The following is a 144,179-nucleotide window of genomic DNA, read 5'->3' on the forward strand; positions in this document are numbered from 1 at the left end:
TTTAGTAAATCTAAGAGGTTTCAGATTAGAAGAAATAAGTAAATCTGGTGGTAAGTGTATTTTAGTAAATCTTGTTATAAGAGCTGGATTCTTACAATGCAAGAGGAACTCAATCAATTTGATAGGAATAAAGTTTAGAAACTTGTTCTTAAGTCTAGAAATCACTTTATAATTTGAACTAAATGGGTGTTTAGAAATAAGAATATATGAGCACTCACAGGTTTAGTCTGGTGGTAAGTGTATTTTAGTAAATCTGAGAGGTATCAGATTAGAAGAAATAAGTAAATCTGGTGGTAAGTGTATTTTAGTAAATCTTGTGATAAGAGCTGGATTCTTACAATGCAAGAGGAACTCAATCAATTTGATAGGAATAAAGTTTAGAAACTTGTTCTTAAGTCTAGAAATCACTTTATAATTGGAACTAAATGGGTGTTTAGAAATAAGAATATATGAGCACTCACAGGTTTAGTCTGGTGGTAAATGTATTTTAGTAAATCTGAGAGGTTTCAGATTAGAAGAAATAAGTAAATCTGGTGGTAAGTGTATTTTACTAAATCTTGTGATAAGAGCTGGATTCTTACAATGCAAGAGGAACTCAATCAATTTGATAGGAATAAAGTTTAGAAACTTGTTCTTAAGTCTAGAAATCACTTTATAATTGGAACTAAATGGGTGTTTATAAATAAGAATATATGAGCACTCACAGGTTTAGTCTGGTGATAAGTATATTTTAGTAAATTTGAGAGGTTTCAGATTAGAAAAAATAAGTAAATCTGGTGGTAAGTGTATTTTAGTAAATCTTATGATAAGAGCTGGATTCTTACAATGCAAGAGGAACTCAATCAATTTGATAGGAATAAAGTTTAGAAACTTGTTCTTAAGTCTAGAAATCACTTTATAATTGGAACTAAATGGGTGTTTAGAAATAAGAATATATGAGCACTCACAGGTTTAGTCTGGTGGTAAGTGTATTTTAGTAAATCTGAGAGGTTTCAGATTAGAAGAAATAAGTAAATCTGGTGGTAAGTGTATTTTAGTAAATCTTGTGATAAGAGCTGGATTCTTACAATGCAAGAGGAACTCAATCAATTTGATAGGAATAAAGTTTAGAAACTTGTTCTTAAGTCTAGAAATCACTTTATAATTGGAACTAAATGGGTGTTTAGAAATAAGAATATATGAGCACTCACAGGTTTAGTCTGGTGGTAAGTGTATTTTAGTAAATCTTAGAGGTATCAGATTAGAAGAAATAAGTAAATCTGGTGGTAAGTGTATTTTAGTAAATCTTGTGATAAGAGCTGGATTCTTACAATGCAAGAGGAACTCAATCAATTTGATGGGAATAAAGTTTAGAAACTTGTTCTTAAGTCTAGAAATCACTTTATAATTGGAACTAAATGGGTGTTTAGAAATAAGAATATATGAGCACTCACAGGTTTAGTCTGGTGGTAAGTGTATTTTAGTAAATCTGAAAGGTTTCAGATTAGAAGAAATAAGTAAATCTGGTGGTAAGTGTATTTTAGTAAATCTTATGATAGGAGCTGGATTCTTACAATGGAAGAGGAACTCAATCAATTTGATAGGAATAAAGTTTAGAAACTTGTTCTTAAGTCTAGAAATCACTTTATAATTGGAACTAAATGGGTGTTTAGAAATAAGAATATATGAGCACTCACATGTTTAGTCTGGTGATAAGTGTATTTTAGTAAATTTTAGAGGTTTCAGATTAGAAGAAATAAGTAAATCTGGTGGTAAGTGTATTTTAGTAAATCTTATGATAAGAGCTGGATTCTTACAATGCAAGAGAAACTCAATCAATTTGATAGGAATAAAGTTTAGAAACTTGTTCTTAAGTCTACAAATCACTTTATAATTGGAACAAAATGGGTGTTTAGAAATAAGAATATATGAGCACTCACAGGTTTAGTCTAGTGGTAAGTGTATTTTAGTAAATCTAAGAGGTTTCAGATTAGAAGAAATAAGTAAATCTGGTGGTAAGTGTATTTTAGTAAATCTTGTTATAAGAGCTGGATTCTTACAATGCAAGAGGAACTCAATCAATTTGATAGGAATAAAGTTTAGAAACTTGTTCTTAAGTCTAGAAATCACTTTATAATTTGAACTAAATGGGTGTTTAGAAATAAGAATATATGAGCACTCACAGGTTTAGTCTGGTGGTAAGTGTATTTTAGTAAATCTGAGAGGTATCAGATTAGAAGAAATAAGTAAATCTGGTGGTAAGTGTATTTTAGTAAATCTTGTGATAAGAGCTGGATTCTTACAATGCAAGAGGAACTCAATCAATTTGATAGGAATAAAGTTTAGAAACTTGTTCTTAAGTCTAGAAATCACTTTATAATTGGAACTAAATGGGTGTTTAGAAATAAGAATATATGAGCACTCACAGGTTTAGTCTGGTGGTAAATGTATTTTAGTAAATCTGAGAGGTTTCAGATTAGAAGAAATAAGTAAATCTGGTGGTAAGTGTATTTTACTAAATCTTGTGATAAGAGCTGGATTCTTACAATGCAAGAGGAACTCAATCAATTTGATAGGAATAAAGTTTAGAAACTTGTTCTTAAGTCTAGAAATCACTTTATAATTGGAACTAAATGGGTGTTTATAAATAAGAATATATGAGCACTCACAGGTTTAGTCTGGTGATAAGTATATTTTAGTAAATTTGAGAGGTTTCAGATTAGAAAAAATAAGTAAATCTGGTGGTAAGTGTATTTTAGTAAATCTTATGATAAGAGCTGGATTCTTACAATGCAAGAGGAACTCAATCAATTTGATAGGAATAAAGTTTAGAAACTTGTTCTTAAGTCTAGAAATCACTTTATAATTGGAACTAAATGGGTGTTTAGAAATAAGAATATATGAGCACTCACAGGTTTAGTCTGGTGGTAAGTGTATTTTAGTAAATCTGAGAGGTTTCAGATTAGAAGAAATAAGTAAATCTGGTGGTAAGTGTATTTTAGTAAATCTTGTGATAAGAGCTGGATTCTTACAATGCAAGAGGAACTCAATCAATTTGATAGGAATAAAGTTTAGAAACTTGTTCTTAAGTCTAGAAATCACTTTATAATTGGAACTAAATGGGTGTTTAGAAATAAGAATATATGAGCACTCACAGGTTTAGTCTGGTGGTAAGTGTATTTTAGTAAATCTGAAAGGTTTCAGATTAGAAGAAATAAGTAAATCTGGTGGTAAGTGTATTTTAGTAAATCTTATGATAAGAGCTGGATTCTTACAATGCAAGAGGAACTCAATCAATTTGATAGGAATAAAGTTTAGAAACTTGTTCTTAAGTCTAGAAATCACTTTATAATTGGAACTAAATGGGTGTTTAGAAATAAGAATATATGAGCACTCACAGGTTTAGTCTGGTGATAAGTGTATTTTAGTAAATTTGAGAGGTTTCAGATTAGAAGAAATAAGTAAATCTGGTGGTAAGTGTATTTTATTAAATCTTATGATAAGAGCTGGATTCTTACAATGCAAGAGAAACTCAATCAATTTGATAGGAATAAAGTTTAGAAACTTGTTTTAAGTCTAGAAATCACTTTATAATTGGAACTAAATGGGTGTTTAGAAATAAGAATATATGAGCACTCACAGGTTTAGTCTGGTGGTAAGTGTATTTTAGTAAATCTGAGAGGTTTCAGATTAGAAGAAATAAGTAAATCTCGTGGTAAGTGTGTTTTAGTAAATCTTATGATAAGAGCTGGATTCTTACAATGCAAGAGGAACTCAATCAATTTGATAGGAATAAAGTTTAGAAACTTGTTCTTAAGTCTAGAAATCACTTTATAATTGGAACTAAATGGGTGTTTAGAAATAAGAATATATGAGCACTCACAGGTTTAGTCTGGTGGTAAGTGTATTTTAGTAAATCTGAGAGGTTTTAAATTAGAAGAAATAAGTAAATCTGGTGGTAAGTGTATTTTAGTAAATCTTGTGATAAGAGCTGGATTCTTACAATGCAAGAGAAACTCAATCAATTTGATAGGAATAAAGTTTAGAAACTTGTTCTTAAGTCTAGAAATCACTTTATAATTGGAACTAAATGTGTGTTTAGAAATAAGAATATATGAGCACTCACAGGTTTAGTCTGGTGGTAAGTGTATTTTAGTAAATCTGAGAGGTTTTAAATTAGAAGAAATAAGTAAATCTGGTGGTAAGTGTATTTTAGTAAATCTTGTGATAAGAGCTGGATTCTTACAATGCAAGAGAAACTCAATCAATTTGATAGGAATAAAGTTTAGAAACTTGTTCTTAAGTCTAGAAATCACTTTATAATTGGAACTAAATGTGTGTTTAGAAATAAGAATATATGAGCACTCACAGGTTTAGTCTGGTGGTAAGTGTATTTTAGTAAATCTGAGAGGTTTCAGATTAGAAGAAATAAGTAAATTTCATTTTTTTGAAAAAAGATCGGTATACCCTTTGTTTTAAGTTAATGCAAAAACTACTATTTAGTCTTTATGATATAGTGAAATTTACTAATTAATCTATTGATTTTAAAAATAAATAAAATATCTCTGAAAATTTAAAAATCTACTAATTTTTGTCTATGTTAATTTTATCGTTAAGTTTTTATTATTTAGACTTTATAGTTTTGAAAAATTTATTAGTTGGTCTCTTAAATTTTGAAATAATTTATTAGTTAAACCCTCCGTATTAAGGCTATTTTAGACTTTTTTATAATATTTAACAGTTAAAATTAATGGACTGACTAATTAATAGATTTTTTTAAAATATTAAAAATATTTTAATACTGTTTTTTAAAATTAATAAATTAATTAATGAATTTTTTCGTATCATAAAAAATTAAGTAGTAATTTTTTCTTAGTTAATTCATACTTTGAAATAGCCACAAAAGTGTATTTTCATGCCATCAAGGTTTTGGACAATAAAGAAAACTTTTTTCCCAGATTATTTTAATCTAATTTCAAAATCAGTTTTTCTATTTCTACGATATCATGTGATCTAATTCCTAACGTGTCAATCAGTTCTACCTGAAACCTTTTTTTTCCTCTAAATCTGTCGGTTACACTATTAAAGAGCACAATTGGTTGTCGCTCCACTTTCCCATAAGCTTCAGAATGGGCTCATCTTCCTTAACACAATTCATTTTCTCTTCTCTCTTCTCTTTCATTTTAAACTCAAGCCTCTTTATTTTCTTCTCTCCTATTTTAGCTTTTTGTTTTGGATCCTCTAGTTTGCCTCTTTCAACCTAATATCCCTTTCTATTTTTAAATCATGGTGAGAATCAAGTATATCACTAACGAAAAGATGAAAGGGAAGGCAGGAGTCCAGACATCTAGTGGCTTAGATTCAATAGAAGAGGAAGTTCCTCTATCGCGATATTGAAAACGAAGTGTTGGAATCACCATCAATGAACCTACTGCTAAGAAGGCCAATACAATTGAAAATTTTATGGCCTACAAAAGAAATTTCATTCCAAGGTACATTCAATGGGACGTCTTTTCTAGCTTTGATTTTAGGCTTATTGAACTGTTTGATGGACAAGGCTAGAATACTATTATGAAGCTGAATATAGACTATTATCCAATTCTAAATGAATTGTTTGAGGCAAAAGTTTCCATACTATTACCATGGAAAAATTATCCTCTCCTTTTAGATTTAAAAATGAGAAAAATAGAATGGGTTCCTTCAATGACTTAGTTTTTGAAAATTTTGTTATGGTTGAATATTTTTTGTAACTGAGTTGTTGAGTTCTCAAATACCTATTTATAAGAGATTGTTACTTTTCTTTAAAATTTTATAAAAGTGTGTTGACATTCAAAGAGTGTTATTGAGCGAACTTGACTCCCTACAAGAAAGGTACGATTTTCTAACAGATTTTACTAATTAATTTTTATTTGATAGTAATTTTAACGAATTTATTAATAAATTTGAAAATCCGTTAATAAATCTTAATATAAAAAAATTTGTGTAAAAATTTACCAACTGATTTAAAATCTTTTAGTAATCTATTAGTATTACTAACGAATTTTAAATCTGTTGATAATTTATAAATATATAAAATAATTAGTGTTGAAATTTACTAATTCATTAGTATCATTTAATTAATAAGTAAAAAAAGTGTTGAATTTAACACAGATGCTAAATCCGAGTAAAATTCTCATATTTTTTCTTTTTAAATTCACATTATTCCATTACTAACAAAATTATTAACAGATTTTAAATATGTTGGTAATTTTTAAAGAGAAAAAAGTCTTTTTTTTTTTAAATTTAGTAACAGATTCAAATCCATTATTCATTTTATCATTTTTATTTCTTTTATTTTCTTCCCATTTCTCTCAATTTCTTTCTTTTTTATTATTTTCCTTTCATTTCTTATCCTTTTTTATCTCGCTCTCTTCTCTTATTTATTATTTTCTTTATTTTCCTCTATAATTTTCCTTTCACTTTCTCCATTATTTTCTTCCCTTTCTTGTCTTGTTCTTTATTTTCTCTATAATTATCATTCATTTTCTTTCCATCTATATTTTTTTCTATTATTTTCTCTTCATTTATTTTCTTTTCTAATCATTTTCTCTTTTTTTTTCTCTATTTTCCCAATCATCTTTTTACTCTACTCTCATTTTTCCTTCTTTTTCATAATCTTTATTTTTTTATCATTTTTTCTTTTTCTCTTTTTTCTTTCTTTTTTTTATTATTTTCTCTCATTTACTTTTCTCTTATTTCCACTTATAAATATTGAATATAAATTAAAAATTTAGTAACAACAATAATATAATTTTAAATCTTATTGAATTAATAAAAAATAATATTAATAATAAAATTTATTATTTAATCGAAATAATAATTATTTTAAAATTATTTAAATTTACTAATAAATTTCAATCATATTACTAATGGATTTACTATCGCATTTATAATTTGTTAATAAATTATTTATAAAAATTAATTAACGTAAAATAGATGGTTTTTATAAATAACGTAAAATAGATCGTAATCTATTAGTAATCTGTTCATTTACTAATGAATTTTTACAGAATTACTAACGGAAAAATCCATAGAAGTTTTTAATAGTGTACTTCTATTCAAGATCAAATATCTTTATTTGCAAATATTCCTTCTTTTGTCTTAATAACTTTCTATTACAATTGTGTGAGTTATTGATAATGATTTATTTCAACTAAAACCTACGTAAGGTTATTCAAGTAAGAATGTTCACTTAAAAAAGGTTTGGAATACCTGTTGAAATTTAGATAGAAGTGTAAGAAGTGATTAAACTTGTAAAGGTCCACAAGCACCTGAAAAGTCTTTTGTGTATAAAAGACGTATTCTTTTTTCTTACTCTTTAATTTCAACATTCTATTTTTATTCTTCTGATATTTATATATATGTATGCTAATAAGTTGTTGATCATGATATGCCGAAAGTAGTTTGCTATTGCTGCTCTATAAAGTTTTTTTTTTTACTGAGAATTGTTACAAGCTTTTAAAAGAGATTTTAGTAATCTATTTTAAACGCTTATATATATTCATATAGAGTTGATAGCCACAAATTTTCAATAAATTTAAAGCAAGAGTTAAAAATTTGACAAAAGTGATCAATTCACTTCCTCTAAGTCATTAACTTCAGGACAATATAACAATTATATCCATTTAATAATTTTTCTTTATTAATGTTTTAACATTTACTATAAAGTATTTTATATGTTTTTATTTATTCAAAAAAAATTCTGTAAATATTTTTATATTATACTATTCATAAAAGAGTATCATTTTGAAAAAATTTATTAAGAAGTTGATAATCTATATTAATTCACGTTTTAATTTTTTTTTCTACAAAATAGTTATAAATTTAATTTCAATTATATAGGTTTTTTAATATTGAATGTTAGATAATTATCTTTAATTAATATTTTTCTAGTATTTATTAAAAAAAAAATATCACGTACATTTTTTTCCACAAAAAGATTACTTTTTGCTGTGATGTTTGCTTGTTTTTTTGTTACAATATGTTTTTATACAGGTTTATAAAATATTTATCTGTTGAATACGATTGATATAGGATAAATATCCAAATAATCGAATTAAAATGTTTAATAAACTTCTAAAAAAGTTAATAGATAACATATATGAGATTTATTTTAGATTAACTCTAAAAATAGATTGATTTTTCACTATGATAGCTTATTTGATTTTTTTATTTAGATTATAATACCTTTTAAAATTTATTAATTATAATTTTTTATTAAATTTTTTACATCAAAATTATTAAAATTACAAAAGATAATTGTGAATTAAAAATATCATAAATAATAATTAACCTAATTGTAATATTTATGATTATAAAATAAAAATTTTATATATATATATATATATGAACATTTATAATAATTCCCATTTATATTCAATATTTTAAATTTTAAATAATAAAGTTAAAATTTTCAATTTGTCATAGAAAATAAAATTGAATTTATATAAATTCACGGTAAATTATAATATAATCTTAAAGTTTATTAATAAAATATATAATTTTTTAATTTAAATTTTATATTTATTATATGTAATTTTAAATATATTATATTGAATAAATATTTATTACAAATAAATTTCTATTACATAAAACATCACATATAAATAATGTATATTAAAATATTTTAATAAATGTTTATACTCAATATTATAAATTATGTCTACATTTTAAATATTTAAAAAAATTTACTTTTTATAAATAATATTTTAAATAAAATGAAATATTATATATTTTAAATTGAAAAGTTTTATTTTTTTTTCATATTTTAAATTTTTATTAAAATCTACTAGGGGAATAAAGAGTGAATAATAAATAAAAAAAATGACATTATTATAATAAAAATATGCATTTAAGAAAAGTATTTTATTATTCAAATAGAATTTTGGAGATTATATTGGAATTTATTATTAATTTATACAAATTCAATTTAATACTTTTGGCTATAATTACAGTAAATTAAAAAGATTTATCTTTATTGTCTAAAACTTAAAATATTAGATTTTTTTTTATTCGATACCTATATATATATAATTATATTTTTAATTATTTTATGTATTGTATCATAAATTAATATTTTTTATTTATTTCATTAATATAATAAATTAATACCTACCTTTATTGGTTATTTTATATATTATTATTGTAGCAATTTGATAAAATTTCACAAAAATATAAGATATATTAACCATAATCAGTCATCAAATACTCAAATTAATTCAGTATCAAATATAGTTTTTAGATTATAAAATTTTATTTATTTAAAATCTATTATTAAGATGTTAAATAAATCTCATATTTATAATTTCATGAATTTTTACATAATCACCAGAAGTGTGGATGAAATTGTTTAGCATATCAGTGTCTTCAAATATGTTATTGTTTCCAATAAGACCAGAGGATTTTTAAAGATGAAACTATAGACAAAGTGCTTGACCAGCTTTTAAACAATCCTTTCATGAGTTGGTTCCATTGGATTCCATAGGATAGCAGCTCCAAACTGTGTGCCAGAAGGAACAGCAAGCCACTTTCTGATTCAGGATGACTCGACGGATTTGAAGTTGTTAAAATTCCATCTATATAGTTTTATTTTGTATTACGAATTTATAAGTGTACCCTTGTCATTTTAAAAAATAATAAACCTATAATTCAAAAAAAGGCTAATGTCAATTTGTCACTATTTTTAATAAAAGGACCAACGTCCATTATTATTAAGATTTAAACTAAGAATTAGTCAAATTTTCAGTAACTTGCACATAAATTATTCAAACTTTAATGGTTAATATTATAATGGAAGAAAATCTAATAATTTATTAAAGGCAATTCAATAGTAGAAAAATCAAAATTAAAAATAATTATCACATCATCGAATTGCAATAGAAATTAAGCCGATTAAAGAAATAATAAAGAATCAATTTGATTTATCAATTTGTTTTTACTCTGTACCTACTATAAATTTCATAAAATTACTTATTATATAATGTAACAACCCATAAATTTTCTTAAAAAATCATAAATAATCCAATTGTTTTTTAATTTTTTATGAACATAATCATAAAATTGTCTTGCTTACCAAACAAAAATAATCCTAATTGAACCATCCCAAATGAACTTTAAAAAAATTCAAATTAAAACGGTTCGTTTCAATTTTTATTATAACTGATTTTTTATTGCTTAGAACTATGGTTCTATCCGGAAGGAAAAGTAAAATATATATACATATCAATGCAGGGGCTGCGTTGATCATTTTATCAGATTTCATGGACTAAACAAGAACAACTCATTTTATTATTGAAATAAGCTCTCCCTGAAGTCCAAAAATTTTGCTCCAAGATATCAAAACTAAACTTATTTGACCTTAACAGCTACTATCCTAAATACTTGAAATTACTTCTTGAACTATAGTGCCAAATGAAAATGTAAGATGCCCATCAACAGAATTGTTAAAAAGAATAGGATGCACCAGAAATTGAAAATATAGTGGTCAACAAAACCACTGCAACTTCTGCTTTTGGTTCATTTAAACCTTATAATCCTAGCTACAACTTCTTTTACAAACACATACAACCAGAATTGCAAATGCAATGGTCAGGAAAACCAGATTTGACTGCAAAAACATAAAAGCATTGCAACAACATTCTGCAGAAAGGTGTTCAAGCATGTGATGGCGTCAGACATTCGTCAATCCATAAGATTTGGGTTTTCTTCAGCTGCAGCCACTCATTCTTCTATCAATTAGTTGTTTATCAACTGCAAAAGTGAAAATAGTAAAATATAAATAACATTTCACTCCTTATGCTTATGCACAAATCCTATCCAGACTGCAAACAGGGAAAAGAGGAACAAAGATAACAAAACACTTAAGGTGCTTTCTCAAGCCTTGCATAGTCCTGATTGAACATGTCTATTAAGTTGCCACAATGGAGGGCACGCTAAAAAAATATTATCACAACGATTTATATGAGGCAACCAAATCTTGAACCTATGGATTGCAACATGAGCTTCAAAGTCCATAAGCTAACCACATGGCAAGACCTTATGAACTAAACAAAACTACAGTAGAAAACAAAGCATGAAGACTTAAGAATCGTCCATACAACTCTTATGCGCAACCAACCATAACCAAACAACTCGATCATAATTGTCAAACAAGTGCACATCTCCAAGTTCACAAGCCTATGGCCAATTGGTCATGAATTTTGCGGCCTTAAATTTTTCTTTTCTTCAAAAATGAAGAGAAAAAAAGAATCTCTACTAGTTGGTGGTTAGACTTCATAGTTCATACCATATTAATATTGGGTTCTGACCATTAAATGGTGGTACCAATACACGCGGAATAGGTAGAATTGCATAAATCAACTTTCACAAGGTCAACGTTGCAATCCCTCTATTTGGGTAAGATTTTCAACTTCTTTTAAAATGAAAATTTTTTAAAAATTAAAAAAATAAATAAATTATTTCATTCCAAACAAGAGAATTGTTAAAAAAGAAATCAATAAATTGAATTTTTGCGAAATTCAATATTCCAAATGGAGGGAATATGATTTGGTGTTCCAATTCCAAATTGAAGCTTCTAGGTTTATGGATATATTATAGACAAGGGACTAATTAGAATCATCTTCAAATTTGCATGTGGAGTTAGCTTCTTAAGGTCAGTTCACAACAAAATCAAACAAATCAAGGTCGAGTTAGATCAACCCGAAGAAGTCTCTTCAAATTTGCATGTGGAGTTAAAAAAAAAAAATACCACCTCTAAGTTCTAGTGCATGCACCACTTATGTCAAACAAGTTTCAATAGCATACGTGTGTTATGAATTTCAAATTTTTTTCTATTTAATTGCTAATGCTTACAAATTGAAAACGACATGCAAGTATTTCCACGCTAATGACTAATGGACACCTTACATTCCTAAGCATGTCCTTGCACCTACAAACTAGTCCCCAAGTCTTTTGGAGTGCCTAAATGTAGCTTGCACCTAATAAAACTAGAAGCAAGCGAAAAAGGATAAGAGAACTGAATTGGAACTAAAAAACCAAGCGGCAGAAAAATGTTATTAACCAAACAAGTTCATTTTGGTTCCTAGTTGATCTCAAAATTATGAAGGGAACTTACAAAACCACCCTGACCTTAAGCAGAAATTTAGGTGTATGGAAGGTACAACTATTTTTCTAATGGCTGAAGAAAGAGGAGCATATGATTTTAAAGGTTAAAAATTTACCAAGGTGTTTACCTAGGGCAGAGTGCAAGAAATGTACATTCTTTAAACAAAATCAAAGCTTTTTAGCATCTGACGTGAGAAGTCCCATCTGCTCTGTAAGCTGATCCATGTGCTGAGTTTTGTCCCAACCATTCTCCACCGGCTGCACATCATTTCCTTTCGTTTGACCATCCATGGAGGTTGATTCGATATCCTCAGGTACAGGGCTTTGCACAAGTTCATCCCAGAAGCTAGAATTTTCGAGCAATATATCAATATCAGGATCTGGGGAAACATTTCCAATTCCTATTGAAGTCAGATCCATAAATCCATCATTGCCAGTCTCAGGCACCATATAACCTTCGCCAGGAATATCAACAATACTTTCTGGCACTATTTCTGGTATGTGATCAAGTGTTGGCATCACTACATCTGATTGAGGAATAGAAATGGAGGGTGCCTCTTGCGATCCAACCAGTGCACTTATATCTGGATATTGAGCTGTTATATTTCCAGAACTAGGAATGCATGGAGCAGGTTTAATTTCTGGTATGGAAGCTGCAGGGTCATGTCCTGATAGCCCTGAAACTGCTGGTACATAGGTTGAATGCCCTGTAGTTGGTGGGACCTCTTGAAGAGTCACTCCAGATATACGGGTTGACGAGCTCCCACTCTCCATTCCACTGGATGATGGTGAGCCACTGCCCATCAGGAAATCTTCAAGACCACTGTTATAAGATTCCACCCCGGAAGAAGGGTCCGTTTTCATGATTTGTCTCAGCATGGCTTGTGCTGCCTCATTCATCATGGGTTGGTACTTCACAATCTGGCCATCAGGAACACTAGGATTCTCATTCTCAGAAATACCATCTTGTTTGATCCTCCGTTTTTTGTTAGCTTCTGTTATGCGCCTATTGCTTTCATTTTGCTGCTGTACAAACTGAGAGAGGAAGCCAGGGCTCTGCATAGCCTTTGCCAGGAAAGACATCATCTGTTGCTGCCGCTGCTCCATCCCTTGAAGTCGCTGGACCATGGTTTGCAATTGGCCATCAGTAGCCTGTTGCTGCTGCCTCAACCTAACAAGTTCTTGCATAAGCACATTCTTGTCCCTCTTAAGCCTCTCAACCTCTTCCTCAAGCCCAAATTTCCCAACCTCAACACAGGCACCAACAGAAGAGCTTTGTCCGTGAGGTTGTGGTGTCTGTTGATGAGCATGCCCATGAGCTGGTTTTCGACGACTAATACTCTTAAGTAGGTGTTTCTGACCCCTCAAGAATCCCTCATTAGCAAATTCCCAGCGGTCTGGATCAACCTTCCGAAAACCCTGTTTAGCAAATAGAGGGCAAAAAAAGCTGAATAAAGCAAACAAGAAAATCTTCATTACACCTAAATAGATTCCCAAGAGCTTTAAAAAATTGCAATAATCACAATGCCTGATCTATACTAAATCACTCCTCTTTCAAAGATGGGAACTAAAGCATATAAAGAGAAATTCTCTGCTGTTGAAACTAAATTTTTACAATGCATAGCAATTCATCAAAATGACCTAGCAAGTAGACCCTAATGCCACTACTGCTTTTGGGCAACCCTGTCAACAATTAAGAGATTCATTCGAGGAACACTGGGACCAGTTGAAGTACAGAGTTGGGACACTCTTTACTTCAATTAAGATAATGAAAAATCAATTTACCTTTTTAGTTGGAACTTTAGGTGGTCCTTGAAAAAAGAAAGCATATACAGGAAGTAAACAATGTTCCAATGTGTTATACGGTTGCAAATTATCAGAGTTAAATTAAAATTAGGATTAGGCATTTTGGAATCTCACAAAGAACCAGAGCAAGGGAGAATATTTTGCTTCTTCTGTTATCTACTTCCAATCTTAATAAGATTTTCATCTTTAATTTCTGCCTCTTCCAGATTATGTAACATGCTTCAGTGGCTTTTATATTTTTCCTTTTCTCCACACTGAAAAAGGGTGCTTCATTAACAGTTAAAATAGCCTGGTCTCCAACCTCAGAACTATAACATTGAAGTTCACAGCTAAACGGCAGAATCACATCATCAACGAGAAGAAGAATCGACAATTATCCCAAAAGAATAGAAATAAGTCCTCCTTTGTTTCTAGTTAGAAAGTAAATACTTCTATTGCAAAGAATGTACACCAACTTGAGTGTAACACCTCTGAGATTTCTACCTACAATTCAAACTACTATCTTCTCCCAAATTCCCGAAGTCCGAACAACCAAATAAAGATGCTCTTCAATGACCTAATAGTTCATGGTTCAAGCCATTTCTAGATAAGACTAAGCCCATATATTTGATAATTTGATTATTAAATATCAATAACTAAACAAAAATAATCCTACTTCAAATATTGTAGGGAAATAGTACCTCATTCCAAAACAACCTCAGAAATTAAGGGGGAAAATACCAGAGAGATAAGTTAAACTTGAACAATCAAAATGAGTAAAAACTGACACGTTTATTCATCTGAATATACCTGCATACAATTCAACAATTAAAATTCTTTCTTTCGTCCATATCCTGAATGACCAGGAAATGGAGTTTTTCATGGAATCGCACATCTAATCCCCAATCAATTTGTTACCAAATCAGAAGTGTAACACTAGTTCCCAGAAATTGTCAGATGTCAACCCATGCAACAATCAACATAAACATTCAACAATGGCTCCTTCAAGCCACTTCCCTAAATCACCTCATATTACATACCATAAATAACCTCTTTCTGTCCCCAACCTCCTCAGCAACCATAGAAATGAAGCTTTATCACAATCCAAAACTTAATGATATACAATAGACCGCAACCTCTTTCTGTCCCCAACCTCCTCAGCAACCACAGAAATGAAGCTTTATGACAATCCAAAAGTTAATGATGTACAATAGACCGCAACTCTTCCAACACTACCTTAAAAACTCAGCAAAACGAACACTATCCAGAACAAGCATAAATATATCCAAAACACAATTCCACATAATATAAGCACGTTTATGAACAAACCAACTCAACTGAAGAGGAATAAAGAAAAGAAAAGGCAAGGCAAAGGGAAAAAAAAATCCATACGTAGGTATTGAGCTGCCTAACGAAGCTGGAGAAGTTGTTGTGCTTGAAGTACTTAGGAAGGAGGTCGCGCGCGAATTCTGGCGGGTTCCAAACTACGAAGCTATTGTTCGTCGAACTCCACGACACGATCCCGTCCGTCGCGGGGTCGTCCACCATGTCGTAAGTCTTGCTTAGAAAAGGCGGCGGTGCATTTGACTGCGTCGAAATTGGCACCGGTGCAGCAGGCGGTTGTGCTCCACCACTGCCAGAGCCGCTAGTTGACGCATCCCCACTACCTCCACCACCTCCTCCATTGCTGATTACTCCCTCCATCTTGCAATTCTATATATACCAGTAAAATAATAATTTATGGATTGAAAAAAAAATTAGGGTTTTGAAAGGAAAGACATTGGTGAGGACATAAACCCTAGATTGCAGAAGCAGATGCAGATAGTTTAGAGAGAGAAAAAGGTGTGTTACGGAGATCGAAGAGAGAGAAAATTGGCTGTACGGTCACGGGAGATGGAAGGGATTTTAACAGGGGGGACGCGACGGAAAGAAACAGACACCAGCCGGTTGCTTTCCTTTTTGGGAGGTTTTAAAATTAACTACTTATGGGGCTGTTTGATTTAAACATCCGATATACATAGTGATTATAATAAATAATTTACTATAAGTAAAGTATATATTAGAGCCTGTAATTAAATTTATATTAAAATAATATACGTGTATATTACGAGAATTAATAAATAGTAGTAAATTTTAGATACTCTGGTATGAAAATATAAAATACTAATCGATGTTATATAAAAAATTTTTAAAATAAAATATTAATCGAGGTGTACTCAAATGATGTTTCTATTGCATAATGACATATTTGTAGATCATATTTCAACCACAATATTGATATCATATAACACCCTCTTTGTTGGATCTCTAAATCTTGAATATACTACTTGGTTTTATTGTTTAAAATATTTTAAAGTAGTTATTTTATCTATCACTAAATCTCTTGTTTCAATAATTGTTGGCTTTTAGATCGCGTTTGGAGCTTAGAATCAACTACACAATATCTTTGCTTAAGGCTTTCATACTCAAATTCAACAATTAAAAAAGAATTGTGACCTCTATTAAAATAAATACATTTTCTTCACACAACTTGATATTTACTATTCAATTCATCATGTTGTTAAATGGGTCCTTCAACATGGAGAAACCACAACAAGATATGATGGTGTAAAAAAAATTAAAATGTAAAAGTCAATCAATAGATGGAGTCACTGAATGAAAATTTTAAATTATTCATTCAATCGCTCATTAATGGCATTGAAAATAAGTCTCATTCTTGAATATAAATAGGTGTGAGAAGAGTCTCTCTAGTATCAAGCAAGTAATGGCACATCAAAGCAAAGATGTGAAGACCTTCGGAAATTAAGAAGAAAATATCTAGAGGAATGTCGAGTTCAAATTGATGAAAAATTGCCTAAGAGCTACCACTCAAAGACAAAGTGGTTTATGTTATGGATAGTGCGGTACAAGTAGAGAAAGTTGAAAGTAATGAGAAGCACATAGGTATATGCGTGTCTTATGTAGATAGACATGCGAAAAGATCCAACTCTATTACATACATAAGTGTATGTCCAAGGAGGATGTAATAAGGCCGTTGCCAAGAAAAGTGAGGGAGAATGTCACTTGCCAATGGTAAAGCCCTCCATATAGTTGAGAAAGGGAGAATTGTTAAGTGGGTCCCTCCAACATGGAGGACCCACAATAATTAAAATGTGATGATGTAAAAAAAAACTAATGTAAAAGTTAATAAATAGATGAAGCCATTCTTGCCTATAAATAGGCGTGAGAAGCAATTCTCTAGCATTAGGAAGTAATAGCACCCCAAAGTAAAGATGTAAAGACCATCGAAAATCAAGGGGAAATTTTTCCTTTAGTCCGAGTGTGGGGGAGCTAAGCTAGAGGGATTTTCGGGTAATTTTCCTTGGGGTTTTAGGGAAGTATTTGACAGTTATTTACTTCAGTGAGATTACTTAAATACTAGGTATATGAGAGTAGGATTTACTCTCGATATATTTTTTTAGAAGATTTATGTAATACCCCTTGTAGGTGGATTTAAAGTATCCCACATCGGAAAGAGGTTGAAAGGGTGGGGGCCTTATAAGGTCAAGCCCTGGACACCCCAGTGGACGAGTTTTGGGAAGACAAGGTAGTAAATCCCTTGACCCAGAAATAAAACCGTGAGGGGAAGGACACTGGGCGTGAACCCAAAGCGGACAATATTCACTAGTGTGGGCCCAGAGGATGTTACAAAGTGGTATCAGAGCCTGGGCCTCATGAGTACGGTGTGCTGAGCGAGGACGCTCAGGCCTTATAGGGGGAAGAATGTAATACCCCTTGTAGGTGGATTTAAAGTATCCCACATCGGAAAGAGGTTGAAAGGGTGGGGGCCTTATAAGGTCAAGCCCTGGACACCCCAGTGGACGTGTTTTGGGAAGACAGGGTAGTAAATCCCTTGACCCAGAAATAAAACCGTGAGGGGAAGGACGCTGGGCGTGAACCCAAAGCGGACAATATTCATTGGTGTGGGCCCAGAGGATGTTACAATTTAGACAGTTATTTCTTCAATAGGGGTGGCTTAAACATAGGGTATGTGAGAGCGGGATTTACTCTTAAGATATTCTCTTTAGGAGATGTAGAGGATTATTTGCTTTAGTAAAAGTGACTTAAATATTGGGTGAAGATAGTATGGGTCCTTGTATTTATATGAGAATAATATTCGATCGGAATTACTCAAGTAATTATTATAATATTTACATGTAATATTATTCTCACACAGTAGAAAAGACATTTTATTGCTACCCATGGATATAGGATGGTATTTAGTCAAACCACATTAAAAATTGTATCTCTTTTATTTTTTTATTATAATATTTATTTCTAGATTAATTGATAATTTTCTTAATAGTGGTATTAAAAATTGGTTTAGAAGGGACAAGGTCAAAGCCTAAGTAGAATGTAATAGTGTTGTATACATGATTTATATATGGATGTTACTATTGAGAAAAATAGAAAAATTTAAAAGATGTCAATTTTTCATCACACTTCACGTGGACGTGTGTAGAGGAATCTCGGGTCCAAATTGAAGCCAAGTTGCTAAGAGAGCAACCACCGAGGGAGAAGGTGGTTTGTGCTATGGATGGTGGGGAATAAGTGGAGAAAGCTAATGACAATGAGGAGCATGTAGATGGATATGCAAGAAGGACCCGACATCAAGCATATAGGTAAGACATGTGGGAAGATCCAACTCTAATACGCACGTAAGTGTATCTATAAGGAGGACGGGACGAGGCTATTGCCAGGAAAAGTGAGGGAGATTGTAACTTGCCAATGGTGAATCCCTCTATATATTTGGGAGGGAGAGAATTATTAAGTGGGTCTGTAATACCCGGCTAAACTCTATTATCAGAATTTCAATTTTCTGATGGATTCTCCGTTGGAATCCGGAATTCTTGAAATTAAAACTTTTAAAGGGTAAAATAGAGTTTTTATAAAAATAAATCTGAAGCTTTTGGAAACGTGTTGAAAAAATTGATTTTTAAGTCACCAAGGTCCAGCCATCGAACCTTCAAGTTCGGCTGCTGAAGGTGACTTTTCCAGTCACTTATAAAAGGAGCTTTGCCTGAAAAAGAGATTTTTTTTCTCCATTTCGAGCAGAGGCGAGTCTCCTGCCCCTCTTCTTCTCAAATCCTCCTTTAAAATAGTTTTCTCATAAATTTTATCTGTTGTTTTGAAGAGTCAAGTTGAATTTCAAGTTTTAGCTTTTGGGATCTTCAGAGCTGGTCTCTTCTTCTCCTCCAAATTTCTCCTTTCGTTGCTGAGTTGGTGTTTCCAGCCAGAGGTAAGTTTAATCCTTGCCTCTCTTCTTCTGTTGGAGTTCATAAAAGAAGCAATAGTTATTTTCTATGGCTTGATGTTGCATGCAAGACTTTTTATATGTTTTTTAGTTTAAATTTCTATTTTTTGGTTAATAGAAGATTCTTCTTGCATCGTTGATGTTTTGATGTTTTGTGGAATGCATGCTTAAGATTAGGTTAGTCTTAAGTATTCTTGGTGTGTTGAGTTGTAAAGAGTTGCTTTTGAGCTTCTGTATGTGAGGTTAGAAGGGTGGCTGTGATTTAAGGCAGAATCGGGTTCTGCTTGCTCGAGAACCCAGATTCGGCCGCCAAAGCAAGGTTTGGACGCCTAACCTGCCTTCGAAGGTTTGACCTTCAAATTTGTAAGGGGACTTTAGGTTGCCGAACTTGCCACTGAAAGTCCCTTGTTCTGCCTTTTTCAACTTATTTTCTACATGTCTTTTATATGTTTATAGGAGTTTTCTTGGGATAGTTTAAAGTATTTTAAAAGTTATATTTGATCCCTCGTTTAAGTTAATCTGTGTAGGATCAGACTTGGGAGATCGTAGAGGCTTACCGTGAGATAACTACTTCAGAATTAAACGTATGTCACTCAGCGGTGAGTAGAACTAAACTAAATTATTATTTTAAAGAACTAAAATATTTTAAGTATGCTCATGCATCACAAATGCTATGTATATTTATGAGTAGGGTGTCTTGCATTAGAATTCACGAATATGAAGCATTGCATAATTTATTATTATTGTAAATGGATATTGGATGACCCACTAGCCTTCGAGTATGTTATGATATGCTATGACAGATATGGAAGTCCAGGTCGAGACCCATTCTACGCCCCTAGAATTATGTAAGAGAAAGTCCAGGTTGAGGCCCATTCTACACCCTAGCACTATGGATATGTTATGCTATATTTAAGAGGAAGTTCTAAGAAGCACCCATTGTGGGCTGGGCACTATAGAAAATTGTAGAGGGTTATTGGTGATAAGTCCGTCTTAATGTGAATTGTTTATACTATGACACATTCATATGATCATATGTTTTTATTAAACTGTTTTTGTTTATATTTCTGCTCACTAGACTCTTGTAGCTTATCTCTTTCCCCTAACTCTAGGTTTGCAGGATCAGAGGTAACTTGGGAGGTCGACAGAGTTGTTGGTATAGTCCTGTTGTAATAGTATAGTTGTAGACATGTATTAAATTATAGATTAGAATTGTGTTTTGCTCAAATTTTCTTTTATAATCCCTGGTTTATGATCCTTTTATGTAAAAACTTTTAAGTATAAGTTTTTAAGTATAAGTTATGTTTGAACCAAGCTTGAGGCATGTAATGTTGACCATACTAGAGCATTTGATAACACATCCTTGGGAGGACTTACCTATGGATTTTGTTCTTGGTCTTCCACGTACTCAATGTGGATCTGATTTTATTTTTGTTATTGTTGACAGGTTCTCCAAAATGGCTCATTTCATTCCTTGCAAGAAAACTAATGATGCTTCTCATGTAGCAAAACTATTTTTCCAAGAGATTGTTCGCTTACATGGTGTTCCTAAGACCATTACTTCTGACAGAGATGTGAAGTTTTTAGCTCACTTCTGGGTGACTTTATGGAAACGTTTTGGAATTGAACTTCGATATAACAGTGCTGCACATCCCCAAACTGATGGACAAACTGAAGTGCTGAATCGCACGCTTGGCAATCTTCTGCGCTGCATCTGCAGTAACAAGAAAACTGTTTGGGATTTTGCTCTTACCCAAGCAAAATTTGCTTACAACAGTGTTGTCCATAGCTCCACAAAGATGTCACCGTTTGCTATTGTGTACAAGAAAGTCCTAGCGCATATAGTTGATCTTATTGCCCTTCCCATAGGTTCTCACAACAGTGTTGCAGTAAGCAACTTGGCAAAACATCACGTGGATGTTTTCAAACAGGTATAACAATGCCTTACAGAAGCCAATGATAAATATAAAGTTACAGTTGATAAATATAGGAGTTTCAAGTCTTTCAATATTGGTAACCAAGTTATGGTGTATTTACGCAAGGAGCGTGGTGGAGGATAGAAAAAGCTTGACGCCAAGAAGATTAGTCAATTCCGAATCATTCAGAAGATCAATAACAATGCTTATGTTCTTCACCTCCCACATGAGATGAAAATTTTCAAGACGTTTAATGTGGCAGATCTATTTTAGTACTACCCTGCTGATGACAACTCGAGGTCGAGTTCTTTACGAGTGGAAGGGAATGACATGGAGCAACTAGCCTTGGACTATACGACAGACTTGGACCGGGCCTAACTTTTGCTACCGACGTTCAATAAAGACCCACGATAGCTTTTCGAAAAGAAAATTTCAAGACGCATGATTTTCAAAAATGTGACGAGAGCCATAGGTCTCGTCACAAAGTTCGATATAGAAATTCCATGGTTTAGAGGGTCAATTTTGCATTTTAATTATTTTTTTAGATATTTTAGGTATTTTTATAATTTTGCACATTAGGGTTTTGTTTTCTATTATAAATAGACTCTCTTGGCTATTAGAAACTCACTTTTCAATTTTTGAGGAATTTCAATATGACTTTTAGTCTTTTAGCCTATCTTTTCTCTTATTTCTTCTTAACCAAACAATATTGGTTAAAACTCTTGACGGAATCTAATTAGTCCTTTATTAAAGACATTTTATTAATGAGGATGCTTGCCTATTATTAGATTCTATCACTCTTGCATAGGATGCAGATTATTGTGATATGGTTGCTTAGAGATACACACCTTCTAGTATGTTTTCCATTAAATCTACCAATGAGTTGGCTAATAGGGTTACTTTTACGCCTAGGGATGGCCTTTGGAAAACACTGTGGAAGATTAAAGTGCCACAACGGTGTCGTATGTTTTACTGGCTGGTTGTCCATGGTAAGATAATGACTAATGTGGAAAGGTTTAGACGTAATTTTACTCATAATCTGGCCTGTAGTATTTGTGGGTTTTGTGAGGAATTTGTTAGCCATGTATTACGAGATTTCCCTGTTGCTTGTCTTGTTTAGGAGCAAATTTGGGACCCTAGTATGTACATTTTCTTTTTCGCTCTTCTTGTGTTTGATTGGCTGCGCTTTGGTGCTAGTTTTGGCTCTTGTTTGTTAGTTAGTTGCCACCCCTAGAGATATTATGTATTATTGTGAGGTGGATTTGGTGTTGGCCAAATGCCATGGTTTTTCAATATGTTTCTGAGGGTATTTGCCTTGCTGAAAAATTGCATTCTCAAGTATATTATCTTCATCGTAATAAGGATGATTGGCTAAATGGGTCCAATATGGCTTGTAAGTATGGACAAATTATTATCTCTGTTTTTTGGCAACCTCCAGCTGGCGATTGGGTCAAGCTTAACTATGATGGTGTGAGAAAAGGGAATCCTAGGTGTAGCGGTGCTAGTGGTGTGATTTGTAATCATCTCGAGGGCTGGCTTGTTCGTTTTTATGTTCGTTTGGGAGCGTGTAGTGCAATAGTAGCTGAATTACAAGGACTAATCCATAGGTTGACATGTGCATGGGAGCATGGTTGTCGACAGGTAGAGGTGAATGTAGACTCTCGCCTACTTTCACCTAATATTCGATCTGCTGAATCATGGGTGACTTCAAATCATTGATTGTGGGTTTAATTTTGCAATGTCAAGTCTTATTGAAGAGGGCCTAGATGATTCAATTGGTTCATTATTGTCGGGAAGCCAATAGCGTGGCTGATTATCTTGCTAATTTTGTTATTTCCGTGTTTGCTGGTTGACATTTGCTTGACTCTCAACTTAAAGAGATTATGACTTCTTATATTAAGATAAAAAATGTATAGAATGACTTAGAATGATCCCTTTATTTAATTAATTTTCTTGTTTTTTTTGAAATTTTCCTCTCTCTACCATAATAAAAAAATAAATTTTCTTTCCAATAATTTTAAATTATTATCAAATTATTACTTTTATAATATTAAGATAATAATTTTATAATCGCTGCTGTGATACTATTATATAAATCTTAAAATGTAATATTAAAATAAATATAAAATAATTTTTATGTAATAATTAAAAAATAATATAAATCTAATTTATACTTTTGTTTGAAATAAAATATTTAGAAAAAATGTTAATTATATAATTGTATTTTTTAAAAGAAAAAAAAAATTCTTCCATTTTGAGAATGAATAAAAAAGTCAATTAATTAAATTTTTGTAAATTTCCATGTAATATATATATATATATTTTTTGTCTAAGACAGGAAATTAATTCAAGAAGCCCGTTATCTAACTGTCCCGGAGCGGACCTGAGAACCTGTTTGCCAATTGCCACGTTGCGTTTAGCGGGGAAGGTAGACGACGGTGGCGTCAAATGCTGGTGTTGACTAAAAGTCTCAACAACCACACCGAGCTAACGTAAACTCTCTTATTTCTCTGCACCAACTCAGCTTACCTACCTCTCTCTCTCTCCCTCTCTCCCTCTTCCTCCTCTTCCTCCTCTTCCTCTTCCTCTTCCTCCTCCCTGTGACCATCTTCAATTCAATGTCTTCGTCTATGGAACCACTCCATAATGATAATGTCATCACCTGCAAAGGTAGTTTTTTGGTTTCTGATTCTTTGTTTTTCTTCATCATTTTATTACATTACATCACAGATTTCTTTTTTCAAAAGCTGCGGTGGCATGGGGACCTGGGGAGCCGCTGGTGCTGGAGGAAGTACAATTGAGTCCACCACAACCTAACGAGATTAGGATCAAAGTCGTCTGTACCTCTCTTTGCCGTAGCGACTTCACCGCTTGGGAATCTCAGGTTTCCCCCTTCCACTCCTCCATTTTGCTTGTTTTGTAAGTGCATGTTCAAAATTACGTTCCAGAGCAGCAGAAGCAGCTTTTTAGAAAACTATCCTTTAGAGAAATTAAAATGGTTTGTGACTTTTGTAGGTATTATAAAATTTCTATAATGTGTTAAATTTAATTCACAGGGGAAGCCACTTATGTAAATTTGTTTATAAGCAGTTAATTTAAAATTTGATAAATTGCTTATAAGTGGATGATAGTTGATACTTACAGTAGCATATGAGCAGATTTATTTTTAAAATTACTAAAAGTTACTAAATAAGATCTATGCTAGAATTTTTATAATTAAACAAGAGTGATATGGAAAAATACTTGGTCAAACTTCTTAGCTTATATATAAATAGACGAATCAGCTTAGTTTTGAGCTTATCATCCAAGCACCACCTAAATTCCATTCATACTGTATTTGTGTGGCAAGTCCCATCCTACTGCTTGAGATGTGATTGCTATTCTAGAGTTAATAAAGTGAATTCTAATTTGTTATTTTTTGTTGCTTTTGATTGGATAGACCATTTGATTAATAATTCTAGAGGCCAATGATCATGGAATTTGTCATACAATATAGGCATATATTATATGCCCTTCGTGGTAAGCAAATGGTTTCTGGTTTCTAGACTAGTCTGAAACATTATGGCATTTGAGATTTGCAAGATAATGGAAACTCTGGTGATTTATGCTGTTTGAAGGGGTTTTCGTGAGGTAGTTAATTGAGTTTTTCAATCTTTATGCATCGGTTTTGTTATTGTTGAATCCCACATCGGTTGTGGAAAGGGTTAATGTGCCCTTATATGGGCCATAGGCACTCCTCCCCTGGCTAGCTTTTGGGGTCAGTTAGGCCTGACCCAAATTTAACAAGGCATCAGAGCCTCCCATCCATTGGGCCTCCTATAAATATGTCACGCACCAGTAAAATTCTGGGTTTTAATGGGTGTGAGAGGGGCGTATTGAATCCCTCATTGGTTGTGGAAAGGAGTAATGTGCCTCTTATATGGACCATAGACACTCCTCCCCTTGAGCTAGCTTTTGGGATGAGTTAGGTCTGACCCAAATTTAACCTGCTGGGTAGCATTCAGATTGATAGTTCCCAAAATCAGGGATTCCTGAACTAGCTAATGCTGCATAACTGAAGAAATTACAGCCTGCCTTCCTCTCTTGAGATTTGCCCATTTATGAAGAAAGGTTCACTTCCTCTGCTCTCGTTCCCATGTGACTTCTGCTGCATTTTTCTCTAACAGCTCAACTAGTACCAGCTGTTGAATTCTGGAACCTTCCTCTCCATTTCCATTTGCTGATAACTCATCTCTTCCCTTCTTCTTGAAATATTTTCTGCAATAGACCTTTCGTTGTTTTGGGCCATGAACTTCACTTCCTGGGCCTTCACTGAGTACCTGCACCTATGATTATTATCCTTTCTCCAATTTCAGTGTCTTCGCAAGGTAATGTGATCCATCCCTTCAAGGAACACTCATCAACCATAGAGCCCTCAAAATTATAAGAGGCAGATAGTCCCAACTTGTCACATTTTGTACAAGGAAATATAGAACTGTTAAGGAAGGAATTTAGTAATTCCAGATGTCAATCATTGGAGGCAAATAGTGATTATTTTGGTATAGTAGATTCTTTCATAAAATGGTTTTGCAGCTGGATGTTAGTTACCTAACAGCTGTATAAAGTGAGGTCTAATACCTGTAGGGAGACATTCTGAAACTGAATGGAGAGATACTCTTCTCATTTATCTCTGCCTCTATCTCTTTCTCTTCTTTTCTATAATCTTCTACTTCTATTCTATGTCTTCTTCTCTCTTGGATCTATTTCTGCTTCTTCTTTTTTTACTTCTTTGTTTCGCAGATCTGATACATTATGAAGACCTAACAAAAAATGTTTACGCTGTCCTCAGAAAAAGCATACATCATTTAGAGTAATTTTAAAATGGTTTTCCTTTTGTCATGCATTTCTGATCAGAGAATTAAGAATCAATAGAATCACTTAAGTTTTTTAAGTCCCGTAATCCCATTGCAAATACAAATCTCAATAGGTAAATTAATTTTTTAATTAGGGTTGATGACCAAAAAAATTCAAAACTCTAGTCCAGTTTGCAATCGTTGACCAGTATTTATTGGTGTTTGTGAAAGCTCTCGAGGTAAATTTCCCATGATAAATCATATGGGTACGGTTTAGCTGCAAAATTGTGTTTTTCATTTGCAATTCTTTTTGTTGGCACTTTTACCTTTTGTGCTTAGAGGTTCAAAACATGAGTTTGAATACACAAGACGGGTTGAAAAGTTAATGACTATTTTCAAATGTTGCTCTTTTTGTTTTGCTCCTCTTTCTTGGTTACAAACAGGGGCAAATGCCTCAAAGCTAAACAGCACAACTATGAGAATAAGCTACCCACTAATATCATCAATGGACCAAGACAAAATACCACTTGATGGTTCATAAAAAAAGTAGTGATAGCGGTTGTCGAAGCCGTAAAAAATAAACCTATTAAACAATCAACAATTAACTTGTAGATAGTGGCAATAGGGTCGAACCACAGGGATTTGACACTACGGATTTTCCTAATAATGACTTGGACAAGTGAATAACAAATAATTAAAAAGGGGGGGTTTTGATTTGATGAATTAATACTAAATAGCAAGAGAAAACAATAATTTAAAAGGATAAGAATTTCAATGGGAAAAGGATTCTAGTTGAAGTATAGATGAATTCTAGTTTGTTTAGAATTGATTATTGACTTTTTGATACTCTTATTTATTTCAATAAGTTAGTTTGGGACGTGGAAGACGCTTCTCACAATCCAAATTCCTCCTAGTTTTAGTTTAATTAGGAAACGTTCGTTAATCAAACTCTAGTTAACAAGTTGCCAAGAAACGTCCTTGGGACTTTTAGCATCGAATAACTGTTAACTGTATTAGGACTTAGAGAAACCCAACTCTAACCTTGCCAACCGCGTGGTCAAGTTCAGATTATGCAACTGATTACACTTGTGTTTAAACAATCTAAGCAATTACGGACCTAAATTATTCAAACAATATATTACTCAAGCAATTAAAAACAACATGCCTTAATTGATTCTAAAAGCAAAGCAATAATTATAGAAAGATTAGGTTGCATAAATATTGAAGGTAAATAAGAGTTTAATAATGGAGTTTTAAATCTCCCAATTCATTACAAATCTGAAATTCCAACTTCAACTAGAAAAGAGAATTGTTTAGCCACTCATGGTGGACAAAATCACAAAAGAAAGGAAGAAAGAAAAGAAGAAAAGCTGCTGTGTTTCTGCAAAATTTCCGAAGGTGGAGAGAGATGTTGCTGGTTTAGATGCTGTCCCCTTTTATAGCTGGAGAATCCTTATCCAATTAGGGTTTGGAAATCCCAATCTTGACTTGGTCTTCTTTGTAGTCTTTGATTCCTCTTTTGTTTTTTTTTGTATTTAATTGTGAATGGAATTCTTTAAGTGAAAGACTTTTTCGTGACTCTTGGGACTGATCTGGCAGTATTTAAAATGGATTTGGACTTCTCAACTTTTGAATTTCAGTTTTCTGCACTTTTCCCACTTCTGCTGTCTCTCTACGTCAATGTGATTTGGGCAGATCACTTGCCCAAATCATTTCTGCGAATTTACTTCCAGGTTTCTGCCTCAGCTTCCTTTGCTTGATTTGGCCAAATCACTCTGACCCAATCACTTTTCTGGCTTCTCCTGCACTTTTTCTCCAACTTTCCATTTTCTTCCTTTCCTGCAAAAACATAACAAAAACCATAAATTAAGCTGGAAAATGTTTATTTAAGTAATAATAAAGATAATAGAAATGTTGCTAAATTATGTTTGATCAAGTAGCAATTTTACACCATTATTTTCACAAAATCTGTCAAAATAAAATTGCATCATAGTAGATGTGCCCTTGATTGATAACTCCAATCCCTTTTAGCAACTATTGCACTTCCGAAGCCAGAAAGTTGCCGCATTCCTGAAAGCAGAGAAGTTCCTGTTCATGACTCCTAGCTTGCCATTACCATGTCCAGTATACTCACACCATTAATCTCTACCATACATATTGATGGGCTATGACATATGAAACTATTGTTAAATCAGTTTCAGAATAGTAAAAATTTCTATGATAGAATAGAGTTGCTAACTAATTTTGGTGGGTAAGTGTGCATCTTCCAGATTAACAGTCAGGATCAGATGATATGGTATGGTAAGAGTGAGAAATTCTGCTGAAGAGTATAGAGAAACACTTTATTGAATGGAGTAATTTTATGTACAACTTGATGACTCTAACTGTGCTATTTCTAGCAATAAAAACAACATAAAATCTCAACAACTAGATAAAATGATGATCATACTTAAAGTTAATCTAAAAAATCAAAGGATATTTTGAATTAAGTTCCAACATTCCCGCCCTTAGTTCATTGCTCGTTTTTTCTTTATTCTTATTGTTATTTTAATTGAAGCACTTCCGATCAAATTTTGATGGACTGGAACACTTTTCTCTAGCTAACAATTTTATGTTTAGAACACTTCTTTTAAACTACTTCTGACCAATTGTTGATGCACTTTTCACCAACCTTACATTGTTAATTACATTAGAACGAATTTTTCCAAATTACCAAGCTTCTAGTGTTGATTTTTTTTTATTGGAGCACTTCTCTACAAACGAATTCTTGTTGATGCACTTTCTCATAAAAAGTTTCTTTGGAACACTTCTCTCCCTATGACTCTTCTCGTTGATGCACTTCTCATTATTTAAAACACTGCTCTCTAATAATCCATAAAAATAACCCATAAAGGCGCAATTCTCACTTGGAGCTGCTCTCTTTTTTTTCATTTCTCATAAGCTCTCTTGAACATACTTTTTTTTTTCTCACGGATCCCATAAGATTGATACCACTGTTGAGAAGAAAAAACATGCCGGAGAACATAGGGAAAATATTATGGATAATGGATAGACCAAATCCATAATAAGCATATTATATTTATCTACTAGTTTTTCACCTCTATTATCTTATTTTACCTTATTTTATTTGTTTATTATTAGATTTTATTATCTTCTCAAATAGATTATTATCTAATAATTACATGTATTAGACTAATATTTTTCGTAGAAGCCTTTATTATGTTATTTTATCTTATCTTATTTGTTTGTTATTAGATTTTTATTATCTTCTCAAATACATTATTATCTAATAATTACCTGTATTAGACTAATATTTTTATTAGAAGCCTTATAATTTTATGAACTTCCACTGTATTAGAAGTTATTTGTGTTAACAGCCCCCTCTAATGAGCTCCTCTCCTATCAGTCATCTCGTGATGCAATCCGTGACCCATCACCGTAACAGAACACTTTCTTGAATGGGAGATAATTTTATGTAAAACTTGATAACTCTATTGTGTTATTTATTGCAGTAAAAACAACATAAAATTTCAACAACTAGATAAGATATGATCTTACTTTAAAAATTGAAATAAGATAATCTAAAAAATATAATTCTAAAATCTAGAAGGATATCCTGAAGACCAAATCAATCCGTTTGAATAAAGTTCTAACAAAAACTAATATCCATCCCACATCCTGTTAATTAAACCTGAAATTGCACACTCGCATCATATTTTAAATTGATTTCTGTGTAGTTGTTCAGTCGTAATTGAGGATTTTTTTTTTTTTTTGTTTGGTTGTTCTTTTACTCTTTTATATTCCGATTCTCCCTTCCTGTGTTTATACAGTCAGTGGGGTGAATGCCTTAGATAACATGAATCTATATGCAGGCTATTTTCCCTCGGATATTTGGCCACGAAGGATCAGGGTAACTTCTAAACTTTCCTTTCTAATGTAATAAATAATTCTCATCATGCCTCTGCACAATTTTCGAGTGCTTAACTTTGTAATATGTGACCTTTGGCTTAAATTGGAGCCTTGTCATCAAGGCTCACCCTCATATTTTTCTAGTTTTTGCTTTGTGGTTTTTTCATATAATTCTAACTTTAGACAATGCTATCAGAAAAATAATTTACTTCTTGTCAAATAGCAGCAGAGAACCTTACAGTTGCTGTCCTCCACTGCAAAATCTGTGCTTCACAGTCCTAAATTCTTGATTTTTTTTTTCAAGTTCATAATTTGATGACAACCATAACTTCCAAAATTTCTAATTGGCCAATTATTTCTACGTTTTATTCTCTCAAATTACCCTAAAAATATACACCATCTCTAAATTTCTACATTTTCTTTGTCAAAATTTAAGGTTGAGAATAAAATAATATGGGAGAACCAGGGAAATAACTAAAAAGAAGCTCGGGTAGTAACATTTACGATTAATTGGCACCTACCATAAAAGAGAGATTGCATGCTAATCATCTTTATTCCAAATGTTATCAATTAAGGCACTTGTACATGTAGTAATATGCATATAATAAGGATAACCATGTGATATGTATTGAGGAAGATAACTGGAGTTGTTTTTATTATCAAGTTTGTAGGATTGTCGAGAGCATCGGAGGGGGAGTGACTGAATTTGAAGAGGGGGATCATGTGCTCACAGTATTCACAGGAGAATGCAGGACTTGCAGACAGTGTACACACACTAGAAAAAACAACATGTGCCAAGTACTGGGTTTGGAGAGGAGAGGTGTAATGCATAGTGATCAGAGAACCCGCTTCTCAATTAAAGGGAAGCCCATATACCATTACTGTGCAGTTTCAAGTTTCAGTGAATACACAGTGGTGCACACTGGGTGTGCTGTCAAAGTTAGCCCAGCTGCACCTTTGGAGAAAATATGCCTTCTCAGTTGTGGAGTAGCTGCAGGTATGATATTCAGAGTTTGAATCTTATAATTATAAGTTAATGATCTCTAATCTTGTGTACATTTCATAAACATGTATGATTTTGTGTGTCTAACTGTCTATAGATTTATACAAGTCAATCATAAACATGTATGATTTTGTGTGTCTAATTGTTTAATTTTTCTGCAATTCATGTGAAGTGTTGCATGGATGCAACTAGGCACATGCCTATTGAGCCTTGCCAGCAGATCAACAGCTGAGGCATTGAGGGCTGTGCCTTTTGCACCTTTAACAACTGCAAGATCAAGTTACAACTTACTTGAAAAGCATCCTTGATAATCCACTGTAGTTTTGCAAGTATAGTTTCAAGGACTTCAAACTAGTAAAGGGAGAAGGTCATTTTCTAGTAAACTGGGAACCGAAGTAAGGATCTAAGCACATAAGACACCAAAGTATATGTGAGAGAACAGAGAAACTTCTAGAGATACAAAGCAAATGAACTAAAGATACTTGTAAATCTTTCCTAGCTGTAAAAGGTTTATAAGTTGCAAAAAAAAAAAAAAAAAAAAAAAAAATCATAGATATACTTTAGCTGCTGGTGCAGATGTCTATGCCTTAATGGTATCAGAATGCAGTTTGACAAATTGCACATTGTTGGAATTCTTGGAACATATTGATCAAATTCATATCTGCATTCCCATTACAAGTGGAACATACAGCAGATAGTAAGATACATAAACATGAATTTCCACAAGATTAAGATAAGATAGTTTGAGCTCAAAAACTTAGGCTCCATCCATAATATTTAAGGAAGTGAGATTTGGAGCAAAAGAGTCTTGATATACAATCAAACTGTTCTCGCTTGTGTAAAAAAATACAGTGCCAGGATTTGTTTATTAGCAAGGGGAGGATATTATCTTGGAACTTTTGAAAATTATATCTTCATAATTGTTTTTCTTTGTAAGTTTCTCTGTAAGCAAGAGGGGAGATGATAAACTGCTCTTGCTTGACAATTTGACTGAGAACGTGGTACTTTTTCAGATTAATAACAACTGAGGTTCAATTTTAGGTTTGGGTGCAGCGTGGAATGTTGCTGATGTATCTGAAGGATCAACTGTAGTCATTTTTGGTCTTGGAACTGTAGGCCTCTCTGTAAGTATTGCATGTTGTATCAATTTTACTGACAATGTTACCTGCATTATCATAATATTAACTCATTTAACATTTTGATATTAGGTTGCACAAGGTGCTAAACTCAGAGGGGCGGCTCAAATAATTGGTGTTGACAGTAATCCTGAAAAGCATGAGAAAGGTGTGACTCACATTCGCACTTCAAGTCAAATTTTTGGGTTGCATTAATAAGATAAAGTAATGCTTGTGGATCCTAATGGCATTTCTGTTCTGGGTGCAGCAAAGGCTTTTGGAATAACACAATTTATCAACCCAAATGACTGCAAGGAACCTATTCAACAGGTATCGTTTAACATATAGGCATACTTTTAGAACAAAAGCACATTTAAAGGATAGCATAACTATAGAATTGTGGATATTGGGAGGGGAAGCAAATACTAGTGCAGCGTGAGGACTGATTTGGGTGATAAGGAGTACCAATACTTGTTAACAAGGAAAGTAAACTGAAAAATAGTGAAGAACTTGTGTTTCATATATTAGAAGCAGAGCTAGATAGCTCTATTTATAACAGTATGGTACACTAGAATGGACGAGGAAAGCATGATCTTCTAAAACTAACTATAAACTACTTGATAACTTAATCTTTTGGTGCCATAGTAGTTGAGCTGTATCACATATGCACACTAACATCTCCTCCTCAAGTTGGACCTTAAGGAAGTTGAACAAGATTCAACTTGGACATAACTGAGTGATGAGCAGCGAGAAAGAGAGTTTTTGTGAACACATCTGCCAATTGTTGACCAGATGACAAATATAAAACCACACTGCAAGTGCTCCTGTACTAAGTGACAATCAACATTCAAGTGCTTAGTACCCTCATGAAAAGCAGGGTTGTTAGCTATATGGCTATCTGAATGGGGAGCTGCACATGAACATTTAAATATGAGAGAATATAACTAATCCACACAAGTTCACAAACTGTGATAGGCATGCTACGATATTTAGCCTCAACACTGGGCTTAGAAATAGTATTTTGTTTGTTGATTTTCTAACTAACAAGAGCATCGCCAAGAAATATACAATATCGTGTAAGAGATTTGTGAGAAAAAACACGGGAACCCCAATCAGCATCACAATAAGCACGATGCTAGCTGGAACTCTGACTGGGCAGGAAAGAAAAGGCCCTGCAATGGACAAGATCGGAGGTATTTGAGGAGATGCAAAGCAGCTTCTTGGTGAGGCTTTCTGGGACTGGACATGAATTGGCTCGGGCACTGTACCGAATAGCTAATATCAGGTCTTGTTATGTTAACATAGAGAAGTCTGCCAATTAATCTCCGAAACTTATCTAGCTCAGGAAAAATATCTCCTTCGTCGATGGATAGCTTCAAACCTTTAGGAAGGGGAGCAGAAGCAAGTTCACAATCAGACATTCCAACATCCTTCAACATATCTAGGATAAACTTCTTTTGACTAATAAAGGTACTGAAGAATTTTGGGAAAATTTAGATTATTATTGTATTTCACTCTTAATCTTTACAATTGGTCTACGTGACTATTTATACACAAAAAATTATATCTAAACAGGAATCAAATAATCAAATAATAATTACAGAAATAATTGAGGATCCTAATCAAATCAAATCATATCCTATCCTTAGAATCAGCTAGGATCAGTAAATAAATCAACACTCCCCCTCAAGTTGGTGCAAAGATGTCGCACATGCCCAACTTGCAAATCAGATTATGGTAGATTTTGTTGTTGAGCCCTTTAGTAAACACATCCGCAAGTTGCCTAGTAGAAGTCACATGAACTAGGCTCAAAACACCATCTGTTAATTTTTCTTTAATGAAGTGCCGATCAATTTCAATGTGCTTCGTCCGGTTATGTTGTATTGAATTTTGTGCTATACTTATAGCAGCTTTATTGTCACAATACAAAGTTATCTTGTCTCTCTCGGGCAACCTCCACTCCTTCAATAACTTCTGCAACCATAAGAGTTCACACACACCTTGGGTCATTGCTCTGTATTCTGCTTTAGTACTTGACCGAGCAACAACACTTTATTTTTTGCTCCTCCAGGTAACAAGGTTCCCTCCCACAATTGTGTAGTAGCTAGAGGTGGATCTCCTGTCATCGAGAGATCCTGCCCAATCTGTATCTGTAAAAGCTTCAACTCGGAGGTGACCATGTTTGGAGTAAAGAAGCCCTTTCCCTGGAGCAGACTTTAGGTATCTCAAGATGCGAAGTACAGCCTGCATATGAGTCTCGCAAGGGTCATGCATGAATTGGCTGACTAAGCTAACAACATAGGCTATATCCGGTCGAGTGTGTGATAGATAAATCAACCTTCCTGGTAATCTTTGGTATCTTCCAATATCCACGGACTCACCAGTTCCTGCTTCCAACTTGTGATTACTTTCAATGGGAAATTCTGCTGGTTTACACCCCATCATACCAGTTTCTTCCAAAAGATCCAGAATGTACTTTCTTTGGGAGACGAAAATTTCTTTTTCTGATCTAGCCACCTCGATACCTAGGAAATATTGCAGTTTTCCTAGATCTTTGATTTCAAATTCCTGAGTCAACAATCTCTTTAGTTGAGCCATTTCCTCTTTGTCATCACCTGTCACCACTATATCATCAACATACACAATAAGAAGGGTGATTAGATCACCCTTGTGATGTTTGATAAACAAAGTGTGATTAGCATTACTTTGTTGGTAACCAAAAGACATCATGGCTCTACTAAACATGTCAAACCAAGCTCTAAGAGATTGTTTTAGCCCATACAAAACCTTTTTTAACCTGCACACCTTTCCTTGTATCTTCTCATCAGCGAACCTAGGAGGAATTTCCATGAACACTTCTTCCTCTAAATCTCCATGAAGGAAAACATTCTTCACATCAAACTGTTGCAAGTCCCAGTCCAAGTTGGCTGCTGCAAGATAACAGAACTCTGATTGAGTTCATTTTTGCAACTGGGGTAAATGTCTCTTGGTAATCCACTCCATAGGTTTGGGTGAATCCTTTAGCAACTAATCTAGCCTTAAACCATTCAATTGTGCCATCAGCTTTGTGTTTCACTGTGAATACCCATTTACAACCAACGAGTTTCTTTCCAGGTGGGAGAGTGACAAGCTCCCAGGTCTCATTTTTAGTCAATGCTTTTATCTCTTCAATCATTGCTCCCTTCCATTTAGGATCTGCAAGAGATTTCTTCCAATCCAGTAGAATAGGCACAGAGGAAATAGATAAGGCAAAGACTCTGTAGGAAGGAGACAAAGATTCATAAGAAATAAAGTTAGAAATAGGGTCTTTAGTACAAGATCTGACCCCTTTTCTTTGTGCAATAGGTTTATCTAAGTCATTGATGCATTTAAGAGTTGTGGGTAACTCACCAGAAGAAGATTCTTGATTGGATAACTCACCAGAAGAAGATTCTTGATTGGATAACTCACCAGAAGAAGATTCTTGACTCTGAGTAGACTGCATAATGGCTTCCTCTGCCTTGTCTCTCCTCGAATACCTTCTCAAATCTGGCTTGTCCAAACGACCAATTCTCTCTTCCTGATTGGACATCTCTCCCTATTTACCAGAACTCAAACTCTCAAGTTGAACCATATCATTCAGAATCACAGAATTTGGGATCACTTCTTTTTGCTCATTATTCTCCCCCTGAAGAGGTGGATGCATGGTACTGAAGTAGGGTTCAGTTTCTCGGAAGGTAACATCCATACTGACTAAGTATTTCCTAGAAGGAGGGTGATAACATTTGTATCCTTTCTGTGTCGAAGAATACCCAACAAACACACATTTAAGGACCTTGGGATCCAATTTCCGTGCCGTCCTAGTATGGACAAAGCAAACACACCAAAATATTTTTGGTGGAACAACATATGAATTCTTACCTTGTAGAACCGCCAAAGGACTCATAAAGTCAAGGGTCTTCAGAGGCATTCTATTGATAAGATAAGTAAGATGCAAGGATTGCATCTCCCCAATATGCTTTGGGTAGATTCATGGTGAACATAAGAGATCGAGCTACCTCCAATAGATGCCTATTTTTCCTCTCAGCAGTGCTATTTTGAGCATTAGTATAAGGACAACTAGTCTGGTGTACTATCCCATTACTCTCCAAATAAGCAGAAAATCTACTATCCATGTATTCTCTTCCATTGTTAGTTCTCAAAATTTTCACCTTAGTATCAAATTGAGTACAAACCATCTTATGAAAGGATTGAAAACAAGAAAAGACATCGCTTTTAGCTTTAATCAAATAAACTCAAGTCATTCGAGTGCAATAATCAATAAAGGTAACAAACCATCTATTACCAGATAAGGAGACAGTTTGAGTAGGCCCCCAAACATCAGAATGAATAGTCGCAAAAGGAATTTGACTTTTATTATGACTCAAGTGATAGGATGTCCTAATGTGTTTAGCATACTGACAAGTATCACAAAATAGAGAACCAAACTGAGTTCTAGCAAACAAATTAGGATAAAGTTTTTCTAGGACAAAAAATGATGGATGCCCTAACCGCCTGTGCAACTGTATTATTTCCTGATTGACATCCTTATTTTCTCCAAAACAGGCTTGAGATATCGAAGAACCTGGATCACCCTCCAACATGTATAAGCTATCATGCAGCCTACCATTGCCAATCCTCTTCCCTGTGTGAAGATCCTGAATAACACAATGATCAGGAAAGAATTCAATTTTACAATTAAGGGCATTGGTGATAGCACTAACAGATAAAAGGTTGACAGAAAAGTGGGGAACATGGAGGATAGATGATAATTTAATGTTGGATGTGCAAATAACAGAACTTGTTCCGGATATGGGAGTAAAAGAGCCATCAACAATTTTGACACTATCTTTAGTTAGAGAAGGAAAATAATTGAGAAAGCCTTTAGAAGAGCTTGTCATATGTCTATTCGCACCAGAATCAATAATCAATAGAATATTATTATGAGAGGAAGCATTACCTTCTGCTATGGTAAAGGTTTATAAACTGTGACAGAATAGGAGGTATCCAAGGTTGTACACACAAGAGAGCCTAATTGATTCACCAAAAGACTAAGTAGCAACATAGGAAGGTCAGAATCGTCACCGGAGTGATCGGCGCGGCAAAGCAGCATCAGGCGATGGGTCACGCACCGGGAAAGGGAGGCGCGTGAGCTTCACGCGCAGGTTTTTCCAGCGTCGGAGCTGGGCGATCGGCCGGCGACAGTCCGGCAATTCTCCTGGTGCCGGCGGTGAGAGGAGAAAAGGCTCCTAGATGGGTTAGTACCAAAAAGGTAGATTTAGGGTTTTGAAACCCTAAAGAGGAAAAAATTGAATTTGAGCCCTAAAATCAGGAAAAGGCTCTGATGCCATGAAGAATTTTGGAAAAATTTAGAGTATTGTATTTCACTCTTAATCTTTACAATTGATCTACATGACTATTTATACACAAAGAATTATATTTAAACATGAAGCAAATAATCAAATAATAATTACAGAGATAATTAAGGATCCTAATCAAATCAAATCATATCCCTAGAATCCGTTAGGATCAATAAATAAGTCAACAGGTACCAACATTTAAGATCTGATTTGGCTATCTCAAGACCAAGGAAGTACTTGAGAAAACCAATGTCTTTTATTGTAAACTGGGAATGCAAAGCTGATTTTACTTGTTCAATCTGATGAGAACTTGTACTAGTCACAATGACATCGACATCGACATATAAAGACCTCGTCAAGAGGTAGACTTGGTCTTGCAGTAAGAGAACAAGAAACTGACCATCCAAAGATCGAGTAAACAGACAATGATAATGGACACTTTGTTGAAAGCCAATGGACTGGAGAAACATTGTAAACTCAATGATCCATTGGAAAGAGGCTTGCTTGAGGCCATATAAAGACCTCGTCAAGAGGTAGACTTGTCCAGGCATTGCATTGCTATAACCAGCCGAAGGATTCATGTACACTTCTTCATCCAAATAGCCATGCAAAAATGTATTGTTGATATCAAGTTGAAAGATGGGCCATTGTTTGATTGTGGCCACTGCAATAAACAATCTCACAGTGACAATCTTGGCTACAGGAGAAACCTCTCTTTGAAGTCCAAGTCTTCAATCTGATTGCACCCTTTGGCAACAAGCTGAGCTTTATATCTCTCTACTTCATCATTTAGCCCATGTTTTACCTTGAAGACCCATTAGAGTTTAATGGCCTTCTTGCCTTTAGGTAGTGAACACAACTCCCAAGTACCATTTTGTTCCTAGGCCTACAATTCCTGGTTCATAACAATTATCCAATTATGATTTGTTACAGCTTGTATATAAATAGTACATTCTTGGATTCTAGAAACTGAATTAAGGTAAGAGAAATGGTTAGGAGAGAAAACAAATGATGATATACCTTAATTGACAGCAGCAGAAATAGCAATATGGGAAGTACAGACAAAATCTTTTAACCATGTAGGTTGATTATGCATTCTAGCACTTCTTCTAGGAGGAACATTTTCATTAGATGAAACCAAATTTTGTGAAGGAATAGAATAAAAGTTATCTAAATTTGGAGGAATAGAAGAAACAAGAGAAGTTGTTATAGGAGGAGATGAAGGAAGAACTGAATTGAAAGGAGGAAAAGTATTGTGACCAGAACATGGAGTATGTGTATTATCCCTGCTTACAAACAACTTCTTTTTGTGCAAATCCATCAACTTATATCCCTTTTGCCTAATAGGATAACCTAAGAAAACACACTTAATTCCCCTATCACCAAATTTATCTTTATGTGGTTGTAGATTGGCAGCAAAATAAAGGCATCCAAAAATCTTTAGGTGATCAAAGGTTGAAGGTTTAGAAAAAAGAAGTTCATAAAGTGACTTCCATGAAAGGACTTTTGTTGGTAATCTGTTGATGAGGTATGTGGCTGTCAAGACACAATCAGACCAGTATTCAGCAGGCAAGTGACTGTTACATATTCTAGAAGGAATAAGAATAATTAGATGACAACTTAGCTGTCAGTTTTGGAGGGATTAGGGTTAGCTAAAGTCAAAATTTGTTACAAAGTTGTTACAAGTTTGTTACTGGACCTACGAGCATAAAAAGGGAAGATTGTAAACAACCAAGATATTGAAAATGAAATAACCAATCCTTCCTCATCTCTATTTCTGCTTCCTTTTCTTCCTATTTCTATTCTCATCTAATCTCTTCTACTTCTCATCCTAATTTCTCTTCTAGTTCTTAACAATTTGGTATCAGAGCCTGCTTGCTAAGGCTATAAGTCGGTGTTTTGACTCCAAATCTATGCTACAGCAAGAAATACGATCCAGTTTTCGCGATGACTAAATCCACAGCAGTAAATCAGGAGTCTAGGTTGGTGGAAGTGGAGGAGCAGATTCGAGTGTTGCAGGAGAGCATTAAGAAAGACAAGGAAGAATTGCGGGAAGAAATTCAAGAAGAATGCTGCGAAAACCAGGAATGCTATCCTGGAAGAGCTGCGAAGCATATTTGGGGCTAATATCCCAAGTAAATGGAAAGGAGTGGTAGGCAAAAGTAGTGAAGGCGCGGGAGAGCTTGCTGCAGCAACAGACATTCCAATTGGGTCCTTTGGGGGCTGAGGTTTTCTACCCAGCTCGAGAGGTCCTAGTCATCCTTCTTCTACGCTGAGACTAGGTTTTGTCGCCAATGCTCAAGGTATGACTAGATTCATTCCTAAAATTAAATTGGTGATAAGTGATGGTAAAGAACCTAGAGCTTAGAATAGGAAATGCCTCAAATATTTTGAAAGCTGTAATGTCGCTAGAGAGTAAATGGTGTCTGTAGCTAGCTTGTTTTTTGTGGATAAGGTTGATGCGTGGTTCCATAATTGGATCAAAGAAGAGAGAGGTCATACTTGGGGAGATTTTGAAAGGGATTTTTGTGTGAGATTTGCTGAAGAAGGCTGAAATATGTGAAGAACTCATGTGTTTCGTATATTAGAGGCAAAGCTAGATAGCTCTATTTATAATAGTATGGTACACTAGAATACACGAGGAAAGCATGATCTTCTAAAACTAACTACAAACTACTTGATAACTTAATCTTTTGGCGCCTCAGTAGCTGAGCTGTATCACACGTGCACACCAACAATACTTTCGATAAACTATCGATTAACTTAGTGCCTTTGACAAGCAGGAACATCAGAAGCAACCTTCATTTCATGTAGAATTCTAAGTTCTCTGTCTGACATCCAAAAGTGAATCAACTCTGTAGAAGGATAATATTTGTTGTATTTCATAATAGAGATTACAACCTATTTATACATGAGAGACGATATCTAAACAGGAAGGAAAATCAAGCTTGTGATTATACAATCTCTAAAATTTAGCAACTGACCCATCTATCAATATTTATTTCCTATATTAACATATTTACTTCCTATAACCCATAACACTCCCCCTCAAGTTGGAGCATAAATGTTAATCATGCCCAACTTGTTACATATATAATCAACTCGAGTCCCATTTAGAGCTTTAGTGAAGATATCTCCTAATTATTCTCCAGTTCGGATATGTCCTGTTGATATTATCTTTTGTTGGACCCTTTCACAAACAAAATGACAATCAATCTCGATGTGTTTAGTCCTCTCGTGAAATACTGGATTGGAGGCAATATGGATAGCTGCTTGATTATCACACCACAACTTAGCAGGCACCAAATTTGTGAATCCAACTTCTTCCAATAGTTGACGTACCCATAAGACTTCGCAAACGGCTTGTGCCATGGCTCGATATTCAGATTTAGCACTAGAACAGGAGACCACATTTTGCTTCTTACCTTTCCATGAGACTAAGTTACCTCCCACAAAAACACAATACCCAGAAGTTGACCTCCTATCAACCTTCGAGCCTGCCCAATCAGCATCAGAAAAACATTCAATATTTGAGTGCCCATGGTTGCCATAGAATAGGCCTCGCCTTGGGACCCCTTTAAGATAACAAAAAATCTGTCTCAAAGCATCCCACTGGGCAACAGTAGGAGAGGATATAAACTGACTTACCACACTCACTGAATATGCAATATCAAGACGAGTCACCGTCAAATAATTCAACTTGCCAACTAATCTTCTATACCTTTCAGGATCTGCAAATGGCTCACTGTCTTATGTGGTAAGTTGAAGATTAGGGGTCATTGGGGCACTATAAGGCTTGGCACCCAATTTTCCTGTTTCTGCTTACAAATCAAGAACATATTTTCTTTGAGAGAAGAAGATGCCTTTCTTACACCGCATAACTTTAATTCCCAAGGAATATTTCAATGAACCCAAATCCTTTGTATGAAACTGTATTTTAAGAAATTCTTTTAGGGATGTGATGCCAGCAATGTCACTTCCTGTGATAACGATATCATCCACATATACTACAAGCAGAATTACTCCACTATTAAAATTTCTATAAAACACTGAGTGATCACACTTACTCATCTTCATTCCAAACCGTTGGACCACCTCACTAAACCTGCCAAACCATGCCCGAGGACTCTGTTTCAAGCCATAAAGGGATTTTCAAAGTCTATAAACCTTGCCTGACTCCCTCTAAGCAACAAAACCAGGTGGTTGCTCAATATAAACCTCCTTCTGAAGATCACCATGAAGAAAAGCATTTTTAATATCTAGTTGATGCAAAGGCCAATCATGTGTAGCTGCCAAGGAAATAAACAACCGAACAGATGTGACCTTGGCAACTGGGGAAAATGTATCAGAATAGTCAACTCCATAAGTTTGTGCATAACCTTTGGCCACTAAACGGGCCTTGAGGTGAGCAACAGATCCATCAGGATTTACTTTTACTGCAAACATCCATTTGCACCCAATAGCTCGCTTTCCTGGGGGCAAGGACATCAACTCCCAAGTACCATTAGTGTCAAGGGCCATCATTTCCTCTTCCATTGCAGCACGCCAACCAGGATGGGACAAATCCTCAATAACAGTTTTGGGAACTGAAATAGAATTTGAAGCAGTGGAAAAATAATGAGAAGAGGATAATTGATTATAAGAGACAAGCTGAAATAGGATAAGTGCAAGTACATTTACCTTTGCGAAGAGCAATGGGCAAATCCAAATCAGACAGTGAAGGATCAGTGGGAGCAGGATTTGTCGACGAAGAAGCGGGTAGCGGAGCACAGTCAGAGTCCTCTAAGCGTTTGAAATACACATGAAAGATGGGAGGGCAACTTGGCACATGAGCGAAAGGTATAGGAGTAGTCTGAGGAGACAGAGAGCGAACAGTGTATAACAATAGGTCATGTTCCTCCCCCTGGGTGTTATAAACAAATGATGGCGGAAAAAACGGAGTGGACTCAAAGAATGTTACATCTGCATCCCCAGAGAGATACTCTTTAGCATTATCACTTTGCAATATACAAATGGGAATATTGAGTTGGATTTAGATTTCAGCATAAAACGCACAAAAGATAGAAAATAATTCTGAACGATTTTTCATTAAAAATAACCAAGTAGTACGAGAGAAATCATCAACAAAAGTAACAAAGTACTTAAAGCCGGACTTAGACACAATAGGACAAGGACCCCAAACATCTGAATGTACTAACTCAAAGGGGGACGAAGCCCGTTTATTGACTCGAGACACTGAAGGTAAACTATGATGTTTGGCAAATTGACAAGACTCACAATCTAAAACAGACAAAGAATGAAACTGTGGATATGACTTCTTCAAAGCCGAGAGAGAAGGATGCCCCAAACGACAATGAACATCAAAAGGTGTTAAACGCGTGGAACATGCAAGAGATCTAGGTAGTTGCTGATCCAAGAAGTAGAGACCCTCTGACTCACGCCCTCTACCAATAATCTGCTTCGTCGAAAGATCCTGAAAAATACAATAATCAGGAAAGAATAAGACACAATAATTCAATGCACGAGTGAGTTTACTAACAGAAAGCAAATTAAACGCGAACTTAGGGAGACATAACACAGAGGATACAGAAAGAGTAGGGGTTAAGTTGACATGACCAGAACTCATGATAAAAGATTTAGTACCATCAGCAAGAGTAACATAAGAAGCCGATGCATGAGACTCAAGATTGGACAAAAGGGTAGAATTACCTGACATATGATCGGTAACACCAGAATCAATAACCCATTTGGAGGATGAAGACACAAGACATGAAATAGAGTTACCTGACTCGGCAATTGCAGTGATAGAGGAGGAATTAGAGGATTTCAAAGATGCCTGGTATTGGGTGAATTGTGCATACTCATCTGCAGATATCAAAAATCCCATGATCTGAAGGGGCCTCAACTGCCATATGCGCCATTTGTGTGCGCTGATTCTTATTTTGTAGTTTTTGACATGTCTTCTTAGTATGTCCAGGTTCGCGGCATCATAAATACATTAAGTTCTTTATAAACTCTTTTAAAATCCATAAAATAGGATGTCAAAGTTCTATCATTTTTCTCAGCTCTGTAAAACGCTTTACACATATCATAAATACGGAAAATATTCCCTTTGCCAGAATATAGAAATTCCAAATACTCCATTAATTCTTTAATAAATTCACAGTGATTAATAAGACTAACCACCTCACTATGAATAGAATTTCGAATCTGCAGAAACAAACGAGCATCGTCCCTCATCCAATCTCTACGAGTTTCATCAGTTGGAGGATCCTTGATAAGATGATCATCCATTTCAACACTTCGTAAATAAATACGGATAGTCTTACTCCAATCTAAAAAATTAGATCTATTTAATTTGTGTTCCGTGATTTTAGTCATCACAGAAATCACATTAGTTACGGTAGTTTTAACTTCAGCCATAAGGACAATCAACCCAAAACAATCAAAATAAATAAAGGATCAGAAGAACAGTATCCGTGAACAGTATCCGATGAACAGTACCCGAATATGAACAGTACCAAAAACACCTCCACCCAATACCTAAATGGCAAACCTCAGATCTGACAAGGGGACAGTGTGGCGACTCCGGCGATGGTGAGATCCAAATGTTACTCTTTTTGGGTAACCCAAATGAATAGAGCCCTAGATCTCTAAAAAAAAAATTAAAACTTGACGAGAGAGAAAAAAAAATTAAATCTCTACGAGAATGACTCTGATACCATATAAAAGGATAATATTTGTTGTATTTCACAATAGAGATTACAACCTATTTATACATGAGAGACGGTATTTAAACAGAAAGGAAAATCAAGCCTATGATTATACAATCCTTAAGATTAAGCAACTGACCCTTCTATCAATATTTACTTCCTATATTAACATATTTACTTCCTATAACCCATAACAAACTCAATGAAAACCAAATATGCTTGCAAGAGGCTTCAACCTTGTGTAGAGAAATAAAATAGAAAATTGCTAAATGACCCTGAAAAACTATATAATTTTGCTCATTTAAATTTCCCCAGCAATAGAATTATAGAAGGAAGAATAACTATTGCAATTAGGTTACACTTCTGAATCAAGATCAGGACTTGCATCTATGGCTCTATGCCTACAGGAAAGTACATATGCTGTATCATCTCATTACCTGAACTTTATTTTGTTTTCCATGCTCTTGAATTTTTCAGGTTGTTAAGAGTATTACAAATGGAGGGGCAGATTACTCATTTGAATGTGTTGGTGACACTGGAATGATTACAACAGCATTACAGTCTTGCTGTGATGTAATTGCTCTCTATTCAATACTAATGTATCTTTACTTTTTTTTTTTTTTTCTTTTGAAGTAGCTGGTAGTCATTTGTTTTGACTTAATTTTTCTGTTGTTTCTTGTGTCTGACTTTAGGGTTGGGGATTAACGGTGACTCTTGGTGTACCAAAAGTGAAACCTGAAATATCTGCTCACTATGGACTGTTTCTTAGCGGAAGAACATTGAAAGGATCTCTCTTTGGAGGGTGGAAACCTAAATCACAACTTCCTTCATTAGTGGACATGTATATGAAGCAGGTAATTATAGCATCATAAATTTTTGTGGGACGTGCCTGATTTGTGTCTGGCTGTCTGCTTTCTTGTTGTCTAGAGTATATTGTATTTAAACAGTTACACATATGCATTCCAACAACATGATTTAGCATGTTATGTCCGTAAAAAATAAATCACTACTTCTATTAAGCATTTATGATCTAATCATGATTTATTTTAGCTGTTCAATGTGTTCATATGTGGATATATGTAGATATAGTTAAATATATTTTAAAACTTTTAGTCTGATAATCTTTACTCATTTGAAAAGAAAATTCATGGATTGTGCTGCTTGATACAGTCCAATATGGACTGATTGTTCAGTACCACAACACAGCTCCAAAATAAACGCACAGTTTATCTCTAGGCCATGCCTATATGCTATATTATTTGTGGTTCTATTGGTTGTATAATTTTTTTTTTTTTGGTTCCAACATGATTCAGTAAATGTCTAATTAATTTTTTTATTGTTCATAATTTTATTGGTGGTTTGTTTCATAAGGATTGTTTTTGTAAACAAATCTCAAATGAAGTGATATGCCAAATTAATATAATTTATCAAATTCGTTTGTTTGCATGACATACAAAACAAGCACTTATACAATGATTAAGCAAAAAATATTTTTATTCAAAGATATTTATAAATTCCACGTGTTTTAAAACTTTAAACAAGAATAAATCAAAATAAACACCCACGACTGAGTTTAAAATCAGTTGATTGTCAATGATTGATGAACTCTTCTGTATATTTATATATGGTGAAACCTAATTTAAATACCCACTAGTGTGTGTGTACTTGTATACTATACAATAAATTCAGTTTCCCAGTTATAGTATTAATCTAATTGATTTGAGAATCTTTGCAAATTAAAGCTGTGGCCTCAGCAATTCGATTGCTTTGTTTACGTAGTATATGTACAAAGAAGAGAGAAATGCATAAAAATGGTCTCTTCCTCTCTCTCTTTGGCTTCTTTTAATTCACCTTCTCTGTTTCTAATATATTGGTAGGTACATTCTCTAATTTAATATATCGAACGAATTATTTCTATTGCTCCAATATGATGCAATGAATGTTGAATGAATTTCGTTTCAAAGCTTTAAGGAGATTGTTGTTGTGAGAGTCAATGCCAGAACTGACAGTGTGGATATTAATGTTAAGAGGTGAGGGAAAACGAAATCTAAGTTTGAACATGAGTTTTAGCAAGAGATTTTGATTTTTGTGTAAATTTACAATTTTAGGGATTTTTTTTTTTGTCATAGATTTTTTTTTTAAAAAAATTATTTAAATATTTTTATTATTTGAAAATAAGAAAATTAATTTTTATTATCCTCATCAGAAAATTGAATTAAAATAATTTCAAATGACAGTTGCATCCTAATTTAGCCGCAATTAAATTTTAGAAATACTCGGAAAATGGTTTTAAGTTCCAAAATGCCCTATTGAGCTTTTATCTGAAAATAAGTAAAACATTATCTCATTAGGTTGAGCTGAATTAGAATTTTGAAGCAGGAATGCTAAAGGTAGGCCAACCTTATTGCTGGAAAATTTCATAGAAACTCTTAGTTCATATATATAGGAAGTTCCGAATTTCGACATCTTCCATGCTTATGTGGGTCTGCATTGATAATATAGAGAGTTCTTGTTCTTGGTGCCAAATTGTAAGATTGATGTGCTTTGATTAATTACAAACTAGTCATAAATGTATTAGTTTTTGTTATTGATGGCACTAAAAAATAGAGTATTTACAATCTAAACATGTCAAATTTTTCAATACAGGAAATCAAAGTTGATGACTTCATCACACACAATCTGCCATTTGAAGATATCAACACAGCATTTAATCTCATGAAAGAAGGGAAGTGTTTACGTTGCGTAATCCACATGCCAAAATAGTTCTTAGGTTCTCTCTCTATCTCTCTCAACAAGACATTAAAAAGGAGGTGGGAGGAGAGTCGAGGTTGGTTGCCTTTTATTTGAACTTGTAAAATATTTGAACTTCAAAGTCTTCAAAGTGATCTTATTTATGTTAATGGTTTATAACTCATCTCTTATTTCTCATGGAAAGCCAGCGCCTGAATTTTTTCGAATTCTTGGTTTGAAAAAGGAAGTTTTTCAATTCTTTACATTGTTTTTTTTTTTTTTGAGTTCAAGAGCTTATATTATCAAATACACGAGGTGATTTGAAGTGAAAAAGAGAAAATCATCACTTTTACGTTCAAAAGTTTGCAAAGAGCGAGTTGTTTATATTGGTTGGTGGTTTTTAGGTTGTTTATGACTTTATAGTACAACATTTTTATTTTGCACAAATATATAAGTTTTAGCTAATGCTCTGAATATTTTTAGGCAAATACAAAAAATAATATCGAAGAAGGTTTTAGACAAATGATTTTTGCTAATATAACTTTCAAGTTTGGCAAGAAAAATATCTAAGAAATAAATAATCATAAAACTAACTCTTGAAATTAATTGCTCAAAGTAATGATTTGTTATGTGTTTATGCTTATGATTTAAGTGCATCAGTTGTAATTATATCTTCAAATGCCTATTTATTTTCATTAACTTTACAAATCTTTTTCACTGTTATCTTCATGTTACCGCCATCACAAGTTTTTTTAATTGTTTGTATATGAACGTGGCGGTTGATAACTTTGCCCAAAAGCATGGATATCGTTGTAGAAGACTATATTACTTTAATTCTGCCGCTTAAGCCGTGCAAGATCAAAGTATGAAGGAAATGAAAATTGATCTCGAAATACTTAGTGCGCTCATGTAACACATGATTTGCTGCAATGTCTTACGGCTTGATTTGGAAGAAATCGAAAATTCATAAAGAAGCAGCTTTAACTAGATTATCGCACAAGCTATAAAGTCCTAGACCTGTACACGGATTCAGCAAAGAAGTGGAAAACAATGATTTGTTTCTTTCATTTCCATGAAACTGGAGATTTGTAGTGAGCGGACAACTGGCCCAGTCCGGAACACAACAGTCTATTAAATGTAAATTGCAATTTCGTAGGGCTGCATGATTTGATGGGGTTGATGCATAAATTAAAAGAATATTTGCTCCAAATAAGAAATATCAAGGTGAATGATTATCAAATAAATCAGGCACCATATATAAAGCACAAATAAAATATTGTCATATTTGATGTTTTGAGATCCAATATAAGATAGGTTCATAGTGTATTTTTTGTAAATTTGATCTGGTTCATTCTTTATTTCTTCTTTTTATTCTTTTCCCTTTTATCATTTATGACGTGTAATCTTCGTCCTGTGTCTATACATTATGTCATTGTCACGCAGAACCGTATGTACGGATGTACTGTGTTCTTTCCTATCGCCATGTGGGCACGATCCCATATGTTTAGGAGTCTGTTGCTTTATGGATCCATCAAGTCAATTGGACTAGACCTCATTCACTTGGGCCTAAGTCCTACCCTGTCCAGTCTATCCGAACGAGGCCTGGGCTACGTGCTGGAGAACAAACCTGTGTATTGGGCTTAAAAGGGATTATGATCTGACCTTCCAATGTGGACTCAGTCATAGCCTAGGTATTCAAGCCCCATTAGTTATCAAGTGCCCCATAATTAATGAGCGGATAAATCCTAAAATTCTAATTATTACTGCGCGGCTCTAGGAGTATTTTTGTCAAAACGTCTCCTCTTTGTTTTTATCTATTTCAAACTGACGCTTTTGACCTCTTGCACTGTTTCTGCTATCTTGTCCTCTCTATTCTCTGTAATTTCTACCTATCTAATCTGAGGTATGTCTTACTCTTCTCATGACTTTCGTTAGAATTTTTGATGTTATGGGTCTGATGTCCTTTATCACCCCTTCTTCTCTTTCTCATTTCTTTTCTAGCGACTATGCTGATACCATCATACATAAGATTAGGGCTCCCTTCCTAATGAGCGCTTAATAGACACCCAGCAAGAGCGCAACCTAGTCTTCTTTGTCAAACAACGCGATTTCGGGCTGACCTTCCCTTTTACCCCTTTCTTCATTAAAGTCTTCCGTAACTTTAGGGTGACTCCCCGTATGTTGTCTCCCAATTCCATCCTATTTATGTGCTGCTTTGAGTCTGTTTGTTTATGCTGGGATTTTACCCCTCTGTTGCATTGTTCTGTACCTTTTTCCGTCTCATCACGTCCACCCATGGATTATACTATTTTGATCCCCGGATAGGGTTATCCATCTTTGCTAGATATAAGGACTCAATAAAAGGTTGGGCTGAGACCTCTGTGTTAGTCAAGCTAAAGGAGAGCTCGAGGATCAATTGGGATGTCGAACTCTTTTTGGGGGAAGTCCCTCAGGGCTGCAATGACTTACCCAAATTAACCCTGGTGGACCAAGTCTGCCTTGTTCGACTGACCTCTGAAAAGAAAAAGTATGATGTCGAGAAGTGCATGTTTATGTCCAGCCTTCGAGACTGCCGAAAAGCTGGTATTATTATTTTTTTGTTTTTTTTTCTTGTTATATTTTCCTCTTGTTGCTTTGACTTCTAACCGGATTAGTGTTTTCTTTTCAGTTTATGATGTACCCATGGACACCATCAAGTTTCCAAAGAACTTCATCCTATCTCGGAAAAGCATAAAGGCGACTTTGGCAGATTTAAAGCTACCAAGACGGTGGCTGATGTAACCTGAGAGGTCTTCCAGCCTGTGGACCCTGCAACTACAGCTCATCGTATTGCCAACCTTCTCTAGCCTTGGTACCTTGGCAAGGAGTTCTCGCTCTGCAGCCTCAATGACGTCCATTTTTACTAAGGCGTCGGCTCGAGCCAAGACTCCATCTGCTTCTAAATAGACTCCTAAGAGGTTCATCGCGCTCAACGAGTCTGCCAAGAATATCTCAAAGGAGGGCACTAGGGTTGCGAGAATTACGAAATTTATAATCAGAATTATTTGAATGGCTATTTTCTTGAAATTTATAATCAGAATTATTAGTGGTGTAAAATTGCGAGAATTACGACCACCGAAATTGTTATTTTTTATTAAGGTAACAACTGCTGATAATGATTGGGGTGGCTAGCTTTGCTTTTTCATATTGGAGAAGAAGCTTTTCATATAGTTCTTCATAGGAGGAAATTGATTCCCTAACTTGAATTGTAATACAGTTCTCACAAATTTCTAGTTCAAGACCACTAAAGATTTTGACAATCAATTCATCATTAGAGATAGAAGCACCGGCAATAGCAAGTTCAGCAAAAAGGGACTTGATTTGATGAAAATAATCAACTACGGGTTATGACTCCTTATAAAGACAAGCAAGCTAATCATGAAGGCCAAAAATTCTGGTTTGAGACTTGTGTTGTATAAGATGTGCAAAGAGAATCTTATGCAGGTTTGGAAGGGGGGCTGCAGCAACAATTGGAGCAATTGTTAGATCCACAGAGGCCATAATAGCATTCTGAATGAGTTGATCTTGACGGAACAAGATGTTGTAGTCTTGATTTTCAATTTGTTGATTTTTTTCAATAATAGTGAGGTAAGAAGCTGGAGATTTTTCATCAGACTGCTCGAAAAGATTATATCCAAGCATGAGCATTGAGATTTGAGCTTTCCATATTGCAAAGTTATGGCTGCCAGCAAGTTTTATCGGCAATTGAGAGACTGAGTTGAATTAAACAATTGTGGAGTTGTTACTAGAAGCATCAACATTAATGACATTCATATTGATGACATTTTATAAATAGGAAAAATCACACTCGCAAGAGTTTAAGGGAACTCTAATATCCTATAAATAAAGCGAAGATAATTAGAAATATATTTTCTATTCAACTGAAAATATATATATATATCTTGAAATATAATCCAGATCAAAGTAAATCATAAAAACAGAATTTAAATAACAAAACACCTAAAAATATAGTGAAAGAATTAGAGTTACAATAAAAGATAATTACTAAAATCACATATGATAATACTTGTCGGCTTGAAATTGTCAGGCTCTAACAACCTTAAAGATATATTTATATTTACATTCCAACAATCTGCAACTTTGACAAAATAATGGATAAATAGTAGTATGATGAATTTTTAATTTGCAAATTTTACCTCAAAGATATATTTATGATTGTACAAATACCAGTATGGTGAATAAAATCAACAATTGAAATTGAATAATATTCTAATTTTATTCATGAGTAGGATTGCGTATTGACTTATTAGACTCTTATCAAGTAGTCATGTTTTATGGTAATAACTCATTACTTATTTTGAGTGAGTATTGTGTTACATTAAATAAATTTTAATTTCGCTCTTTTATACTAGATAAATTAATAATAAATTTAAATTGATTCAATTTTTATAATTTTTATTATTTTTACTGTAAACATAAATATTTATTCTTATTTATAAGAATAACTTTATCACATTCATTAAGAAATTATTATTAATATTTTTATAATATTTAAAATCTAAATTCTATATAATTTTTTATCATTAAAAATATAAACGATTGTTTTTTTAAATTAACAAAACAATATAATAAATTTCTTAATACTCTCTCCATTCCATGATTGTTGTAGGATTTACTTTTCACACATATTAAAAAACATAATTTATTTATTAACTTTCCCATTATACCATTTTAAAGTTATTAAATTTTATTAAATATTAGAGATGTTTGAAGATATTTTTAAAAAATAAGATAAAATTAATCCTGTTATTAAATTTTATTAAATATTAGAGATATTGTGAGATATTTTTTATAAATAAAATAAAATTAAATATAGTTATAATAGTTAAATTTACATGTAATAGTATAAAAAAGAAAAGTGGATAATAATTTTAAGACAATCAAAAAAGAAAAGGTAGATAAAAATTATAGGATAAATAGAGTATTAATTATATATGTATTAAATATTAATAATCAATATTAAATTAAAATAATTTTTTAAAGAGTATTTATTAATTAAAAATAAGAAATAAAATTAAAATTAAAACAAAAAAAATAAAAGATAAGAAAAAAAAAAGTCTCTAAGGGATAATTAAGTAATTTTAATGTAAATAGTCTAAGAGAAATTATTTTTTGTAAAATTTTAACGATTTTGGCAAGATTTATTTTTAGTTCAAAATCAATTTTGATGATGATTCAAGAGAATTGAATTCTTACACTTAGTTTTACAAAATACAAAAATTTTTAAAAAAAATTCATTTCGTTTGAATTCTTTCAAAATTAGGCATTCCAAACAAGAGTGCTGTGAAAAGAAGGGTGAAGAGAATTAAAAATCCAATTTCATCCGAGCTATAAAATCTGGAGAAGTTGATGTTGGTGAAGTGAGAGTTCTATAAAGCTAAATTTGTTTTTGACTGATAAGGCAATGGTCATTGCTCAACTCTATGTTAAGTAATTTTCTTTTTTGAATAAACATAAAAACCTAATGCAAGGCCAAGATTGCCAGAGGAGCACAAGACATGCAGGGAGAAAGATCATCAAAATGATCTTCAGTTTTAAAGGAAGAATCTCTGGGCGGCACTTGGGTATAAAAAATTTTTTAAAATTTTCTACTCTAATATCACAATAACTTTGTCACCAAAGGGAATATTATTAAGAAAGATAAGATATTCTTATATTACTTACCTTATATGGATAAGAAAAAATATATATACAATAAAACAAAATAAAATATACAATATGTTACTGTAAATTAGTTTCTAAGATTATTTATTGTCGTAAATTAGTTTTACGATTAACTCAGGGATTTATGATTATTCTCAATAGTAGTAGTTTTTATTTATAGAGTTTATCTTATCTTTTGTATAGTTTACCTTTATTATCTCAGTAGTACGAGTTTGTATATTTTGTTCATAAAAATCAATGATCAATGTTCTCAAGTTTCTCCACTAATTTACTATTGGTGGATAAGAACATAAAGAATGTTCTCAAGTTTCTAAGATTATCTTATCTCAGTAGTACGAGTTTGTATATTTTGTTCATAAAAATCAATGATCAATGTTCTCAAGTTTCTCCACAAACACGGATAAATAATAACTTTAATTTATTTTAGTTCTATTTTTAATAATAAATATTTTGCTAAAAGATATATTTATAAAGGGTAAATGGATAAGAACATAAAAATGTTTAGAAATTATCCATCATTTTTATATATTTTTAGCAATAATCATGTAATAAAATCATAAATTTCTTTTTAGTATCAACTTAAAGTATTACTCATTGGTTAATAAATTTTTGAATTCTATCACTGATACTATTAATTAATTAATATGAAATAGTTCCCTTGTTTTTTAATTGTCTACTTGACCTAAAAAAGTGAAGTCTTTATGCTATTTAAACTAACTATTCTAGTAAAAACAGGACAGTTTTTCAAATTTTTGAAAATTTTAACTAACCATTAAATGAATTTTGAGATATTCATGTGGCAATCTAAGTGGATTATAGTAATTCATGTGGCATATTTAGAAAATTCTCACACTCAATTGTATAAGTTAAAGACTAATTAAAAATTAAAATATCATAATGATATGTACTTACCATGTTTTGAATAATATATATATTTTTTAAATTTTAAATAATGTTTTAATTTTAAATTTGATAAATGTATACAGCTGAATGTGTGTAAAAATTCCCTCACATGAAATATAAAAAGAATATGAGGCCAATTATTAAAAAAAAAAACTTAAAACCTTTTTATCTATTTACATTTTAATCCAAAATTTTAGATTTAGATAAAATAGTAAAAAATACTTCAAAATTTTATTCAATTTTTTAAATTAGGTCTCCTTCCAATAACACAAACAACGCTCTTTGAAGAAATGATATCATTTATGAGAAACATAAGTGTTTATAACCCTAAATATATATATATATATATATATATATATTAATTGCAAATTCAATCAAACCGATTACGAGGGAGTAGCTGAATAGAACTAAAAGAATTTTTCTTTATTTTTGTTAAGTTTATTGACTCTAAAAATTACAAAGATGACAATTATATATGTCTTCAACTAATCAAATTGAAAAAAAAAATCAATTTTTTTAAATATTAATAAATAAATAAAAATCAAAACAAGAAAACCAAATTGGATCAATTTGATTGGATTTTCGGCTTTAGTGGAAACTACACATCTCTAATGTGAAAATAAGCAAAATTTAGAGAAAAATGTTTAGATTTTATCAAAATTAAAACATTTGAATTAAACTGTAAATTTTCAAAAAGTTAAGAATGTTATTTTATAATTAGGCATTCTCCTTTATTGTTATGTGCTACCCATGATATAATAATTAAAATAAGCCATATATATTGGAATTGCATCTTTCTCCAAATCCAATTTAAAAATTGGATAAAATTTTTAAAGTATTTGAAAATTTAATTGTTTTGTGAAAATTAAAAGAATTAGATTAAATTGTAAGAAGGATAATAGACTTGGCTCTTTTAGGCCATTAGTCAACATTTTAGATTCATGTATATTGTTTAATTATTTTAGATTCATTCAACATTTGAAAGATAATACAGTTAATATTTAATATCGTATCTGATAGCATATAAAATATAATAGCCTCAAGTCTTGTCACATGTATCTCACTATCAGACTATGGATATGATCAAGGCAAAACCTTCATGAGAGGCAGGTTAGGGGATTTTGGGAACCTGCCTAGAAGAATTAGGGCAATAAAAAAGATCAAGACACTTCAATGTCCTAATGTATCGTATGAAACTTTAAATACACATGTTTCAATCCCTCTATGACCTAACGTATACAAAAGAAGGAAATTGTCTATGCGGGCTAAGTATTAAATGAGCCAAGCGCTCACTATTAATGAGCCGACTGAAAAATTTATATCAAAATGTGCAATTGTCTAATATGAAGAGGCATTTACAGATATTCCCTATACGGACACAAATATAAGAACTCCTATGAACATAAAAAATATAACTTTCCTCCTATCTTCATCAACCTCATAACTTTCTCTGCAAGTTCTCTACCTTAAACTCTTCAAATGCTTCATGCCTAAGGCTATAACTTCCTCGTTATCTAAGCTCATTTAATGCATTCATATCCACTTGTCTTGTGAATCCATGTTCCTCATTTAATGCATTCATATCCACTTGTCTTGTGAATCCATGTTCTCAGACCACCACGTGTCTTAAACTTATAACTCTGTAGATCTAACAATTATCAATTGGTGCCAGCTATGGAATGAAAGTGATCTTTTCGTCATCGGAATTCCTAATTACCCAGTAACATTCACATGACAACTCCTTACCCAGTGACATTCACATGACAACTCCAGAAATAAAGAGCTCATTCAAGAACTTAGAGCAAAAGTTCCCTGACAGACAATCATGGATAAAAGCCCATCCAAGACATCAAGGCTAAACTACCCTAACAGATCAATGGGGCAAAAGAGCTCATACAAGAACTCAGGGCTAAATTGCCCTGACAAGACAAATAGAGAAAAAGAGCCCATACAAACTCTCAAGGCTAAAGTGCCTTGAAAGACAAACAAGGCTAAAGAGCTCGTCCAAACCCTTAGGGCCAAAGAGCCTTTTAAAGACCGCAAAGCTAAAGTGCCCTGACGAGAGAGCATGATTTAAAAGTCAAGAACAAGTTTATAGGGATAAAAGCCTTGAAAATAAATTAGAACCAAGAAGCCGGTATAAGACCTTAATGGTAAACTAGAACAAGAGCCCATACGTGGATGCGACCTAATATTATTCATATATCATCTCAATAAGGACCTGAAATTATAAGTTAAAATTATGCAAATTATAGACTGAGTCCTTATTGCTGGTCAATAAATTATAACGTTTCATAATTCCTCTCATCTAAATGAACTGTCAGGTCATCTGGGCTAGATATACTTAATATGTCCAAGCGAAACCTTTAGAATGCCAAGGCCTTATGAAAAGGTCAAGGCTAAGCATGTTTGAATGACCTTGTAAAAATAAAACCTGACAAGCCTAACAATTACTTGTATATCTAAGACTGACTAATTGCTAGGGCTAAGAGTTATGCAACGAACAAGCAAAGTATCCTCAATTGCTCAATTGCCACACACAAGCAAAGAAACGAAATAACACCAAACAAAGTAGGAAAGTAAAAAGCAGACAGTCATCATTAACGCAAAATAAAATTACATAAAACCAAAACTTAGTTTATAAGTTCATAACAAAATAATGAGCCCACAAAGACCTGTTCGACAAATATTTCACAAACATCTTTAATCTTAAGCTGCATCTGAGGAAGAGAGTTCATCGGTTAGGTCAGGCTCAGGTCCACTGACGTCAAAAGATGTATAGAAAGCCCCGAAAGGATCTGCAATATTATTGTCAGAAGGAGGAGTAACATGGGCATCTATTGTAATACTCGGCCAAAATCTGGTGTCGGAATTCTAAAATTCCAGCGGAATCTCCATTGGAATTCAGAATCTAAGAACCAAAAATTTTAGAAGGATAAAATGGGTCTTTTATAAAATGAATTTTAAATATTTTGAAAATGTGTTTTAAAAAAAGAAATATTTTCAGAAGTTTCAATGTTTGGCTGCCGTACCTCCCAAATTTGGCCGCCGAACATTAGCCGGCAAATCTATCTATAAAAGGTTTCTTATCCGAAATTAGAGAGTATCTCCTCCTTAATTCTAGCAGAGGTGAGTCAAACCCTTTTCTTGATGTTTTCGAGTTGTTTTTCTTTACTCCTCTCCAAAGAATTCACCATTTCCTTCATTTGGTTTTAAAGATCAAAGTTTTTGGTTTAAGGGTCTGAAGTTTAAAGATTGCAAAATACCCTCCTTCTCCCAAACCTTTTTTTCTATTGCGATTGTTGTTCCACAAGAGGTAAGCCTAGATTTCTCAAAACTTGTTGCTTTTGGTATCAATCTGAGTTTTGATTATAGCTTAGTTTGTTAGTTTAGAATGCATGCAAGGTTATGGTTTATCCCCTTCTATGTCTGAATCTTGAATGTGAAATGTGCTAGATCGTTTGCATGTTGTCATTTTTGGGACTTGCTTGTTATTAGGCAGAATTGGGATCTTCTTACAGAAAAACTCAGGTTCGGCCACCGAACCTACCTGTGAATGCTACCACTTGAGGCAACCTAACCTGCTTTCAAAAGTTAGGACTTTCGGATCTGCAAAGGATTTTTGGATCTATAAAGGACTTTAGGCTTCCAAACCTGCCGCCGAAAATTCCCTATAACCATTCCTTATCTCTTTTCTATGTGTTTTCTTATACGCTTTTAGGAATTTCATGGGATAATTCTAAGAGTTGTAAATGTTATGTTTGGTCTCTCATTTAATTTCGTTTGTGTAGGATCAGACTTTGAAAACTGTAGAGGCCAGTAGGTGTAAAAGTTTCTTTGTCTTCCTCTCCAAATTCTCCCTTTCCTTCCAGCTTCCGTATTCTCTTGGGCCTCTTTAGATGTATTATTCTGCTGAGTTAGGGACTTGGAAAGCATATGTAATAATGGTTTGGTTTCTAAATTTTTCATTCAGAGCAAGCTCAAGCTTTTTCTTTAGTTGGTGAAAGTCATATTCTCTGTCTACCAACAACGTAGCATCCATGGCCACGATAACTGATTTCAATGCCGGACTTGACAAATTCCAATTTGAAATCATAAGATCACCTATCTCAACTAAACTCAGACTCGCACCGGTTTGACAATTTTCCTCTACTCAAGGAAATAACATGTGATTCTTAACTCTGAAATAGACATTTGCTAAAGTCTTGAATGCTACTAGCATTGGAGGTGCTGGGGGAGGGATAAGTGGTGGATGAAGAGGAGAAAAAGAGGGAATGTAATACCCGGCTAGAGTCCGGCATCGGAATTCCTGTAGTCCGGTGGAATCTCGGGTGTCAGAACCCTCTAGAAGGGTAATACATATGTTTTCTAAAGTATTGTAACTTGTTTTAAGGTTTTAAAGTGTTAAAAGAAATGAGTTTTGAAAGAAAAGCAACAAGGGAGAAAAGCCAAGGTTCGGCCGCCGAAGGTCACTTTCGGCCGCCGAACATGCATGGCATTCGGGTTCTCCTTCGGCCGCCGTAGTTGGTCTGGCCAGCCAACTATAAAAGGCCCTAGGTCGGTCAAATGGATAAGATTTGCTGTCCATTTGCACGAGCTGAGGTGAGACTTGATCTTCCTTGAGTGATTTATGTGTTTTCTCAAAGCTTTCATGGTTTTAATGGATTTGCATGTGGTTTTGAAGTTTTTGAGCAACAAAGCTAAGTTTGGAAGCTTGGAGATTTTGAGAGAGGATTTCTCCATAACTCCACGTTGGGATCGTGTATTCTCTTGTTTGGAAGAGGCAAGTGAAGATCCTGAACTTCCTTTCTTGATTTTTGAAGGTTTTATGGAAGTTTTATGGGTAGTATGCATGATAGGGTTTAGTTGAGGTTTTTGATGATCTTTGGTGCATAAGTGTGTATATGTGTTGTTTGTGATGTTTGTTGGGGTTTTAGGACAGGTTTAGACCCCTTTGTGCATGTACATGTGTATTTGCTTGTTGAGGAGTTGTGTGTGCATGTGGAGTGAAGGATTGGAGGAGTTTTGCATGAAACAGAGCAGGTTTCTGCCCAACGAGCAAAAACCAGGTTCGGCCGCCGAAGGGAGGTTCGGCCGCCGAACCCCTTGTGGAGGCAGTTTCGGCTGCCAAAGCTTGCCCCCGAACATTTGGACTTTCGTCTCTGGAGGCAAGGTTCGGCCGCCGAAAGTGCCGCCGAAGGTTGAGTTTCGTCTCTGGATGAGACTTTCGGCCGCCGAAGGTGCCGCCGAACATGCATGAGTTTCGTCTCTGGAGGGGGGTTTCGGCCGCCGAACCTGCCGCCGAAAGTGCCCTGTCCAGCTTTCTTTTGCATGTTTTATGTGATTGTTTTAGGATGTTTTAGAAGGCTTTTGGGGAGTTTCTTAGAGATGTTCGTAAGGTAGTTTGGTCCCTCATTTGCGTCCACCTGTGTAGGAACGAACCAGAGGAACCCCAGAGATCAGCAGTGAGCACTGTTTCAGAACCTGCAGAGTCAGTACAGAGTCAGCCAGAGGTGAGTGGAACTTAACTACATCTTTAAATATGAGAAATTAATGGCTTTTAGCATGCTTCATGCATCATAATTGCACTGTGTATAGGATGTTGCATTAGTATTCACGAATATGGCGCATTGCATTTTTCCATGTACTTGGCACTGTTCCTTGTACATTGTATTGTTGTGAGATGGACATAGGTTGGCTCATTAGCCCTCACATCAAGACCTGAGGAGCCCCGAGAGGGCCGGGCACAGGGTACTTCGGTACTATTGTTTGTATTATCAAGACCTGAGTAGCTCCTTCGCGGGCCGGGCACAGAGTAGAGGGAATTTTGAGTCAGTCCATCTGAGATGGGTGATTACTTGTGGGTGATGCATTCCATGAGATCATGTTTTAGTAACATGTTTTATCTGTTCTACTCACTGGGCTAGTATAGCTCACCCCTCTCCCCTAACCCCAGTTTTGCAGGTTCAGAGTACAGGGGGCAGTCAGCAGGGTACAGAAAGAGAAGAGTCATGTAATAGCTAGTGTGGACATGTAATGATAAAGAGATAGATTATGTTGTACAGTGTATAGACTTGTGCTTGACTTATATGAGTTGTAATCCTTTTTATATACATGATCTTTTTATGCAAATGTATTCCTTTATGTGTTTGAAAAACCAGGCTTAACATAGTATGAGTTTAGCCCACCTAGAGCAAAGATGAGAGCTCTAGTAGGGGTTTACAGTACAGAGTTAGTGCATGTACAGGTTAAGCCTTGGAACAGAGAAAAGTTTTAATTTTGACAGAAAATGCGTGATCATGTATGGATTTCACAGGTACACAGACAGTATAGCAGGCTTACTACGAGTCCCGGCGACCTTAAGTCGATCTGGATCCTAGTGCCGGTAGCAGTTCGGTTTCCGGGCTGTTACAGATTGGTATCAGAGCCCTAGGTTTACATGGTCGGACCTATATAGAGAGAGTCGGGCTCATAGAGGTTATAGTTAGTCAAGCACAATAGGAAAGCATGTCCACTAGGATAGGATGTCAGTCCTGTCTATATGATGATATGAAATGCCATGATTCATGCATGTGCATTCTTTTATATGTGTTGCTGATGTGCTATGTTATGTGCTGTGTTCCAGAGAGTTAAGATGCGAGGAACTCGTCGATCAGCGAGATTGACTGGAGTCCGACCAGAAAGTGAGGGTACAGCTGCTCGTCCTCCTGCATTGCCAAGGGCAAGGACTCACAGATCTAGCAGGGAGGGAACGTCAAGAGACCCTAGAAGGTCTTCTGACGAGAGCAGAAGGGGAATAGATAGAGGAGGAAGATCAGAGGAAGTAAGAGAGGCGATGGAAGTTGAGCAGAGAGGAGATGAAAGTATGGGTGTGGGAAGGTCTGGAGAAGGTATGGGGGAGTCCCAGGGAGGCGCTCAGGCCTCGGGGTTTGGCTATCCACCCTTTCCACAGGGCCCGAGGTATCCGATGGGAGGTACGTTGGAGTACTCCAGGTTTGCCCCATATCCACCCTACATGCCTTATCCATTTTTTTACCCACCATATCACATGTATCCACCCCCACCTTTTCAACCAAGTCCAGCAATTGTTGAAGCGCAGCAGCCTAGTTCATCAAGGGGACATAAGGTGAAGATGACCGAGTACTTGAAGTTGGATGCTCCTAAATACAATACAGGAGATGATCCCTTTGAGTACCTCAGTGCAGTTAGAATGATAACAAGTGAGGTGGGAGCAGATGATAGCAGGGCCATTGAGATGGCAGGGTTCACATTAAAGTGCAAGAAAGCTAAAGAATGGTTCAAGAACTATGTGGACCCCAGAAGAGACAGCATGACATAGGAAGAGTTCGCCAATGAGTTCGCTGGGTGGGCTTTTCCTGACAATTCCAGGGAGAGGAAGGTTGTAGAGTTCGAATAGTTGAGACAGACAGAGGAGATGAGTGTTGATGAATATACAGATAAGTTCCTGGAGTTGTTACCATACGTGGGTCAGGCGTATGATACTGACCAGAAGAAGGCAAGGAGATATGCCACAAGGCTTCATCCCAGGTATTTCTCCTTGATTCTTCCAGCAGAAAAAGAGAGTTTCCACTCCATTGTGGATGCAGCCAGAAAGATGGAGGCGAGTGCCATCATACAGGGAACAATGAAGCAGCAGGTGGCACAGTCTTCGGGTTCTAAGGCCCCCAGTACAGCCATTTCTGGCAGCAAAAAGGGAGAGAAGTTCAAGTCCAAGAGAGGAAAGTTCTGGAGCAGAATCAGATCTGGTCTGGGAATGGGTAGTGGCTCCAGCTCTGGCACAGGCGGTACAGTGTGTAGGAAGTGTGGGAGATTACACGGGGGAGTTTGCCGGTTTGGATCTACAGCCTGCTTTAGATGTGGGCAGGAGGGACATATTGCACGAGAATGTCCTCAGGCGACGTTGGTTGCACCATCCCAGCAGATGTCCTCAGGCAGTGTAGTACAACCAATAGCTTCAGTCGTACCACCGAGCAGTGGCAGAGGTAGAGGAAGAGGGGCAGCCTCTTCATCAGGGATGGGTTCCCGAGGTGCAGGTCCGTCAGCCCCAGCACGGATTTTCACCATGACTCAGCAGGAGGCAGACACTTCGAACACAGTAGTGTCAGGTAATCTCATCATTGGGTGTTCAGAGGTGTATGCTTTGATGGACCCCAGTGCTTCTCACTCTTTCATTGCTTCTAGAGCCGCAGAGAGGTTGGGTCTGATGGTGACCGAGTTAGCGTGTCCTCTCTGGGTCAGTGGACCCAAATGTGATCCATCTTTGGCAGAGTCAGTCTGTCGGTTCAGTCCAGTGTGCATAGAGAGTAGATACCTTCCAGCTGACCTTGTGGTTCTAAAGTCGACAGATTTTGATGTCATTCTAGGGATGGATTGGTTATCTACGTATAATGCTACCTTGAACTGCAGGGACAAGGTAGTTAGTTTCAGAAACCAAGATGGGTCAGAGTGTGTCTTCAGAGGAGATAGAAGGGGGACACCTAGGGGTTTGATATCAGCCCTTCAGGCTCGTAGGTTGTTGAGGAGGGGTTGTCAGGGGTTCCTAGCTCATGTGAGAGAGCTAGACAGTCAGGATAGGGAACCGTCCTCAGTACCAGTGGTTAGAGAGTTCCCAGATGTGTTTCCTGAAGAGCTTCCAGGACTACCACCTGATAGGGAAATAGAGTTCGAGATAGAGTTGATGTCTGGTACCAAACCGATCTCTATTCCTCCCTACAGGATGGCCCCAGCAGAGTTGAGAGAGTTGAAAGAGCAGTTACAGGAGTTGGTAGACAAGGGTTTCATCCGCCCGTGTACCTCACCTTGGGGTGCTCCAGTACTGTTTGTCAGAAAGAAGGATGGATCTCTTAGACTTTGTATCGACTACAGGCAGTTGAACAAGGTCACTACCAAGAACAAGTATCCTCTCCCCAGGATCGATGATCTATTCGACCAGCTGTCAGGAGCAGGTTGCTTCTCGAAGATCGATCTGAGATTCGGATACCACCAGTTGAGAATCAGGGAAGAGGATGTACCAAAGACCGCTTTCAGGACCAGATATGGGCATTATGAGTTCATAGTAATGCCGTTTGGGTTGACTAACGCCCCTGCAACATTCATGGATCTCATGAACCGAGTTTTCAGAGAGTACCTGGATCGCTTTGTGATTGTCTTTATAGATGATATCTTAGTGTACTCCAGGAATGCAGAGGAGCATGCCCAGCATCTGAGCATAGTCTTGCAGACCTTGAGAGAGCATGGCTTGTATGCCAAGTTCTCCAAGTGCGAGTTCTGGCTGAGGAGCATTTCTTTCTTGGGACATGTAGTATCAGATGAAGGTATAACAGTGGATCCCAAGAAGGTAGAGGCAGTAGCCAACTGGCCTATACCCACTACAGTGACCGAGATCAAGAGTTTTCTGGGTTTGGCAGGCTACTATCGGAGGTTCGTTTAGGACTTCGCGAAGATAGCTGCTCCTATGACCAGACTGACCAGAAAGAACCAGAAGTTCGTATGGTCTGAGGAATGTGATGAGAGTTTTGAAGAGTTGAAGAGACGATTGACTTCAGCACCGGTGTTAGCTCTGCCGATCAGTGATGAAGATTTCACAGTGTTCTGTGATGCATCCCGAGTGGGATTAGGTTGTGTGTTGATGCAGAATGACAGAGTGATAGCTTATGCTTCTAGACAGCTAAAGAAGCACGAGCTAAACTATCCGACACACGATCTGGAGATGGCAGCTGTTATTTTTGCACTTAAGATGTGGAGGCATTACCTCTATGGGGTAAAGTGTGAGATCTACACGGATCATAAGAGCCTGCAGCACATCTTGAGTCAGAGAGAGCTGAACTTGAGGCAGAGATGGTGGGTAGAATTGCTCAGTGATTATGATTGCAAGATTCAGTATCATCCGGGTAAGGCTAATGTTGTAGCTGATGCCTTAAGCCGGAAGTCACTTGGCAGTTTATCCCATATTACAGCAGAGAGAAGGCCGGTGGTGAAGGACTTTTATAGGCTCATGGAAGAGGGGCTACAGTTAGAGTTATCTGGTACGGGTGCTTTAGTTGCACAGATGAGAGTTACACCTGTGTTTCTAGAGCAAGTGGCTCTGAAACAGCACGAAGACCCTGAGTTAGTGAAGATTGCCAGGACTGTTCAGTCTGGCAACAATGCAGAGTTCAGATTTGACAGTGAGGGGATTCTTCGTCATGGTAAGAGATTATGTGTACCAGATGACAGCAGTTTAAAGGAAGACATTATGAGGGAAGCTCATAATGCAAGATATAGCGTTCACCCTGGAGCCACCAAGATGTATCAAGATCTGAGAATGGTGTATTGGTGGCCAGCGATGAAGAGAGAAGTGGCACAGTTTGTGTCAGCCTGCGAGATTTGTCAAAGGGTGAAGCTAGAGTACCAGAAGCCGGCTGGACTGCTTAACCCACTGCCGATTCCAGAATGGAAATGGGAGAACATAGCTATGGATTTTGTAGTGGGGTTACCGGCGACATCCAACAGACTAGACTCCATATGGGTGATTGTGGATAGACTGACTAAATCTGCTCACTTCATTCCAGTCAGGAGTAACTATTCTGTGGAAAAGTTGGCGCAGGTATATGTAGAAGAGATAGTAAGGCTGCATGGAGTTCCTGTGTCCATCATTTCAGATAGAGGACCTCAGTTCACCTCTAGGTTTTGGCGGAGTCTGCAAGCTGCTATGGGCACAAGATTGGATTTCAGCACTGCTTTCCATCCACAGACAGACGGTCAGTCAGAGAGGACCATTCAGACCATTGAAGATATGTTGAGAATGTATGTGTTAGACTTTGGCGGTTCTTGGAGGCAGCATCTACCTCTGGTGGAGTTTGCCTACAATAACAGCCATCATGCTAGCATAGGGATGGCCCCTTATGAAGCTATGTATGGGAGGAAGTGCCGAATACCTGTTTGCTGGGAAGAGGTAGGAGAGAAGGCTCTAGTAGGGCCAGAGTTAGTGGAAATTACCAGCAAATTAGTGCCTATTATCAGAGAGAGGATCCGAACAGCTGTAAGCAGACAGAAGAGCTATGCGAATGTTCGCAGGAAGCAGCTAGAGTTCCAGGAGGGGGATATGGTATTGCTAAAGGTGTCTCCGATGAAAGGCGTGGTTCGCTTTGGAAGAAAGGGTAAACTAGCTCCACGGTACATTGGTCCCTTTGAAATCTTGCAGAAGATTGGGAATGTGTCGTATAAGCTGGATTTACCTGCATCGATGGAACGAATTCACCCGGTATTCCATGTTTCTATGTTGAGGAAGTTTGTGTCGGATCCGAGTAAGGTTCTCAGTGAACCTGATGTAGAGATCCTTGGGGATCTCACTTATGAAGAGCAGCCAGTACGGATCTTGGACACACAGATCAGGAAGTTGAGGAACAAGGAGATACCAATGGTGAAAGTCCTGTGGAACCATCACAACCTAGAAGAGTGCACCTGGGAGACACGGGAGTCTATGCTCCAGCAATACCCATATCTGTTTTGAGGTTAGTTTGTCCCCTTTTTGTGTGTTTATGTGTTTCGTTGTTTGAGGAACATTCGGGGACGAATGTTCTTAATGGGGGGGGAGAATGTAATACCCGGTTAGAGTCCGGCATCGGAATTCCTGTAGTCCGGTGGAATCTCGGGTGTCGGAACCCTCTAGAAGGGTAATACATATGTTTTCTAAAGTATTGTAACTTGTTTTAAGGTTTTAAAGTGTTAAAAGAAATGAGTTTTGAAAGAAAAGCAACAAGGGAGAAAAGCCAAGGTTCGGCCGCCGAAGGTCACTTTCGGCCGCCGAACATGCATGGCATTCGGGTTCTCCTTCGGCCGCCGTAGTTGGTCTGGCCAGCCAACTATAAAAGGCCCTAGGTCGGTCAAATGGATAAGATTTGCTGTCCATTTGCACGAGCTGAGGTGAGACTTGATCTTCCTTGAGTGATTTATGTGTTTTCTCAAAGCTTTCATGGTTTTAATGGATTTGCATGTGGTTTTGAAGTTTTTGAGCAACAAAGCTAAGTTTGGAAGCTTGGAGATTTTGAGAGAGGATTTCTCCATAACTCCACGTTGGGATCGTGTATTCTCTTGTTTGGAAGAGGCAAGTGAAGATCCTGAACTTCCTTTCTTGATTTTTGAAGGTTTTATGGAAGTTTTATGGGTAGTATGCATGATAGGGTTTAGTTGAGGTTTTTGATGATCTTTGGTGCATAAGTGTGTATATGTGTTGTTTGTGATGTTTGTTGGGGTTTTAGGACAGGTTTAGACCCCTTTGTGCATGTACATGTGTATATGCTTGTTGAGGAGTTGTGTGTGCATGTGGAGTGAAGGATTGGAGGAGTTTTGCATGAAACAGAGCAGGTTTCTGCCCAACGGGCAAAAACCAGGTTCGGCCGCCGAAGGGAGGTTCGGCCGCCGAACCCCTTGTGGAGGCAGTTTCGGCTGCCAAAGCTTGCCCCCGAACATTTGGACTTTCGTCTCTGGAGGCAAGGTTCGGCCGCCGAAAGTGCCGCCGAAGGTTGAATTTCGTCTCTGGACGAGACTTTCGGCCGCCGAAGGTGCCGCCGAACATGCATGAGTTTCGTCTCTGGAGGGGGGTTTCGGCCGCCGAACCTGCCGCCAAAAGTGCCCTGTCCAGCTTTCTTTTGCATGTTTTATGTGATTGTTTTAGGATGTTTTAGAGGGCTTTTGGGGAGTTTCTTAGAGATGTTCGTAAGGTAGTTTGGTCCCTCATTTGCATCCACCTGTGTAGGAACGGACCAGAGGAACCCCAGAGATCAGCAGTGAGCACTGTTTCAGAACCTGCAGAGTCAGTACAGAGTCAGCCAGAGGTGAGTGGAACTTAACTACATCTTTAAATATGAGAAATTAACGGCTTTTAGCATGCTTCATGCATCATAATTGCACTGTGTATAGGATGTTGCATTAGTATTCACGAATATGGCGCATTGCATTTTTCCGAGTACTTGGCACTGTTCCTTGTACATTGTATTGTTGTGAGATGGACATAGGTTGGCTCATTAGCCCTCACATCAAGACCTGAGGAGCCCCGAGAGGGCCGGGCACAGGGTACTTCGGTACTATTGTTTGTATTATCAAGACCTGAGTAGCTCCTTCGCGGGCCGGGCACAGAGTAGAGGGAATTTTGAGTCAGTCCATCTGAGATGGGTGATTACTTGTGGGTGATGCATTCCATGAGATCATGTTTTAGTAACATGTTTTATCTGTTCTACTCACTGGGCTAGTATAGCTCACCCCTCTCCCCTAACCCCAGTTTTGCAGGTTCAGAGTACAGGGGGCAGTCAGCAGGGTACAGAAAGAGAAGAGTCATGTAATAGCTAGTGTGGACATGTAATGATAAAGAGATAGATTATGTTGTACAGTGTATAGACTTGTGCTTGACTTATATGAGTTGTAATCCTTTTTATATACATGATCTTTTTATGCAAATGTATTCCTTTATGTGTTTGAAAAACCAGGCTTAACATAGTATAAGTTTAGCCCACCTAGAGCAAAGATGAGAGCTCTAGTAGGGGTTTACAGTACAGAGTTAGTGCATGCACAGGTTAAGTCTTGGAACAGAGAAAAGTTTTAATTTTGACAGAAAATGCGTGATCATGTATGGATTTCACAGGTACACAGACAGTATAGCAGGCTTACTACGGGTCCCGGCGACCTTAAGTCGATCTGGATCCTAGTGCCGGTAGCAGTTCGGTTTCCGGGCTGTTACAGGGAGAGAGGATGCTACGGAGTGGAGTGTGAAAGGGAAATATAGAATAAAGAGAGAAAATATTTTTATATCATAATATTTGACAAGTCAATAAATTAACTAGGAAATTAGTAAAAAGAGGTCATGAGAAGTTTTTTATTATCTACTAAAATTCTGAGAGATTTATGTTACAAATTAAAGTTGAAATAAAACTATAAGTTTGTGAAATTTATCCAAAACCAAATATATTAGGTCTCAGCTCTCACATATTCTAGGCTTTATTTTTAATTTTAAAATGTTTTTTAATTTTGATTTATAAAAATTATAATACTGAAATATTATTAATTTGATCTCAAATAAAAAGTTTGAGATTAATTTGACTAAAAAATTAAAAATTAACTTATTTGAGCTCTATGAAATAGCACATGGACATGTTTAGCTTTCTTTCATATTTACTTCATGATTAGAATAAATAATTCAAATGAATTCTTATATGAGCATTGATGATTTATGAAAAAATTTTAAGTTGAAAAATTAATTATTTTATTCCAAAACACGAAAATTAATTAAATTCTCATATTTTATATAGATGGATAATTCTAAAATAGAAAATTGCTATTTAGATGGATAAGTTAGTTGCAAGCTAGTGTTCTAGTATGTAAAAGCAGAAAAAGAAGCCATAAAAATGTTAGTTTTATTGAAAAATAAAAAGGTTCACGGCTGCATGAAGCATACAACAAGATCATTACCATTAAAAAGATATAAAGCATTTAGTGTGAAAGCAAGCTGATACTTACAACAGTAACCCATGCCAAACTCCTAAAAAAATCTCCAATAAGCTTCAACAGAAGAAACCAAAATGACGAGTAAAAACTACCTAGGAATACAAGATAAGTCTCTTTAAAGCACTCATCAAAATAACCTCATAACTTCATGAGAAGGGTGCCTTTTCATAAAGGTCGTCACATTGACTAGGTCCAAGTGATTGTTTATCAAAAACACAAGTCTCTTCAAAATCTTGAGACCTTACATAAAGCTAATGCTTACCCAGTATCATAAGGTCAAGGAAATTAGTGACTTGATAACGTGGGAGCTAGCAATCAAAGCCTCAATGAATAACGGTTGCACTATAATGGTCCTAAGGTAACTAGAAGGGACGTTTCAAATAACACAAATGAGTATACCCCATTGGATATCTCCATCTTCCAAAATCAATAACTAGTTTATCTAAATGGACCAAGACAATTCTAAAACTATAACTATTCTAAAACTATAGTTGCATAATAGTTTAGAGACTTTGGGATAACATAGATGAATTAGGGGCTCAGTCTAGCAAATAGGAAGGCTTACTAATTGAATATGCGTGAGAATGAGAAACCCCTATTAAATTAATTTTATGTTGCAACAAGTACTTCAAAAAAGAAATCATGATTAGAGTCCCTTTTTGTATAATTTTTAAAATAAAATGAGTATAGAGAAAGGATTACAAATTCTGAAAAGGAACATCACAGGCAAATAACAGAAAATGCACAGGTTATGAAAACTGACGTTTATCAATTAGTTGGGTATCAAAATCTCATATGCCAAATCCAGTGAAAATGAGATTTATGCATTATAGATATCTTTGTTTAGCTCTGAACACGAGTTGTCAATAGCAAAGTAATATGCGACTACCAATCGTGCATCTAAACTCACCACATAAATGAGCATATATAACAACAGGATACCTTCACATATGAATATTCACGGGCTGAACTCATTTTTTTGTCAGAACATACAACACCACCCGGCTGCTGCAATAATCTGGATGCCACTGTGTCTGCTCTACACGGCCAATCACAAAAACCTTCATTGCAGCCTCTAGAAAGTATTCAAGTACAGTATCTGCCACAGAAACAAGCATTAATAATTGTTCAGTCACTACAAGCGCAGGAAGACAAAGGAAGTCAGGGACTCCCAGAAGCTCAAATTTATCTAGGCGAAGCCAAAAGGTACTTCCATTGTGGCCCAAGTATCCAAGATGTTTCTGCCCCATCATGAGGCACGATAAATTTTCAAATCATTGAGAGAGAGGGTGGGAGGGAGGGGGGAAATTCTTACCATTCCGAAGTTCTCCAGCCAAAAATATCGTTGTTTGGAATCCACATAGTTGCGTTAATGTGTCCAACAAATCCATCACAGCCTCTTCACTATAGATCACATCTGACCCTAGAACTGGAAAAACAGGGAATATCAGCAAATTAAAATGCATAAAAGTTTTCTTATTTGAATGAAATAGAGTATCCAGTTATTCCATAGACAACTTGATAATTCATGCTTACTTTGTGCAATTGAAAGTCAACTACAGTCTTAATTTGTATTCTACTGTAGCTTAATTGCAGGGATTGCTTTCCTAAATAGCTAGAAAAGGTAGATGTATATAAATTTGTATACCAATTCTTGAAATATACAGAAAAACTCAATTCTCTTCACATGGTACCAAAGTTGAGAGAAAATTCTAAAAGTTCTTTTTTTCTCCTTTCTTCTTCCTCTTTCTCAATCCCACTACTGTCATATTTAGATCACCTATCTAGGTGTTCTACTTCCATCACCGCCACCCAGATGGAAGTCTTGGACGCCGATCACCCTTCTATCAAGTTCGGTGCTTAGACATGACACATAGGCAACACATGTTGTCCATTTGTATCGTGTGTCACTCACCGACACGTGATCAGCACATGTGCTGTTTTCTGGCATTGTCCGCAGCTGCAACTGGTTTTCCTTTGTCGCCTTGACTTTGTGATTACAGCCCTGTGTACTGTTTTGGATTTTGGCACCTCGGTGCTTTTGGAAATTTGGATTATGGATTTTCGAGTTTGTGGTTCAGTACTGCTTTGGCCCCTAAACACATTTCTCACCTGTTTGAGATTTATTTTTGGCTTTGGGTACCCTTGTTTACAATAGATGGCTGCCAACAAAGGTGAGATCAAATTTATGATCCCCAATAGCATTCTGGCAATGACCAGGATTAACGAACACAAGCTCGATAGTTTTGGATTTACTTGCAGAGATAAGAATGATTATCTCATGAGGGATCCATCAAATTATGATACCAGGCAAGTTTGGTTGAGAGGCAATGCCCATTTGTTCTTACGGCTTCAAAACTCGATTCACAATGAGGTAATTAGTCTCATTAATCACTTTGAATTTCTTAAACAATTAATAAAATATTTAGAATTTTTATATTTTGACAAAGGCAATATTTCTCATATCTATGATGTTTGCAAGATATTTTATCGGTCTAAGAAACATGATAGGTCTCTTACATTATATTTTATGGATTTTAAATGCATTTATAGAAAAGCTTAATATGTTGTTACCATTTAGACCTAATGTTGAAGTGCAACAAGCTCTTAAAGAATTAATGAAATATTTAGAATTTTTATATTTTGGCAAAGGCAATATTTCTCATATATGTGACGTTGGCAAGACATTTTATCAGTCTAAGAAACATGATAGGTCTCTTACAGTATATTTTATGGATTTAAATGTACTTATAGAAAAGCTTACTATATTATTACCATTTAATCCTAATGTTAAAGTGCAACAAGCTCACTGTGAGCAAATGGCCATTATGAGTTTTCTTGCTAGTTTACCCTCAGAATATTACACTGCTAAATCTCAAATTCTCTCTCGTTCTGAGATTTCCTCCATGATACATTCACAAGAGGCCTTCGTACTAAGGCTACTCAATTTTTATAAATTGTTAATGGTTCTCTTCTTAGTCACAATGCAAGTAGCCAACAAGGTAACAAGGGAGGAAACAGAGGCGTCATTAGCAACAGAAGTAATCAACGCAATATAGAAAATAGTTTTAATCAAGAGTCAGGAGGATTTGTTTGTTATCACTGCCATAAGCCTTACTACACAAAATGTAATTGTTTGAAACTTCTGAGGAAAAATCAGCAATGTCAAATGGCAAAGATGGAAATGGAGGATATATAGTATCTCCCTTGTCTGAGAAAACTGTCTTGGTATTTGTTGAGGAGTTTCCACAATTTTTCCAACATCAGGCATCTCTAAAGTCTGCCAGTTCCCCTAACACCACCATCGCTAAGTCCAGCAAATCAACTACATGACTTGTGTATTCCTCCTCCAAATGGATCATTGATTTTGGTGTCATATTATATGACAGATAATTCAGTCTTGTCCAACCTCTTCTATTGTTACTTTAACTAATGTTTCTTCCTCTTGTGTCATAGGTTCTAGAACTGCGAATCTAACATTTATTTTTTTGTCATTTGTTTCATATCTACGTAAATTCTCTTTTAATTTGTTTTTTTAATAAATTTACTCGTACCTTAGTTCCTATTTTTCCCTAACTATTGTTTATTTCAGGGTCTCATGACGAAATAAATTTTTGGTCAATAACATGAGTCTGGATGTCTCTTTAATAAGCAGTGTACCATGGTCTCTTACTTGCTCAAGTGTCTTAAACTCGCCTTGAATTTAATTCTACATTAGGCCATCCTTCCTTGTCTACCTTGAAGAAGTTGCTCACCCAAGAAGTTACTCTTACTTGCTCCACTATCACAGCCAAAAGTTGCTCATTTTTCTCTTCTAGCAGCGCCATGCGCTGGTAAACATTATCGAATTCCAGTGTTATCCCCTCTTGGGTGGCATATGTATTAGACAACGCCGCAAGATCATCAACCCTTCTTTCAAGGGCATCAATGCGGGTTGCCGACTTCGTCATGCTTTAACACTGCTCATAGATCGTTCAAGCTCTGATACCAAATGTCACGGGCCCAGGCTTTGGCACTCAATTGGGACTGTGTAGCACTCGACTTGAACGCTATCAAGGCAAGTCAGCCGATGTATCTACACTTTGGTCTACACAACGAAGCACGTCGGTTAACAAAGAGGCTAGAATGCTGTTAAAGCGAGCAAGATAAAACATGTCAAGCAGATATTAACACCCAACAAGTATAATAGCATAAGCAACCAAGGTATCACATGTAGGCACCGATATTTTGATAAAAGGGCTACTCATTTCATTTCAGGGGCAAAATAATCATTACACACAATTCAATACAATGATCCTCACACCACTTGCAGACAGGGGAGAACGCCTACAAGGGTGGAGGCACAGCACAGGGACTCGATAGGCCTACAGTGACCAGCTGGGCCCAGTCTCCACTGGTGGCCAACTAGTCACTCCCCCCTAAAGAGCCTTAAGGACAAGTTGAGCTGTGGCAAGAGGAGACATCAATATGTCTGAGGTGACACCACCCCCTTAATAAATACATGAGAATGAATTACAAGAAATTGACATAACACTTTTGATACTACTATTTTATACTAATTTCTACCCATCTTGTTTCTGAAAAATCCCATGTTGGGAAATTACATTTTAGTCCCTCTAAGATTCTCGAACCCTAACACTCTCCCCCACTTAAACGGTCGACGTCCTCGTCGACTGAGTTTGATGAAACTCTTCAATCTTCTGGGAATGTTGTTGGAGGCTTGACTCTTTCTCCCAACTGGTTTCTTCAATGCTGAGGCCTTTCCATTTGACAAGGTATTCTTTGTAAGGAGGGCTTTTGGTGGTCTTGATAACTCGTTCAGCTAAAATTTCTTCAACGCCTTGATGCACTGGTGCTGCTCATGAAACGACTGGTGTTGAGAGTTTGTTTCTGGTGTCGTCTGTCACATCTGCATGATATGACTTGAGTCTGCTCACATGAAGTACTGGGTGGATCTTCATCCATTGCGGTGGCTCAACTTTATATGCAACAGGTCCCACTTTGGCAATAATTGGAATTGGCCCTTCATATTTGCGCACCAATCTTCGATCTCAGTTGCGGAGGAATCGCAGTTGTTCTTGTAGCAGCTTGACCATCACTAAGTCTCCCACTGCAAACTCTTGAGGTCTTCGATGCCCATCAGCCATCTTCTTCATATGCTTGGATGCCTTCTCTAGTTGAGCTCGTGCAATATCTGCATTTCGCTTCCACTCCTTCGTAAATTGATATGCCTTGGGGTTCCTCCCTGTGTATGGCACATCGAGAGTATGAGGTGCCAGTGGTTGTTGACCTGTAACAATCTCAAATGGACTTTTGTTAGTGGCAGAGCTCCTTAAGGAATTAAAACAAAACTATGCAACATCAAGTAACGAGGCCCAATTCTTTTGGCTGGTGCTAACAAAGTGTCGCAAGTACTCCTCTAGCAACCCATTGAATCTCTTTGTCTGTCCATCGGTCTGAGGATGAAAGCTTGTCGACACATTTAGCTTGGTGCCTAAGATGTTAAATAACTCCGACCAAAAGGTACCTGTGAACCGCCCATCTCTATCACTGATAATGCTTTTAGGAACATCCCAATACTTCACCACATATTTAAAGAAAGCTTTGGCTGTTTCTTCAGCTGAACAATATCTCGACATTGGTATGAAGGTGGCATACTTGGAAAACCGATCTACAACTATTAAGATGTGATCATACTCCTCCACTTTTCGTAAGCCCGCAATGAAATCCAAGGAAACGCTCTCCCAAGGTCTGCTTGGAATTGGTAGAGGTTGCAAAAGACCTGCCGGTTTTTGTCTATCCACTTTGTCCTGTTGGCACACCAAGCAAGTCTTTGTGTACTCTTTCACATCATCTTCCATGTGAGGCCAATAATAGCCCTGTTTTAGCAAAGCTAGCGTGCGCCGCCAACCAGGATGTCCAGCCCATAGCGTATCGTGGCATTCTTTTAATAGTAGTCTTCTGATGTTCCCTCCCTTTGGGACATATACTCGACTTCCTCTTGTCAAAATTAGATCATTGTCTATCCAAAATTGGCGAGTCTTCCCTTCTTGAGCTAGATTCCACAAGCCTAGTGCTTGAGGGTCCCTCTTCAAATTTCCTCAAATCTAATCACCCACTGAGTTTTCCACTCGGCTTTGAGACAACTGAGCAATTCGGCTAAGAGTGAGAACTTCTGACTTTCTGCTTAATGAGTTGATAAGACAAAAAGTCAAGGATGTTGATGCAGCCATTGTAGCAGCCGAAAGCCTAAATGACTACTCCTCTCCAGCGAAAAAAAATTTTAATTCCCCTATTTCCCAGGATAGCCGACCTAACAAGTGGAATAAGTCACAAAGGGAGGAGTGACTAGTTGGCCACCAGTGGGGACTGGCCCAGCTGGTCACCGTAGGCCTATCGAGTCCCTGTGCTGTGCCTCCACCCTTGTAGGCATTCCCCCTTGTCTGCAAGTGGTGTGAGGATCATTGTATTGAATTGCGTAATGATTATTTTACCCCTGAAATGAAATGAGTAGCCCTTTTATCAAAATATCGGTGCCTACATGTGATACCTTGGTTGCTTATGCTATTATGCTTGTTGGGTGTTAATATATGCTTGACATGTTTTATCTTGCACGCTTTAACAGCATTCTAGCCTCTTTGCTAACCGACGTGCTTCGTTGTGCAGACCAACGTGTAGATACATCGGCTGACTTGCCTTGATAGCATTCAAGTCGAGTGCCACACGGTCCCAATTAAGTGCCAAAGCCTGGGCCCGTGACATTTGCTAGCCAGGTGGCAGGAGTGCTTACCGGAATTTGATTTCCAGTTCGAATATAAACCTGGGAGTTCCAATAGAGTTGCAAATGCATTAAGCAGAAAGTCAAAAGTTCTCACTCTTAGCCGAATTGCTCAGTTGTCTCAAAGCCGAGTGGAGAACTCAGTGGGTGATCAGATTCAAGGAAATTTGAAGAGGGACCCTCAAGCACTAGGCTTGTGGAATCTAGCTCAAGAAGGGAAGACTCGCCAATTTTGGATAGACAATGATTTAATTTTAAAGAGGAAAAGTCGAGTATATGTCCCAAAGGGAGGGAACATCAGAAGACTACTATTAAAAGAATGCCACGATACGCTATGGGCTGGACATCCTGGTTGGCGGCGCACGCTAGCTTTGCTAAAACAGGGCAATTATTGGCCTCACATGGAAGATGATGTGAAAGAGTACACAAAGACGTGCTTGGTGTGCCAACAGGACAAAGTGGATAGACAAAAACCGGCAAGTCTTTTGCAACCTCTACCAATTCCAAGCAGACCTTGGGAGAGCATTTCCTTGAATTTCATTGCGGGCCTACGAAAAGTGGGGGAGTATGATCACATCTTAGTAGTTGTAGATCAGTTTTCCAAGTATGCCACCTTCATACCAATGTCGAGATATTGTTCAGCTGAAGAAACAGCCAGAGCTTTCTTTAAACATGTGGTGAAGTATTGGGGTGTTCCTAAAAGCATTATCAGTGATAGAGATGGGCGGTTCACAGGTACCTTTTGGTCGGAGTTATTTAACATCTTAGGCACCAAGCTAAATGTATCGACAAGCCTTCATCCTCAGACCGATGGACAGACAGAGCGATTCAATGGGTTGCTAAAGGAGTACTTGCGACACTTTGTCTGCAGCAACCAAAAGAACTGGGCCTCGTTACTTGATGTTGCACAGTTTTGTTTTAATTCCTTAAAGAGCTCTACCACTAACAAAAGTCCATTTGAGATTGTTACAGGTCAACAACCACTGGCACCTCATACTCTCGATGTGCCATACACAAGGAGGAACCCCAAGGCATATCAATTTACGAAGGAGAGGAAGCCAAATGCAGATATTGCACGAGCTCAACTAGAGAAGGCATCCAAGCATATGAAGAAGATGGTTGATGAGCATCGAAGACCTCAAGAGTTTGCAGTGGGAGACTTAGTGATGGTCAAGCTGCTACCAGAACAACTGCGATTCCTCTGCAACCGAGATCGAAGATTGGTGCGCAAATATGAAGGGCCAATTCCAATTATTGCCAAAGTGGGACCTGTTGCATATAAAGTTGAGCCACCGCAATGGATGAAGATCCACCCAGTACTTCACGTGAGCAGACTTAAGCCATACCATGCAGATGTGACAGACGACACCAGAAACAAACCCTCAAGACCAGCCGTTTCACGAGCAGCACTAGTGCATCAAGGCATTGAAGAAATTTTAGCTGAACAAGTTATCAAGACCACCAAAAGCCCTTCTTACAAAGAATACCTTGTCAAATGGAAAGGCATCAACATCGAAGAAACCAATTGGGAGAAAGAGTCAAGCCTCCAACAAGATTCCCAGAAGATTGAAGAGTTTCATCAAACTCAGTCGACGAGGACGTCGACCGTTTAAGTGGGGGAGATTGTTAGGGTTCTAGAATCTTAGAGGGACTAAAATGTAATTTTCCCAACATGGGATTTTTCAGAAACAAGATGGGTATAAATTAGTATAAAATAGTAGTATCAAAAGTGTTATGTCAATTTCTTGTAATTCATTCTCATGTATTTATTAAGGGGGGTGTCACCACAGACATATTGATGTCTCCTCCTGCCACAGCTCAACTTGTCCTTAAGGCTCTTTGGGGGGAGTGACTAGCTGGCCACCAGTGGGGACTAGGCCCAGCTGGTCACCGTAGGCCTATCGAGTCCCTGTGCTGTGCCTCCACCCTTGTAGGCGTTCCCTCCTGTCTGCAAGTAGTGTGAGGATCATTGTATTGAATTGTGTAATGATTATTTTGCCCCTGAAATGAAATGAGTAGCCCTTTTATCAAAATATTGGTGCCTACATGTGATACCTTCGTTGCTTATGCTATTATGCTTGTTGGGTGTTAATATCTGCTTGACATCTTTTATCTTGCTCGCTTTAACAGCATTCTAGCCTCTTTGCTAACCAACGTGCTTCGTTGTGTAGACCAACGTGTAGATACATCGGCTGACTTGCCTTGATAGAGTTCAAGTCGAGTGCCACACGGTCCCAATTGAGTGCCAAAGCTTGGGCCCGTTACATTTGGTATCAAAGCTCGAACGATCTACGAGCAGTGTGAAAGTATGACGAAGTCGGCAACCCGCATTGATGCCCTTGAGAGAAGGGTTGATGATCTTGCTGCGTTGTCTAATACATATGCCACCCAAGAGGGGATGTCACTGGAATTTGATAATGTTTACCAGCGCATGGCGCTGCTAGAAGAGAAAAATGAACAACTTTTGACTGTGATAGCCAAGTTGTCTAGAAGCGAAGGGGAGCCCACGGTGGTGGAGCCAACCCAAAATTCCCCTGTTGGGAATGACACCCGGTGGGGTGATCTGGAAACAAAAGTAAATGAACTTGGGGCGGTGGCCTCTCAAGTTGAAGATGTGACAGAAAATCTGAAATCTCTTGCTGATGCGCACACTTCCCTAGTGGGAGTTGTTGACGAGATCAAGGACAATGTCAAAGACACCGTGGATGTTATAAGAGAGGGTGTTGAAAATACCGTGAAACCTATAGAAGACGAGATATAGGGGCTTAGGGCACAAGTGAATGTGCTGATGAGGACAGCTGGGAGTTTGAGTGTTGACTTCCACAGTTCAAGGATAAGGTCCCCGAACCCCTAGCCTACACGGGGATTAGGGATGCAAAAGAGGTAGACAACTTCCTCTTCGACATGGAATTGTTTTTCAAGGTCACGAAGCGAGATTCTGATGAGGAGAAGCTGCTAGTTATCCCAATGTATTTGAAAGGGGACGCTAAGCTATGGTAGCGATCGAAAATGGAACAGGCGATGGCAGGACAGGGCCAAATTGAATCTTGGGAGACTTTCAAACAAACGTTAAAGGCTCAGTTCTATCCGGAGAATGTGGCGCTTAACGCGCGATGGAAGTTGAAAGAGTTGCAACAAACGGGCTCCATCTGAGATTATGTTAGGGAATTCACAACCCTAACATTGAATATAAAAGATATGGGCGGACCGGACAAGTTCTTTGCATTTCTGAGTGGTTTAAAACCTTGGGCCCTCAATGACTTGATGAGACAAAAAGTCAAGGATGTTGATGCAGCCATTGCAGCAGCCGAAAGCCTAGATAGCTACTCCTCTCCAGCGAAAATAAAATTTAATTCCCCTATTTCCCATGATAGCCGACCTAACAAGTGGAATAAGTCACAAAGTGGGGGAGTGACTCACCCCAATTTCTCAGCTGGAGGGGTTGAAAGGAAGAATTGGAGCTTTGGGACTAGTTCAAATTGACTAAGTTTCTCAGGAAGGGAAAAGTCCAATGTGGGGAAACAAGCTAGTCGGCCCCAAGGATCAAATGTTGTTTTAGTGCCGAAACCCAATGTAGTGAAGTGTTTCCTTTGTAAAGGACCACATAGGGTGGCGGACTGCCCACATCGAGGAGCTCTAAATGCCCTGCGAACTTTCCAAGGAGAAGGAAAAGAGCCCCAAGTGGGTGAACAAAGCATGGAAGGGGATGATCCATCAGTGGTGGGGGCTCTACGTTTCTTGGGAGCTTTGGAAAAGAAAAAGGAACAGCCAATTGCGGGAAGGGGATTAATGTATGTGGAGATGACCATCAATGGAAAATCAACAAGAGCATTAATAGATACCGGGGCCACTGATAACTTTGTAGCAGATTCTGTAGCCACCAGATTTAAGCTACGTGTGCAAGTAGAAAAGGGAAAGATAAAAGCTGTCAATTCCGAGGCATTGAACACTGTTGGAGTAGCTCATGCGGTGTCTTGTGAAATGGGACCTTGGAAAGGGGAGCTAACCTTCACTGTCACACCTTTAGATGATTTTGATGTGGTGATCGGGATGGATTTTCTCAAAAAGGCACGAGCGGTGCCGGTTCCAGCTGCGAATTGCCTACTTTTGATGGGGGATAAGCCTTATGTTGTACCTACCACTTTTAGTCCCTCTAAGATTCTAGAACCCCTAGAATCTTAGAGGGACTAAAATGTAATTTTCCCAACATGGGATTTTTCCCTTCCCGAGAAACTTGGTCGATTTGAACTAGTCCCAAAGCTCCAATTCTTCCTTTCAACCCCTCCAGCTGAGAAATTGGGGTGAGTCACTCCCCCACTTTGTGATTTATTCCACTTGTTAGGTCGGCTATCATGGGAAATAGGGGAATTAAATTTTATTTTCGCTGGAGAGGAGTAGCTATCTAGGCTTTCGGCTGCTGCAATGGCTGCATCAACATCCTTGACTTTTTGTCTCATCAAGTCATTGAGGGCCCAAGGTTTTAAACCACTCAGAAATGCAAAGAACTTGTCCGGTCCGCCCATATCTTTTATATTCAATGTCAGGGTTGCGAATTCCCTAACATAATCTCAGATGGAGCCCGTTTGTTGCAACTCTTTCAACTTCCATCGCGCGTTAAGCGCCACATTCTCCGGATAGAACTAAGCCTTTAACGTTTGTTTGAAAGTCTCCCAAGATTCAATTTGGCCCTGTCCTGCCATCGCCTGTTCCACTTTCGATCGCCACCATAGCTTAACGTCCCCTTTCAAATACATTGGGGTAACTAGCAGCTTCTCCTCATCAGAATCTCGTTTCGTGACCTTGAAAAACAATTCCATGTCGAACAGGAAGTTGTCTACCTCTTTTGCATCCCTAATCCCCATGTAGGCCAGGGGTTCGAGGACCTTATCCTTCCTTGAACTATGGAAGTCAGCACTCAAACTCCCAGCTGTCCTCATCAGTACATTCACTTGTGCCCTAAGCCCTTGTATCTCGTCTTCTATAGGTTTCACGGTATTTTCAACACCCTCTCTTATAACATCCACGGTGTCTTTGACATTGTCCTTGATCTCGTCAACAACCCCCACTAGGGAAGTGTGCGCATCAGCAAGAGATTTCAGATTTTCTGTCACATCTTCAACTTGAGAGGCCACCGCCCCAAGTTCATTCACTTTTGTTTCCAGATCACCCCACCGGGTGTCATTTCCAACAGGGAAATTTTGGGTTGGCTCCACTACCGTGGGCTCCCCTTCTCTTCTAGACAACTTGGCTATCACAGCCAAAAGTTGCTCATTTTTCTCTTCTAGCAGCACCATGCGCTGGTAAACATTATCGAATTCCAGTGCCATCCCCTCTTGGGTGGCATATGTATTAGACAACGCAGCAAGATCATCAACCCTTCTTTCAAGGGCATCAATGCGGGTTGCCGACTTTGTCAGGCTTTCACACTGCTCGTAGATCGTTCGAGCTCTTATACCAAATGTCACGGGCCCAGGCTTTGGCACTCAATTGGGACCGTGTGACACTCGACTTGAACGTATCAAGACAAGTCAGCCGATGTATCTACACGTTGGTCTGCACAACGAAGCACGTCGGTTAGCAAAGAGGCTAGAATGTTGTTAAAGCGAGCAAGATAAAACATGTCAAGCAGATATTAACACCCAACAAGCATAATAGCATAAGCAACCAAGGTATCACATGTAGGCACCGATATTTTGATAAAAGGGCTACTCATTTCATTTCTGGGGCAAGATAATCATTACACAATTCAATACAATGATCCTCACACCACTTGCAGACAGGGGGGAAACGCCTACAAGGGTGGAGGCACAGCACAAGGACTCGATAGGCCTACGGTGACCAGCTGGGCTCAGTCTCCACTGGTGGCCAACTAGTCACTCCCCCCTAAAGAGCCTTAAGGACAAGTTGAGCTGTGGCAGGAGGAGACATCAATATGTCTGAGGTGACACCCCCCTTAATAAATACATGAGAATGAATTACAAGAAATTGACATAACACTTTTGATACTACTATTTTATACTAATTTCTACCCATCTTGTTTCTGAAAAATCCCATTTTGGAGAAATTACATTTTAGTCCCTCTAAGATTCTAGAACCCTAACACGTGAGACCCATGCGGGTAGGATTTTGGCATCGGAGTGGGACAGCCGGTCAGTGACAGGCCGGCGACTCTATTGGTGGCGATGGTGAGATGAAAAGTAGCCCCTAAATAAGCAGTACCAAAACAGTAGATGTAGGGTTTGGAAACCCTAAAAGGAAAAAATTATATTGAAATCCTTAAAAAAAAAAAACTATGCTACAATAAAAATTTTGGAGAATTTTAGAGTATTCTTGTATTTCTCTTTTGATCTTTACAACGATTTATATGCCTATTTAGACATAGAGGATTACAACTAAAAATGATGCAAATAATCCTATAATTATAAAGATAATTAAGGATCCAAATTTGTGTCTAAAATTAGTAATCAATCAAATCATATCACTAGAAATCAGCAAATAAGTCAACAGACAATAAACTTATAACCTATTCTCAACAAAAAGTTTAGGTGTTGAAATATTAGTATGCTGCAATTTAAGTTGATTCTTCGTTCACTATGAACGTCAATACTTTTGTTACGTTAAAGAAATCACCATAGCAACAGTTGCAGTTGCTACAATTTGACTCTGACACACATCCATTGCAACTGCAATTTAAAGCCAGGCATTCATGATCATTGCTCCAGCAGTAAAATGGTGAACACAGGTTTCATTTTACTGTCTCAACATGACACCTTTTCCTAGTTAATCTTTCAATAAAGAAATAAAGCCAGTAAATTTAGAATTCTTTTAAAAGCCAATGCAGCCAATACTTGAAAACATTAGCATATCCAATTGCCTAAGTAGATAGAGAAGCATAAAAGACATATAAGAACCCACCAAAGCAATTATAACAAGATACTTTGCTTTTCCTAATTTACAAGATTTGTTTTCAGCATTTGGTTGTTTTTCACTATCAGTAATTTGAAGCATCAGTACCACGCAATTAAAACTCTACATTACTTGTTATGCACAGATAGAAAAGCATAGTTACTGTAATCAGGTAGAGGTTCCATCAAATCTCGGTCGGGCTCATCACCCCATATGAGTTCTTTCACAACTGCAGAGCCTCGCAAATCTCCATCTCTCAAATTAGCTTCAACATTCTTCTTCAGTAGTCTCAATCTATCAGGGAGATCAGTGAATGCAACTTGAGCACCCAATAGAGCTGCAATGCAGCTGGAAAACGAAAAATACAAGTGAACAAATTCAAGTGAGAAAAAGGAACAGGATAGTTAACAATAAAGATTTCACCATTAAAGAATCTATACATAAATTAACCATAGAGATTTAATGAGTTTGTTTACAAGAGAAAAGACCAAATAACCTTAGTGGTAGAGCTTCTGAAATTGGTTCTGAAGACACATTAAAAGAAGACATCTTTGAAAAATAAAGCATAATATAATTAAGAAGGAAGAAGTGAGACATTGAGATAGCAATTATATTACCCTACCAATCCGCATCCAGCACCCAACTCAACAACCTTCTTTCCTTGAAGCATAAGCATCTTCGAATCCACAGCATGCTCCAAGAACTTCCCCAATACAACTCCACTATCCCACATCACCGAACCAGTTACTCCAGGTGCACCCTGAAATTTAAGCAATTATAGTAAAAGAAACAGTCATAGGAATAATTGAACCATAAACTCTAACAAGAGCTATAACACTGACAAGATCCAAGATAATATTGATGACTCTTAAAATGTTTCAACAGAAAAGAAGTGGGAGGTGGTTACATATTTATGCTCATAACTTAAGATGACTCAACTTGAGCAAATCTACCTTGCAAACAAATGAATGAACAAAGAATAACAGTGAAGTCATATGAACCCTTACAAATATACATACTTGATTCTTGATTTAGAATTAAGCAAGCATCAAAGTTAGTGATGGCAACTATGAAGAAAGACCAAAAGCAGCATTGAAATAACTTTGGACTGGCGTGCAAAAATTTGATACAAATTGATCAATGTCAAACAATCTTCCTAACTATACTCTTCTATTAATCCCGAACTATGCCTGAGCACACTGTAGGCTTTTGTCAACAAAACAAATCAAATTGATGTAATTCCACATGCATCTGTCGCCAGAACTACCTTTCCTCTGAAAGCGTTCAAAGTCCTAATTGAACATTATCAACAAATTAAAGTAGTATTGGTAACTATAAAAACAGGCATCTCAATCTCATATCCTCTAGATTTTATTGCCCGACAATCCGAAAACATCACAAGACAAGCACTCAGAAATTTCCCCATCTGGAACTGATTATAAATCATGGGTAACATTCATTTTCCAGGAAATGAGCGGAAAAAATTGACGAAAAAATAGCTCCTAAAGGAAGAGTTAAAAACTTGGAGGGTCAAAATCGAGTTGAAACCTCAAAATAAAGGAAACCCAGAAGCTGAAGTTCAATAACGTACCAAAGAAGAAGGAGACTGAAGAATGGAGAGAGAGCGGCCACAGGCGTCAAGGCGGAGTTGGAGAGAGGATTGGGAGACGAAAGAATTGGGTTTGGAAAAAGTAGGCTGTTGGATTCCCCAGAGAAGCATTATCTCCTCGGCAGGGGATTCTTGATCGTCCCTCAACACTTTCACTTTCCCTCTGTAGGATCCCATTTCTGTCATCTCATCGTCCTCCACTTCCGATTCACCAAGAACACTTGCCATAACAAATGCAAAAATTTCCACTCCTTTGCTCTGCTTACTGCTTTTCTTCTCACGTTAACAAGATTACTGTGAACAAAATAATAATAAAATAACATATAAAAAAAAATGGAAATAAGTGGAAATGCAAAACTATGGTTGGTTTGCTTTGGTTGTGATTTTCTATTTTTGCTTGTTTTTATTTAATAAAAAATACTTTAAAATGAAAAGGTCAAAAACCGAAAACTACTTCTGCATTTGTTATCATTGTTTGTTTTTATTTTCTTTAAAACAGAAAACTGATTTTCATTTTTTATTTTGTGTTTTTATAAAACAGTACTTTTCATGCAGATCATTTTTACAACACATTAAAATTTATGAATTTGACCTTTTTCATTGATATTTACTAAAAAATTAAATCCCTAAAATTCCCAATAGTCAAAAAATTCAATCCACATAACCTGACCTGAGTTGCAATCAGTCACCAAACAAAGCGACAACTGTCCACTTCCACCAGTTTACTCATCACTTTCATAATCATCATATTTCTTTTCTCGAAATTCATAAAACACTTTCCTCTCACGTTTTACCATGCTTCACTCTGTTGAACATTGCTTCACGCATCTCATTTCTCTCTCCTCAAAGACCTTCTCTCTTTACTACTTTCCTTCTTTCTTATTTTATGTTTAGATAATAGGAAATCTCATCATGAAGAATTGATAAATGAACTGCCTGAATATTATCTGTAGGGACAAACGCGCGTTGAGAGTAAATTTAATTTATATTTATGTACTATAGAAGATTTTGTTACATAGTTGTTCAACTTTCTCTTTTTATTTTATATAGCACATTTTTTGGCTTTTTATTTTTCTAGTCAAAATTTGCATATATAACAATTAATTAATTTTATTTTTAAATTACATATATGATAAATACTGAAATAGAAATTTTTATGTATATATCTTAACCATATATTCATATATGTAATTATATATAATAGTATATTGATAGGTTTGTGATACTATCCATGAAGATAGTAAAAGCACTTTTGCTTTAGTAATTTGCAGTACCGTGAATTAAAAGACAAGTTAATATCATTTGGTTAAAACAATATAAGAGAAAAGATAAATTGAAAAATAAATAATCTTGTTGAAATTCTTCAAAAATTAAAAAGTGTGTTTTTAATAGTTAAGAGAGACTATTTATAATAAAAATAAAACTCTAATATGTAAAATTATAAAATATTTAAAATATTTAAAAAAATAATTAAAATATAAAAATAATTTCATAAATGATAAAATTTTTATATCGACCTTTGTGATAGACCTGTGGCTCTCATCACACTTTTAAAAGTCATACATCTCAAAATTTCTTTTTTGAAAAGTTATCGTATATCTCTATCAAATATCGACGACAAAAGTGAAGATCAGTTCAAATCTGCCGTAAAGTTTAAAATTAGTTGTTCTGTATCACTAATATAATTGCTCACTTATTTTTTTTTTTTTTTTTTGACCATCAAATTGAGTATGTTTCAAGCACTTATTAGTTGAGTTCAATATTTTGACTATTAAATTGAGTATGTTTCAAGCACTTATTAGTTGAGTTCAATTCGAATGTTAAGTTTTGAATGAATTTTTTAATAGAGTTTGAGTTTCAAACGGAAATGACATTTAGTACATTTAGTACACTATATAAACATGGATGTTTTTTTTTTGTATTTTTATTTTTCATGACTTATTGTTGACTCCTTATTGAGTGTTTATTATTAAAATAATATAAATAACAAAATAATTAACCATAATGTAAAACCAAAAATATTTACAAAAATAATGTGGTGTTTTAGAAAATATCAATTTCATTGGCTTTTTTTTAACTAAAAAATGCTATTTTTTATGGTATTTTGTTTAATCCTTTTTATTGCTTCTATTATATGAGAAAATACCACTGGAATTGGTGTTTTCTTAAGCAATTTTTTTTTTTTGCATGCAACAGTTTTTTTTTTTTTGAATATTACATGCAACAGATAATTATTGGGTTTATTATTAAAATAATATAAAAAAGCCATTAACCATGAACAATTGTGGTTTTTTATCTTATCTTGACCCGGTTGGCATTGCAGGAGGTCTTTGTTTGGCATGGAAGTCTCACCTCAATGTGACAGTGATCAAATGGACACACTTCATGATTCATGCTACTGTGCAAGACGATAAAGCTAAACTTCCTTGGGACATTTTGTTTTTGCATATTAATAGTGATGTCTCCTCCATAAAGGATCAATTTGGTTTTGTCATTGACTAAGCCAATAATCTCTCTGATGTACACCTTTTCTTGGGTGATTTTAATGCAATTTTGAATAGTAATGAAAAGTTGGGAGGCAATTTTTATATTGATTCCAAGACTATTATTTTTCATGATTTTCTTAACCAAATTAAACTTGTTGATCTTAATTTTATAATGCATCTTTTGACATGGAATAATCAAAAAACTGGCTCAAATAACATCCAAGAAAGTGATAGACAGATGCCTTTCTTCTCACAGTTGGTTCTTAGCCTATTCAGATGCCCAAGTGCTTCATCTTGAGCATATTGCATCCGACCACAAACCTATCTTGGTCACTTCGAAGCCAAACAATCCTAAATCAAAGAGGCTCTTTCGCTTTGATGGAAGATGGTGTTCTCATCTCAACTTTGAGCAAGTAATTTCTTCCTCCTGGAACCAAATGTCCAATTCTTATGGTATGAGCTCTACAATTTCAAAATTAAAATTTTGTAGATGAGTAATTGTTCAGTGGAATAGATCATACCATCAAAATTCAAGAAGTAGAATTAACCATCTCCAATCGGAGCTATCCATGTTGAAACAATCCTCCTCTTGGGACGGTGAGGGCATTCGCTGTATTGAAATAGAACTTGCTACAAAAATTCAAAATGAGGAAGTCTTTTGGGCTCAAAAATTTAGGATTAATTGGCTCAAAGCTGGGGATCAAAATACTTCTTTCTTCCATTCTAAAGTGATCCAGGAAAAGGAATTTTATTGCAGGCTTAATGGATCCCTCGGTTCATTGGCATTCCTCTCTTAAGGAGATCCAAACCATCGCTCTGAATTATTTTACTAATATTTATTCTACTCAGAGATCGATAAATCTTCATAGTATCACCACCAACTTTTGTTCAAGGGTTTCGGAGGAAATGAATGCCCATTTGATTAAGCCCATTTCACATGATGAGATTAAAGCTGTAACTTTTACTATTCACCCTTCCAAAGCACCTAGAGAAGATAGATTTATAGGTTTGTTTTTTCAAAAATATTGGCATATTATTGGTACTAATGTTTGCAATCCTGTGCAACAGTTTTTCACAACAGGGGTCATGGATCGAAGAATGAATCACACTATCATCTATCTTATCCCTAAAGTCAAGCAAGTCAGAACCATGAATGATCTAAGGCCTATTGGACTATGCAACATTTTGTACAAAATCATTTCTAAAGTCCTCACTAGTCGCCTACAACCTTTTATGGATTCTCTCATAGGGAAGGAGCAGAGTGCTTTCACGAAGAATAGACTGATTTCTGATAATATTCTGATTAACCACAAAGTCATGCATTCCCTGAAGTTGAGATGAAAATACAAGAATTACGGTATGGTGGTTAAATGGAAGTTAACAAGGCATACGAGTGCATGGAATAATGGCCTTATCTTGAGCATATGCTTCGCTGCTTCGGATTCCATGAGACTTTTCTTCACTTCTCCGTGGCTGGACCTCATCTTTTCTCAGCTCCACATATGTGTTCCAACTTGTTCGAAGGGGACCAAAACCCCTAGACACCTAGTGGTGGAGAATGAAAAATGTATTCTTCCAGCGTTTCAAAGATGAGGAGATCCGGTATAAGAGTGTTTGATATTTTCTCCTGTTGAAAAACCAGAACTCCTCATTCATTTGAGTACTTAGTTGGTACAGTTGGGAGAAAAGCGCGATGCTTGGCTCTATATTATTGCTAAAATAGATGAATCAAAAAACCACTAGAATCCTCCAGCTATTAGAGTGCAGCTAGGCGACTAACAACTTATGAAATCGGAAGACTTCGATGACAAATGGGTCCATAGAAAACTGAAGACCCCCCTTCAACTGTTCTTCATAGACCATGATAGTATCCTCCGCTAGGATCTGGTCATCCACGTGAACGCTCAGAGATGGAGCATTAACACGGAAAAATTTGTCAAGAGATTTGATATTGATCATGAAGGCGGTCTACATCTTTCTCAGCCAGTTTGGAAGGGATGTCATTTACCAAGATGCTTTCGCTTTCATGAGCTGCCCTCCGCAAAACGATAGGAGCAAGAGCGTGAATGAGGTCACCAGAAGAGGAGCTTGAGATCGAACTTTCACCAGAAGAAAAGGAATAAGAAGAAGTGTTCCTATTCATTACTATGGGAAAAAAAAAAGCGAATAGTAATTACCTTGAGTAAGGAATTGGGTGAATGAAGAAGATGAGAGGTTGAGTCTTTTCTAAATGTAGAAGTCGGTTTTGAGCAAAAGTGGTATTTGAAGGAGAAGAAGGGTTTTTATATGATGGTTTCGGCGGCAGATTTTAAATGTTTCTCAAGGAATAAGACAATCATCATTTATGATCAGGAGCAGGCAAAACGACACGAGCATAGAAAGCCAATTTGGATATGCCATGTGCCTAAGATCATAAAGACAATTATAACTTTTGAATATAAGGAATAGAAATCTAGCGGGGTGACCTCTAATATAACACAATAATCGCCCAAAATAAATTATAAGTTGTCATTATAATACAGGGCTATGTGGCAAGAGTCTAATTAGATGATATGCAGTTCCACTCATAGAAAGAAAGACCTGGACATTGTAGTTATCGGTCCTTCACTAAGACTCACCCTCTCCTCAGCGGGGTGAGACTTTACGGAAAGTTATCATTAGAGAACACAATCCAACATATTTGTAACAGCCCGAAAACCGATACCCCTCTGTAACGGCCCAAACTGCTCGGCGCTAGGATCCAGATCGGCTTAAGGCCGCTGGGACCCGTAGCAAGCCTAAACTGAACTCTGTGTACCTGATCAATCCCATACATGATCCAACGAGAACACTAGCTTTTAAAACCTTTTCTGTAAAACCACCAGGCTTAACCTTAAAACCACAACCGTCAAGGCCTACACCAGTGATCTACTACTAAGCTGAAAACATAGAACCCACTCTCTTAGGGTCAGCATATGACAGGCTAGCCTTGGTTTCTGTTTTGGGTCAAGGGGTTTTATACCCTTTCTTCCCTCTCACATGGGTCAAGGGGTTTTATACCCTTTTTTCCCTGATCACTGGAGTTTTATAAACACATCATATGTTAAGCCTAGCTTGACACATTTCTCATCGAGAAACGTAAAACAGGATACATGCATACACTAGGGATGAAGCATACCCTAGGCAAAGCACAACTCTAGACATTATCTCATTATACTCTATCTCTTTACAACATGCTCTTGTCATCATAACCTGTATATACATCATGTCCATACATCATGTCCACGACTATACTATACAAACATATATAACATATCATCCTTAGATCTTTACATCATCTTGCATAAACATATACATCAAGCTGCTCTCATACATATACATGCCACTCTATCAAAACCTAGCTATGCTATTACAGCCAAACACAGCAACCCATGATTCAACTCTGCTTTTCCCATAGCTCACTCTGCTGAACTCTGGCCCTGCAAAACTGGGGTTAAGGGAATGGGGTGAGCTACTAGAGCCCAGTGAGTAGAAACCATAAAACAGTTCATTCATTACATGCTTTCATGGAATGTGTCACAGCACAAACACCTCACATCTCGGATTAGACATGATCCCAGAACTCCCTCTGTCGGTGCCCGGTCCCTACGGACTCCCAGGTCACTACATGTACTAGAGCCCGGCCCCTAACTGCGAAGCTCCCAAGGGTCTTATCTAGACATAACAGGTTGCGGGCTACTGAGATCGCCTTGGTCCATCCCATCAACAAGAATAATGCAATGCAACATATTCGTGATCTCTAATGCAGTACAACCTAGTATCATATGGCATCCATGATGCGTGTCTCATGCTCATACTGTCATGCTCTGTAAACATTAACTTTAAAACATGCATAGTTAGTTCTACTCACCTGAAGCCAAGTTGTGGCTAACTCTGGGCCAACTATCACACTGGAGCTAAACACCTCGCCTCAGGTCCGATCCTACACAGGTGGACTCACATGAGGTGCCAAACAACTCTAACATAACTCTAAAACATCTCTTAAACAACTCCCCAAAAACCTCCTAAAAGATCCTAGAACAATCACACAAAGCATGCAAAAGAAGGCTGGACAGGACACTTTCGGCGGCAGGTTCTGCGGCCGAATGTCCTCTCAAGAGACGAAACTCACCTAATTTCGACGGCCGAATCTCCTCTTTCGGCGGCCGAACCCTTTCGGGGGTAAGGTTCGGGGGCCAAAACACACTCCAGGGACGAAAGTCTCTAACCTTCGGCGGCACCTTCGGCGGCCGAACCTCCCCTCCAGAGACGAAAGTTCAATCCTTCGGGGGCAGGTTGAAGCAGCCGAAACCACCTCCTCACACGTTCGGCGGCCGAAGCTGGGTTCTCCAGTTAGGCAGAACCTAGCTCACCTCAAGCACAACTTCCCCCAAACCTCACTCAACATGCATCTCAACAAACATAACAAGCATATACTCAAATATATGCACAAAGGGGTCCAAAACTACCTAAAAACCCCAACAAACAACACCCATAACACATAAACATACTTCATGCATAAAAACCCTCAAAAACATCCTTTTACACCTCACCATGCAACTCTACCCTTTCCCTCCATAAAACTTGCTTAAAACACCATAAAACATAAGGATCAACACTTACCTCTTAAGAACAAAGGCTGGTGCGATCCTAGCTTCAAAACATGGAGAAACCAAGCTCCTAAAGCTTCAAGCTCCACAACTTGCTCTTTTTACTCAAACCCTTCAAAACCAAGTGAAAACTTATGAAAACGTTGAAAGATTTGAGGAAACATCATGAAAACATCCAAGGAGAGCATAAACCCCACCTTGACCACAAAGAGAGCTTCCAGCACCCTCCATGGCCGGTCAAAGGGGCTTTATAGGTGGCCAACCGCCTTTCCTTCGGCTGCCGAAACTGCATGCAAAACCATGCAACGTTCGGCGGCCGAACTTGGAATTTCGGAAGCCAAACCTAAGGCACTTTCGGCGGCCGAACCTGCATTTTGCCTCCTTGGTCTTTTCTCTTCAAACTCATTCCCTTTCCTTTCAAAACCATAAAACACTTAAACACATGGTAGAAAACCTTGAGAAAACCTTGTAAAAACTTCCGTTTACTCTTGCAATACCCCGCAAAACGAATCCGACATCCGAGATTCTACTGGACGGTAGGAATTCCGATGCCTGAACGAGCCGGGTATTACAATATTCTTATTACTCCTATAATCGCGGAATTTCATATCCACTAGCTAATACTAGTCGAATTTTTAAGAGATTTTATAACCAGCTCTATTTTCTTATAATATAAAAACAGATCAACACAAATATCAAGATACTGGCTACCGTAGGTACCAACCTGTAATACCCGGCTAGACTCCGGTATCGGAATTCCTACCGTCTGGTGAAATCTCGGATGTCGAAAATCTTTAGAAGGGTAAAACCATGTTTTTATAAAATGTTTTAATGTATTTTATGATTTTAAACAAGAAAGAAACTAAGTTTTGAATGAAAAAGACTATGGAGGCATTTCCAGGTTCGGCCGCCGAACCTCAAGTTCTGCAGCCGAACATGGGATAGTTTAGGGGGGGCAAGTTAGGCTTTCGAAAGTGGCTAAGGTTCGGCCGCCGAACTTGCATGAGTTTTGGAGGCACTTTAGGCTGCCGAAGGGTGGTTTGGCCAACGGCCGAAACGGGCCGAAACGGGCGAGCTTTCTCCCCATTTTCGGCCAACGGTGAGTCCATGCTATTCCATGGTCTTTTTGACGATTTTCCTCCAATCTTTCAAGTTTTAACAAGTGTTTGCTTGGTTTTTGAAGATTTATGAACTTTGAGCAAGTTGTGGAACTTGGAGACCCAAGAAGCGAGATCTCCCTCATCTCCGAGTTGGATCGTCTTCCCTTTCGATCTTCAAGAGGTAAGAGTAGATCCTCGCTTTTTTTCATGTTTTGGTTAAGTTTCATGAAGTTTCTTGGGGTAGAAATGCATGTGTAGGTTTATATTGAGCTTTTGGTTAATGTGGAGTATATGAACAATGTGAGTTGTATATGTATGTTTGATGTGTTGTAGTTGGGGTTTAGGATAGTTTGAAGCCCCTAGGAGCTTATGTATGTGTGTATGCATGTTGTGGAAGTGTTGGTTTTGAGTTGATTGGGTTGGGAGGCATTTGTGCATGAAAGAGGCTGAGTTCTGCCCTTTGGAAGAACTCAGGTTCTGTAACGACTCGGAAACCGGACCGCTACCGGCGCTAGGATCCAGATCGACTTAAGGTCGCCGGGACCCGTAGCAAGTCTAACATGCATCCTGTACAAATGGTATAATCCCATACATGATCAACATTTTCACTAAACTTTAAAACTTTTCATTTACCATGCTTGACCTATACATGCCCTATGTCTGAAAACATAAAACCCTTATACTGAGCCCTCATCAAATGCTCAAGTAGGGTCAGCATACCATATGTCAAGCTCAATCCATAAACATTCTATCATTAAACATACATAAAGATCATGTGAAACAGGGACAAACCATAAACATTAGGGCTAAGCACGATACTAAACCTCAGTACAATTCTTTACAATACATTTGTTTACATCATTACATAACTTTACATTTCATCATGTCCACTACTATTCTATTACAATACCATCAAAACCATGACCTGCTGACCTCCTGCACTAACTCTGACCCTGCTGACCCTGCAAGCCTGGGGTTAGGGGAGAGGGGTGAGCTATAAAGCCCAGTGAGTAGAACAATAATAAAAAGCATTTAAACATATGCGTTAATGAAATGCATCACATCACAAACATATCACATCAAGGATGAACTTATCACCAATAGCCCTCTACACATCGTAACATGTCCAACTGTGTCAGGGGCGATACGGCCTCACCTGGTCTTCTCTTACATAACTCATGTCATAACATGTCCAACTATGCCAGGTGCGATACGGCCTCACCTGGTCTTCTCTTACATATAACATATTGCCAGGGGCGCTACGGCCTCACCTGGTCTTTCCATCTCATATCATATCATGTCATCTCATACCATATCATATCGTACTGAGGGCTAGAGGATCATCCAATATTCATCCACATCATCATCATAGAATTATGCAATGCATCATATTCGTGAATTCTAATGCAAACACCCTAACATATACATGACATTTATGATGCATGTTTCATGCTAAAACATTTAATGTAATTTAAAACCATAAGGTTCAGTTCTACTCACCTCTGACTAGCTCTGGACTAACTCTGAAGCAGCTAACACTGCTGACCGCCTCGGTTCCTCAGGTCCGATCCTACACAGGTGGACTCAAATGAGGGACCAAACAACTCTAACATAACACTAAACATCTCCCCAAAAACCCCTCTAAAACACCCCAAAACATGCTTGCAAAATAGGCAAAGGAAGGCTGGACAGGGCACTTTCGGCGGTAGGTTCGGCGGCCGAATACCTTCTCTAGAAACGAAACTCGGGCACTTTCGGAGGCCGAAAGTCCCTTCCAGAGCCGAACATGCACTTTCGGGGGCAAGGTTCGGGGGCTGAAAGACATTCCAAAGCCGAAAGTTCAATACTTTCGGCGGCATGTTCGGCGGCCGAAACTCCCCTCCAGAGCCGAAAGTTCAAACTTTCGGGGGCGAGTTTAGGCGGCCAAAACAGCCTCCTTAAGGGGTTCGGCGGCCGAACCTGGGTTCTCAAAAAGGTAGAACCCGATTCTCACATGTACATTCAGCCACCCCAAGCTTCCCAACTCACACCAACTCATACAAAAACATGCATAAACATATTTTCAACCATTTAGGGGCTTACTACCATCCTATACCCCAACAAACATCACATAAACATACATTTGCATAAAACCCACATAAACCTTAACATGCATATCTACCCATACTCAAACATTAAAACCTCTTAAAACTTACTTAAAACTTCATTAAACATAAAGAGAAGCAAGGATCTACACTCACCTCTTGAAGATCGAGGGTTGGTGCGATCCCTAACTTGGAGATGGGAGGAAACACTCCTTGGGTCTCTAAGTTTCCAAAACTTGCTCCAATCTTTAAAACTCTTCAAAATAACCATAAAACTTATAAAAACCTTGGGAGATTTAAGAAAAGACATGAAATGAACCAAAGGAGGCAAGAACTCACCTGAGCTCGAGAATAGGGAGAAAACTCACCCATTTTTGGGCTGAGGGCCTTTTATAGGTGGTCGGTCAACCACCTTCGGCGGCCTAAGTTGCTCCCGCAACTCCACCACCTTCGGCAGCCTAACGTGCCCCTTAACATGCCCCCCCTAACAATCCCATGTTCGGCGGCCGAACCTGACTTTCGGCGGCCGAACTTGGCTTACTTTACTCAAAGCTTTCGGAAGCCTAAAGCACTCCCGAAACAGCCCCATGTTCGGCGGCCGAACTTGACTTTCGGCGGTCGAACCTGGCAAATGCCTCCTTAGTCTATTCTTTTCAAAACTCAATTTCTTTTCCATTTAAAACCATAAAATCATGGTAAAACATTTTAGAAACACATTTTACCCCTCTAGAAGATTCTGGCATCTTCAGAATTCTAGATTCCAACGGAGATTCCTCCGAAAGGTAGGAATTCTGATGCCGGAACCTAGCCGGGTATTACAGGTTCGGCAGCCGAAGGGACTTTCGGCTGCCGAACTTGCCTGTGGAGGCAAGCCTTTGGCTGCCGAACCCTGCCCCCGAAAGTGGACTTTCGGCTCTGGAAGGGAGTTTCAACCGCCGAAGGTGCTGCCGAACATGCATGAGTTTCGTCTCTGGAGGGAACCTTCGGCCGCCGAAAGTGCCGCCGAAGGTGCATGACTTTCGGCTCTGGAGGGACTTTCGGCCGCCAAACCTGCCGCCGAAAGTGCCATGTTCAGCCTTCCTTTGCATGATTTCTATGATTGTTTTAAGGTGTTTTAGGGGGTTTTTGGGAAGTATTTTAGAGTCATGTTCAAGTATGTTTGGTCCCTCATTTGAGTCCACCTGTGTAGGTTCGGACCCGAGGAACCGAGGACCCCAGCAGTGAGTCAACTGCTTCAGTGTCTTGTCAGAGCTAGCTTAAGGTGAGTAGAATGACTCTTTATATTTCAAAGCAAATAATGAAAGTTTTAGCATGATTCACGCATCATGAATGCCATGAGTTATATTAGGGTGCTTGCATTAGAATTCACAAATATGTTGCATTGCATAATATGTTGATGATGTGGATGAATGTTGGATGATCTTTCAGCCCTCACTATGACATGATATGTTATGAGATAGTAATGATACGGTGTGAAAGACCAGTGAGGCCCATTCTACGCCCCTGACACTATGTAAGAGAAAGACCAGTGAGGCCCATTCTACGCCCCTGGCATTAATGGAATGTTATGTTATGTTATGCTATGTAAGAGAAAGATCAGTGAGGCCCATTCTACGCCTCTGGCACTATTGGAATGTGTAGAGGGCTATTGGTAACAAATTCATCCTTGATGTGATTCGTCTGTGATGTGATGCATTTCATGATATCATATGTTTTAAATATAATGTTTTATTATTCTGCTTACTGGGCTCTAGTAGCTCACCCCATTCTCTTAATCCCCCAGGTTTGCAGGTACGGGATAGACCAGGAGGTCAGCTAGAGTAAAGTGATGTTTATGTAATAGCTAGTGGTGGACATGATAAATATTGTAATGTAATGAATAGTATTAAACACTTATGTAATGTAATGATGTTATTGAGGATTAGAGTTGTGTTTGACCCTAGTATATTGTTAATCCCTTTTGAGTACATGATTTTTAATGATGTTTATGTAAACCAAACTTAATACATGTTATGTTACCTCATTGGAGCATTGTTGAGGACTCCAGTGTGGGGTTGATGTTTATGTTTATGAGTAGTGCATGCACAGGTTAAGTTTGGTAAATGAAAAGAGAATTTCAAAATTTTTATGTAATTGTTGATCATATATGGGATTAAACAGGTTTACAGGATGTATGTTAGGCTTGCTACGGGTCCCGGCGGCCTTATGCCAATCTGGATCCTAGCGCCGGTAGCAGTCCGATTTCCGGGTCGTTACACAACCACCTCACTTTCTTATATAACTATTTACCTTTTTCTTTAATTTACTGACTTGAGCATCAGAGTAGCTGTCTTTCTTATAGATAACTTTATATTTTAAAAATGAAAATTATTTATAATAATAATAAATAAATAATAGTAAATAAAAATCATAAATTTATCAATTTTTAAAAATTAAAATAGTAATCTCTCAATTTTTTATTATTAAAATAAAAAATAAAAATAACTTCTTATTATGAAAATAAAAAGTAAAAGTAATTTTTTATTAAAAAAATATGAGCCCTTAAAAGGGTATTTTAGTCATTAAAAAAATATAAAATCTATAGTCAATAATCAACTAAAAGTAATTTGTATATTTTATTAACAAAAAAACTATTTTGGTAGACGAAAATTAAATTTAGAATCTAATTTCTTCCTGAAAATTTAATGAGGAATTATTTTTTGTGTTTTGGCAAACTTCAGATAGTCCATGTAAATTACCCCTTTTTGTTTTCAATGTATCAATAGAAACAAGAAACTAAGATCCTATTTGGATGATGTTTTTTCATTATTTTATTAATATATGATTTCTATGGTATTGTTTCCTGGTTTTGTAATATATGGTGCTATACAATATTTGCAAAGAGTTTTCATAATTGTATAACTATGAAATTTAACCATCAATAACATACAATATATAATATAATATTGAGTTAATGATTAAAAAACTCCATTATTTTTTAATTTTACAATTATACCTTACTTTTTATGATTAATCAATTAAATCTCATATTTTTATATTTGCTTCAATTACATTCTAATATCAGATTTTTTATTAAAAATTAAAGAAATTGCTTCAGTTCTACATTAGCGAAGTTCAGAATATAATTTGTTAAAACTTAAAAGTTTAGGATTTATTTAGTAAATTTTTAAAATTCAGAATATAATTATCTGTTTTTTAAAGGTTAGGGTTTTTTGTCATTTCTTCTAAAATTAAAACTTATAATATTAAAAAATAATTAATCTTATAAAATTTTAATTTTATCAATGCTTTAGTGATATCAATTTTATTTTATTTTAATTTTAAATTAATCTATTTTCTAAATTATTTTTTTCTGAAATATATACTAATTATTATTGTAGTTTTTAAAAAAATTATAATTAACAATATATTTGAAAGTAAAAAAATATTATTTAAAAAATACTAAAAAAAATAGTTATACCTATTTTATTATTTTATATTTTCATATATAAATTACATGAAATAATTTTAAATTAATTTATATTTCAAATTATAAAATATAATATATATATATATGATCGATCATACACTTTTTTTTAAACTACAATAATAATTAATGTAGATTTCATTATATTTTAATTCTAATGATCCATCATTATTTTGAATGATATAGTCTATTTCTTTATTTTCCTTAAAAGGTTTGTTAGGGATTGTTTTGACTGGATATTTCCAGCTTTCTGATAAAGTTACATCTTTCCATTGTATAGTTCTGGGGATGGTTATATTTGCTTTGGATTGATCAATTTCCCAGAATATTGTTTCTCCGTCTGTCCTTTTATGATTTATAGCATTAGGACATAAACATGTATTCATTATTTTATAATTCAATCTATAAAATACTTCATATATGTGAGATCCTTTTAACATATTATAATTATGAGTTAGAATATCTAATGTTAAAATTTTCATTATATGAGGGTCTGTTAATGATATGGTAAAATTTGGAAAACAATTTGAATAAATTGGTCCATTTGTTAGACTCGTTTCAAATAATCCTAATAATGAATCTTTATAATTCATATGTCTACAATCACGTAGAGCTACATGCATGCTGGTATTTAACCCTTCAACAGTTAATGGTTTTATAGCAATTTGTACTAGGCCTATGTGCATAAATTTATAACCTTGGTTTAAATATTTTAATATCGTTTTTTGACTTAATAAACTCATAGATTGTTTATCAGCATATAAGGGTATAACTTTTTCTTTTGTTTTAATTGCTCTAGCTGATTTGAAATCTAATATACCTGTTTTATAAATTGTCTCTACTGGTGTCTTTGGAGGTTTCCAATTTGTTAATTGTTGGTCATTCCATATATTTTCTCTTGATAATATTGTTTGATTATGATCTATATTAATATTTAAATCATTTATGAGTTCGTCATCTGGTCTCCTAGAGCTAGAAGATCTATTTCTCCTAAACATATTCATCTTAAATTTCTAGGGTCTTCACATACACTTCCTTCTCTACTCACACTGCAGGTCTTACCACTCTCTGCCTGACTTATGGTTTTCGTGACACAGTTCCAACCCTAAAACTTTAATTTGAATTGTTTAAGATCCATTTATAAAATAAAGTTTAATTCTTTATTTTCCTTAAGATCCATTTATTTTCCTTAAAAATAAATTTAATTTAATTGCATTTATAAATTTAATCTAATAGTAAAATGTATCTGAATAAATATGAGAATCTCCTCCACAAATCCTCAATTCTTCATTTAAAAAAAAAAAAATTAATTAAATTTCTTCATTTCAAAAAAAAATTTAATTAAATTTTTATAAATGAGTTGAATTAAATTTTTATATTTTTGTTAATGATGAAATAAGAAATAATATAATATAATATTATATTTTAATAATAAAATATTATTCTTTTATAATTTAAAATATTAAATTAATATTTTAATTAATATAAAAAATTTAAAAATATATAGATATAATAAATACTTTTAAAATTATAAAAAAAAATTTTATTATATAAAAATTATTTTTACTATTAAAAAATAATATTCTTATTATTAAAAAATAATATTATATTAGATGAAGTATATATACTTAATTAATAAAAAAATTAAATTAAACTTATTTAATTATTAAATAAAAATATAAGAATTTAATTGAAATTATACTATTATTATTTTTCCACTTCTTTAAATAAGAAAAAAAAAAGATTATTTTCATTTCTGTTTCCTTTATTTTCCATCAGATAGAAAACAAAAACAATATAATGCAAAAAATATTTACGAATGGAACATAGACGATTTATCAGAAATAGAAATAATACAAATAACAAAAGAAATGGTTATAGTAGGAAATATTTATAAACAAAGAGTAGGCATTACAGAAAAAGATGCCGCTGAAAATATCATATTAGGTTTTACTGGTGAACTAAGAACTTGGTGGGACAAATTATTGAGTAATGAGATAAAAACTAATATATTAAATGCAAGAAGAATTGATAGTACAACAGGAGAACCAGTCATAGATCCATCTACAGGACAACCACAATCTTTTGTCTTAGCTTATTTAGTCTATAATATTATATCTCATTTTATTGGGGATTTAGATTTATATACAGAACGCAATAGTGAAATATTACAAAATCTTAAGTGTAGAAAGTTAGAAAATTTTAGATGGTATAAAGACAATTTCCTAAAAAGAGTATATGCACTAGCAGACCCAAATGCCTACCATTGGAAAGAAAAATTTTTAACAGGATTACCAAGATTATTTGCTACAAAAGTAAAAGAAACAATTGAACAAAAATTCGGAAACATATCAGAGCCATTTTTCGTTCCCAGGTATGATTTAATTATTAATATGGATTTAATATGATTTCAATTTTCTGATTTAAATTGTACTTGATTCTAATTAAATATAAACTGATTCTAATTAAATATAAACTGATAGACACTATAAAGATAACTTATAAAGCTATATAATATTATTATTAATAGAGATAATATATAAAAAAGATATGAATAAAAACTTGATGTCCAATAAATAAAATTATTCATTTAAAAATTATTATTGCTTAATAGTACTTCAAGATACATAATCATAGAATTAAATAATTCTAATGTTCGTTCTACTTCTCTACAATCACAATATTCATTATGGTTGGTAGTATGGTAATCGCTAATAAATCTTCCTTGTTCAATTATATTTCTTTTAAATGCTTCTACTTCTCTTTTATTTGTCAAATCTATCAAACTTAAATTTTCTAATGCTGATTTTATAAATCTCATTTTTGTTTAATTAATATATTCGTAATGAGCATATATAATAACATATTCTATTCTTGTTGAAATATAATATTTAAGAATATATCCATTTGGTAATTCAATATGATCAAATAAAATAACAAACATATTTTATTATTTATGCAATATTAAGAGTACAATAGGGATCAGTAATATCAACAGTGTAAAAACATTTACACTTATAACAATAATATTCAATATAAAATTGGTTACAAATAGAACAATAAAATATTCCTATTTCAATTATCATGGTGAATACAATTTCTGATGTGCCAGATCAGTTTAAACTGCAAGCACAGAGCATACTTATATTGGTCAAGGTTCCTGCAACGTTATCCTGGAGTTCCCAGAAATAACTCAGATTGGTGATCGAAGAGAGAGAGAAATAGTTGCCGTCAACACGGTCTTACAAAGTAACAGTTGGTATGATACAGATATTATTAAAAGTACTTGTACAAATACAAATTACAAACTTACTTTGTAAATACAAATAATTATACTATGACTGCTACGACTGAGTTGTAGCAAACTTCAGTCTCCTTACAAATGTTTGAACAATAAACTATATTAAAAACTGGATACATTGAGAAAAATGTTGAAGGTGGAAAATTTCAGTGTGTCTTCAAATGTACTGAATGCTTCCTTTTATAGATGCGGACTTCAAATTTTATCAAATTTGGTTGAGCGGTCATCCACAGTAGTGTGAACGCTGAGTCACTCCACAGTATCCTTGTCTGCCATTTCTTTTGGTAGGTCCTACCATTATCTTTTGTCTTTTGGTATGAGTCATTTGTTGGAATGCATGAGTGCGCATCTGCTTTTGCTTTGGTGGGTCCCTATGTCGGCCGTTGTTGTTTCTTTGTCAGTTGAGTGCTCTGTGGGTCCCGATGTTTTTGTCTTTGTCTGCCACTTGTCTGGGTGATGTCATGGCTTGCGTCATTGTTTTTGTTGTCTTCTGGGTGACGTCATTGCTTGCGTCATTGTTTTTGTTGTCTTCTTGTGAATTAGATTTCTGCCTGGGTGAAAAAATCATCATTGTCGTTATCCAGGCTAATTGGTGATAGAGATGCTGCTGAGCTCCTAATTAATTGGTCATATTCTTCTTCGGAGGTACATGCAGCCATTTGAGACATAATGTGCTGTTTTCGGGCTAAAAAGGTTTCTTGTCTGGTGATGATAGAAATACTGGGTTTTCTGCAAAATTGTGGGTGGTCTTGAAAGAATTGTTCAATGGCTTTATTGTCACAGCCATGTAAATTGGTTTTATTCCACCATTTGGTTTTGAATTTTCTGACTATAGTGGGTACTTGAAAAATACATATAGTTTGGTCTTTTATCTGGTATTCTATCATGAGTATCCATGGGATATGAAAATGGTGACTATATACTAGCCAGGATGGGGCTATGGTAATATTTTCGGGTAACTGTTGTTTTTCAAAGAATTGTTCTTTTGCCATAATGATCTGATTTGGGACATTGGTTTCACAAAGACCAAATTTGTTCCACCATTGGTAGAACCAATATGGTAAAGGATAAGAAAAATTGTCATCGAAGAAGAAAAAGAATGACACAGACAATTATTCATTTTGCTTGAAAAAGGTTCTTTCCCAAGCAATCTGATAATCATAGTAATTATACTTGATATTTTGTTTCATTTGTCCAATGGTCATAATCATCTCTCTCATTTTGTGAGGTTCAAGACCCCAATCTGTTAAAGTCCATACTTTCAAAATTCTGACTTTACAATACTTTAATTTGTTGGGATTTTGTGGATCATAATTATTATGAATAACTATAGAACAAGTATTGCTGAGAATTGTTTCATAGAATTGTTGAGATTTTTGGAAATTGTCTGGTATGTAGTAATGATTTCTTGGGAAAATCGTACTACATAATTGATAAATATTTAAAATGGTATCAGAGCCTGTGAAGACTCTATGGATCTTAAACAATTCAAATTAAAGTTTTAGGGTTGGAACTGTGTCACGAAAACCATAAGTCAGGCAGAGAGTGGTAAGACCTGCAGTGTGAGTAGAGAAGGAAGTGTATGTGAAGACCCTAGAAATTTAAGATGAATATGTTTAGGAGAAATAGATCTTCTAGCTCTAGGAGACCAGATGACGAACTCATAAATGATTTAAATATTAATATAGATCATAATCAAACAATATTATCAAGAGAAAATATATGGAATGACCAACAATTAACAAATTGGAAACCTCCAAAGACACCAGTAGAGACAATTTATAAAACAGGTATATTAGATTTCAAATCAGCTAGAACAATTAAAACAAAAGAAAAAGTTATACCCTTATATGCTGATAAACAATCTATGAGTTTATTAAGTCAAAAAACGATATTAAAATATTTAAACCAAGGTTATAAATTTATGCACATAGGCCTAGTACAAATTGCTATAAAACCATTAACTGTTGAAGGGTTAAATACCAGCATGCATGTAGCTCTACGTGATTGTAGACATATGAATTATAAAGATTCATTATTAGGATTATTTGAAACGAGTCTAACAAATGGACCAATTTATTCAAATTGTTTTCCAAATTTTACCATATCATTAACAGACCCTCATATAATGAAAATTTTAACATTAGATATTCTAACTCATAATTATAATATGTTAAAAGGATCTCACATATATGAAGTATTTTATAGATTGAATTATAAAATAATGAATACAGGTTTATGTCATAATGCTATAAATCATAAAAGGACAGACGGAGAAACAATATTCTGGGAAATTGATCAATCCAAAGCAAATATAACCATCCCCAGAACTATACAATGGAAAGATGTAACTTTACCAGAAAGCTGGAAATATCCAGTCAAAACAATCCCTAACAAACCTTTTAAGGAAAATAAAGAAATAGACTATATCATTCAAAATAATGATGGATCATTAGAATTAAAATATAAGAGATCAAACTCTTTTAGACAAGCAACTCCTAATATATACCAACCCTCTCGACATTCTTTAGATACATCTCGTAGAAGACATAGTATAGAGATACAACCAGATAATAGTATATCAGAAGACTCTACTATTCCTCTTCCTCATTATCAAGGACCTTTTGTAGGAGAAACCTCTGGAACTAAACCAATAGAAGAAACATTTGACCAACATACAAAACCACAACATACTACGCAAGGTATTAAAATACAAGAAGGTGTCTTTCGACAAGGCCAATTTAGTCAACCATATGAAGATAGTGATTTTACTATTAATACCTTAACCCAACCTTTCACCCTTGATAAAGACCTCATTCAGGCTGACTATATGTCAGATCAAAACCAGGGGAAAAGGGACCTATTTTTGCAAACCTATTCCAGAAAAGAACAAAGTTTAATTAAAAAACAATTCTTTGCATTTAGTGAACAAGTAAAAACAACTATACCATTTTTCACATATTTAAAATACTTTCATGACAAGAAATTAAATGTATTAGAAAAGAAAATCCATAAATGGCACAAAGTAGGTAATTCAGGAGAAGTTAGTGATCTAGCCCATGAATGTGAAAGACCACCATTAGATAGAGTTTTTTTTAGACAAAACCAAATATCTCATGGAATGCAACCAATTGTAAATACGAACAATATAGAGGATAACAACATAAGAGAAATTAATTTACAAAATAACTGGACTAATGTATCATTACATATAATAGGAAAACAATTAGATAGAATAGAAGAAAAAATAGATAAAAACCACGAAGCAATTACAAATATCGAACATATAGAGACACCCCAAGCACCATCTCCTATAACTCCAAAACCAAACACTATCTATTTATCCCAGAGATATAGTAATCCAAAACCATATGATATAATAATAACATACAATATATAATATAATATTGAGTTAATGATTAAAAAACTCCATTATTTTTTAATTTTACAATTATACCTTACTTTTTATGATTAATCAATTAAATCTCATATTTTTATATTTGCTTCAATTACATTCTAATATCAGATTTTTTATTAAAAATTAAAGAAATTGCTTCAGTTCTACATTAGCGAAGTTCAGAATATAATTTGTTAAAACTTAAAAGTTTAGGATTTATTTAGTAAATTTTTAAAATTCAGAATATAATTATCTGTTTTTTAAAGGTTAGGGTTTTTTGTCATTTCTTCTAAAATTAAAACTTATAATATTAAAAAATAATTAATCTTATAAAATTTTTAATTTTATCAATGCTTTAGTGATATCAATTTTATTTTATTTTAATTTTAAATTAATCTATTTTCTAAATTATTTTTTTCTGAAATATATACTAATTATTATTGTAGTTTTTAAAAAAATTATAATTAACAATATATTTGAAAGTAAAAAAATATTATTTAAAAAATACTAAAAAAAATAGTTATACCTATTTTATTATTTTATATTTTCATATATAAATTACATGAAATAATTTTAAATTAATTTATATTTCAAATTATAAAATATAATATATATATATATATATGATCGATCATACACTTTTTTTTAAACTACAATAATAATTAATGTAGATTTCAAAGAAAATAATTTAAAAGATAAATTAATTTGAGATTAAATTAAAATACAATTAATATTACTAAATTGATAAAAATAAAAAATTTATAAAAATAATATAAATTATGTTTTAATATTAAAAATTTTAACTTTTAGAAGAAATAATACAAAAAATTATATTTTAAAAAATTTACAGTGAGATTTTAAATTTTAAAAATTTATTAATTAAATTTTGAACTTTTAAATTTTAATTAATTATATTTTAAATTTTACTGATATGATAATTTTTTATTTTATTTTATGCTATTTATACTGATTTTTTTATATATTTTTAAAATGAACTTGTACACTTTATATTTTTAGCCATATAGATTTTTTAATGCAATTACGTCAAAAAAAATAAAATCTAAAACAGATTATTTTAAATTAATTTTTCCTAAAAAATTCCTCGCCACTAAGCGGCTGCTGCGCGGTGCTCATGTTCATTACAAATACAAAGAAAAATTTGCTGCAAAATCTGACATCCAAAGCATTAGATGGCTGAAAACGAACTTCAATTCGCAAGAGATAGATGCCAAACACTCATAGATAGAATTCATAGATTACCTTCTCTCGCCACTTCATGCTCCCGTACTCTCCTCAAGTTGGCTCTGTCTGAGCTCCATTTCCTCTGTCGATCCCCTCCTCCTTCGACACTTTCGCTCAGGTTCTTCCCTTTCTTCTCTATTGCTCCAAACGTTTTATCTCAATTTGCTCATTCGTCGTCTTTCTTTTGTGATTTTATAGATACCCAATTCGCTCATTTATCAATCTTCTGTGATTTTGCAGTGTCAACGTTGGCCACCTGGAGGCCGTCGTTTACCTTCTTGAGCAGCCATTTGTGACGGCGGTTTCGCGTGTTTGCAAGCCAATTTCTGTGTCGTCGTCGTCTTCTTCTTCGAAAGCATTCACTATACATGTTGACGTAGTTTGTACTGTCAATAAAAACCCAGTATGGATCATTGCTTCCCATAGAAATCCCAAGTATCTTTCTTGGGATTTATACTCAAAATCGAGAATTGAACGACTCCTTGGTGCTGCCCGGTCTGCCCAGATATCCAGACCTTCTTCAATTCTTCTTTTCTTTTCTCGTGGACTTGGTGATTTTTTCTTAGAGAAGATTTGTGATGAATTTGGGGCATTTGAGGTTGATTTCTGCGAGGAATTGGAAGGCGATTGGATAAATGTTCTTCAAACATCATATAAAGATTCGCTTTTCCTTGAGATAAAGGTTGATAGGAATTCCGAATGCGGGTCTATGCAAGAATCAGTTGTTGATTCTGTTGGGCTGGAGCTGCAAGAACAAGAAGAGCAGACCAAAGTGAACTTGGATGATGATGGGTTTTGTTCTCTTATTTCAAGAATCAAGATATGGTCTCTCAAAGCTAAACCCGACGGTGACCTTATAAATTTTGACACAACAGCGCTTATTGCTCTTGTATCAGGCATCAGCAATGGTTGTAGTGAGAAACTTTTGGCCACGCCAGAGATTGAATTGAGACAGCGGTTTAAGGGCAATGTTGAGTTTGTGATTGCGCAGGTAAGGTTTACATTTTGGTTTTATGCTTCTTTCTAATATTAATCCAAGGCCACAAAATTTTCATATTCTTTATTCATATTTTAGTGTAAGTTATGCTCTTTCTGCTTGTATATTCATTGGGATTGATATGGTTTGCATGGACTAAATGGATAGTGCTGCTGGTGTCCGTGTTGGCTGTTTAATGTACAATAAAACTTCGTGCGGAAATAAAAGTAGGAAGAATACAACCTTTTGGCAGAACTTTTTTGAGTTGGCTCTCGTCGTTTATCTTGAATATGTCACAATTAGTGCTAAGTAAGAACCAGCCTGCTATATTAATTTAATTCAAGTTAAGCGGGTGACACTGAAAGAAAAATCATACGATAAAAGTGGACACATTGGCTTGTCTTGCAGCATCACTTCTTATGCGAGAATGCAGAAATTGTGCTCCCTACACTTCTGCTTAATCTCTAAATGTGTTGTGATGGCAATGCTTGTTGCTAATCAAATTGATTGACATAGTATTCTTAACTATTTTATTTTCTTCATTACAATATTAATATTTCTGGTTTCCTTAAGTACACTCCATTTTTTTTTTTGGAATTTACTGATTACATTAATTCCAAAACTTAGATAAAATTTTCAATTACAACCATTTCTTTTATTTTTTCAGTTATAGGCATCAACTTTAAAATCTGTATCAATTATGGCCATCTTAAGTAATCCTAAATTGGGAGTGCATGCATATGAACTGTAGTTTCCAGCAACTGATTTTCGTGCAGGTGTGTGCAGAGGTAGAGGTAGAATTGGTGCAAGTAGCAGAAAGAGGCATAAGTGGACTAGGAAAAATAAAATTGATGTAGGGAGTGATATGGATGGACTAGAGAGAGACATGTGATTGAAGTGAGAAAGGCGAGGAGGTAGAGGTAGAAGATCAAAGTAGATTTGGAAGGATTTTCTGATAATTAATGCATTCAATTTGCGGTTGTTAAGGGTTGGCGATATAGATGCAAATGTCAAAGTTGCTATATATAGTTGATGCAAATATAAAAGTGGCTATATTTGAGAAATTTGCAAACATTTTGCATTGGTGTACTTGTTAAACCATCTTTTCTGTCCAAGCATTTAATGATGGATTGTAAACAATTGTGGATAACCTTGTTTGACATATCACCATGAGAATGGCATTCACTAAGATATGTGCTATAGTAAGCCTATCTTTCTTTTTTTTTCTCTAGCATTGAATGAGAGTCAATAATCAATGGTGGGTATCCTTGTTTACCATGGAAACGACATTCAGTATGATATGTCCTATAATGATGCAACGCATTTACCAATCAACTGCTATTGTATGGTAATTTTGATAGACTATTTTTACTGGGGAGTTTTCATCTTGGAGCCCTGAACTTCAATACGCCTTCTAACAGATTCCAAAAAAGTTTTCATTAGGGAAAAAAGAAACTTTTGTAGTGCATATTATTGTCCCATTTCAGTTTGAATAACTCTTTTCTCAACCTCTTGCAGGTCTTGTCTGAAATTCAGAATCCAATACATGCAGAACTGGCTGGTGTAATATCTGGAAAGAGAGGCATGATATGTGAAAGTGTTCTAGCAGAGTTCAAAGAGTTGGTTTCATTATGCGGAGGATCTAATGAGAAGTTAAGAGCTGATAAGATTCTGAAATGCCTCATGTAAGTTATTTAACATATTATTCTTTTCTTAAGCTATTGAGTCTGATTTGATCTAGCATGGTTCAAGAGTAAGTTGATATACGTAGTTCAAAATATTATAGATTCCATTTTGGATCTTTTTTTCGTGCCATAGGATGAAGAATTTTGGGAGGAATTTTTTATTCTATTCCAATTGAATTGATCTTTGCAAGGTTTGAGTATTTATACACAAAGAATCTAACCTAAATTAGGAATATTTACAATAAGAATAAAACCTCTATAATCAAGCCTTATAATCAAATCTAATTAGGATTTCAAATATCTAAATCCTCCTAATTAGGAATCTTCTATGTTAGTCAACATCTCATCGAGTTGGTGCATAGATATCATATATGTCCAACTTGCAAATCAAGGTGTGACAGGTCTTGTTGTTGAGCCCTTTGATAAACACATCAGCTAGCTATTCATCGGAAGTCATATGATCTAATCTCAAGACACTATTTATTAACTTCTCTTTAATGAAGTGTCAATCAATGTCTATGTGCTTCATTCGGTCATGTTGAACTTGGTTATGAGTTATGCTGATAGTAGCTTTGTTGTCAAAGTGCAAAAAGAGTTTGTCCCTCTCCAACAATTTCAATTCCTCCAACAATCTCTGCAACTATAGGAGTTCACAAACACTTTGTGCCATCGTTTTATATTCTACCTCAGCAGTTGATCGAGCAACAACACTTTGCTTTTTGCTTGTCCAAGTGACAAGATTTTCTCCCACATGTGTGCAGTAACCAGTGTTTGACCTCCTATCATCAAGTGATCTAGCTCAATATGCATTTGTAAATGCGTGTATGTTGAGATGACCGTGTTTAGAGAATAGGAGACCTTTTTCTAGGAGCAGACTTCAAGTATTGCAAAATGCAAAAAACAGCTTGTATGTGAGACTCAGGAGGATCATGCATAAACTGATTGACTAAGCTGACTGCATATACTATGTCTGGTCAAGTATGCAAAAGATAAATTAGTCTGCCTACCAACCTTTGATATCTACCAATATTCACTGATTCACCACTCCCTGCTTATAGCTCGTGATTGCTCTCAATGAGAGTTTTTGCTGGTTTGCAGTCTAACATGTTAGTTTCTTCCAAAAAACCCATAATGTATTTTCTCTGAGAAATAAACATTCCCTTGTTTGATCTGGCAACCTCGATTTTCAGGAAATATTGAAGTTTTCCTAGATTTTTAATTTCAAACTCCTGAGCCAAATGCTTCTTCAGTCGAGTCTTCTATTCAATGTTATCCCCTATCATTACTATGTTATCAACATAGATTATGAGAAGAGTAAATTTACTCTTGTGATGTCTGATAAATAGGGTATGGTCAGCATTGCTCTTTTGATAGCCCAAGGAAATCATAACTCTGCTGAATCGATCAAACCAAGCTTTGGGTGACTGCTTCAACCCATACAAAGCTTTTTTTAGCCTGCACACCTTTTCTTGTGTTTTTTCATCAGCAAATCCAGAAGGAATTTTCATATCCACTTCTTTCTCTAAGTTCCCATGGAGGAATACATTTTTCACATGAAATTATTGTAGGTCCTAGTCAAGATTGGCAGCGCAAGATAACAATACTCTGATTGAGTTCATTTTGGCAACATGGGCAAATGTCTCCTGGTAATCCACTCCATTAGGTTTGAGTGTAGCTCTTAGCAACTAGTCTGGTCTTGAGTCTTTCAATTGATCCATTTGCTTTGTGTTTCACTGTGAACACCCATTTGTAGCCAACTGGTTTTTTTCAAGTGGAAGAGACATCAACTTTCGGGTCTTATTTTTAGCCAAGACTTTTATTTTTTCAATCATTGCTCCCTTTCAATTAGAATCTTTGGGAGCTTTCTTCTAATCCCGTGGGATAGACACAGAGGAAATAGACAAAACAAATGCTCTATAGGATGGAGACAAAAAATCATAAGAGAGAAAGTAGAAGTAGAGTGTTTTGTGCAAGACCTAACTCCTTTTCTTTGAACAATGGGTTTATTCAGATTATCAATGGGTTCAAGGTTTAGAGATGACTCATTAAATGGAGAAATTCATGACACTGAGTAGGCTGCATAATTTTTTGTTTCTGCTGTATCTCTTCTTGAGTATCTCCTTAAATCTGATTTATCCAAACGCCCGATTATCTTTTCCTAATCACCAATAGTCTCTCCCTCTATATTAGTCTCCTCTAGAGTAAAACCCTCTAGAGTTATAGGACTAGAAATCATCTCTCTCATTGTTTTCCCTTTGAAGAGGTGATGGAGTAGTACTGAAGTAAGGTTCAGTCTCTCTAAATATAATATCCATATTAACATAGTATTTTCTAGACTTGTAACCGTTCTTTATGGGAGAGTACCCTACAAACACACATTTAAGAGCCTTCGGATTGAGCTTTCCACCTGTCCTAGTATGAACAAAACAAATGCATCTACACACTTTTGGTGGAATAATATAAGTATTTTTCCCTTGTAATACCTCTAAAGAGCTTTTAAAGGCAAGCGCTTTGAGAAGCATTCTATTAATAAGATAAGTTGCGGCTAACATTGTATCTCCACAATAGGTTTTTGAAAGGTTTACGGTGAAAATGAGAGATCAGGCTACTTTTAACAGGTGTCTATTTTTTCTTCGAACAACACCATTTTGGGCACTAGCGTAAGGACAACTAGTTTGATTCAGTATCCCATTAGACTCCAGATAAGTAGAAAAACGGCCATCCATGTACTTTGTACCATTATCTGTTCTCAAATCTTTTATTTTAGCATCAAATTGAGTACAAATCATCTTGTAAAAAGATTGAAAACAAGAAATCACATCACTCTTTGCCTTTATTAAATAAACCCAAGTTATGCGAGTGTAACAATCAATAAAAGTAACAAACCAATGATTATCAGATAGTGAGACTGTTTGATTAGGTCTCTAAACGTCAGAATGGATAGTCACAAAAGGGATCGTACTCCAATTGTTATTGGAGGGATAAAGGTTCTTGTATGCTTAGCATACTTACAAGCATCACAAACTGAAGAATCACATTGGTTCTTGAAAAATAAATTAGGGTAAAGTTTCTCTAAAACAAAGAATGATGGGTGCCCTAACCATCGATGCCACTACATGATTTCTTGATTGACATCTTGATTTCTTTCAAAAAGAGTCCGAGGTGAATTCAAACTCAGATTCTCTTCCAACATATATAAGCCATTGTGCAATCTACCATTACCTATCTTCTTCCCAATTTGAAGGTCCTGAATAACACAATGGTCAGGAAAAAAATTCAATTTTACAGTTAAGTGTTTTGGTGAGAACACTAATAGATAAAAGATTAACAAAGAAACAAGGAACATTAAGAACAAAGGATAGCTTGATATTTGGAGTACAAACAATAGAATTGATTCCAGAAACAGGAGTGAAGGAACCATCGGCTATTTTGACAGTATCTTTTTGTAGACATGAAAGATAATTAAGGAAGCCTTTAGAGGAGCCCATCATGTGTCTATTTGCGCCAGAATCAATAATCTATGGAGTAAAATCAATAGATAAAACAAAAATATTATCAAAGGCCCTTACATTTTTCACGTTAGTCACTTTCTTGTCTGTCATTTCAAGGAGAAGAAAAACTACTCTTTTTTTTTCAAACTAGGTAAAGAACTACTGTTTACGGGAGAAGCAGAGGCGAAAAGGCATGGGATTGGGCTGGTCAGAGGCGCGACGTGAAGGGGTCATCGGAAAGGAGCACCGTCGCAAAAGGGCATCTCTCACATGCATGGCCGAAACTGAGGCGCATCGTTGGGAAAAGGCTGGAAATCCAATGGGTATTCTCTTGGTATAGGCGGTGTCGATTGACTCCCTTTATAGAGTCGCCTAGAAGCTTGACTTATAAAAACTCTAAGTCTGTGAATAGTACCAAGAAATCTTATACTAAATAATATTGGTAAAACTTTGATACCATAAAAAATTTTGAAAAAATTTTTTTATTGTATTCCAATTGAATTGAACTTTATAAGTTTTGAGTATTTATACACAAAAAATCAATCTAAATTAGGAATATTTGTAATGTCAATAAAATCTCTATAATCAAGCCTTATAATCAAGCCTAATTAGAATCCCAAAGATTTGAATCCTCCTAATTAGGGACCTTCTATGTTGATCAACATAGGACTATGAAAAATTTTGAGCAAATTTTGTTATGTTGTTATTGTCATAAATATGAGCAAATTTCTGTATATCATTCATCAAAAGGCCTCGGTACATAAGTGTGATAGTGGTGATGTGAAATTAGTTTCAAATAGAGCAGAATGACAAAAGAGTATATAATGTTTTTCATAGTAGTAATTAGTATATTTCTATTATTTGTATATACAACTTCTCAAAATTGAGATTATGCTATCATGTACAAAGTTAAATATATATACATCAAAATATTAAATTGGCCTATTTACATAAAAAAAATTCAAAACTTTTCACCATTTTGCTATTTAATCCAAATCATTAAAATTTGGTATAATTGTCCAAATTTGCAAATATTATTACAATTGTATCTAATTTTAAAACTTGAATTGGAAAAAGTATGGCTTGATAAGGTGCATATTTTATTATTTTTTGTTTGACTCATATAATACCTATCTTCACAAAAAAAATCTAAAAATTTTTGCTATTTTGTAATTTAATCCAAACTTTTAAAAGTTGTTACAATTTAACTCAAAATCCCAAAATTTATCCTCCTTCACTCCTCAATTCCCAAAACCCTTATTTTTCTTTACCCTCTTCCGGTCTAATGCAAGGGATTACAATTCCAACTTCTTCCCATTTGCCAATAGTTAACTGTATATTACAAAAGTCTCATATTTGTTGCTTTCTTCCCTTCCAAAGACTTTGTTAGTTAACCATCGCAATAAATTTTGCTGTTTGCTTTGCAAGAACCATTTCAATATCATTAGAAACAAAAATTGTAGTATCATTGTCTACGGTTGTGCCATTGGTCTTGCAAATTTCAGCCCTCTTGATACTGTCCAATAGCATAAGTTTGCACGAGATACAAGCACATACACTCTATCGAGAGTAGCCATGATTGAAACCCAAACAAATTAAGTGACTTAGAATCAGAAAATAAGAAGAAACCTGACTGTGCGGTTGTCGAAGCCGGTCAAAAATAACCTTTTTGGTTATTAACAATTTTACAACTGTAGATAGTGGCAAAAAGATCGAATCCACAGGGAATTGATACTTACCTATTTTCCTTATCAAGACCAAGTAAACAAACTAAAAGTAAAATAAATGGGAGGGTTTTGAGATTGATGAATTAAACTAATACTGAAAGCAACAAAGTAAAGCAAATAATTGACGTAAAGAAATGCAATAATGAGAAAAGCTCTAGTTGAAGAATTTGATCCACTTCAGTTGTTGGGATTGATCATTGACACTTAGGTTCCTTTATTTGATTCAATAAATTAGTTATGGAGATGAAAGACGCTTCTCACCACCATATCCCTCCTTAAGCATAAATTAATTAGGGAACGTCCTTTAACTAATCACTAATCAATAAGTTGCCAAGGAACGTCCTTAGGCCTTTGGCATCTAACAACTGTCAATTGCATTAAGAAATAGAGACCTAATTCTAGCTACCCAAACGCATGGTGATATTGCTAGATCATGCAATTTCCTTAGTTTTTACACCAAGAGTTACTTGTGTTTGAATAATCCAAGCAATTATGGACTTAAAACTATCCAAACTAACAAATTATCACTTTGCAATCAAGAATCAATGGGCCCTATTGATCTAAACAACAAAGCAACAATGGAATTAAGCATGAAATTGCATAAATATTGAAAAACAAAAGATAAACAATGTATGTTTAGACCTTCCAATCCATAAAACAACTAAAGTTTCACATAATTTTCAACTAGAAAAAAAGGTTTTCGCCACTCATGGCCGAAACAAAACACAAAATAAAGAAAGAGAAGAAGAAGATAGAGTGGTCGGCGGCTTGGAGTGAAGGAGAAGGAGTGGCCGAATCTTGTCCAAGGGTGGAGAGTAGAGGAAGATGGGCGGCTCCTTATGCTTTTATAGTGTGGGAGTGTTGTCCTAGATGAGGTGGAGCCTTCTTTTGAATTTTGAATTTTGAATCTTGATTACTTGGGAGGCAAGTATGTCTTCTTGAGATTTGGCTTCCTAAACAAGCTGAATTTTGAATTTTGAATGTGCATCTTCTTTGGCTTCCTGAATAAGGGAAAGACTTCGTGAAGATTTGAAATTTGAATTTCAAATTACTCTGCTGACTGTACTTTCGTTATTTATCACTTTTCTTATTTAGCACTTTCCTTATTTATCTTCACTTCAGCTGCAACTTGACTTGGGCAAACAACTCGTTCTCCTTTATCCTCTTTTGGCAGTTTTAAGGGCATTTTCGCCAAATTACCTCTTTACACCATTTTCTGCAAAATAAGATCAAAACCACAGAATTAAGCAGAAAAAGTGTAAATTAACATTAATAACAACATGATAAAATGGTCTAAATTTGATTTGATCAAAACCTGTCGTGTCTCTTGCAGTCTTGTACAAAATCAGACGAGGATGAAGAATAACAATAATGGGGTTTTGGAAATTTAACGATGAAAGAGGATAAATTTAGAGATTTTGAGTGCATTAGCTTTTAACTATTTGGCTTAAATCGCTAAATAGCGAAAAGTTTGGATTTTTTAGTAAATAGGTGTTATATGAGTCAGAAAAAACAAAAAACAAGCCACATGGCCTTGTCACGCAGTAAGACATATCTTCTCCAATTTAAGTTTCAAAATTGGATGAAATTGCAATAAAGTTTGCATATTTGGACAATTGTACTAACTTTTAAACATTTGGATTGAATCGCAAAATTGTGAAAAATTTAAAATTTTTTGTATCAATATTCAAAATTACAGTAATTTGATTATTAAACTTAACAATGCATTAAAAAGCTTATTTCTACGGATATAAATATTTTTATATTATTTTATATGATTCTCAAAATCTTGGTACTTTGCTCGTGGATGTCTTGATTGCACCAAGCAGCCAAATCTTTGTGCAAAAATGTAAACCAAAAAACCCTTAATTATGAACCAGATCTGAAGTCATCAATTAAAATTACATATCAGCCTCAGTTGTACTCATAGTCTAGTACTTCCTATTAAAAGCAATAATCAATTCTGAATATCCCCCACTTTCAGCCAGTCCTGTCTAAATCTGTTATAGGTGGTTATTCCCCCCATTTTCAGCCAATCCTGTCTAAATCTGTTATAGGTAGTCATTAGAAGTACAGCTGGGATTCTGGTAGGGAAGCAGGTTAGAGAGCTGGAACTCTCAGTATAGGCACTCTAGAACTTTATCAATAAGAAATATATTCTTCTCTCTAGAAGTCTCATCTTCCTTTATTTCTTTCCTTCTCTATATGCTTTTTCCTCTCTTCCTCATTCTTCTCTAGTTGCTTGCAATACCAGATCAATAAGGTTCTATCCTAAAATGAGCATGCTGCACTGAAACATGTTCTTCTCTATGGCTTTGTTATTCCTCAATTTAAGAAACAGTGTCGTTTATCTCTTTTGTCATTTCTGTTCTTATCATTAACATGAGATTGCCCTTAGTATATTTCCATGCTTTTGGCAATAGCTAACTTGGAAGGGGGGAAAAAGAAAATAGCTTTTGTGTTTTCCTTTTTTTCCTTTCTGGGAAGAAGGGAGAGAGAGAGAGATCCCAAAACTTAGCATGAATTTGGATTCTCAGAATAAAAAGTGCTGGTTGAGATTAGTGGAATGCAACACAAGTATGTTGGTTTAATCTTTGGCTGAGTACAGCTACTTGAGATTGATTTGAGTTGCAGGGCTATGTGACGTTCTGCTCACTGAATTTCACATTTCATTTTGGGTTCTAACAGTGCATCATCTATGTAATTTTGTACGTTAATACTGACAAACAATTTGGAGCAGGGTTGTGCCTGATAGTCCTTCAGAACGCGTTATGTGGCTTCCCACAACTAGAAAGCTGGCATTGAAGAACAAGGTGGTTTTTGGAACTGGTGATCATTGGCATGCGCCAACTTTAACAGCAAACATGGCTTTTGTGAGAGCAGTTTCTCAGACTGGGATGTCCTTGTCTACCATTGAGCACAGACCCAGGGCATTAACTGGTGATTAAATGCATAATTTGCATTAATTACTGATAAACTAATGATATCTATAGCCTTGGTGAGTAAAAAAAGCCTCACTTGTGCATTTCTTGACAAGTAGCTGTACACATGTTAAGAGCACTTTGATATAGCTGTGTCTTTTTCAAGAACTACACATTAGTTGAGGATGCAGTAATCCAGTTGTTATGTTATTAGAACACATTCATGTAATAGGTTTATTGATCAAATTCACTGTTAATTAAGTCGGGCCGCCATTTCATGGTATCTCTAGAAAGGAACTTTAGGATGTTCTTCTTTGAGGAATTTTACATATTTGGGATGTTGAAAATTATTAGATGGTGGATACATTTTCAAAATAAATAAATAAAAAGAAAAAAAAAGAGAACTCAATGTTCAATTAAAATACAAATATAAATGAAATTATGAAAATAAATGAATGGATTGTCATAAAATTTAAAAAATAGGGAACCGAATGCAAATATATAAAAATAAAAAGAAAATCAGAGCTTCAACCTAAACTTGCATTTACTAGTTTTAATGCTAACAAGATTATTGGTAGATAAGCTATCTACCACCACAATGCAATCCCCATAGATTCTTACCTTCCTTAGCTTCAATCTTCCAAGTTTAACAGACACAGGTGCTTTAACTTTAAGGTCCAGTGGAATTCTTCCTGTTTGTTGTTGCTCTTGTAATGCAGCCATCAAACTACTTCCATACTGCGTCTGTCCGGTCAAGCTCACGTCCAGCTTTGTTATGTTTTGGTGACCTTGGTAGAATTTTGGTATAGATCCTGAACAGAGCTCGGTGCCTGCATACCAAACCCTCAAGTGGCCACCTTTCTCATAGTAAATTCCTATTTTCTTGTTGGGGTTATTGGCTGTGATCTTGACATCAAATTTAGCATAAAGGGTCATGTCCCAATTCAGCCTTAGATCACTTATTTTCAAACTATCAACAGAGTACTTGGGAATTTTGGGTTGGAAAATAAGGTAAAGAATGCCAAAAACTGCACCTATAACAATTACTGCTAGGAAAATAATGCCTATTGTCCAACATATGCATTTGCAGCAACAGCTTCTTTTTGTCTTTGGTGCTTCTATAGCACCGTGGATTGCTGCCGGAAAATTGTTGCGTAAGGGGGGCGGCGGCGGTGGACGTGATGGTGGAGCGTGAGTAGTAGCTTTGTCTGAAATTGCTGAACCAGGAGGCACCAATGGCGAAGTTGGTGGTGCTTCCAAATCCTCAGTTGGGTGAATTCTCTGTACATCTGTCATCACTTGGTTTTTGCCTTTTTCTGGTTTCTCAACTTCAAATCAAATAAGAAAGAGTTAGTGTTTGTTTATGTATATATATATATATGTGTAAGTAAATGGAACTGAATTCCTTGTAATAGTTTCCAACTCTAATGATTTGCTTTGATTTGTGAATAGGTTTTATCTTCCTCACCTAAAATGGGCATATGTATGAAGGTGGTTGAACAACATAAAGAGGTATTGAATTCATTCCAATTTCAATAGTAGCTACATTTTTTTCCCTTTTCTTTAATTTTTTAAATAAATGTAAATATTGGGTAGTTGAGCTAAATTTAATTTCAAAAATCTTACTTATTAACTCTCTCATTTAACAATAAAAATGACATCTTTGGTCCACTTTTTCATGATAAAATTATCACATTTCGGTAAGTTCATTCAAACAAAATCTTTTGTCTAAAAGAAAGTGAAGGTTGATTTCTATGTATTTTAATATATTTTTTAAAAAACAATTTCCAAATTAAATAAATATATTTAATTTAATGGGTTCGGTTCAGTTGGGTATTAAATAAAAATAAAATAAATGGAAATTTGTAGCAGATCAAATTAAATAAATATAAAAATTATTACTCAGTCCTTATGGTTGAGTCAAATTAACAATTTAGTCCCTTTAGTTCTAAAATAATACTAAATAGTCTTTGTTTTTTCAAATTGTTAACTATTTAATTATTCTATCTATTTAAACTATTAGTATGTATGAATTATTATAATGCTTTTATTTCTAAGTAGTATATGTAAGTTTAAAAGTTTCTGTAATTTTAAAATTATAATAATTTAGAGCACGATTATTATTGTCGTTTTTTATTAAATAAATACAAAATTTATTTGTGTTGCAATTTTTATTTTTACTCGTTAGAAAACATTTTTAAAATAAAAAAAATAAATCTAAAAACTACAAATATTGATTTTTTTATTGTATATTCTATCAAGCCACATTATTTTTTTCAATATTTATTAGATTATTATTAAAAAATTAAAATTTTATCACACTAATCAATTTCATATTTTTAAATATATACTTATTTAATTAATTTATAAAATATATTTTTACTTTACCATTATAAAAAATTTATTATTTAATTATTGTATTATAGAAAAACTTATTAATTAATTTCTTGATTTTAAAAAATAAATTAAAGCGTTTTTTAGATTTTAAACGATCAACTAATTAGTTCTTTTATTTATTTTAATTATTAAATATTTTATTATTTTGTATTTTTATATGAAAAATTTATTAATTTGTCCTATTTTATAAAAGTATCTATTAATTAATTTATTTGTATCGAAATAATTTTAGATTTTTTCCTATAAAAAATTTACTATTTAACTTTTATAATATAAAAAATTTATTAATAATTTTTAAATATGTTAATTAGTATTTTCATTAATTTTAACTATTAAATATTTTATTAAATATTTTATTATTTAGTGTTTATAATAAAAAAATTTATTAATTAATTTATTAATTTTATAAAAATGTATATTAATTAATTTTTTTATACTGTGAACATTTGAAATTTTTTAATAAATTAGAATTGATGAAATGATTAATTAGTAGATTTTATAAAATTTTATGGATGTTTTAATATATTTTTTAAAATTAATAAATATTAATGAAAATTTTTATATTATAGAGACTAAATAATAAATTTTATTTTTATAATTTTTAATGGTTAAATCATTGAAAAAATAATTGATATACTTTTAAAATTTTAGAATATTTTAATAAATCTTTTGAAACTGATAAACTATCTAATAAATTTTTTTATATCAAATAATAATTGTTTTATTATAATATCATATATTATGTAAATATAATTTATTATTATTATTATTATTATGTATAATTATTTATATAATTATTTATATTTTTATTTTATTACAAAAAATCATATTTTTCAAAAATATTTTATTTTATACTTTTATATAAAAATTTATATTTATTTTTATACAAAAAGTTTTTAAAAAGTAAACAATAAAAATTTAAAAAATATTTTTAATTTTAAAAAATAAAAAATAAAAATCATGAGTGATATCAACCACACCCTTTGTTTTTATAATTTTAAAATAATAATTATTTAATTTTTTAATTAATGGATGAAATTAAATAATTAATAATATGAAAAGAAAAAAATTATTTAGTGCTGTTTTTACAATAGAACTAAATAGTTAATTTTATTAAATTATAAAAATTAAATAATAATTTTTTAAAACTTCGAACTTTAACATATGTACTTGATTCAGTTTATCTTGGCCCTTTCGGCTTATTTTGCACTAATTTCAGATTGTATTCAGATTTTTAAGTCTAATATGACAATAATAATTAATTTTAGAAAAATAAACTATTCATTTTAATTTTTTTTTTTAAATATAAATCATATTAAATCGATCAAAACTTTCAATTAAAAATTGATGTAATATATTTGAAAAAATAATTTGAATTAAATTAATTTGATTCGTCTTTCTCTTATTTTTTTTTAATTAAAATTGAATTTACTTACCTTAGCCTAATTAATATAAAAAAGAATTTAGAAAAATCATAATTCTCAAAATTTTTCTAAGTCAGTCTCAGTTTCTCTCTAATTATCACTTGAACTTATAATTTTTTATTTCATTGATATATTCCACTTTCATTCATTTACTTTAATTCATATTCTACGATGCAAAGAGCTGATAGCTCCAACAGTAAATATACAATTGATTTTAAAGAAATTATTTTACACATTTGCCCCTCTTTTCCACCTATTAATTTAACTTCATCTCGCTTCTCCTCTTCTAGGTTTTTGAGTCTTTTCCATTGAGGTAACTGTTTTGGTTTCAGATTGTTTCTCGTCTTGCATCATTTGTCAGTTCTGATGTAAAATATTGTTTTTTTATAATAATTTCTAATGGTAATTTGAAATAAAAAAAATATTATTTAATTTTGTAATATACCAAACTCATTTGTTAATTTTTTAATTTTAAAAATATATTAAAATATTTATAATTTTTTAAAAAATTTATAAATTCATATTTTTATTAATTTTAATTATTAAATATTATTAAAAAAATTTTTTATATTTTCTTATTATATTAATTCTAATTAAAAAAAGAACAAAAACAAATTATATTTTGAAATCTTTTCGCACTCCGTGTTTCTCTTACCATCAATAATCCCTTTCTCCTTTTCTCCTTTTCTCCTTTTTATTTGCATCATCAATTACCGCCCCATGATCATCCCTTCATTCAATAAAATCTCAAAGAGTAAGGCGAGAGAGAATGTACGATCATGCGACAATAAAATTAGCGGCCACTAATTTAGATAACATATAAAATATTACATCTTTCAACTTTACGTCGTGTGTACTCCACTATAGAGCTATTGAAATAATTAGATTAAAGCCATCATAACAAACAGGGCAAGAGACCTTGAGAATCTAACTAAAAAAGTTAGAGCGATAAGGAAAGTTTGGACATTTCATTGCTCTGACTTTTAATATTATGATACATGATATAAAATTTTAAATGTGTGTATTTCAGTCATTCTAATATGACATATGTTAGAATAGAGTATTCGGCCACCATGAGTGGAGAGCCAATCTTTCTGTATTTTGACATTAAAATCAGTTAACTCTAGAACTATGCGTATTCAGGCACCGTGAGTGGAGAGTCAATCTTTCTATATTTTGACGTTAAAATCAATTAACTCTAGAACTATGAGGTTGAGTAAAAGGTACATGTCCTCAACTATATTTCTATTGAAGATGGATCACACTTAGACCCACTGATCTAGAGATAATACTCAAATTTAGAAGCCAACACACCCAAATCTGTCTATGACCCTTAGAGAAATAAAAAATGAGAGGCACTAAGGTCCGTAAAAATATAAAAATCAGAACACATAATAGTGAAATTATTCGATATCACTATGTTTGATGTGTTGGCCTCCTGCTATGTCACGATGAAGATCCATGTTGGTATGGAAGGACCTTCCCTTTGGGAACCTACTGAAAAAGAGGTTATCCCTCGTCCTTTACCACGCCCTATATCTTGAGATGTAGCTAAGGTTGTTGGCTAAGCCACACTACTAGAAGCTCTCTGCTAGGACTATGTCATCTTGACCGCATTTGAAAACTTACGTGCCATGTTTCCTTCCTATTCACATTTGTAATATGTTGTAGTCTCATACCTACAAGGCCCCTTACGTGGCTTTCCACACCTCGCACATCTAGAGCTATCTGAACTAGAGCTTGAACCACTATCCATTCCCAAACTTGACTTTAACTTATTCCAAAACTTATTCTTCTTAGTCTTCTTTATGGAGTTACTCCATTTTTTACTACCTGTGATGGTTGCATTTAGAGAAGAGATATCAAACTTCTTGGTACCCAAGGCCTTAGAACCTAATGATTATGCTACCTGCTATCTCACTATCCCTTGTATGATGGCATTGACCTTTATCTTCCTAGTTGCATCCAAAATAGCGTGGAAGCACTCTTTCTTTATTGCTAAAATCAGTAAGGAATACCTAGAGTGAAGTCCCATGCATACATCCTAGCTTTCTTTTGCTTTATGTCATAAGTCTGTTCCACATACTATAACAAATTTAGAATCTTATATGTATATTCATCCACTCTTATCTCTTTAATCTGCCTTAATTGCTCAAATTCTATCACCTTTAACTCTATAACTATCTAGAAAAGCCTACGTTGTAAACTCATTTGCAAATTGTTCATAGGATAAGCTCTGCAGTTTCGGCTCCATGTAGTTCTTGACTTCTCCTTAGCTTTCTCATATTTCAAAGTGAACCCCATTTAAATGGCTCTGCTATCACTTGCTCCTAACTTATCTGTAATTATCTTTACTGCCTTTATGTACTTGAAAGAATCATTTCCTTCCTTATACTTAGGAGCATTCAACTTTAGGTAATATGTCATCTTAACCTTTCTCCCTACTGATAGGTTGGTTCTAAGTGGTTGGCCTTTAGAAACTACTGCTTGTATAAGGGGAGGTGGTGGTAATGGTACTATACCTTTTGGATTAGGGTATATTGGATTCTAATAATATGGTGGAGGTAAGTATATGGGGTAGGGCAGATATGCCATGTAGTATAGTGGGTAGGACATATATGAGGGGTAAATGTGGTAGCTAGAGTAATCCAATAAACCTCTCATCGAATACTTAAGTCCTTAAGGGTAGTACACAACTAAGGTGGATAAGCTAATCTTAAGACTTGCACACCTTCTGCTCCTTCTTCAGACTCTCCCATGCCTTCTCTTTTTGTTTCCATAGATTTCAAACTTTTGTCTCTTCTTTACTCATCTCCCATGGGCTCTCTGTCATCCACTGACATCCTACCCAAATTTGTTATCCTTCTACTTATATCAAAAGACCTTTTTAGGGTCCCTTGATATTTCTCCTCTATTACTTTTGCTTGCCCAAGCCCTTGATGGAGAAGTAAGAGGAAGGGCAACCATATCCTCATTCTCAAGTGGAGCACCAGTCAATCTCACCGATACACATGAGCCACACATCCTCACTTATAAAAGACAAACATAAAAAAAACATTAGCAATCATATGGTTCAAGTAAACACACGAACCTACAATAAAACATTTCACAAAATGCAAATGGTTATATTCATAACATCACATGAGCATACAAAACAAGATAGGACTATATTCTATTCCTAATGGATATGTATTTCCTAATTATGCTTGCCCTTTAATATCTATGAGCTTAAAATCCTAGGTCCAATCATATAAATCCAAGGCTCTAATACCGATTTATAATACCCCTAATTTGGGCCTACTATCAATGCTAGGTTCAACTAGACCTAAAGTCACCAAAACTTATAACAAGCCAATTATACATCCTGTGCACTTGATGAAATCCCATTATGATATCAAATAATCTCAAATATACATGACATATTATCATGAATCAAACTCAGCATGTATATTGTAACATCCTAAAAAAAAAAAAAATAAATAATAAATTAAAAAAATAAAATAAAATAATCATAATATAAAATAAAAATTAATAAATAATAAATAAATAAATAAAAGAATAAGAAAAAAGAAAAAGAGAAGAGAAAAAAAAGAAAAAAAAAGAAAAGATAAATTAAATTTTAATTTAAGGACAAATGGCACTTTGCTAGCCACTTGACCAAATAAAAAAAAAAAAGAAAAGAAAAGAAGAAGAAAGAAGAAAAGACTAGAAGAGAGGAAGAAGAACCCATTTCTTCAATTCTCCTTTCTCTGCCGGGAACCAAAACAAAATCCCCTTCTCCGTCTTTTCTTTTCTACACCAAAATTCCTTCAAATTTCCATCTCCAATCAATTACCCATCTTCTCCCAACACATGTTCAAAGTAGAATTTGAAAAAAAGAAGAGAAATTAAAGAGAAAATTCAAGATTTGAGGGAGAGTGAATAGTAACCAAGGGTTTGGAAATTTAAAGGTATGTAGGGATTTTGATGTAGAGATATTTCTTATCATTTTTATGTGTATTAATATGATTTATTTGTTTATTTTTTCATGAAGAAGAAGTGAAAGGGAAGAGTGGAAATTCTACATGAAAAGGAAAAAAAAAGAAAATTAGAAAATTTTAAGGTTTGTGCTCAACTTTATTTGACTAAATTTAAGAATTTGTTAATTATGTTCTATTTGAAAATTTTACTATCTTAGTAGAAATAGACCAAGTGAATAATAGTTTAATTATATTTGTATAATCAAAGTTTGAGAAATAATAGATTTAATAGATAGAAAATTTTAAAATTAATATGTAATTTAACCAAAATTTAAGTTATGGATCTAATGAAATGACTCTATTTTCTTTGATAGAAAAATAATTTGGTTAGATATAATGACAATAAAAAAATTTAGTAGACTAAAGAAAAAAAAAAGTGATATTATATTAGATGCAAAAAAAATATAGAAATTAAAGGAATAAGAAAAGTGAGATATAGTGTAAATATGATGTTTAAAAAAATAATAATAATATAAGATAAAAATATAAATTCAAAGAAAAAAAAAGAAGAAAAATGAAATAAGGTATATTGTGATAAATAGAAAAAAAATATTATATTAGAAAAAAAATAATAATTAAAAAGAATAATAGTTAATTAATGAAGGATTAAATTATGAATTTATAATTTATGTAGTTGATTAAATTGATAGATTTATATGATATGACAATGTTTAAAAGCAGAGTTGTAATATGATAAAATATTATAGTTTGAACAATTGAAAGTTACGCTGTATTGAAAGTTTTTGTTCACATGTTTAAATGTATAAATTATTTAAAGTCTGGCCCCTAGTAAGTTTGGTGGGAATTGTGAGTTAGTTAAGGGTGTGACATGCCATATACAGATCTTGCAGTACTGCACTACAGTTACACTGATTTTTGGGATACAATAAGGTACCCTACACTTATAGAATCGGCTTTTGAGCTATACAGTTATTTGGCACTTGGTGCCCTACAGATATAGTTTTTTTATCTGACTTAACAGTCCCATTTAAATTTATATGGGCCAAAGGAAATATAAAAAAAAAATAAAAGTATTAAGAGAAAATAAAACTTTTTACATGATGAAGAAAATGAAAAAGATTATGAAATGAAAATATGTATATATGTGAAATAATAATATGATTTAGTTATATTTTAAATTATTTGTTATATAGTTTATTGTTATTTGTTTAATTTACTGTGGTTAAATGAATTTTGATTTAAATGTTTTATTTATAAAAAAAAAAAGTTGAGCACCACTAAGCAATTTGCTTAGTGCGTAGGAATTTAATTTTTTTCCTATGCTTAGTGCGTAGGAATTTAATTTTTTTCCTCGCGCAGGTTGTAGACCCAAGTAGCAGTAGATCAAGATCTGCATCAACTCAGTCAGAGTTACATCATTATTTATCTTGGTATATTTTGTAAATTTTATATAAAGTTGATTTTGAAAATTTGGCATATACATAAAGTTTTAGAGATAAAGTGGTACATGATTAGAATTAGATATATTTGAAGATTTTAATTTTGGTGTAAATATGGGTTATTAGTATAAGTTTTTGTATTAAGACTAATGAGATAGTTTATAAAGTGTTTGATCTGGATTGAAATTGTATTGATGTTGAAAGAAGTTTGGGGGTTGAGGTTGAAGTTTATAGAAGTGTGATATTACTATTTATAGGTGGAATTAAGTTCATATTGCAGTGGAAACTCTGCCGGATTTTCGGTAAAAAAAAAAGTCATGAATTACATGATATAAATTAAAGAAAAAAAATAAGAAAACAATTGCAAAATGTGATGTCTCCTGCTTGGTTAATTCAATAACCGGGTAGGGGGTGTTACATTTAGTGGTATCAGAGCAGGTTTAGTCGATTCTAGACAGTATGTGGGTAAATAATTAGGTATAGGAAAATGTACATGCCATATATATTAAAGATATGATACAACTCTGGTGCAGATCTATTTTATGAAATTTTAATATTATAGGATGTCTGAAGAACTGAGAGAACTTCAAGTTGGAGAAGAAGTAGAAAGTCATGTATCGACTGAGGCCACTGGCCATGCACCGCCACAAGCTCCTCCTAGTGCTAGAAGGCCAGAGCAGGAGGTCTTATTACAGCAATTAACAGAGATTTTTAGGCAGGTGGCTGGAGTAGCTCAGCCAGCTATAGTTCCTCCACTGGCTCCTGCACCAGCACCAGTTAGGCCGCCTATTGATAAATTGAGAAAGTATGGTGCTACGGAATTTAAAGGACGAAAGGAAGATGACGCGTCTGCAGCAGAATATTAGTTGCAAAGTACAAACAAGGTTCTTCAACAGTTACAGTGTTCCCCAGAAGATAGTCTAATATGTGCAGTGTCACTACTGAAAGAAGAAGCCTACCAATAGTGGGACACTGTGGCCCAGACAGTGCAACCAATACAGAGGACATAAGAGTTATTTTTAAATGAGTTCAGAAAAAGATATGTAGGAGATATTTATTTGGAGGAGAGAAAAAGGGAGTTTATCTATTTGAGGCAGGGACGTATGACAATAGCTGAGTATGAAAGGGAGTTTATTAGATTGAGCAGATATGCCAGGGAGATTATTCCTACAGAGGAGGCAAAATGTAAAAGATTTGAGCAAGGGTTAAACACTAAGATCAAGATGCTTCTAGTTGCCCTTCAAATCAGAGATTTTTCAGCACTGGTGAATGCAGCTTTAAATGTAGAGAAAGTGAGGGAAGAAGACCAGAGTAGAAGACAGAGGAGTCAGCAAAAAAGGACTCACAGTCAGAGTCAAGGGCAGATGATAGCTTCACAGGGCTCTAGTAAGAGACAGAAAAGTTTTCAACCTACTAGATCAAGCCAGTCTCAAAGGCAAGGTAAAAAATCAACTCAGAGTTTAGCAAGTGGATCTATTCAACATATTGCTTCTGTGGCCAGTTCAGGAGGCTCAGGAAGAAGTCTTCCACCAGAGTGCAATCACTGCAGAAGGAGACATACTGGTACTTGCAAACTGATGACAGGAGCTTGTTTCATATGTGGCTCGATGGATCACATTATGAGGGATTGTCCTAAGAAGCAGACAGCCTCAGCACCAGCAACAGAAAGAACTACACCAGTAACTCAAAAGACTAGAAGCAAAGGTAGAAGTGAGCCGACAAGTACCTCTAGTCAAAGAGTTTCAGAGACCATGGATAGACCGGAATCTAGAGCACCTGCCAGAGCCTATGCCATCAAAGCCAGAGAGGATCAAGATTCCCCAGATGTTATCATGGGTATATTTTCTATCTTTGGCCAGTCTGTTCATGCTTTAATAGATCCTGGTTCCACACACTCTTATATTTGCATACCTGTCTCAAATAAAAAAGAATTGCAAGCAGACATTCTAGACCAGGATATAGTAGTAACTAATCCTCTTGGCCACAGTGTAGTTGTCAGTAAAGTATTTAAAGATTGCCCCATCTTGATTCACGGTCACATTTTTTATGGAGATTTGATTGAATTACCTTTTCGGGAGTTTGATGTGATTCTAGGAATGGATTGGTTGTTTAGACACCAAGTTATAGTTGATTGTAGAAAGAAGCGAATCACGCTAAAGACACCGGATGGTGAAGAAGTAATAGTTGTGGGCGAGAGATCAGATTTTCTCTCCAATGTTATTTCTGCTACTGCAGCCAGAAGAATGATAAGAAAGGGTTGTGAGGCATACTTAGCCTGTGTTTTGGAGGCTAAGAAGGAGAAACCTATTGTGCAAGATATACCTACTGTTTGTGACTTCTCTGACGTCTTTCCAGATGAATTACCAGGATTACCTCCAGAAAGAGAAGTAGAATTTGCCATAGACGTTGTACCAGGCACTACACCCATATCAATTGCTCCTTATAGGATGGCTCCCATAGAATTAAAATAATTAAAAGTGCAGCTACAAGAATTACTCGATAAGAGTTTCATACGCCCCAGTATCTCTCCCTGGGGTGCACCAATGGATATTTATTTTTGACGGTCACCTTGTTGAGTTGTCTGTAATCCACGCACAATCGCAGCGAACCATCCTTCTTCTTAACAAATAGCACTGGTGCACCCCAGGGAGAGATACTGGGGCGTATGAAACCCTTATCGAGTAATTCTTGTAGCTGCACTTTTAATTCTTTTAATTCTGTGGGAGCCATCCTATAAGGAGCAATTAATATGGGTGTAGTGCCTGGTACAACGTCTATGGCAAATTCTACTTCTCTTTCTGGAGGTAATCCTGGTAATTCATCTGGAAAGACATCAGAGAAGTCACAAACAGTAGGTATATCTTGCACAATAGGTTTCTCCTTCTTAGCCTCCAAAACACAGGCTAAGTATGTCTCACAACCCTTTCTTATCATTCTTCTGGCTGCAGTAGCAGAAATAACATTGGAGAGAAAATCTGATCTCTCGCCCACAACTACTACTTCTTCACCATCCGGTGTCTTTAGCGTGATTCTCTTCTTTCTACAATCAACTATAACTTGGTGTCTAAATAACCAATCCATTCCTAGAATCACATCAAACTCCCGAAAAGGTAATTCAATCAAATTTCCATGAAAAATGTGACCGTGAATCAAGATGGGGCAATCTTTAAATACTTTACTGACAACTACACTGTGGCCAAGAGGATTAGTTACTACTATATCCTGGTCTAGAATGTCTGCTTGCAGTTCTTTTTTATTTGAGACAGGTATGCAAATATAAGAGTGTGTGAAACCAGGATCTATTAAAGCATGAACAGACTGGCCAAAGATAGAAAATATACCCATGATAACATCTGGGGAATCTTGATCCTCTCTGGCTTTGATGGCATAGGCTCTGGCAGGTGCTCTAGATTCCAGTCTATCCACGGTCTCTGAAACTCTTTGACTAGAGGTACTTGTCGGCTCACTTCTACCTTTGCTTCTAGTCTTTTGAGTTACTGGTGTAGTTCTTTCTGTTGCTGGTGCTGAGGCTGTCTGCTTCTTAGGACAATCCCTCATAATGTGATCCATCGAGCCACATATGAAACAAGCTCCTGTCATCAGTTTGCAAGTACCAGTATGTCTCCTTCTGCAGTGATTGCACTCTGGTGGAAGACTTCTTCCTGAGCCTCCTGAACTGGCCACAGAAGCAGTATGTTGAATAGATCCACTTGCTAAACTCTGAGCTGATTTTTTGCCTTGCCTTTGAGACTGGCTTGATCTAGTACGTTGAAAACTTTTCTGTCTCTTACTAGAGCCCTGTGAAGCTATCATCTGCCCTTGACTCTGACTGTGAGTCCTTTTTTGCTGACTCCTCTGTCTTATACTCTGGTCTTCTTCCTTCACTTTCTCTACATTTAAAGCTGCATTCACCAGTGCTGAAAAATCTCTGATTTGAAGGGCAACTAGAAGCATCTTGATCTTAGTGTTTAACCCTTGCTCAAATCTTTTACATTTTGCCTCCTCTGTAGGAATAATCTCCCTGGCATATCTGCTCAATCTAATAAACTCCCTTTCATACTCAGCTATTGTCATACGTCCCTGCCTCAAATAGATAAACTCCCTTTTTCTCTCCTCCAAATAAATATCTCCTATATATCTTTTTCTGAACTCATTTAAAAACAACTCCCATGTCCTCTGTATTGGTTGCACTGTCTGGGCCACAGTGTCCCACCATTGGTAGGCTTCTTCTTTCAGTAGTGACACTGCACATATTAGACTATCTTCTGGGGAACACTGTAACGGTTGAAGAACCTTGTCTGTACTTTGCAACCAATATTCTGCTGCAGACGCGTCATCTTCCTTTCGTCCTTTAAATTCTGTAGCACCATACTTTCTCAATTTATCAATAGGCGGCCCAACTGGTGCTGGTGCAGGAGCCGGTGGAGGAACTATAGCTGGCTGAGCTACTCCGGCCACCTGCCTGAAAATCTCTGTTAATTGCTGTAATAAGACCTCTTGCTATGGCCTTCTAGCACTAGGAGGAGCTTGTGGCAGTGCATGGCCAGTGGCCTCAGTCGGTACATGACTTTCTACTTCTTCTCCAACTTGAAGTTCTCTCAGTTCTTCAGACATCCTATAATATTAAAATTTCATAAAATAGATCTGCATCAGAGTTGCATCATATCTTTAATATATATGGTATGTACATATTCCTATACCTAACTATTTACCCACATACTGTCTAAAATCGACTAAACCTGCTCTGATACCACTAAATGTAACACCCCCTACCCGGTTATTGAATTAACCAAGCAGGAGACATCACATTTTGCAGCTGTTTTCTTATTTTTTTCTTTAATTTATATCATGTAATTCATGACTTTTTTTTTTACCGAAAATCCGGCAGAGTTTCCCCTGCAATATGAACTTAATTCCACCTGTGAATAGTAATATCACACTTCTATAAACTTCAACCTCAACCCCAAACTTCTTTCAACATCAATACAATTTCAACCCAGATCAAACACTTTATAAACTATCTCATTAGTCTCAACACAAAAACTTATACTAATAACTCATATTTACACCAAAATTAAAATCTTCAAATATATCTAATTCTAATAATATACCACTTTATCTCTAAAACTTTATGTACATGCCAAATTTTCAAAATCAACTTTATATAAAATTTACAAAATATAGCCAAGATAAATAATGATGTAACTCTGACTGGGTTGATGCAGATCTTGATCTACTGCTACTTGGGTCTACAACCTGCGCGTGGAAAAAAAATAAATTCCTACGCGCTAAGCAAATTGCTTAGTGGTGCTCAACTTTTTTTTTTTTATAAATAAAACATTTAAATCAAAATTAATTTAACCACAGTAAATTAAACAAATAACAATATACTATATAACAAATAATTTGAAATAAAACTAAATCATATTATTATTTCACATATATACATATTTTTATTTCATAATCTTTTTCATTTTTTTCATCATGTAAAAAGTTTTATTTTCTCTTAATACTTTTATTTTATTTTTATTTTTTTTTATATTTCCTTTGGCCCCTATAAATTTAAATGGGACTGTTAAGTCAGATAAGAGAACTATATCTGTAGGGCACCAAGTGTCAAATAACTGTATAGCTCAAAAGCTGATTCTATAACTGTAGGGTACCTCATTGTATCCCAAAAATCAGTGTAACTGTAGTGCAGTACTGCAAGATCTGTATATGGCATGCCACACCCTTAACTAACTCACAATTTCCACCAAACTTACTAGGGCCAGACTTTAAATAATTTATACATTTAAACATGTGAACAAAAACTTTCAATACAGCGTAACTTTCATTTGTTCAAACTATAATATTTTATCATATTATATATATAATGTATCTATAAAATATAAACATGTACAAGGAGACCTCGTCAAATTCTCTAATACAACCATCAATTCATGCCATATAGTTCCACAACCGTCTATAGGAATTAAAAGTTACATAAAAGAGATTATATACAAATGGGATAACACACTAGCTCTATGGGCATAGTACAATTCTAAATCATTAGAAATTTACATATCCATTACTAACTACCATATAAAAGATATATACTTTAACCTTTGAAGTCCCAACACTGACTTTGTACCTACAAACCTGGAGTTAGATAAAAATGATAAGCTACTAAAATAGCTTAATATGTAAAAAAATATATATAAATAGTTAGTATAAAAGATGCTCCTGAGTATCCAATATTACAAACATTTCACATCATGATGGACTTGTCACCCGTAACCCTCTATATATCAAATAGTGCTCAGCCCACAGCAGGTGCTCCTCAGGACTTTCTTTTAATTAAACATAAACATATTCATAGTATCAAGGGTTTAGAATGAGCACCCTCAGTCCTGACCTAGACTTCCATATCTGTCATATTATAGTCATATCGTATTATATTATTAAGGGCTACTAGGCTATCTTTATCCATCTAACATCAACATATAGAAAATATAATGCATCATAATACAAGAAACCTATAATAATTCATGTTATACATGATATATGAATATGCTTAAAAATAAGTCAGATGTCTTTAAATAAGATTTAATTTAGTTCTACTCACCTCTTGTAGAGACAAGCCTCACTTTTTAGTAGTTATCTTACTATTGACTTTTGAGGTCTCTCAAGTTTGATCCTATATAGATAGACTAAAATGAGAGAATAAACATAAACTTTTATAACTGTAAAACTACTCTAAGAAACCCCTAAAAGAACATAAGAAATATGTAGAAAAAGTATTGAAAATAGTTAAATAGGGGACTTTCGATGGCAGATTCGACGACCTAAAGTCCTTGGTTAAACCTGAAACTTGCCCTTTAGCAGCATTTGTGGTTGCTAGAGTTGGCAGCTTTGAATTGCAAATTCAACAACCAAAACTTCCTTCGGCGGGCTGAACCTGGGTTTTGGCTTCATGCCTAACTCGATTCTTCACTCAAAGCCCACTACCCATCCCCTACAAGCTCAAACAAGTTCAAAATGTATTAAAACCTCTACATAAAGAAGAATAACATCAAACAACATTAAAAAAGAAAGAAAAATAAACATACATCCATCTAAAAAAAATAATCTCCTATTCAATTGAGACTTTAACTCTAGAATATTAAAAGCCTTTTCATGCATTACAAAGCCACAAATCCAATATGCAATGTCTTAAATATGATTTTTATGCTTTAAAAATAAAGAACTCAGGTATAGGTCACTTACCTCTTGAAAAATCGATGCTAGCAACCCAAAGAAAAGGAAAGGAGAAGTGCTTGAAAGCTTTAACATGAAATTCTTGAGCTTGGAAACTTAACTCTTCAAAACCAAGGAATTCATTTGAGAAAAAGTGAAGAAATGAATTAATGAAATCATAAGAATGTGCTAGGTAGGTTGGAGCTCACTTCTACCTGAAAATGGAGAAAATTTCTCTTCATTTTTGGGTTAGAGCCTTTTATAGGTAGGTTGAGAAAGCCAACTTCGGCAGCCAAACTTTTATGTTTGGTGATCGACGATGCATTTTTATTTTAAAAATATTTTTTATATATATACATTTTAAAATAAATTTAAAATTTCAGTTATAAAAAGCACAATTAACTTTTTCTCAAATTCCCATTTGTGAGATTTTGAATTCGTACAGAAATTCCAATTGAAGAGTTTCATGTGGATGACAACATGAATCGATAAATGATTTTTTTTTTTTTAAATTTAGTTTGATGTTTCATTGTCTGATGAGGTTAATTCTATTTGATAAGATTTATGAATATAATATGTTTAAATTAACACAATGGTGGAGGGAGAGGGAGAGGGAGCCATGACTCCTAGAATTTTATAATTTTTATATGGTAACAGTGTAATTTTATAGTAAACCCTAATAAAACAAAAATTCATTCCACCCAAATATTTTTCCAATTAAATTTTTCTCACAACAGTTAAGGGCGAGCATTCAATCGATTCAGTTTAGAACTGAATTGAATAGGCCGAAAATTGAATTGAAGGTATTTGTTGAAATCAAACTGAACAATAATAAAACCGAATCAAATTAAATTGATTTTATTCAGTTTAGTTCAATTCAGTTTAATATGTTGAGTTTTTCTTTTATACTTTATTTTTAGTGTTCTAATATCTCAATTGAAGCATTTTAACCTTGGTTTTTTCCTAACAATAACCATCACACAGTATAAAACTTAAGAAATAATATAAAAACTAAAGTTTACTGTCAAAACTATTATAATAATTCACTAGTTCATACTTCATATATACTATTGATATATAATATAGTCCAATACAAGATATAAAGAAAATTACATATTATAGTCTCAAAGTCCAAATACACAATAAAAAATAATGAATATGATTTCAAACATGCTCCCAAGAGTATAAATTAAACAAAAAAAATAACATCCAAAATTTTCCATCAATTCTCCGACCAACAAATATGATCATGTGAATTCTTCAAAGTTGAACCGACATTTAACATGAAAAATATTAGAATAGCTAATAAAAAAAGAAATCTCTCTACAATTTAACATAAGAAACAAATATGATCATATGAATTCTTCAAAGTTGAACCGACATTTAACATGAAAAATATTAGAATAGCTAATAAAAAAAGAAATCTCTCTACAATTTAACATAATAAATCAATATATGTTACATGTTTTAGTTAACTATATAAGGAAACTATATTGCATGGATCCTAGAGTATCCTAAATAGGTGGAGCCTTTCATATTCTGTATATGGATATGAGATCAATTTACTTTCATTGCACCTATTATTGATATGCGAGTTCAACACCCTGAAATTCCACTTGAAAGTTGGTGAATATAGATACATTTGTGCAGGTGAAGTAATGCATGCTAAATCACACAGATTGCCATGCATATTTTCATAGAGTTACAATATACATTTGATAGAAGGGTAAACTGTAGTTTAGTCTCTCTAGTTTAATAAAATGTCTACTTTAGTCTTTGTATTTTTAAAATTCTATAATTTAATTCTCAGCATTTGAAAAAAACTATAATTTAGTCCATACCGTTAGATTTTCAGTTAACTTGCCGTTTATTGTAATAAAAATAATCAAACTACCCTTTAATATATATTTTTAATCTAAAACAATTAATTAAATCTACAACATAGTCCCCTATAATTTTTCAAATCGATACTTATATTTTATAATTATTTGGGGACAAAATATTAAAATTGATCCCTACATATTTAATTATTTATAAATAATCCTTGTACTATAATTTTTCAAATTGATACTTATATTTTATAATTATTTAGGGACAAAATATTAAAATTAATCCCTACATATTTAATTATTTATAAATAATCCTTGTATTTTATAATTGAATCCCTAGTATATTTTGAAATAAGTTGTTTTAAATAATCCTTGTATTTTATAATTGAATCCCTAGTATATTTTGAAATAAGTTGTTTTAATTTTATAAATTAATCTCTAAATAATTATAATATTTAGAAATAAACTTCGTACGTTATATGAATTGATCATTTAATATTATAGTTATTTATCAAATGCCCTTATATTTTTATAAATCAATTTTTAAATGTTATAAATATTTGCAAATAAACCCTTATAGTTTAAGAATATTGAAAATCATACTAAACCAAAAAAGAGGTACATTTAGGGGTGACTATTCGAGTGGTTCGTTTCCAAACCGACCGAACTTGGGACTAATCAGCATATAAAAGAATTTCAAAATGATGTGGTATTAAATTTTGATTTGATATGATTTTTCTTCAATTTTAAACATCCACAACAATCATACCGATGGTTCTGAATCCAATGATTTCAATATGATTTTTTCTCTGGTTTCGAACCGAATTAGAAAAAAAAAAATTGAAAAGAGAAATTTAAACATCGAAATCGAACCGAAAAATAGATGGAACTGAATCATACCAATTATCGGTTCGATCCATAGATTAGGTCATGCTTTAAATTCTAGAAGACGAAGAAACACCATTTCTCACTATAGAACAAAATGCCCAATATCCAGCAATAGTTCAATTTCATTCATCATCGACTCGTACCAATAATCATTCACAATAAGAATATTTCTTTTCATATTTTCAGTATATATCTAAATGAGATTATTTAAATTTACAAAGGAAATATTAATAAAGTAAAACTTAGTGTACAAGGAAATATAAAATTTTCGACTTCTCCAAAATCCCAATCAAACCATCAAAATTTGCTTGTAGATCTAGAAGCATGAAGAGCAAGAAGAAGAAGTAGCATGAGAGACGCAGATCTAGAAGCACAATAGAAGGCCGTCGTTCTCTTCATTTGCGGGGAGAAGCAGCTGATGGTGAGGTCTGAGGATTTAGTTCCCTTCATTTGTCGTTCTCTTCAATTGGTTGACACCTGAAGGTCACATGAAGGTCACATTCAGGAGAAGAAGAAGCACGACGTTCACCTGAGGGTATCTTACACCGGCGCCATTCAACAGAGCATCTATCGTTTAGGGAAAGAAGAAGAAGGCATCTCGATGGACGGTGGGGGTGAGGGTCTATCATTTAGCGCCTATCGTTCACAAGAGAATGAGTGGGTAAGGGGTGGGGGTGAGCGGCTGCACAAAATATTGGAGAGTTAGGATATATATATATATATATGGTTGGTTCGATTTTCTCATTAATATCAGTTTATTAACCGAACCAAACTGAAAAGACTAAATAAATGAACGGTTTTTCGGTTTGAATTGAAAACTGCACAACCCTAAATATAGGGGTCAATTATAAAATTTTGTACGTAAATAATTATAAAATATATGTATCAATTTGAAAAAAAAAATATAGGGGACTTTATTATAAATTTAATTAAGCCTTAGGAACTGTATTATTTTAGATTAAAAATATATTCATGGGTAGTTTGATCATTTTTACTAAAATGAACAGCAAGTTAACTGAAAATTTGATGGTAGAGACTAAATTATAATTTTTTTCAAATGTTGAGAATTAAATTATAGGATTTTAAAATATAAGAATTAAAATAAATACTTCATTAAATTAGAGGGACTAAATTGTAGTTTATCCTTAATAGAATGGGTAATCTAGAGATATGATAAAATTAAAATTTTTTAATACCCATTATTAACTCCTCATTATCTAAATTGTTCCTAACAAATGATATGGAAGCCATATTCTTAAAAAGGTTCATCACTTCCATTGTACTATCTACAAGGAAGGAATATTTGGAGGGGAATGGTACCATTAATTTTTAATTTTTTTATTTATAATATAAAATTTTTCGTATAGAAATTTATTATTTTTACTTTTTAAAAGTAAATTTTTATCAAGATGCAAATAATTGAAATGTTTGTAAATAAAAATGAAATTTTACAAATTTTCATGATGATACTGAAATATTTTTATATATTTATTTATCGATAACATATTTATTTTTAATTGAATATGTTAATAGTAAAAAATTATAAAAAATATGATGCAATTAAAATTATATAAAAATAATGAAAATAAAATGAATTTAAATAATTTTAGAGAAATTCTTATTGTTTATGTTGTTGTTGCATTTTTTGACTTTAAGCATTGAAAATGATTTAAAAAAAAAAAATTATGATAGTAAAATTTAAAATCTCTCAAATTTACTCAAATATATTTAATACTAAATTAAATTTGTGAATGGGTACCAAAAATGATTTTATAAGTCAAAATACAAACACATAAAAAAGCGGAAATGTATAATAAGATTCAAATATAAATATTAAATAGTTAAGTTTGAACTCATTCTCCATTTCTTTTATTTGTAAAGAATATTAATTTTATTTAAATCTAATGTTATTTTATTTTTTATATTACACAAATACATACCTTTGTATAATTATTTTATTCATTCAATTATAAATTTAATAATATTTAATATTATTTAAAAATTTGACTTTTAAATATTTCCTAATGGAAACTTGATTAAACTGTTTAAAATTGAACAAATGACCTTAAAAAATAAATATTTACAAAAAATAATATATTTATTATAATTATTAGTGTAAAATAAAATATATCTATTATTGTTTTTAAAATTAAATATATTATTTAAATATGAGTTAATATTATTTTCATATGTTTTATATTTAAAAATAATAAAATATTACATTTGGTATTCTATTTACACTATTCTATTTAAATTTTTAAAAATTAATTAAAATTATATCAAATACAAATACTAGATTAATTTATTCAAAATTTAAATATTTAAATTAAAAATAAAAAGAAGTAATCATGGGTTTTTTCAGTCATTTTTCCTCGTATAAATTATATTCTAATTTGAAATTAAAAATATTTGAGGAGTGAGCTTTTGTAGATATGGTAATACACGTGTCTTTTCTTTTTATTTGAATTTCATTTGATATATAAATAAAAGATAATTAATATTAAAAGGTTAAATATACAGATATTTTTTAATTTTAATAATTTTATTTGAAACTTTTAATTTTAATAATTTATTTAAATTTGAAAAGTTCACATAAGTTTTATTTAAATTTGAAATCACATCCAAAGAGAATGACATGATATTTTTTTATTATTAATATGGAACTCATTTTATAATTAAATAAATTTTATCAATATATAAATATTAATTAAAATTATTTTAATTAATTAAAAAATATTTTTAATATATCTCTCTCATTCCTCATTTTGTTTTAATCACTTTTCACTCTCACAAATCCCAAATTCTCAAATATAATTCTCAAATATAAAAGTTATTATTTTTAATTGATTAAAATAATTTAAATTTATTATTTATATATTGCAAAATTTTTATAGATATCAAATGTATACTACATTTAATAATAAAAAAATAAATGTATTGTCGCATCATTAATAACACGTTTCTCTTAATTGTAATTTTAAATTAAAATAATTTATTGACTTCAAAAAAAAATTAAAATAATTTAATTTTAAATTAAATTATCAAAATTAAAAAATTTCGCCAATATACCTAAACCTTTAACTTTTGAATATCAATTATCGTTGTGTCATATGAGATTCACATTTAATAATAAAAATAAATAATTATAAAAAATAATGTTATAGTTTAGTATATTTTCAAGTATAATTTTATATTTTAATTTATAACAAAAAATCTTATATTTGTCCCTAAATATTATAATTATTAATAAATTTTTATATTTATAAATTAATTTCTATGTTTATTGAATTTTAATATTTTACATGTGAAAAATATTAAAATAAAAATAAGATAAAAAAATATAATATTTTTTTATTCTAATTAATAAAAAGATTATTGAAAAGAAAAAATTAAATTAAAAAGAACTTTTTAGACTTTAATTTAAATGCATATTGTGCCAAGATTTTTTATTTAATTTTTATTTTATTAATTTATTTTAAGATATTAAATTTAATAAATATGTGAGATTAATTTGAAAAAAAAAATATAAGTAATTATTTATAAACAATTATAATATCTAGAAATCAATTTATAACAATATAGAAATGAATTATAACTAAAGCTTATAAAACAAAATTTTATATAAATATTTAAATTAAATTATATGTTTTATAAAATTTTAAGAATTAAAATATAATTTATTTTAATTAAAAATTAATTTTTAAATATTACATCAACATTTAATAATAGTGATAAATAAAAAAATTTTACTTTACTAACGGAATGAAATCAATCACGTGACTTTTTTTTCTCATAAATTAAATTACAAGATGTTACTTGAAAATTCACTAAAGTATAGAGTAATTTTTTTGTAATTATTTCTAATAAAAAAAACACATGTAATACTGTAAAGAGAACATTTTCTTAATTTTAATATCAAACTAAAATAAAATTTATACAAACATTTTAATTTTAAATTAATTTATTAAATTAAAATATTTAAATAAAATCATTAAAATGTGGAAACGTTGACTATTTGATACTAATTACTTTAGAACTCTAATAACCGCTTTAAAATTAATCTAAAATTAAATTAAAACCGTAAAATAAAAAAGAATAATTTCAAAAGGCGATTTCCATTCGAACCATCAAACCCAATTAAACTGCTTGTTATAAACTGGAACCGCTCTTGGCCACGCCTAAAACAAATCCAAAGTTAGATTAGAACCATAAAAAAACAGAACCGTTTCAAACTATCAAAATATGAGATGATTCCCATTCGATTCATCAAATCAAATCAAACTGCTAGTTACAAATTGGAACCACCCTTGACCACGTCTAAAACTGATTGAAGTTACAGTAGAACCATAAAAAAATAGAACCATTTCAAACTATCAAAATATGAGATAATTCCTATTCGAACTATTAAACCAAATCAAACTACCAGTTATAAACTGATACCGCCCTTGGCCGCGCCCACTTTACAGGCATAATTTAGTAATTTACAGTATAGACTAGCCAAGAGCTGGTTTCAGTTCGAAATTGACAGTTGGATTCAATTTATGGGTTAAATCAGAATCAATTCGATTTATTACGGTTTCAAAGTAATTTTAATTTTTTTTATAATTTTGATTTCAATTTAATTTTACAGCAGTTATGACTAAGTCATGGTTTTTTATGGTTTCATTTTAAGTTTTAATTAAAAAATTTAAATTATAAATGGTTAATTTAATTTTAATTTAAAAAATTTTAAAATAAAAAGTTTAAATAAAATTAAATAAATAAAAAAATAATTGAGAATTTTAAATATTGTTGAATATATATTTTATTAAATAGTCAAATTATAGAAAATGTATCCATTTACATATTATGAAAAATAAAATAAAATTATATATAATTAAAATAACAAAATAATGTTATATTTAAATATAAATAATAATTTTTATCAGTAAAAAAGTTAAAATTTAATTGTAATTTAATTATTTAATAATTTAATTTATTTATACATAATTTTAAGTTGGATAATTTTATAAATAAAAATAAATAAATTGGAGTGTCTGTTGAACCGGCCTGTTCGGATTCTGATCTTGTTTGGTTCATAAGAGAGCCGTAATAGGCCTTTCTAATTTAATGTTTCTGTTCGGCTCAGAAACTGGAACCGGTTGATTGGTTCGTTTCCGGTTCACGGTCCGAACCGGACCGTGGCCGGGTTCTATTACTGTCACTAACCCCTCACGGATTAGCCCAGCACCATCGCCAATTTGTTTCCGACGTCTGAGAGCTTCTCTAATCTTCCTTGCCGCCGATTGCCTCATTTCCTAAGAATTGGTTTTCTCTCATATTTCAATTTGATTCTGAATATTAGTTCACTTTCCCATAATCATATGTAATCCAACTAGCACTTATTAGGGTTTCTTATTGTGTTGTAGCCAAAGCAATGGCTACTGAAGAAGACTCCATCGAACAAGCGGCTGTTGCACGTCGAGAGAGATTGAGGGCTCTGAAAGCTGCCCAGGAACTCATGGAGACTCCAGATGATGACACTCAAACTGCCAAAGATGAGTGAGTATTTCTTTGGACGACAATCTGTAGTATTATTTTTTCTGTGAATTTCTTTAAAAATCATTAATATTGATTATGGGATGATATGCAGCAAATCTCAGCCAATTCTTATAACTGTGATGCTTTTTGTGCTCTTTGTTTTGTTTTCCTTTTCCATTTCTTCGTTTATTTTGATACAAGGTTTACTAGAGAGATTTAGGATACAGCTTTCAAGAACACTAGGAACCTGACGATTTGGGTAGAGAGTGAAAGGGTATAAATCACTGGCATATAAAGTAATTGATTTCTTTTGTGGAAACATCTAGCAAGCATAATCTTCGTGGATTTCTATTCTATTTATTTTTAATCATGGTTTAATTGATTTTTAAGTGTTGCATGTTGTCTTTTATAATCCTCAGTCTATTTTCTGGTTCAATGCTTGCTGCAGGAATCTCTGATGCAATTTTCGGTAGATATGACTAGCATATAATCTTGCTTTAACTGCTTCAGTTTGTGGAAATGTATAGCGCGCACTATATGTTTGGATATACTGAAGTTTGTCTATGCAAGAGAGGGATAAGAAAAACTTGTGATAATGTTTTATGCTTTTATTTGTGGAAGTGCTTTATCATATTTTTGGAGCTATCAGGTTTGGTTTATAAGCATGATATTTTGAAGAACATATATAATTGCATTTATTTGCCACGTTTTGCAGTAATCCAAGCATGAAATTTCGAAATTATGTCCCTCAAGATAAGGAGCTTCAGGAGAGTAAGCTTGCTCCACCAGTGCTACCAAAGTTTGAAGATCCTGTTGCAGCTGTACCTCCACCACCAGAGAAGGAAGAGGTGCTTGTTTTAAATGCCTGATTTTCTTGGCAGTAACTTTTATCTTTGCTTTCTCTCTCTCTCTCTCTTCACACCCCAATTTCTTTTCCTTCTTCTTCAGTTGTTTTTTTTATTTATTTATTCTGAGTGTGGACTGCATGTAGGATCCATTTCTTAATATTGCTCCAAAGAAGCCAAATTGGGACCTGCGAAGGGATGTGCAAAAAAAGCTTGATAAGCTTGAAAGACGCACACAAAAGGCAATTTATAAACTTATGGGTAAGTGATTGTCAAGTTTCATTCAATATGTTTGCATGAAGTAAATATTCAATAACAGTTTTCGACTCTCTAATCTCTGTATTTAGTTGGTGAACAAAACCATAACATTCCCCTGCTAGTTATATCTCTTTATGCCTTTTTGACTTATTTTCTATCAAGTGGCTTGATGTTCTTTTTGTCTTCTTAGAGTACCAAGTGCGGGTGACTTGACTCAACACTTTTATCTAAATGAACTTCAGCTCTCTCTCTCTCTCTCTCTCTCTCTCTTGGTGGTGGGAAGAAGGGGAGGGGTTGGGGTGGGGGATGGGAGGGGGAGAGGATGGTTTGGTGTGCAGTGTAGGGAGGAAGAAAATCTATTTGGTATGGATTTCTTAGGGCTAAAAAATTGTCCTATCTCATGTTTAAGGATAGGGAAAGATGGGTAATAGCTATTTTTTCCCATTATGAACTTAAATGACTGCCAATGTAAACCTGGTTTTACAAGGGCTAGATTTGGTTTTTAGAAATTTAGTTTGAATGTTAAATTTTAGATTAATTTATTACTAAGTCCCTAATGTTTGCCAACGTTAACTACTAACTAGGTAATCTTTCTATGTTAAAGTTGTCCTAGTGTTTTGAATCCATTAATAAATTCATCCTTCTGTCTAAGACATCACTATTGTGCCATTAAAATCAAAAGAAAAGACTAGACTACGCATTTCCTTCCCTCTGTCTCTCTCTCTATTGTGTTCTTTGTTTACGCTTAATGCTCTCTCTCTCTCTCTCCCTCTCCCTCTCTTTTTTGTCTCCAATCCATTAATAAAATCAAAGCAACAAAACTCAAAAACATCCAACAATTTGGTCCAAAATTTGCAAAACTATAATGTGAAAAATACTCATAAAATCTATAATCTACAAAACCAAATTCTAAAATAAAAACAATTTCTAAATTGTATTTCAATCAATACTTAAAAGCTTTTAATCACCAAGATCAAATAAAAGATTCTATGAAATCAAAAGCAAAATAGCCTTGCCACCAAATCCAATGGGGAGGTTCGAGATAGATCATGCACTTGGGATCTCCACATGCTATTCATCGACTTGTAAATCATATGATGAATTATGAAAGGAAGTCAATGAGTTCCCCATACCTTTGAATTTGTACTTGTTTATGTTAGTTATGAATATGATAACAATTATATTTAAGATGATGTCTAATGGTGTGTATTATTTGTTGATGGTTTGTCTTGGTGGATAAAACTAGTGAAAGAGTTAACCAAATTTGAAGTTGTGAAGCATTCTTGAGATTAATGGTTTTAGGCTAAATAGAAGGAAGATGGAATGTATGCATTACAAGTTTAGCTCTGGTATACATAATGAAAGTGAGATTCAATTGGATGTACTTTTGGTGTCAAAATGTAACCAATTAAAATATTTAGATTTTATTCTGCAGAAAAATAGAGTAGTAGATAAATAATCTCATAGGATCAAAACAATATGCATGTTCTATGTGATTGTAGAATGCCTAACAAAGTGAAAGGTAAGTTCTATGGAGCTATGGTTAGACCAGTTAAGTTGCATGGAAGTAAATTTTGGGCATTTAAGGTATAACTTGCTCACAAGATGAGTGGTAGATATGCGGACGCTAATATACAGGATAATGGATAACAATGATTACATCCTCTGGGGGTGCATGGAGTACACATTGGGAACAAAATGAGAGGGTCAATGAGGATGGTTTCATCTTGTTCTCCAATATGGGGGGTAGTGAATACTGAAATTCAGTAAGTGTGATAAGTTAATGGTGGAAAGAGTGAGAAAGGGGAGGCGTAAAATGATGTGAGGAAGTAGTGTCAAAAGACAATTTTTTCAATATTGATGCAGAATCAGTTTCAAACAGCTCCAATTGGTGAAAAAGGATCTATGTAGCTGATCCCAACTAATTTGGAAATAAAGATTCGTTATTTGTTTGTGAGCTCAATAGTTGATGGTAGTTGCTCAAAATTTAGTCAAATGGATGATATTCTGTTTAGCTGACTCCTGTTAGTTTGAGAAGTTTTAATTAAGTTAAATTTGGTTGCTCATTGGAAATACAAAATAAGCTACCCGTATCAATAGAATGTTTCAAGTCATTTAGAGAAAACGTTGCTTACTTTTGAGGTTGCTTTTAACAAAGTTGAAAAAAAGGTACTTCGTGCGAAAGTGACATCAATTCTTTTAGCATTTTAGAGACTCTTAAGTTCTAATCCTGCATGTACAATTGATGTCTTTCTGCCAACGGTATAGTAAAATCTTAGGTTTCTGCATGCAATTGGCATTAAAGGGCTTATCAAATTGTTTCTTCATCTCTTTTGCATATTATAACCATCATTCACCAAAGCCTTGTTTGGAGCTTTTGGCAGTCTGCATCTGTGGCACCTGACAATGGTTTGGCAAATGCTGGATTTTCCATATTTTCTGAATGTTTGCAAGAAGTGGCTAAAAAAATAGAAATAAAATAAAAATAAAAGAGCAAAAGCTGTTTCTATAACCAAATACAAGACCAAGACAGGGCTCACATTTCTCATGGTTCTCATTCTTGAATCTTGTTACTCAATTCAGATCTTGAATTATCTCTTAGCCAGTTGTACTTTAACCTACACCTCCCCTTTTTAAACATGCACACGTACACATACATATAGT

General features: G+C 34.4%; 7 protein-coding genes across 24 annotated transcripts in view; 3 read left to right on the plus strand and 4 right to left on the minus strand.

Moving 5' to 3' along the window:
* Positions 1-10,486: 10,486 nt before the first annotated feature.
* Positions 10,487-15,871, minus strand: LOC110609383 (heat shock factor protein HSF8). 3 transcript variants are annotated; one of them, XM_021748926.2, is made up of 4 exons: positions 15,298-15,437; positions 14,946-15,083; positions 12,249-13,539; positions 10,487-10,767 (listed from the first exon to the last, which is right to left on the minus strand). In XM_021748926.2, the coding sequence occupies exons 2-3, from the start codon at positions 14,985-14,987 to the stop codon at positions 12,289-12,291; spliced, it is 1,293 nt and encodes a 430-aa protein (XP_021604618.1). In that variant the 5' UTR covers positions 14,988-15,083; positions 15,298-15,437; the 3' UTR covers positions 10,487-10,767; positions 12,249-12,288. The 3 variants fall into 3 exon arrangements, 2 of the variants coding, with proteins under 2 accessions (XP_021604618.1, XP_021604617.1); XR_002487028.2 differs by lacking the exon at positions 14,946-15,083 and having other exon boundaries at positions 12,237-13,539; positions 15,298-15,871; XM_021748925.2 differs by lacking the exon at positions 14,946-15,083 and having other exon boundaries at positions 15,298-15,869.
* Positions 15,872-23,482: 7,611 nt separating this feature from the next.
* On the plus strand, positions 23,483-46,992 carry LOC110609384 (alcohol dehydrogenase-like 6). 3 transcript variants are annotated; one of them, XM_021748928.2, is made up of 10 exons: positions 23,483-23,784; positions 23,862-23,998; positions 29,819-29,856; positions 30,527-30,852; positions 31,900-31,982; positions 32,067-32,142; positions 32,242-32,303; positions 44,542-44,637; positions 44,757-44,918; positions 46,711-46,992. In XM_021748928.2, exons 1-10 carry the CDS (start codon positions 23,733-23,735, stop codon positions 46,825-46,827), a joined length of 1,149 nt encoding a protein of 382 aa, XP_021604620.1. In that variant the 5' UTR covers positions 23,483-23,732; the 3' UTR covers positions 46,828-46,992. The 3 variants fall into 3 exon arrangements, with proteins under 3 accessions (XP_021604620.1, XP_043808194.1, XP_043808195.1); XM_043952259.1 differs by having other exon boundaries at positions 23,548-23,606; positions 23,845-23,998; XM_043952260.1 differs by lacking the exon at positions 23,483-23,784 and having other exon boundaries at positions 30,520-30,852.
* Positions 46,993-55,924: 8,932 nt separating this feature from the next.
* Positions 55,925-83,579, minus strand: LOC110609786 (protein N-lysine methyltransferase METTL21A). 4 transcript variants are annotated; one of them, XM_021749586.2, is made up of 6 exons: positions 83,196-83,579; positions 82,222-82,364; positions 81,768-81,952; positions 69,236-69,349; positions 68,863-69,019; positions 55,925-56,219 (listed from the first exon to the last, which is right to left on the minus strand). In XM_021749586.2, exons 1-5 carry the CDS (start codon positions 83,439-83,441, stop codon positions 68,892-68,894), a joined length of 816 nt encoding a protein of 271 aa, XP_021605278.1. In that variant the 5' UTR covers positions 83,442-83,579; the 3' UTR covers positions 55,925-56,219; positions 68,863-68,891. The 4 variants fall into 4 exon arrangements, with proteins under 4 accessions (XP_021605278.1, XP_021605277.1, XP_043808202.1 ...); XM_021749585.2 differs by lacking the exon at positions 55,925-56,219 and adding an exon at positions 67,816-67,954; XM_043952267.1 differs by lacking the exon at positions 55,925-56,219 and adding an exon at positions 67,816-67,974.
* A 21,213-nt stretch (positions 83,580-104,792) lies between these two features.
* LOC110609389 (UPF0415 protein C7orf25 homolog) lies at positions 104,793-135,710 on the plus strand. Of its 10 annotated transcripts, none has more exons than XR_006349142.1 (8): positions 104,793-105,035; positions 105,158-105,908; positions 107,412-107,578; positions 115,537-115,794; positions 116,808-116,984; positions 117,170-117,229; positions 123,572-123,640; positions 135,207-135,710. XR_006349142.1 is itself a non-coding variant. In XM_021748931.2 (4 exons), the coding sequence occupies exons 1-4, from the start codon at positions 104,866-104,868 to the stop codon at positions 115,742-115,744; spliced, it is 1,296 nt and encodes a 431-aa protein (XP_021604623.1). In that variant the 5' UTR covers positions 104,794-104,865; the 3' UTR covers positions 115,745-116,114. The 10 variants fall into 10 exon arrangements, 4 of the variants coding, with proteins under 4 accessions (XP_021604623.1, XP_043808209.1, XP_043808210.1 ...); XR_006349145.1 differs by having other exon boundaries at positions 123,575-123,640; XR_006349147.1 differs by lacking the exon at positions 123,572-123,640 and having other exon boundaries at positions 116,808-117,066.
* On the minus strand, positions 116,176-117,013 carry LOC110609391 (NDR1/HIN1-like protein 6). Its single transcript, XM_021748937.2, has one exon. The coding sequence runs from the start codon at positions 117,011-117,013 to the stop codon at positions 116,237-116,239; it is 777 nt and encodes a 258-aa protein (XP_021604629.1). The 3' UTR covers positions 116,176-116,236.
* Positions 127,466-129,571, minus strand: LOC110608955. Its single transcript, XM_021748234.1, has 2 exons — positions 129,521-129,571; positions 127,466-129,415 (listed from the first exon to the last, which is right to left on the minus strand). Exons 1-2 carry the CDS (start codon positions 129,569-129,571, stop codon positions 127,466-127,468), a joined length of 2,001 nt encoding a protein of 666 aa, XP_021603926.1.
* A 4,329-nt stretch (positions 135,711-140,039) lies between the features above and the next one.
* LOC110605896 (coiled-coil domain-containing protein 12) overlaps positions 140,040-144,179 on the plus strand; it is a 5,108-nt gene continuing 968 nt past the window's right edge. The window contains exons 1-4 of one of the 2 annotated variants that reach the window (XM_021744575.2): positions 140,040-140,199; positions 140,301-140,433; positions 141,128-141,260; positions 141,404-141,518. In XM_021744575.2, the coding sequence (XP_021600267.1) occupies positions 140,309-140,433; positions 141,128-141,260; positions 141,404-141,518 (373 nt within the window). In that variant the 5' untranslated portion in view covers positions 140,040-140,199; positions 140,301-140,308. Of the gene's footprint in view, positions 140,200-140,280; positions 140,434-141,127; positions 141,261-141,403; positions 141,519-144,179 lie in introns of both variants that reach the window. The other variant, XM_021744584.2, reaches the window with a different exon arrangement.

Source organism: Manihot esculenta, chromosome 2, assembly GCF_001659605.2.
Source record: "Manihot esculenta cultivar AM560-2 chromosome 2, M.esculenta_v8, whole genome shotgun sequence".
Lineage (NCBI taxonomy): Eukaryota > Viridiplantae > Streptophyta > Magnoliopsida > Malpighiales > Euphorbiaceae > Manihot > Manihot esculenta.

Bases quoted from the DNA above. Each gene is read 5' to 3' on its own strand.
- LOC110609389 (XM_043952274.1), top strand. From the start codon at position 126,061: ATGACAATAGCTGAGTATGAAAGGGAGTTTATTAGATTGAGCAGATAT.
- LOC110609391 (XM_021748937.2), bottom strand. From the start codon at position 117,013: ATGACAGATGTACAGAGAATTCACCCAACTGAGGATTTGGAAGCACCA.
- LOC110608955 (XM_021748234.1), bottom strand. From the start codon at position 129,571: ATGTCTGAAGAACTGAGAGAACTTCAAGTTGGAGAAGAAGTAGAAAGT. The intron at 129,416-129,520 runs GTACCGACTGAG...ATTTTCAGGCAG, and splicing joins GAGAAGAAGTAGAAAGTCAT to GTGGCCGGAGTAGCTCAGCC.
- LOC110609383 (XM_021748925.2), bottom strand. From the start codon at position 15,609: ATGGAGGGAGTAATCAGCAATGGAGGAGGTGGTGGAGGTAGTGGGGAT. The intron at 13,540-15,297 runs GTATGGATTTTT...TTTGCTAAACAG, and splicing joins TTAGGCAGCTCAATACCTAC to GGTTTTCGGAAGGTTGATCC.
- LOC110609384 (XM_043952259.1), top strand. From the start codon at position 23,563: ATGCTGGTGTTGACTAAAAGTCTCAACAACCACACCGAGCTAAC. The intron at 30,853-31,899 runs GTATGATATTCA...GTTCAATTTTAG, and splicing joins CAGTTGTGGAGTAGCTGCAG to GTTTGGGTGCAGCGTGGAAT. The intron at 32,304-44,541 runs GTATCGTTTAAC...TGAATTTTTCAG, and splicing joins GCAAGGAACCTATTCAACAG to GTTGTTAAGAGTATTACAAA.
- LOC110609786 (XM_021749586.2), bottom strand. From the start codon at position 83,441: ATGGCAAGTGTTCTTGGTGAATCGGAAGTGGAGGACGATGAGATGACA. The intron at 82,365-83,195 runs GTACGTTATTGA...CTTAAATTTCAG, and splicing joins TTCAGTCTCCTTCTTCTTTG to GGTGCACCTGGAGTAACTGG. The intron at 69,350-81,767 runs GTAACTATGCTT...CTGTTTTTCCAG, and splicing joins GGAACCTCTACCTGATTACA to TTCTAGGGTCAGATGTGATC.